This window comes from Saccoglossus kowalevskii, chromosome 8 (genome assembly GCF_978046115.1).
Source record: "Saccoglossus kowalevskii chromosome 8, keSacKowa6.1, whole genome shotgun sequence".
Classification (NCBI taxonomy): domain Eukaryota; kingdom Metazoa; phylum Hemichordata; class Enteropneusta; family Harrimaniidae; genus Saccoglossus; species Saccoglossus kowalevskii.
In genome coordinates this window covers 1,626,191-1,770,369 of record NC_140648.1, presented here as the reverse complement: position 1 = coordinate 1,770,369, position 144,179 = coordinate 1,626,191, and the positions used below count along the sequence as shown (strand labels likewise).

At 35.2% G+C, this 144,179-nt stretch overlaps 2 protein-coding genes and 2 long non-coding RNA genes across 4 annotated transcripts; 1 reads left to right on the top strand and 3 right to left on the bottom strand.

Moving 5' to 3' along the window:
* Positions 1-26,788: 26,788 nt before the first annotated feature.
* Positions 26,789-92,205, bottom strand: LOC100329020 (DNA (cytosine-5-)-methyltransferase). Its single transcript, XM_085502006.1, has 36 exons — positions 92,039-92,205; positions 91,847-91,895; positions 86,672-86,733; positions 86,520-86,565; positions 85,022-85,512; positions 84,687-84,839; positions 84,522-84,570; positions 84,016-84,096; positions 83,739-83,848; positions 74,137-74,255; positions 73,514-73,606; positions 67,654-67,805; positions 66,534-66,611; positions 65,721-65,824; positions 65,460-65,631; positions 58,441-58,538; positions 56,369-56,495; positions 54,769-54,852; positions 53,836-53,960; positions 49,650-49,755; positions 49,236-49,451; positions 48,783-48,850; positions 48,472-48,595; positions 47,150-47,393; positions 46,799-46,917; positions 46,566-46,631; positions 46,061-46,184; positions 45,214-45,365; positions 44,833-44,964; positions 35,506-35,652; positions 29,931-30,098; positions 29,687-29,836; positions 28,686-28,852; positions 27,921-28,161; positions 27,702-27,818; positions 26,789-27,388 (listed from the first exon to the last, which is right to left on the bottom strand). The coding sequence occupies exons 1-36, from the start codon at positions 92,083-92,085 to the stop codon at positions 27,281-27,283; spliced, it is 4,689 nt and encodes a 1,562-aa protein (XP_085358132.1). The 5' UTR covers positions 92,086-92,205; the 3' UTR covers positions 26,789-27,280.
* A 260-nt stretch (positions 92,206-92,465) lies between these two features.
* LOC102808652 (FIGNL1-interacting regulator of recombination and mitosis-like) lies at positions 92,466-115,666 on the top strand. The gene is made up of 18 exons (XM_085502634.1): positions 92,466-92,546; positions 92,756-92,949; positions 96,199-96,327; positions 98,039-98,143; positions 98,498-98,641; positions 99,278-99,434; positions 99,806-99,933; positions 100,169-100,404; positions 100,936-101,087; positions 103,429-103,599; positions 104,018-104,246; positions 106,248-106,326; positions 106,947-107,156; positions 109,137-109,250; positions 111,080-111,187; positions 111,764-111,844; positions 112,448-112,588; positions 115,087-115,666. Exons 2-18 carry the CDS (start codon positions 92,860-92,862, stop codon positions 115,258-115,260), a joined length of 2,448 nt encoding a protein of 815 aa, XP_085358760.1. The 5' UTR covers positions 92,466-92,546; positions 92,756-92,859; the 3' UTR covers positions 115,261-115,666.
* A 2,560-nt stretch (positions 115,667-118,226) lies between these two features.
* On the bottom strand, positions 118,227-121,718 carry LOC146739211 (uncharacterized). Its single transcript, XR_014930131.1, has 2 exons — positions 121,443-121,718; positions 118,227-118,956 (listed from the first exon to the last, which is right to left on the bottom strand). It is a non-coding gene; the product is annotated as an uncharacterized LOC146739211 (long non-coding RNA).
* A 6,408-nt stretch (positions 121,719-128,126) lies between these two features.
* Positions 128,127-129,127, bottom strand: LOC146739210 (uncharacterized). Its single transcript, XR_014930130.1, has 2 exons — positions 128,798-129,127; positions 128,127-128,304 (listed from the first exon to the last, which is right to left on the bottom strand). It is a non-coding gene; the product is annotated as an uncharacterized LOC146739210 (long non-coding RNA).
* Between the last annotated feature and the right edge of the window lie 15,052 nt (positions 129,128-144,179).

Here is a 144,179-nt window from a genome sequence, read left to right as displayed (position 1 = left end):
GTAGTACCATAAACAGTACTATAAGTAGTACCATAATAAGTACCACAATCAGTACCATAATCAGTACCACAGTCAGTACCATAATCAGTACCATAAACAGTACTATAAGCAGTACCATAATCAGTACCATAAGCAGTACCATAAGTAGTACCATAATGAGTACCACAATCAGTACCATAATCAGTACCATAATCAGTACCACAATCAGTACCATAATCAGTACCACAATCAGTACCATAATCAGTACCATGAACAGTACCATAAGCAGTACCATAAGCAGTACCATAATCAGTACCATAATCAGTACCATAGGCAGTACCATAATCAGTACCATAATCAGTACCATAATCAGTACCATAAACAGTACCATAAGCAGTACCATAATCAGTACCACAATCAGTACCATAATCAGTACCATAAGCAGTACCATAAGCAGTACCATAATGAGTACCACAATCAGTACCATAATCAGTACCACAATCAGTACAATAATCAGTACCACAATCAGTACCATAATCAGTACCATGAACAGTACCATAAGCAGTACCATAAGCAGTACCATAATCAGTACCATAATCAGTACCATAGGCAGTACCATAATCAGTACCATAATCAGTACCATAATCAGTGCCATAAACAGTACCATAAGCAGTACCATAATCAGTACCACAATCAGTACCATAATCAGTACCATAAGCAGTACCATACGCAGTACCATAATCAGTACATAGGCAGTACCGTAATCAGTACCATAAGCAGTGCCATAAGCAGTACCATAAGCAGTACATAAGCAGTACCATAAGCAGTACCATAAGCAGTACCATAAGCAGTACCATAATGAGTACCATAATCAGTACCATAAGCAGTACCATAATCAGTACCATAAGCAGTACCACAATCAGTACCATAATCAGTACCATAATCAGTACCATAAGCTGTACCATAAGCAGTACCATAATCAGTACATAAGCAGTACCATAATCAGTACCATAATCAGTACCATAATCAGTACCATAATCAGTACCATAAACAGTACCATAATCAGTAATATAAGCAGTACCATAATCAGTACCATAATCAGTACCACAATCAGTACCATAAGCAGTACCATAAGCAGTACCATAATCAGTACCATAAGCAGTACCATAATCAGTACCATAAACAGTACCATAAGCAGTACCATAATCAGTACCATAAGCAGTACCATAAGCAGTACCATGATAAGTACCATAAGCAGTACCATAATCAGTACCATAATCAGTACCATAATCAGTACCATAATCAGTACCATAATCAGTACCATAATCAGTACCATAAGCAGTACCATAATCAGTAATATAAGCAGTACCATAATCAGTACCATAATCAGTACCACAATCAGTACCATAAGCAGTACCATAAGCAGTACCATAATCAGTACCATAAGCAGTACCATAATCAGTACCATAAGCAGTACCATAATCAGTACCATAAGCAGTACCATAAGCAGTACCATAATCAGTACCATAAGCAGTACCATAAGCAGTACCATAAGCAGTACTATAATCAGTACCATAATCAGTACCATAATCAGTACCATAAGTAGTACCATAAGCAGTACCATAATCAGTATCATAATCAGTACCATAATCAGTAGCATAAACAGTACCATAATCAGTACCATAAGCAGTACCATAAGCAGTACCATAATCATGTCGCATGCGACTTATTTACCACTTCCGTGTCACTGAGAATGTTCTAGAACCGTACTGTGTGGGTGAAATATTCTAGATTATTTTTTTAGAAACTGGTTGAATAGGTAATAGAACACTGTAGGAGGCAATAGAAGGTAATGGAACATTCTAGAAATTTATAGTAAATTCCAGACTCATTATGTATGCTGATGTAATGGTCTATTTATAGACAGTGTGGGTATATATAGGGGAGTTGTTCAGCACTGAGTGCAGATCGGAGATCTCGTTGAATTGTATTGGAGTTTAAGTATCTAGTTATTGGAGTAGTGGAGTTTTACCGCGTTATTGTACTTGATGTTTGCAGAGTATAATAATACCAGTACCAGTTGAAACCTCATCTGTTGGCTCCGTGTTCGTATTTTATCATCGCCGCCAGGGAAGTCTTTCTGTTACTGTTGCCATTTTGGTATTTGAACCATCACACCTGTACTATACCAATTACGGTAATATTACGTTGCGTGTGACATCTGGGGGCTCGTCCGGGAACAGTGAAGACATATAGAAGACAACATGGCCAGCGAGATAAAAGATATGTCGAAACAAGAGTTGATGGAATGGGCGGATGAACTGGGAATGACTGGAGAAGACAAAAGGAAATTTATTTTGGAGCAACTGAGTTCTCAACGGGCTGACAGACAAGCGGCGAGGGAAGAGAGAAAGGCAAAAATGGAAGCAGAACAGCGAGAAAAGGAAAGGGAAGCAGAGGTGAGGAAAATGGAGATTGAGGAATGAAAGGAAAAGTTACGGCTGGAAGCGGAAGCAGAACAGCGAGAAATGGAAAGGGAAGCAGAGGTGAAGAAAATGGAGATTGAGGAAAGAAAGGAAAAGTTACGGCTGCAAGCGGAAGCAGGCGAAAGAGAATTTGAGTTGAAGAAATTAGAGCTGCAAGCAGCAATGCCGGGGTTCCAACAGGCTGATTTTGGCGGTCAACGAAATGTGGTCAGTGATGCACAGTCACCAAAGTTGCCTGCATTTGTTGATGGTAAGGACGAACTTGATAGTTATTTATTGCGGTTTGAGAGGTTTGCAACGAATGCGAGTTGGCATAGAGATGGATGGGCCACAAAATTGAGTGCGCTGTTGACTGGTAGAGCACTGGAAGTATATTCCAGGATGTCCGACACTGATGCAGTTGACTATGATCGCGTGAAGGTGGCGCTGTTGACAATATACGATTTCACAGAGGATGGGTGCAGGAAGCGATTCCGTGAAATTAAACCTGAAAGTTCCGAGAGTCCTGACCAGTTAATTGTGCGGCTTAAGAATTATTTTGCTAAATGGGTTGAGTTATCAGGCACTGCAGCAACATATGATGGTGTTACCGACTTGATGGTGAAGGAGCAGTTTATTGGTGCCTGTACAAGAGATCTTGCAGTTTATCTTAAATAAAGAGCACCCAAAGATTTAGATGAGTTGGCAGTAATAGCAAAGCAGTACCTAGTGGCACATGATCGACAGTTATCCACAAAGGACCAGGTGAGGCGTAACGACAATAAGACTGCCATTAGAAATACTGATGTGGGACAGTGTAATAGTATCCAGTGTTATGTATGTCAGGGTGTTGGTCATCGAGCAGCACAATGTCCATCCCGTGTTACTGATGTCAACCATGACAAAGGTGAACAGTGCCTTCAGTGTGGTGCCAAAAGACATGTGGCTAAGTTCTGCCGTAGTGGCAACAACAGGGGACATATTTCAGAGGTTACATAATAGTAAGTTCCTGTCAAAAATTGATTTAAATAAGGGTTATTGGCAGATACCAGTAGCTGAAGAAGATATACCAAAGACAGCATTTGTTACTCCCGATGGAACTTATGAATTTTTAAAGATGCCATTTGGAATGAAGAATTCGGGGGCTACTCTGGTGCGGGGAATCAGGAAATTATTGTCAGGTATGGAGGGGGTTGGTAGCTATATAGATGACCTGATAGTTTATTCAAGCTGCTGGGATGAGCATGTTCAAGTATTATCTGAGTTGTTACGAAGACTGAAGGCAGCAGACATAACAGCTAGACCATCCAAGTGTGTTCTGGGTGCAACATCAGTAGAATTCCTGGGTCATGAAATTGGACATAATTGGGTGAGTCCTAGTCACGACAACATGGAAAAAATTCGAGAAGCGCAAAGACCAGCGACCAAGAAAGGTGTCCGATCATTCTTTGGGCTGGTTAATTACTACAGAGACCACATCCCCTTATTCGCAACTATTGCAGCACCCCTGAGTGACCTATTAAGGAAAGGACAACCCAACAAAGTTGTATGGGGAGAGGCCCAGGAGAAAGCATACAACACTTTGCGGGAATACTTATTGGGCAAACCAATTTTGAAGTTGCCAGACCCACAGATACCATTTGTGTTGCGGACGGACGCGTCTCAGGTAGGAATTGGAGCAGTACTTATGCAGAATCATGGTGAGAAGCTTCATCCAGTTGCTTATGCAAGTAAGAAGTTATCCGATGCAGAAAAAAAATACTCAACGGTAGAAAGGGAATGTTTAGCCATTGTATGGGGCGTGAATAAATTTCGCCTATATTTAGCCGGTGTGGAGTTCATTTTGCAGACGGATCATAAACCATTGTCTTACCTGGATAAAGCCAAGTTTGCAAATGACCGAGTGATGAGATGGGCGATGACTCTGCAAGGATATAATTATCGTGTTGAGGATATTCCTGGACGGGACAATGTGGTAGCGGACTACCTGAGTAGATTGATGGACTGAGGAACTTTTGAACAGTACAGTAGAATGTTATTCGTTTATGACTGTATTTCATATTTTATTATATTCTATTGTATGTGATTTTCGAATTTATGTACTCAGAGCTTTATTCAGTTCGATTTCATATGTTGTATTGTTGTTTTATTTTAAATTGTTATCGTATTCGTATTATTGACGTGGTTGCTAGTCATGTAATATTATATGTTGTAATATTCTTGAGAGGGGAGGCATGTCGCATACGACTTATTTACCACTTCCGTGTCACTGAGAATGTTCTAGAACCGTACTGTGTCTGGGTGAAATATTCTAGATTTTTTTTAGAAAATGGTTGAATAGGTAATAGAACACTGTAGGAGGCAATAGAAGGTAATGGAACATTCTAGAAATTTATAGTAAATTCCAGACTCATTATGTATGCTGATGTAATGGTCTATTTATAGACAGTGTGGGTATATATAGTGGAGTTGTTCAGCACTGAGTGCAGATCGGAGATCTCGTTGAATTTTATTGGAGTTTAAGTATCTTGTTATTGGAGTAGTGGAGTTTTACCGCGTTATTGTACTTTGTGTTTGCAGAGTATAATAATACCAGTACCAGTTGAAACCTCATCTGTTGGCTCCGTGTTCGTATTTTATCATCGCCGCCAGGGAAGTCTTTCTGTTACTGTTGCCATTTTGGTATTTGAACCATCACACCTGTACTATACCAATTACGGTAATATTACGTTGCGTGTGACAAATCAGTACCATAAGCAGTACCATAAGCAGTACCATAATCAGTACCATAAGCAGTACCATAATCAGTACCATAAGCAGTACCATAATCAGTACCATAAGCAGTACCATAATCAGTACCATAAAGCAGTACCATAAGCAATACCATAAGCAGTACCATAAGCAGTACCATAACCAGTACCATAAGCAGTACCATAATCAGTACCATAGGCAGTACCATAATCAGTACCATAGGCAGTACCATAGGCAGTACCACAATCAGTACCATGATCAGTACCATAAGCTGTACCATAAGCAGTACCATGATCAGTACCATAATCAGTACCATAAACAGTACCATGATCAGTACCATACTCAGTACCATAAGCAGTACCATAAGCAGTACCATGAGCAGTATCATACTCAGTACCATAAGCAGTACCATAAGCAGTACCATAAGCAGTACCACAATCAGTACCACAATCAGTGTTTGTTTGTATATTGTACGTGTCGGTATATGTTAAATAAGATTATTTCTGTAGAAACTGCAATTTTCTCTGAATTATTTGTTGCCGAGAGATTCTAAAATATAAAGCCAGCAAAGCATATTGTCACTCCCATGTATGTATGGGGTTTGGTTACCGCGTGACTAAGCACACAACAGAACTTCATTATACTCATATTGTACAAATGAGTGACACGAGAGATTAATATATAGACCAATTCGTACACAGATAAAAAGAACACGTCTAAATACATTTATTATACACACGGATACACAACGTCGAATATTTAAAATAAAATAAACATTAAACAAACGAAGCGTAACTATGCTGGTTGATAATATATCAATCTATATAGATCAAAATAATGATACGTTAAATTCTGAAGAGTTCGCTTAAAATAATACAATTAGTTCCAATTAACCTCTGCTTAGAAATCTGGTGGTGTTAGTATGTGCATATTGTATATCTATATGTGTATATTATATATTTGTTATTTCATTGTTCCGATTCAACAACTAGGTACAATAGGTCAAATTGTGCTTTTTTTTCGTTATAAGCGTTCATAAACCGAAAATGTGTTGTGTGATTATGTTTGTAATTTATATTTCATAAGTAGAAAATATCTTTGTCTTCCCCTTTGAGAAGGCCAAGTTGTTTGTATATATTTGTATGACAAAGGTTTGACGCCTATTACAACGCAAAGCTTGAAAGTTAGACAAACTTGTTGAAAAAATACTCAATTCCAAAACGTGGAACACGTTTAATATTTAACCTTTAACTTTATCTCCTTACATACTGTAACATAGGAACAAATACTCCTCACTATATATATATATTCTGGTACAGTGAAAGACTACAGTGAAATTGACAAGCTTTCGTAATAACTACCCATCAATTTTATTGGTCAAATAACATATTACTCATTCAATGTTAATATAGATTCAATATTGTTGAAATGTCGACTAACAACATAAATAGTATACATGCGATATTACTCATTTAGTTATGCCATATATAGTGTACACATAGTGTACAGTGCAGTATGGGGTCGCATGCTGAATGCCATGCTGATCTTCTTGAGATTGAATTTACACATATTAAATCATTACGAAGGAGTAGGCGTGTAGTAACTTTGATGAACGGATCGTTTCGGTCGCCTGGGGACGTCAGTCATTACATGTAAATTCAACAAAACATCCTGCTATGCATCATGCCACTGTAACTCATTACCATCGTCTTAAATTATCAATGTAACATGCAATACAAACAATCATGATTGATTTTTTAGAATAGAACATGAATTTTTGTCGCGCGGCCAGTCGAAATGTGTCTGGTCGTCGCTGTATCATTACATTGGTGTCTGGGGATGCCATTTACACCTCACGACGCCCGTACTCGACTGTGACAGACATGTCGCGTAATAAAAAACTATTCACATTTCCACCATTTTGGTTTAAAACAACTTTATCGCTCCGCTTCCGGGAACAGAAGTAGCTCTGACCAGATTCTTTTGTCAGAAGTGTGGTAATGTTCTATTTTAGACAAGCGTATTTTTCAATGTGACGTAATATTGTATTAATACCATGGTCTATCATTATAATAAAAGTCATACCATAATATCAACCTGATCAGTCGATCAGTCTGACTGAGGATTTTAGAAAACATCATCACATTCTTCTGATAGTTTAATCACATTTTAGAATATGTTGTGGGTACCTGAAATCTATGAAAGTACCCACTAATTAATTATCATAATAATGTAATATCTCTAAATACATGTATTCCCGTGTTGCATGTTACAAGACATCAAGCATAGTCTAGTTCATGCGGGTGTGACATCTCTTGTGTGAAAACCAATGTACTCCGTATTTTGTATATCTGATATGATGTCTCTATCACTATTATTATAATGTTGAGAAAACTGAATGTGATGCACAATAGACACATATATGGTTATTATCGAAACAAAAAAACCTTCTATTACAATGATGTGAATAACATTAATACCACCCTTATTATTATCGTTTGTATTTTCACTCGTCACTATCATTCCTTTCACTCTTGGTGGTGAAAATACATTATACGACACATTACAAATAATTCCAAGGTGAGTTGTGATAAATACACTTTGCACTGTTTTTATTATTTTTTTTATTATTTGTCATTTGTTGTTTCTCGTGCACAACGTAACTTGGTCATTAACACGAACCTTTAAATATGAATTTAATTCTTGTAATTCCAGCAGTGTTTTATTATACCTGGCAAAGATACTTCAGTATATATATTCCGGAATTGAGAAGTGGACAGACATACATAACATATATTGTCAACAATGCACCTAGTGGACCTACTTGACGCTAGAAGGAACAAAACAATGTAATAATGTACGCAATGTAATAATGCGACCAGGTGCGAACAGCACGCGACGCATAACTCTATATAGATTTGCAGTTTAAGACAATAATGTATATACCTGGAATTGTGATGTTGGGTGAGTATCATTACAGATGTACATTGAACAGATTTGTTCATTGGCCCAGAATTAAACAGTGTAGTTTTGCTATAAAATCAAACTCACCTACCGTAATATGCTACTTTTCTTTCAAATTCCGCATAGACAGAACAGGCAGTAATTGACGTCGACGTTTCCTGATAATTGTTTGCGTTATATTATAGAAGGAAATGTACGCCGCAATAATATACTGATGTTACATGTCACTTCGATTCATATCACCTCGTCATCCACTCCTAGAGAGTAAGATCTTAGATGAATTCCAGTGTAACGAAAAAAACAAGACTCCCCGGGGTGAAGAATATGTAATTACATAATGCTCCGATCGATGTATAAAAACTTAACCTGCGTCATTAGTTGCATTCGTTACCATGGTAATGGCTTGTCCCACCGTGATATTTCAAACAATCAGCCCAAATTACGGATCTTCTATTGTACAAATATTATTAGAATTCACTAGTGAGTAAACGATTACAGGTGGGGACAGTGCGTACTATCTCTTTGAAGTTCCGCGACATGAACATGTAATGATATAACGATTCGTTTTCATGTATTATGCAAAAGCTCCTTAAACAATTCAAAATCACGCCGGATCAGAATAACACGGCAGCTCATTTTGTTGTTGTCAATTTAGACGAAATAATGATTAATATACTGAGGTGAGTTTAAGTTTGGGAAATTGGGTTTAATTGTGACTCATTTTGAATGGGTGCATTTCAAGTGGGTTTTGGTGTACATCGAATACACATAATAACTCTTGATTGTGTAAAATTGAACAACATCAAATATGGTTTGATGGCGATATTAAACTTCTTCTCCGTATTTGTATATTACTTGACAAATAGGACTAACGATTTCATATAGGCACGTTATTACAGACGTGTGCATTACATACGAGATTGTACGATATGTAGTTTAGTACGATGTGAATGGAAAACATGTAATCTCGAATATTAATTGCGCAGTATGATTCCAGCATCAAGTAATGAAACATGATATTACCACGGCCAATGTAGATTATTGCTATTGAGAGGGGCACCCACAGAACTCACACTGGACAGGGGGTTCTTTCACTGCTAGAATGATGTAGACAAGACAATAGTACTGGAAATGAAATACACCAAAATATCAAATTAAAGCTCCTGGCTTTAATACCTCTCAAAATAATTACAAAATAAAGCACAGAATAATAAAATGAATAAATTCACTAAAATAGGGGATTGTCTGGCGAAGTGTGCATTGGTGATAATTCACAGTTCCAGGATGTGGAAATTGATGACAGTCAAGGACTTCCGCAACACGACGACGCAGAAATACAGGGGTCTTACTTGCAGAGAAACGCTGGTATTCTGTTCATACAGGTTTCACAGAATAGTGATTGAAGCCTATATATATATCGACTGACACTCATATATGTAAGGACGGCTGATGCACACAATGTCGGCATACCTTATGTATATACTAGGACAATTCGAACACTGATACTGTACAAAGTTCTTAGAATAATTAAATAATTAATTTAAAGATATTTTTCAAAACAGATTTCATGTAAATGTTAATCTAAAACAGTATGTAGTAACAGGTTTGTTTTAAAGAAATTAGTGGAATTGTATACTACTTATCAACGTTTTCAATGATCGAGTACCTGCCAAGTTCTGTTATCTTGACTGGCACACCCGATTATAAAGAGTACATCAATTATAACATAGAGTCTCAAAAGAAACGCAAAAACTATTTTGTGTTCAAGATTAAGAAAGCGAATCATAATAAATACATGAATTATACAATAACAAAATGACGAATCATTTATAAATAAATGTTGCTTTTGCGATTTGTTTCAATGGTTAAAGGAATCACATTTTTAAATTCCACATTCAGTTTTCGTTTTCGATATTCTGAAATTCTTTCGTTTGTATGCAGGAAAATACAGTATTTTTACCAAGTAAAATCATATTTATTAAATCATATTGTTCATACATGAATTGTTGAACACACTGTATAGTTTTTAATTTTATTCAGCTTCTTTCAGTCATAATTCAAAACAAAGTAAAGGCACAAATTTAGAGAATGTATTCAATTTTTTTCTGTAATAATTATGAAAATTATTTATGGATGCATAGGAAACACATTTAAATTCCTGAATTATCTTGTCAAAATCACGAAAAGTCTTTATCGTAGTGTTGCTCTCCGTATTGACCAATATCTGAGACATTTGTTTGAACTTCGAGATTAATATTCATTTTTTGTACAAGCATTGAGAGTATAAGATGAGAAGATTAAATTTAAAATGTCTATTTTTGTCTAATGTTCTGGAGTAATAACAGTATGAATCAAAGGTATAAGAAGCCATTTAACAGTCACTTGATATTTTGAGTATTCGAGCCCCTTGCTAATAATCTAATAATAAAAGTTAATAAGAAATGCTCCTACACCATTGTCTGAAGAGATTAAAACCTTGACCTTGGGGATGATAGCATATGTCAGTTGTCAAACTTAAATTCAGAAGGAGACAGTGGAAGTTGGTGTAAACAAATTGTATATGTAAAACGTTTGCAACGACGGATGGTGACACGTGGTCTTATTTTAAGAAACACTAAACTTGGTATATTTGGAAACATAAATAACAAATAGTACAAATGCTTTATTCACTAATGTGGTCACGTGGTCTTATGTTAAGAAACACTAAACTTGGTATATTTGGAAACATAAATAACAAATAGTACAAATGCTTTATTCACTAAGGTGGTCACGTGGTCTTATTTTAAGAAACACTAAACTTGGTATATTTGGAAACATAAATAACAAATATTACAAATGCTTTATTCACTGAGGTGGTCACGTGGTCTTATTTTAAGAAACACTAAACTTGGTATATTTGGAAACATAAATGACAAATAGTACAAATGCTTTATTCACTAAGATCTACTTTGAATAGCAGGCTTTAGTCAAATAAATAAATAAAATGAATGAATGAAACATGAAAATTCATTAAAACGCCGATAATACAAATCCTCATGTACATCGTGAAATATCAGATAATACTGGTATTAAGTTATTAAATTTTCATTACCCGTGCCAAAACAATCCCTACTAAAGTAGTAAATCTAGAGTCTAGAAGTTCTTCACCTGTTATTATGTTATAATAATGGGGTTGTCAATAATAATCACGGGTAGTTAATCACGGATATAAGACATCTATGGAATGAATAAGCGGATCTGGAGTATATAATCACTTTGTCATGAAAGGTAATTATCAACAGTTAAATTTCCCCAGGGAGGGCTTATATCTGCCACCAAATAAGCATAGTCGGTTGGCTATTCGGTTTCTTATGTCTTAGAAGATTAGTCTGAACAATATAAGATACCATAACCATGATCACAGTTGTTTATCTGGATATAGTTTCCAATGGTCTGCAATTGATATTTCTAAATGATAGCTGGGATCCCCAAACATTACGTCATTGCTATTATATTTTAATATATGATTTGCAGCAGCATATGTTTTTAATGTTCATTTGTAATACATTATAGATGAGCCATACGAATGGCGTACTCGACTACTTTGTTGTGGACGTGAGTTCTAATCAGGTGTGTAGTTCGTACCCTGGTTTTAATTATATATTTTTTAACAGAACTAATGTTATTTCAACCACACACAATCAGGAGGTATAAATAGTATAAAAAGAGAAACTATGTATATTTTTCTTGCATCCTCTAGTATTGTTATAATCATTAATTTAGCCATATGTTATGTATTACTCATACACTTGACATTCATGCTATGTGCCATATGTCATTTTAATTTGTCTCTCATACATTATCTACTTTTAATGCCCTTCCATTAACCAAAACTCAATAGTTATATAGGAATAACAAAGTACATTTGCACGCACACATGGGTCAAAGAGCACAGTAGTACAGAAATGTACTACACGAGTGGAAAAGCCAGCCGTGAAGCGTTTTCAACAAGTAATGTAAATGATATATGAAACTTAAGATTAAGACAAAAAAAGTAATATCAGGAATATACAGATAAAGATATCCTGCCATACTGGTAGCACCCACCATATCACGATCTTAGTAGTCAATTCATGAAAGAGCTTCTTCATATTGTAAAAACAATTAGAGATCATCTGCTTAAGTGATTTGTCTTGTTCCATCGTCAGATCATGATGTCTGTCATAGAAACGCTTGAATGTTGGATGTTAGAATAAGATCAAAGTCATAACTTTTGTCAGTCAAATTCAAAGGGGACATACGGTGAGAGGCAGAAGAACTTGATTATGTGGCTCTAATTTCTGGAAGATATATTATAGAAATATAATTATTGATGAAAGGATTAATGAAAGTACATTGTTAATATACCTGGAAAGATATTTTGTTTTAGTTTTTCAAACATTGTTTAAATACTGCAAAATCTACATGTTCTTAATACCACTATGTATCATACCAGTTTTTTGTTGAGCACTAACATGAACCTGCTATAAATCGAACTTTATGGTGTATAGTATAATATACGCCGGGAAGTCACTGGTATATTTTGGAGGGGTAATTTATAACGAATGACTTGTGGTTAATCGGGATTTCATCTTTGCTGAAAGTGGCCAGAATCAGTAGATGCATCAGATAAACACAATAAAACTAGCAGCTTTATCAGAAGGGACATTAACATGTTGTCTATGTTGGAAGCACGATTGTAGCTTTTGAATGCGGCAGCATGACACCGCTCTAATAGATTTGACCGAATTGGACTGTGCGCAAGGTTAAACCTTCTCCCGTTTAGCCCATTTATGATTTTAAAATTATACCGCCAATTGTTTTTTTTTGAGACTCTATAAATGTTGGCCACAATGCAAATATCTTTCATAGATAAGCATGCTACACAATAAAGATCACCTGAAATAATATGGCTAATAGGGAAACAGTTGAATGGAAAAGACGAACAGTCATAATGTATATCACCACAATGTCTTTTTCATAGTTAAATATCTGACAGGCTGTTGCATTGATGTCAATGCGCGACAGAAGAAATAAGTGGTGGAAATAAGTTATATTTGTATGCATGCTATGGGAACATGCTGCTATGGGAACTATTGTTATTTGAATTAGCAGATTGGATGAATATTTTGGGGGTTGGGAAATGTGCATTACCCTACGTTTAGTTGTCTAATCTATATGTTTGAGAAAAATCATGTTACTGTATGAATATGGCATGAGGATGACAACCCGAAAGATAAAATATGCATAAGGTGTCTGCCAGATGGATTCCCAGGTTGCTCACACCTTTCAATAAGCAAGAACGCGTTGAGTGCTCGAGGATAAATTTGGACGTGTGCCAAGAAGATGAGTCAATGTTTTTCAAAAGTCTGATTACACAGGATGAAACTTGGGTCCATCAATATGATCCAGATAATAAAGTCCAGTCAATGCAGTGGAAGCACTTGGACTCACCACCTCCAAAAAAGGCAAGGATGCAGCCCTCCACTGGCAAGGTCATGCTCACAGTCTTCTGGGACCAGAACGGAGTAGTGATGATTTCCTGGCAAAGGGTAACACAATTACAGGAGCCTATTACGCTTCACTTTTGATAAAATTAAGAGAAGCTATCAAAATCAAGTGGCCGGGCAAGATCAGCAAAGGTATCCTCCTCCTGCAGGACAAAGCGAAGAAATCAACCCTGGTCTAGAAAATCTCCAGACTTCTGATGCCATTGCCTGTCCTTGTTGTGTCTGAGTGATTTACCATATATTCATGTCTATTCATTCATTCATTCATTCAAAACACTAAAAATTACTACCCATTCTAATTTGTACTGTGCAAATGAAACCGGACGACACAGGACACGTTTCCTTTAGGTCGAATTAATCGCGACCCCATGCCTTCTTTCTTCGATCACGCTAGCGTCATACCGTGACTTGTGATCAAATATCCTATTAATACTTGATAGACATCTACTCTTAGATAGTATAAGCAACAATTTAATGTCGCATAAAAAGCATAGAAGGTGTAATAGAATAAACAGTTAATAGATAGAATGGATACATCTTCCATCCTATGAATCGCGATTTACATAAATTGTAACAATATTTTGACGTTGCCTGCTACACATACGGAACAATAATAACACAGACTTGACACAAATAAACCACATCACGCTATGTATTCCATTTTACTGTATTGCTATATTGTATCCTGATTCGTTCTACTTCCGAACCAACCCCTTAGTTGTACACATTCTTTCCACGATAGAATGTTTCAATATTAATCTGTTTTAGCAATTAATGAATTTCTAAAACGTCGCGATACTCTGTTAGTGACTTCCCCTGTTAGACAAGCGTTGCTATGGCAATAAAGTATAATATTCATGAAATGCTTTTGAATAATACACCGACTAAAAGCTTTCTATACTAAATCTTATGACTCGTTACGCTTAATAATATATAATTTACCAATGTCAAAATGTCTCCATTAGAATAAATTATTGTGAATACATCATAACTATGTTGAACGAATGTGAACAGCAAGTTCTTCAGACAAAAAAATGAAACTAAATCCAGACATTTCAAACCTGATACATATTCTTAAAACCAATACTCACCAATGCAATACCTCCAAAGTGTCACTATTTGTCAGTGAAATACAGAAATGTTTGATTTTAAGGATGATTTTAGGTTACTTTAGTATCTTGGCCTTTGCGCTTTTTCCATCTTTGTTCGATTTCAGCACATTTTGATATAATAGTGTTTTGTACGATTACACTCAATTGTTCGTTGTTAAACTAATGTAGCTATAGAATATGGCCCACATATGCTGTAAGTGAGAGTGATTGGCTTATGTTAAATATTGTTTGACGCACCACAGGGATCGAGATGAAAAGGACCGGGCGTTGGTAATTAGGAAGAATTTGAAACAAATACAAAAGTGGTGCAACAAATTAAACTACTCTCACTTACTACGCCAGTGTACCATTCACATAGTTATGCAAGTCGTGTTATTTGTATATTTTAATTTAAATTTGTTTACCAAGAACTGATTCAGTTATCTTCTTCAAAGACAAGCACACACACTAACAGACCAACATAACCTCCCTAATGATGGTAAACAAGAATATATTGGAACAACGTCTACTGATATCCTGCTCGACTATTTCCGATTGTCAGGCCAGTGCCATGCAATTAAACAACACAATCCGTGAATTCAGATGCACGACATTCATTTTTTGTATATTTAATATATTATCATTTTTTCAGTGATCTAAGGTTGGTGTTATTTCCACTTTTCAAATCATTATATCAACTGATTGCAGTATGTTTATAACATAACATTAATGTAACTACTTTCGCCTGAATCGTAATAGTGTTCAAAAATGTTTACAGTGTTATCTGAACAAACCGAATCACCAATGGAATTAGGTGTACATGTTTATATTTAAGTGTTTAGGAATACGTGATATTATTATACCTCATATGTATATTATTTCTCTAGAAGTTAACAAATTACGTCATATAGGCTTGAGAATCCGTCAACAAATGGTCTGCTTTTCTATTGAAGGTCTTTGGTGGATAACCTGACGTTTATCGAATAATTGTACCTTTTTCTGTTTTTTCAAGATATTGTGCGCCATTGCGGCATAGTTATGTCCTATATAAATATTTGTCTGCAAGCGATAATTACCGAATAACACGAATATACGTGTAAGTCAGTCCCTAGTCGGATGTAAATAAATGTTAATTACCAGACGGTCGCCCGTAGCTTGTTTAATAAATGTATTTTAAAAGGGATTATGGAATATAACAATACAAACCCACTAATTTAAAATGTTTGCAGAGAAAATGCCTGTAAATAAGGAAACTGCGGTAAGTGAGATCTTGCTGTGCAGCTTTTACGGTTATATCAATATTTGGTATAATATTGCTAATATTGGCTTTTGTCACAGTCGATAAACAGATTTGTTAACACTCATATTATCGCTAATCTTGGTTTTGCATCGTTCAACAATGCTCAAGTCGATATTTGTTCGGAGTCAGTAACTGTAACATAACATAAAATACATGAAAAGCCAATGATATTGTTTAGATCAATCGTCCATGAGAATCGTTCGTTCACGAGAATATCAATATACAACAAATGGTACAAATGGGTGTATACAATATACACATTTTACATGCTTCTTTCTGTGCGTCATTTTCAGTACCAAATGCAATAAAACACAATTATTATAATTGACGCTAAAATGAAATGATATCTAATGTGTCTGTACGTCCCTGGTCTATAGTGTACTATACAACATTAAACTTGTTATTTTATCACGTATGTCTTTATTGGTACTTCTCGATGCTGCAATAATGGAGAAAATGTATTAACTAATAATTAATATATACTGATATATGTGACCAAAATCTATATTTATATTCAAGACAAGTCAACGTCATCTAGTTCTTCTGTGCAAATGCCATTTGCTATTAGTTATCCGAAAAACATACAATATAAGGTTGCCCAGGACTTCCATGATAAAGCTATCTCAAATTAAAAAAAAATATGTCTAATCAAGCAAGCTTTCAAGACTAATTAAATCAAATATACGTTTCATTAACTGTATTATAAAGACATCCTATCATAATTAATTATTCAAGCAATCTTTATCTTATACCAGAGACTATATTCTGAATATTAATGTATAAATGAATAAGATATAATACGACTGATAAATAGAGGGTGACAATTACAAAGTTCTATTGTTTCAGTTACAACTTATACATCACAAGAGGATTGAATATTCAGTCCTGTTAACGGCGTTACATTAAACCTAATTTGCGTCTTTGTTAGGAAACCAACCCGAAAATATAAAATCGTTAACCTCTCTCATTTGTCATATTTAATATTTCTTGAGATATAATGGTAGTCTCTAGATGAGGATATCTATACATACTGGAATATTATAAATATGGCGGACCAATCAAAAGTGATCATGATAGACTACTGTATTGGGACATCAATGTAATCAACCTTGACATATATTCTTTAGCAATTTCATTGAATTGTGCATTAGTCAATTCCTCCAATTACGCTGAGGGCAAAGTCGTTTGATTATTCGCTTGATCCCTGCTTAAATGAATGGTTAATTTAATTTGTTATTTTAATCCGATATAACAATCAACTAAACTAGTCAGCTTTCTTATTTTTCTGAGGAGATATGTTCCCTATTTTGTTCCACACATCGGGATAAAATAAATTGTACCATTATACAGATTAACATTTTGTCAGGATTTCCCACTGCATCACGTCTTTACATAGGCGTATACATAAATGCGGTGACAACCACGACAATTGTTTTAGAAGTCATTGTATTTTTTTACAATAATTAAGGTAACTGTTGAAAATGTACAAAAGTAGCAGAATGTGTAAATTTCGGGATATAATTCAAGTTTATTTAATAACAATTTAAACTATGCCACGATATACAATGCTATACATATATACAACCATTACGTAGTATTAAAACTGTATACAGCAAAATATATGAATATACATTTGGATGATAAGTACATAAGATATAAGATACAATTACGAGTTGTCGAAAAACTTAGACATATAATGTAATTAGTATAAATAAAATAAAATAAAAGTGTATTCATAGTTTGCGTATTACCAACATGAGTTTTATTCATTACTGGTCGTAAATAATTTGGTGGTTTCACTAATACTAATTTCAGATGTCAGCATGTGGTGATGTCGATCTGATGACATAAAATGAGATGGGGATTCCATGCAACAGATACATGAAACGATTTTCCTAAAAAAAAGAAATAAAAAGAATGACCCGTGAGAGTTATTACTGGTGACAAAATGTAAAGGAAACATCATCAATCGGAAAATCGTCAACAATGACATATGCCTATCCTAAAAACCGCCAATTCTCCCACACCCAACAGACGTTGGACCGTAGTGTCCATTAAGATAAAGGGGACCTTTTTACGAGGATGAGCTGCAGTGGGTAATAGCTGAAAGCACAGTAAGAACTAACTTTTAGAGCGAAGTTCAAGTGTAAAAAGCTATAGTGGACTGCTTCAACTCCTGGATTGATTATTTAAACCACCCACAGTGATGAGTGGGCACGTGATATAAATCAAAGAACCAATAATTGTGCTTGCTCATTAGCACCAACAATCCCAATAATTTTGGTAATACTGTTCAGTTGCAAACAAGGACAATCACACATTTGATTTATTTAAAAATAAAAACACTTGTCTGCAATTTTCAAACAATGATATTCAGTGGCCCAAATAGCACCATTTGTGAGTAACTATTGACAAAACTCTGAATGCCAAATCTTGTCTGAAGATTGTCAAATCTTTGTGAAGCCAACCATCTATTGATTGCAAATTCGGACATGAACGTTGCACCTTTAAAAGTGTAAACAAATTATTGGTAGATTTTGAGCTGGTTTACAATTTTATACTTCATTACTGTGAGTGGAATATTGTAAACCTCATCATACCGAAGGTTATGTTTTATAATTTGCTCCTCTATTCTTTTGCCAGATTAAAGTCCTTTCTATCCTTAAAAAGTAGTGGCATATTTAAGTGTTCAACGGTATTTTTCCTTTAAGATATTAAGTCATTAGTTATGTCGAAAACCATGGTTATGCCAATAATATCATTTAACTCATTTGTTCACTCAGTCTTACTTCATGTATACATAAGGCCTTACATAATTCAAAACGTGTTCCATTAAATATGTGTTCCTTACATTAGTTCTTAGTTACATTAATTTTTCATTGACAAAACCTTTGTCGAGTTTGGGGGATATCAACATTATCAGCTTTCTAATGAAAACGAATTGAGATTTCTCGCTGGTTGATTTTTTATGAAGCTAAATTTCTACATAAATTAAACAAAGAAGTTAACTATATTAACTTGATATTGAAATATATTGATATTGTATCATCATATATTTTGCCAATTGTTGTTGGTTGTCTTGTCGAGTGTTATCCGTCGTTTGAGTTTTGTCTTGTGGGCAAGTAGTTTACGATATGTTTTTTGCAGGATTAATAGCAACGTGGTTTGTTGGTGTAAAAACTGTGTGTTTTTTTTGGTTGGTAAAGCAAGATAGTATGAAGTATATATGCCATATAGAGGTATGCCAAGCATACGCTATGTGATACAAGCCTGGGTACAATCTCCTTTTGTAATGCGATGTGTGTTTGTGATATATGTTGTATCCAGACTAGTGTTAATAAAGGTCACATGTTTCAAACTGTCTTTGTACTAATCAACACACCTGCGTCTTAATGTTAGAATGGAAACAGCCATCCATATGGATGGTTTGGTACAATCATATTGCGTGTTCATACGAGTTGTTTGAGGCAACATCACTACCTTCTATCTTTCAAATCTCCATGACCATGTTCGCAGCGATTTCCGCCTGTCCCACGACCAGATTTTTGATAATGGGTGCAATGACGCAGTGATAGAAGATGGTTGCTGTTAATATCTAGCTGTCTTCGGGTTGCCATATTGAGAACGCTCCATGTCCTTGTGCATAGTATCCGAGTTTCCTTACAGTTGATGGTTGCCTTGACAGCAAAATTACTTCGCCAGTGAGGTTCAAATAATATTGATTTAATTTATTCGTGAGATCTGAAGCTGGCACGCGCTTGTTGACTGAATGTCTTCTTCCCTTAAAAACAATTCTTAAACAATTAGTCAAAGGAGAAGTGGTCTCCTCTCAAATGTCCTGTCTATAAGCCCCCTCCTCTGCTGGACTGGTAACAGGTAGTCTGGAATTAATCATGCCTCAACCTAGGTGAAAAGACAATATGTGTAAATGAGGCACATTTCTATTTTTAGAGATAGAACACATGGTTATATAAGTACAATTAAGAGATTTCGGAAATTTGATAGGATATGGTTTCCATGCCGAGCTACATTTGATTGGTCCTTTTAAAACTTGCTCACTGATAATTCTGCTGAATTAAATCACTGAAGGCACATCTAACCATGGATTGCTTCTGTTTAAATCTATCTTTGTTCAAGACCCATAGCTGCCGACGCACCTGACAGTTTCTAAGGTGCATTGAGTCTGATTAATCCACTTTAGAAAAAATGGTAAAAATATATCCACTCACTAACTTTTTCTGCAATACAAAGGAGGTGGTTTCCGATTTAAAATAATTAAATTTCTTAGGGACAAGCTTGTCTTTCTTTTGACACAGATGGCTAACTCAGTACAAGTCATGAGGGAACATAATGTTTACAGAATTCAATCTTGACTTGAGTGTACATAGAATGTACATGTTAAATATGAATAGGAATGCATGATTTAGACAATGTACTGTAACCATTGCATACGCATAGATTGCAATACGGATTTGTAGACCTTGTGGTGTCATTTAACAGAGTAGTCGATATTTGGAGATGAATTCACAAAGTGCACAGCTAAATTACATTGGGAAAACGCGCTTCCCTTTCCCTTAGCTTACGTGACTGTGTCATTAACAAATGTCAATTCTTTTGAATTGTGGGCACAGAGGTTTTTCAACATAAATTGGTATATTATGTCATGGGATACTTAAAATGTATTGCTTATTTTTTATGCATTGAACAGTCAAAGCAATAATTCCACCAATAATACAATACATTGTCAGCAAATATTATGTTTACAAACTTGTGCGTCAACAGAATGTGCTTGTTAAATATGAATAGGGATGCATATTTTGGACATTGTACTGTAATTATTGTATGCACATGGACACAACTCAATTGCAGAAGATGTCCTAGTTGACTGTTTTTATGTTCGTTGGTATAACATAAATATTAATAGCATATCAATATAAGTTTATACGGCTTGAACTTAAATTAATCACAATTCAAATCACACACATTATTTGTGGCATCATGTGGTAAGCAAACATGACAACCCATAGTAGCTGTATTCAGTGAACCTTCAACAGAAATGCACTATTATATGAGTATTTAAGTTCAGTGCCAATATGAATGTAAGTCATTTGCAGTGATCGTCATATATGTTAAACATATAAACAATATGTATTGCATTACTATCAAGTACAACTCAAGCGTATATCATTGGTGTAATTCTTCTGAAAGGCAAATGGAGCGTGATAGAGTTTATTTTCCTGATTGGTATATTATGTGGAGTGCTCTCAAGTAGTAGTTCAGTATAGTTACGAGTGATAAAAATGTGTTCTTATGGATTGTGTGCAAAAAAACGATAATGTGCATATTGCATTATTTCATTCATGAGTGGTCCATTGTATTGATACATAGCCTACGTCATTGCGACTACACCAGAGTTAACACTGACTTCCTGTACCAAGGGAGAAATTACAATTCTGAATTGCCAAATAGATACAATAGACTTCATGTCCGTGCTATATGATATTCTAATTAATATATATCCCTAGTAAATAAATAATCTAGGCTTTAGTTACTTCACTTGAATTGGGCAACACAATCTGTGATTTTTATTGATTTTTGAGAAGCTTTGTGAATTACTTTTAGTATTTGAAGTATCTTTTTTTAATTTAATGTTATGTATATAGATTCTGAAAATATATCCTTTAAATCGCACTGTTTTTCTAACTGTATATAAGACGGCAACGAGCCCGTGCATTATTAAGTGAAGCAAATGTGTTTTTAGCCTTGGTAACATACATAGATCTGATTGAAAGTGTCTCTGAAACAAACACTCAGTCAGCGTTAATATATTATATGTCATTAAATATAAAACAAAAAGACGGAATGTCGAGGAGAAAAAAAACAGTAGTTGAATAGATTATGCCAAGGTATATTGGTGAGACTGAATGTGTGGCGCTATATAAGTGACCTTACATTTCCTTGTTTTACCTAATTATTATACATTATGATACGAACCAAATAACATTCATTCATGTGTTCAAAGTCGTAGCTGTGGTAGTCCAGTGGTACACGCAGCATATATGTAGTTTTTACTGTGATTCTCAGAGTTTTCTGTCACTGTCTTCTTTCTATATGGTTTAGGCGGTTTTTTTTCGTCGTGTAGTAAAGTTAGATATATGCTTACTTATTTGTCCATGTATGCATGACATTGAGGTAACATCCACATAAATAGGCAAATGTGTCACTTGAGCAAGAATTCTACCATAGACGCGAATGCCCTTCAGTATACAGTGTTTTTTTATAATGAATTGCAAAAACATGATTATAAAATAAATTATATTTGGACCTAGTATACTATACTATAGATGAATGCCATCTCTGCTTCCTGCAAACACTGCAAGGGGAGTCTTCATGAAAACTACATATGCTACAAATCCGCATGTGAGATTAAAGGATGAAGCTTCCCTGTATATTTTGTCAATCAGCAATATAGCATGACAGTTTTTTTGTGGCGTGGACACAATTACCAATTGCATCTCTTTATTAAAACAGGGGAATCATACGGTGTCATTGTTTACAAACAAGCATTTACCCATGAGCCTCTACGTTCTTAGCGTGCTTTGTTATCATCGCTTGGATACGCGCACAGGTGACGACCCTCCCTCTTAAATGGCTAAATGCCACTGTCCACATTTTATCTACCAATACATCCAACCATTACATACATTCCCAAACAACATATTGCCTATTCAGTATGCAATATAGCGTAATCAGAAATTATATTATAAAAAAATATTTAATTGAATATTAGTTGCACCCTGCCTGAACAGTGATGACAAAATATTTAACATCTACAAACATGCAACTATCCACCAACTTATAACATTCATTCATTTTGAGATTCAATGTTCAGCCATAGCAGGTACTAGCTCACAAGAAAGAAATAATTTGTCATGTAGCGAGTATGTATGAACAAGGCACGAACCATAGCAATTCTGGTGAAGTAGTCATGCATGGATTTTTGGGGAGGCGCGTGTCCCCTCCTTCAGCCCGCACAAAAATCGACAAATCAATTGACAAACCTAACCCACCTTCGGCCATGTCAATAGGAGCGCCCCCTCACCGACTTTCTTGATCCGCCAGTGGTAATGTTGAATGGGCGTTCACATGCTAAGGTTGAAAATGGGTGAACAAACGGTAGATTGTTTGACAAATTTAACAGTTGCTACTTGGTGTGGATTGAGACCTAACATTCATATGATGACCGACTAAATCCACCCTACAGATGCCCAGGTTAAGGATTAGCTTCACTGCATAAATGTGGGGAAATACATGCGTGTTATAAAATACTAGCTCCGTTCCCAATGCAAGCACAACTTTAGCGAGCGTAATCACAGTTGCTGTAATAAATGTGTTGGATAATTGCAATCTAACTTCCATTGCATTTCACTGCATTGGTAGTATTGGTATCATTAGTAACACCATGGAATTTCAACCTTATATTTACTTAATACGGAAAAAGGTAGTTTAGACTTCCAATAAAAACAAGATATATCAGATATATTATTAATAGATGATTCAAACTCAAGTTCACTAAACTGTAAAATTTGGCATAAACATGGAAAACAAGGGATATAAAAAACCTAATTACAAGGAATGACCAATTGATTAGTATATGGTTTTTATGATGAAGAAAGATTCTTTCATTGGCATATGGTTTTCTGAGCAGCCTTCAAATAATAAGTCTAGCTCAACCATTATCATTAATGTATCCCATTCAAACTGGCATGTTTGTGAGGTGAGATTATATTAATGCCATATTTAGTGTATATACGCATCATTTAAAACCTTAGCACATCATAGGCACGACATAAAAGTGTGTATTTAAATGAGGTCAACATGGGTGTGGATTATAAGACCCTCAAGATTGTCGAACTTACTTAGCCAGCCAAGTCACTGAGACGGCCAACATTGACCATCCCAAGGTAAAGGGTGTCGAACTTACTTAGCCAGCCAAGTCACTGAGACGGCCAACATTGACCATCCCAAGGTAAAGGGTGTCGAACTTACTTAGCCAGCCAAGTCACTGAGACGGCCAACATTGACCATCCCAAGGTAAAGGGTGTCGAACTTACTTAGCCAGCCAAGTCACTGAGACGGCCAACATTGACCATCCCAAGGTAAAGGGTGTCGAACTTACTTAGCCAGCCAAGTCACTGAGACGGCCAACATTGACCATCCCAAGGTAAAGGGTGTCGAACTTACTTAGCCAGCCAAGTCACTGAGACGGCCAACATTGACCATCCCAAGGTAAAGGGTGTCGAACTTACTTAGCCAGCCAAGTCACTGAGACGGCCAACATTGACCATCCAAAGGTAAAGGGTGTCGAACTTACTTAGCCAGCCAAGTCACTGAGACGGCCAACATTGACCATCCCAAGGTAAAGGGTGTCGAACTTACTTAGCCAGCCAAGTCACTGAGACGGCCAACATTGACCATCCCAAGGTAAAATAATTGGATAGCAATCAAGAAAAGACAGTCAGTAAATTTTAAACCATGACATGATAGTGATGAAACTTCTCTCCCCTGATTCAATGTATGGTTCAAAAAGTATCATAATATTGTTTACTTAAAAACTAGAAAAGATTTTTCTGTTATTAGCTTGGCCAACGAGCGTATTTAAAAATAACATTAAAGAGTTGGAGAAACCTGTAAATAGGAGCCCATGGACTAATGTAAAAGTGAGAAAGTTTTTGAATTGAAATTTTTCAAAACAAAAAGTGCTCCTAACAGTAAGTACGTGCATGTACTGAGCCATGACTAGCAGCCAGTGTGCTGCTTAAACCCTTTTAAATTATATTTGTATATGTGCCTATAATTTCAATTTGATAAATAATGGCTAATGAAGACATCCGGCGACGGCCAGAATGCAAGAAAGTTAGCGAATCATCTACCCTGATAAATATTGGGGTCAAGTGAAACCATCTCTGCATGTAACTAGGTAAAAGTGTGCTGTACTCACCAGTTAATTGGCTCATACCCGGGGCCACGGTGAGCGAGAACAACAAATGTTTGAGTAATGCTGATTTTACATAATGAGTTAGACCAAGGGCTAGACCAAAGCTGCAATCTGGTAGTTCCTTGCAAAATCCTCTCTGGGATGAAGCAGCACCAAATGATGCGTTTGGAGTGACAAAGTCTAGTACAACTTGAATTACTATGAAGTATGCTATATGGGTCCATGTTTGCCCAGATCAGCACATTCAACATAGACATGCGGAAATCCAGCAGGCCTGCACATATCGCTTGTTTGAAGTTTTTGGCCGAGGCAAATGGCATTCCCCCAAACACAAGTTCTGCTTGTTGCACAGGCCATTTTCTTGTTGAATAAGAAACAATCTCCACGAGTTGGCACATTTTTGAGTGAGGACTATAAATAACCTTTGTATCTTCAATGAAACCTGAAAAGTGCAGAATCTTGGTTGTTTAGAAAACTACACTGCCTCGCAGTGATCTCTTAACCAGTTAAGAACATGTATTATGCCAAAAGGGGCGAACAATGAACTGGTATCTTATTCCCCAAATCATGAAGTGTAGCATCTTCGCCAGCCAAGGACCATTTAATAGGGCGATTTCAAGATTTTCTGTATGTTGCACGCCCTGGAACAATTATACGATTCACTTGAGCTCATTTGAATTACCCAATGAGAACTCGTGATAGAAACGCGACACGACATGGTAAAATTAAAATGATGGAATATAGAAATAAACTTGATAGCTTTTTGTCTCCGTTAACAAGCTTACTGACCAGAAAACACCAAGCGTTTCTGAGGGATACGAGTTTGTTGCAACAAAGACCAAATCCATTTGGGCAAGTCAATACGTTATCATTTTTGACAGTTATTTAGAGATTCCTTTGTCTTTATTCACTTGCCAACAAACAGTTTTCGCCATTGGAATGAGAAATTTGGGAAATGTGTCAATGAATATAGACCTTCAGTTTTAGACTGCCGGTGAATAAGCCTACCTGTCGCCAATTTTTTTAATCTGTGATGCCCCCTACCTTTATATTTATGATACAGCAACGCCAATTGGTGGCACCAGCTCCTTGGCGCGCTGATTAAATGACTCAATTTAATAATGCAGCTTTTTCATGCGGATGATGGAAGTGTAGGTATGAACAGCTTTCAGAGTAAATTGGCTCATGCAGAGGATGTGCCGATTTCTCAGTTCAGGTGTGCATACAAAGTGTCCATATGAAACTGATATAATTGGACTAGCCATTTTTAAAAAAAAGTCGAAAATAGCATTTGTTACCAAATAGTTTCATTAAAATTAGAGAATTGAAGGTATCGTCACAAATCTGACAAATGGCAATTCAAGGTGTCTAAATATCAAGCTTGAAAAGCTGTGACAGTGACGAATACCTAATATTTAATTCATAGATGTTGGAGAGCATAAAATGTTCTCATTATCAGCAGTATAAATTCTCTGAAAATGTTCTGCAATTATGAAACATTTGTGGCCATAAAATAGCAGTTATTCACCTTGAATAGGATCATGGAGCAAATGCATGTACTGTATTGTATACTGATGCAAGTTTGAATTTTGGACTGATCAAACAAACTTGACCTGACCTGACCTGTCTAAACTTGGCACAAAATCTGTTGAGACGCGTCCTAGAAATAATGGTCCCCACACATTTTGGAACTCAAAACTTGCACACAAACATTAATTGAAAAATATGTACTTTAATATTAATACCATTTAAAGAATACACACATTGATAAAAAAAGAAACTTTATTAATTATGTTGAAATGGCAGTGAGTGTAATGGCACATATGTGTATATGTATAAAGAATACATTTTCAAAAATACATATTTTAAAACACTATTTTTTTGCAAGTCTTTTCTACCATTAAAATACAGTAATTTTAGTTTTAAAATAGATTATTTAAAATTTCAAAATACATATAAATCACAATACAGATAAGATTATTTTACTTTTGTTGCCATAGAAACAATTTCTAGCTTGTGAAATACAAAGAACATTAATTGTCAGACAAAGTTGTAAGAGTTGCAAACTATTTTTTTTTCAAAAAAATACTACAAACATTTTTTTGAAGGGGTGATGTGATATATACATGGTTATCATAAATTGATCTGCCTAGAATATATAGATTTAGTAGCTTTGTGATTTTTTTAATATTCTAGAAAACTAGTTATTTTTTATCTTCAAGGGTCTGTTGGTGTCGCTGACTGACCTCTGCACATTTCTTTATTTCTAAACCTAGATGTTTAGCCAAGGGAGGTGGAACAGCATTTCCAACCTGTAAGTAAAAATGAAAATAGATTCAGGAATGAAACCACATCACAGAGTCCCAATAAATGTACATCCAAACCAATGTCTGTCATGTAGAAATGCCACAAAATTTGTCCATGCAATTTTTGGTTCTGTTGGTGATGTGCTTCTAAAAGAGCAATGAATAAGTTGTGAAATACCTATAACCTCCTTTCTAATCACCAGTTTATTGGATGCCAAGCCTTTATGGATGAACACCTGGAAATGTACTAAAACTAAACTTTCATATTCAAGTACATTTGCATACACAAGACAAATAAAGCTCCTATACATTTCCATACCTGTCGATGTTTATCCAATATTGTTCCATAGAAACGATATGTATCCGGAAATCCTTGTGAGCGAGCACACTCTCTAACGCTGACTACACGATGTTGTTCAGGATGCAGAACACGGCCCTGGAAGATAGAAGAAAGGAAGTCGCCATTTTAGAACAAATTTTGATGCAAGTGTGGGCATATAGAACAATGCTCTGTTGCATTAAAACAAGTAATGTGTACCTGTTTCCCCATAGGTTCAGGATTGGTGACTGTTGTACTGAAGTATCCATCCCATTCCACACGGCCATACAAACCAGCCCAGTTGTTATGTCTATTACCAGTATGAGGTAAACACCATGGAATCAGAGTGTTAAACTGTCTATCAGTTGGGTCACATGGTTTATTCATAGCACATGCACATACACCACGCAGTTGGCCATTGGGACCTTTACCATTTTTCTTGTCTGGATGCAGGTATCGTCTAATAAGAAAAGTCACAATTTCAGTTTGATAATCTTGTTTCCTAAAGTCTTTCAGACCTACAATACATTTCACAGTATTTGAGCTCAATTTGAATGCCAAACTCAGATACTGCCAAATTTCACAAAATCCTTGATAATATTCTGTATTTTTACACAACTGTTGTCAATGGTCATTTAAACCAAATTAACAAAGGGTTTATATAAACATGCATACAAAACTGAGAATGTTTCAAAATTTTAGGCAAGACAAATTTGGTATTAAAAAGAATCATGGCACTATTGTGGGCTTGTAAATTTAAGCCATTCTTTGTGATTTACATGCTAGGATAACTTATCTATATTCATACATTCTAAACAGTTCTTTGTATATCAACTTAAATCTGGAATTGAATGGAGTCATGTTTTTCTGTTTGCTTGGAAACTTAGAAGGCAAATCGAGACTACACGACTGTAATTCCTAAACTGTCAAGGAATTAATTAGCTGTTGTATCTGAAAAGACAAATTTCATGATAAGCAACTTACAGTTTTTTACAAGTATTGCCATCAGATAATCTGACTGCAATATTTGGTAAATCTCTCCAATCAGAACCGGGGGCCAGTGGAATATGACGCATACGCCCTTCAACCAATGCACTCATCTCCTTGCATATGTGATCACGCAGAATAGGTTGATGTTGTGAACCACGAATCTTGAAATTAAAAAAAATTAAAATTTCTGGTATCAATATAACGTGCAATATTGAATAGAGCTACACACATCTCAAGGAGAAAAAGAAAAATCAACTTTGTTGATTAACAAATCTCCAACTCACTGCTAGTACCATCCCCTCTTTCTCCACCCATGTTTTTTGGGACAAAATACTTGCAAGTCAAAAGTTTACAAAAACAACAGTTTACCAATATTAAACTCTGAAGCGAATAAGTACAGGCAAGTCAGAGAAATGATGTTGGACAGACATACATGCAAACAACTGAAAGCACAAAACATAAATTCCTATGTTGTATTACAAAATGGCAACAAATACCTTAGTTACACATAGATCAAAAGAAGTGAGAACACCATTTGAGTGGGTAAAAACAAGTTGCATAGTTCTCATGCTTAACAAGATATCAGGAATTTGCATTAAAGGTTTATTCTGACAATGTTGTATTACAGTTGAACCAAACCGAATGTGGGCACAATGATTTAAGCATCACCTGCCCAGAGTGATCACTCCGGCGCTCCCAATGTAAATTGCATATAAAGTGACCTGTTAAAAGATGGTCAGAGGTTGCTTTTTTTTTTACACTGATTATATCGAATGAACCTGGTCAAATGACATTTAGTTTAGATTCACACATGTATTCCACATTACTTAGGAACCATTCCTTATTACTCAAAACAAATATGCCACATTTTTATTGAAGAATTAATAAACCTTCATCTAAGAGGCCACATTTCAGAAGGGCAGTTTTCACCTTGATTGGTTACTTTGCAGCTTTGTCATTATTTGCAAATCTGCAAAAATAAATCATATACATACCGCTTTTTGATATCCATTCTGTGCTTCTCTGTCGTATGACATTTCAAGTTTATTATATCCATTTCTTATTTCAGGTAAATCTGACAACGCATCTCGGACCGTAATAGTACGATATGGTGCTGACCATACACGCGCCATATTTGACTCGTACTGAAATAATGTACAACAAAAAACAGGAAATTATTCTATTGTAAAACAATAGCGACAAAGTGTCATTATAATTACCAAAACCATGGTGACGTACCTTTTTCTCATCAATGGTAACACTAAGAGGACAAGCCCTGGGTGAGAATACATGGGCAGGTTCTGGATAAAATGGTAGCTTTTCCCCAGGTGCAGCTGCTAAGATAATAGCTCTCCTTCGAGTTTGTGCAACTCCATACAAACCAGCTTGAACAACACCAAAAGTACACTGAAAAATACAATTTTAAATTGTTTAACTCAATCAAAATATTGATTGATAACTTACTGTACTTTCTAATAATTATTAGAAAAAAAAAAAATCACCTTCAGTGATGTAGATTTGTTTTTGAGTAGAAGGTCAAATAAGAAAAGTAGAAGGTACAGATTTATATTGAAGCTGAAATAGCATGTGCCATAGGCACACATCGCGGCAGGTGGTGCTGGGGGACGGGGAGGATCTGTGAGGGGGGTATCCGCCTCCCATGATTTGGAGCTTTTTTAATAAAGAGGCCATTATTCATGAAATTTTAAGCTAATAAAATGTTAATTCTACAAGAAATTTGGTGTGTGTTTTTTTGTGTATATTCACCACTGTAAAGTATTTTTATTATAATTCTGTATAATTACAAGAAAAGCATTATAACCACCATAAATCAGTAGTTACATCGTAAGCTAGCTCTTTATCATTAATCCACTCGTGTAAACATTTTGTAGTTGAATCCCCGCGTTTTACAGTGATAGAATCGCCCTTGGAAATTTGATTGCACGAACCATGTGCGTGTTATATTTATCGACGTCTTCAAACAGAAAATGCTGACACTAATGTCTTTCCCATTCTGTACTGATCGCATATTTATTTTTTTCGATCCATTGGCATCATTCTGTGAGGTAGCGACATTCAAATCGGACGAAGTTCAGATCCGTGGATTCGTTTCAACGGCGACATCGTCACATTGCCCATTGCTGGAGTCACCAGCGACGAGTTAGCAAGACCGTCAAAGCTTCAGTTTGGTTGCACGATTCAAACGACTTGAAAAATTTCTTGATTGTTGACTGTTCATGCTGGTTTGACGATGCTCTCTTCCGAGTAGATGATTTGTTTGTCATAAATACAAAGAGGGCATAAATCCATAGAAAACCAGAGGTCAGAATGGAGGTAACAATGACGTCGTGCACATGTGATTGTAATTAACATATCCGAACGTCGAAAGCTTTCGTGCGTACCCTAACAACGTAAAACCCGGAAGTATGTTACATTTTCAGCAAACGACTACAGATTTCCCAGTGTCGCTTTGCAAAAAAACTGTTGTAGCTTTGAATACGTGAATTCGTTTTTTAAAACTGTTAAAAGTATTAAATACGCTACGATTCAGTGTATACAGAAAATATTTTTTAGGATTTTTTTATTATCTAAATTTATTGTTTTGTAATGAAAAAATAGCCGGTATTTTCACCAGAGTAGGTGGTCGTTTTGACCGGCTATCGGCTTATATCTACATCACTGATCACCTTATAAAGCCACAAAAATCTTCAAATTCACTCGATATTCCATTGAGAGGGGTGACCTCAGGATAGAAGAACTCATCTGATATCCCATTGAGAGGAGTGATCTCAGGATAGAAGAACTCACCTGATATCCCATTGAGAGGAGTGACCTCAGGATACAGTACTCATTCCGCCCAACCTCCCGCTTTTATCGCTTTTTTTCCGACCGCTTATCGCTTAATTTCCGACCGCTCGCTGCTTTCCGACCGGAAACCGACCGCTTTTTTTCCGCTCGCTCGCGTTCGCTTTTGTTCGCTCGCTCGCTCGCTTTTGTTCGCTCGCTCGCTCCTTCTATGACTGGCTTCAGAAACACCGTCCGCTTGCCAACCGACCGCTGGAGTAACAATGATCGTACATTGTATGTATAAACTTAAGTTTTTATTCCTAATAAATTTAGGTTTTAATGACGATTCAAAATACAACGCCTATTGCTTCTCTGTTTTGGAAAAAAGACGCCTTCAAATCACTTGACACATTGTAACGTTTGCTACGCAAGTCGAACTGTGACCTGTATTTACATATTTACGTCCTTGTGTGTGTAGTTCAAGCAGCTATATGACTGGTCAATCGCGATATTATTGAGTACTAGTATTTGTGTGTTGTGTGTGTGTGTTTCTGTGTGATTTTGACTAAATTTATTCCGAACGGCGCTCAAAATAATTTGACACTTTGTTATTTGCGACGCAACTCACATTATGACTCTTACTCAATTTGCACAAGTAATACGAATGCTGTAGTTCAGAAAATCTATTGGTTAACTTTTGATGTGTCTGGGTGCGCAAAACAAAACTGCACATATAATTATCACATAGCTGAATTTCTACAAATCAATTGGACTTAAACTACTAGTATAATGACTGTGACGATTAATCGCTTGTCTGATTACATGCGACGACGAATTATTGGATTGGCAGCAGCCGGACGAAAAATGAAAGATCTCGGAACAGTTAATTTGTTGAGGAAAACAAAACAAACGCAGCCAGTGATACATTTTGAAAACAAAAATACAAAATAAACGCAATCAGAGGCGCCGACCACGCGCGTTGGAAATAAATAAAACATCTGTTTTAGTATGTTGTGACAGTCTCACCAAACTCTTTTACTCGCGCAATATAATTATGTTATTTCCCAAAGCACTTATATTTAATACATTGACGAAAAACACCGCAAGAAAAATGTAAATCAGGATTTTGTAATTACTAGTAACTCTACTCGAACGCAATGTTGATCACTGTAAAAGTGGATAAATTCGAACCGTCATCAAATTCAAAATTCAAGCGATCTCGTTGAATGTCAAAAATAAACTCGATGTTTAGAAAGACAAAAACAACAACATATTAGAGTGCAAAAAAGCTAGCAGCAAAGAACGAGAAGTGCATGTGGGAAAGCGATGAGTGAATTAGAGAAAAATTATGCTGATGTGAGAACAAGCCATATACCCGCGGAGTACTCGCTAAAACATCGAAAAAATGTGCCATTTCAAAGAGCACCCTTACAAATAATGTCTGCGATTGTGTGAACATGATAACGTGCAAACAAGGAACAGAGTTCGTGGTCCACCAAGGAAACTTAGCGATGACGCAGTTTTAGATGTATACGGCTGTTGAAAACAGAGACTCCTTCGATCTCATATAAGCAGGTTCACGTGGATGTATCATTTTCAACTTTTACCAACAACGCTATGATAATAAAGACATTGTGAAATTCTTTTGTTTTTATGTAGAAAAATACAGTAATTTTACCAAGTAAAATCATATTTATTAAAATTGTTGTTCATACATGAGTTGTCGAACACACTACATAGTTTGTAATTTCATCCAGCTCCTTTCAGTCACGATTCAAGACAAATAAAAGGCACAAATATAGATAATATAGCAAATTATTTTTTTCTGTAATATTCGTGTGTAATCAGTAATTATGGAATACATTTCGTTATGAATTATTCTTAATATCAATTTCTAAATTATCTTGTCAAAATCAGTTTTTTTTTCAGGGTTTTTCCCCCAAAACGAAAGAATTTCATAATGTCGGAAACGAGAAGTTTTTTTTTTGTTATTATTATTATTTATTGGGAACGGAAAGTCTTTATCGTAGTGCTTCGCCTCGGTTGACAATGAGCTCTTCGGGTCGCTAAAACTGTATGTGCACCTCTGTTGGGGTGAACATTTGTATTATTATACTGAATAAATCTTAGAACAGAAATGGTGGCACTCAATCATGGCAATCTTCCAGGTCATCGTTAGAAAGATTTTCGGAGGCAAATTTAATCTTGAAGGATTGCAGGAAATTGACCCTTAACGATTCATATTTATGAATTAATCGGGATTCAGGTACCATAGTGTTTGTAACAGAAAAAAAAAAGGTTTTCGCGGGGAATTTTTCATGCAAACATTGTGAATGGTTCCTCGACACTGATTCCTTTTTAACTTTCAATTTTTCCAAGACGCGGCAAACCCTGCTCATGACCGGAGACGTCGTCGAGATGCAGGTGCGATTCCTCTTAGCAACGCGTTCTATTTATTTCCTAAGCGTGTGGTCGGCGCCTTTGATTGCGTTTATTTTGTTTTTTTATTCACGTAATCTATCACTGGCAGCGTTTGTTTTGTCGCGTCTCACAACTTAATGTCCAAGCTGACTTTGTTTTGGCTGTAAGTGAACTACGTACAGCTCATGAAAGTATTTCGCCCAGAGTTCGCAAAAAAAGGAATACCCTGCAAACTTTGAATCCTTTATTTTATAACGAGACATTGGGCGCAAAAATAAAAACATAATTGTAATTCAACAAGTTTATGTAACGTGTTAGTCCGCTTGCCAGCCGCCTAGTTAAAAAACGCGATCTCCATTGATGTCGGCTTCGACAACTTCGGACAAGTAAGATGGGCGCTGGCCGACATTACATTTGCAAGTATTGTATTTGTTTGACAAATTTTACACTGCTGTCATTCTATAACAATCGATTGGTCGTTTTTTTCACAGTCTTACTATTCCTGCAGATATTCTTCAATTGTTATAGGTGCCATAGATTTACATATCTACAACTTGACCCGCGTTAAACCCAAACCATGCGTGCATGACAACCGTCACCCTATACACGGTTACTCAATGAATACCATACTCTACAGTAGACATTTTTAGCTCTCCACCAAAAATTGAATGGTTTTATTTCATATTAGTTGTGTCTGTGTCAGTCTCGTATTTGATTTCACATGTTTGGTTCGATCTTGTTTATGGTGGAAATTATTGCTACGCGTATGTATTATTACCAATTTTATATGGCCGTGTGATCCACCGTATTTTTTCAACGGTCGTTCTATAAAATTTTGATTGTATTTATTCTTATTTTAACATCATAAAAACAAAAATGACACACTTGTACATGAAACAGTAGGTAATGAACTGTAAATGCGGGCGGTTGCTCTGTCAGGCGAGCGAGCGAGCGAGCGATTGCGCGAGCGGATACTTCCGGGCGGGAGGCTGGGCGAAATGAGTACTGTAGAAGAACTCACCTGATATCCCATTGAGAGGAGTGACCTCAGGATAGAAGAACTCGCCTTATACCTCATTGAGAGGAGTGACCTCAGGATAGAAGAACTCGCCTGATATCCCATTGAGAGGAGTGACCTCAGGATAGAAGAACTCGCCTGATATCCCATTGAGAGGAGTGACCTCAGGATAGAAGAACTCGCCTTATACCTCATTGAGAGGAGTGACCTCAGGATAGAAGAACTCACCTGATATCCCATTGAGAGGAGTGACCTCAGGATAGAAGAACTCGCCTTTTACCTCATTGAGAGGAGTGACCTCAGAATAGAAGAACTCACCTGATATCCCATTGAGAGGAGTGACCTCAGGATAGAAGAACTCACCTGATATTCCATTGAGAGGAGTGACCTCAGGATAGAAGAACTCGCCTTATACCTCATTGAGAGGAGTGACCTCAGGATAGAAGAACTCGCCTTTTACCTCATTGAGAGGAGTGACCTCAGGATAGAAGAACTCACCTGATATCCCATTGAGAGGAGTGACCTCAGGATAGAAGAACTCGCTTGATATTCCATTGAGAGGAGTGACCTCAGGATAGAAGAACTCACCTGATATCCCATTGAGAGGAGTGACCTCATTGTCAATTTCAGCACCATACTCTTCTTGAAAGACACAAAATTGCGCACATTCTCCAGAAGAAAGAACTTTGGCCTGTAGTAGTCACAATAACTGAGGTAGGAGACAACCAAGGAATTCTGACAAAAACAAGAATGAATAGAGTTTATGTCAAGTATTTCTATAAATACAGCCCAACAAGAATCATTATTGCACATACTGGTGAAAGGGTTGTGTCAAATGCAAGTTTAGTTTATGCACACTCAATCCACAAATAATTTTTATATTTCATCTTAATAACTTTGCTACAATGTACATGTGAATTAAATGTGATTTTAAATTGTACTTTTCTTGTCTCGCACGATATTGGAGCTATAGATAATATTATGCACAACGGAAATGGTGGTATATTATTAAGTATTAATTTTCAGTTCTGGTCAGCCTGACAAAAAGTACCAAGCAAGTCTCTCGTTTTTTATTGTTTTTTTTATTTATGATCTGGTATACTGTAAACCAATTAAGGCATTGAATATAGTTTGCCATGAATGATCTCCCAATTAAATTACTCTCACTTAATGTGAGGGGTATTAGAAACAATATAAAGAGAACCAAATTATTTGCATGGTTGAAACGCAAAAAATGCAACATTATTTTGCTGCAAGAGACTTACAGTTCTCAAGAGCAGTGGACAAAACAATGGAATGGCAAAATATTTTTCTCACATGGTACTAATCACAGCAGGGGTGTATGTATTTTATTTAGACAATTAGCCAATATTACAATTCATGATAACATCAATGATGATGAAGGGAGATTTGTGTATCTGGATGTTACCATCCAAAATTTACGAATGGTATTGGGAAGCATCTACACACCCAGTATCTCTAGTGAACAACTTCTGTTTTATGATTTGTGGGGCTCTAGTTTTAATAACATGTTAGGTGAGGGTAAGCAATTAATTTTGGGAGGAAATTTTAATGTATGCCTTAACCCTACACTGGATAAACAAGGAGGGAATCTAAAATACAAGAAACGATTAATAGATAAAGTGAATGATAAACTGTCCAATTTTGATCTGGTGGACATTTGGCGGATAAAAAATCCAAACAGCAAACGCTTCACATGGAGACAAAAATCTCCTGTCATACAATGTCGTCTTGATTATTGGTTCATTTCTGATACCCTACAAGATCTTGTGAAGTCAGTAGAAATCAAACCATCCATCTGCTCAGATCACTCAGCTATTACTCTCTGTATTCAAAGTGAATGAGTCTGAGCTTTCAGGCAAAGACCCAATGATTTCCTGGGAATATCTAAAGTATAAAATAAGACGTTTTACAATGGCCTATTCAAAATCAAAAGCTCAAGAAAAAAACAAAAAACTTCATGAACTGGAATCATTGAGGACTTGGAAAATAATCTTGATAATGAAATTAAAACAGAACAATATTATGAGACAAAATTGAAAATAGAAAAAATCTGGAATGATAAAGTACAGGGTTCCATTATACTATCTAGATGTAATCATTACGAGCTGGGAGAAAAAAGTAATAATTTTTTTCTGCATCTGGAGAGATCAAACAAAACTAAAACAACTGTGAAACGCTTACAAATTAACAATACTGAGGAAACAAATACTGATCACATCATGTCCTATATTAAAGAGTTCTACTCAAATTTGTATGCGAAAGATCATTTAACAGAATCAGAACTGGGCGCTCAACAATTTTTATACAGTACTAACATCCCTTGCCTAGGTGAGGAAGCAAAGCAGTCTTGTGAGGGAGCACTAACTTTGAATGTTTTAGAGCCTTAACTTTATTACCAAAAGATAAAACACCTGGTCATGATGGCTTGTCAGCTGAATTTTATCTAACATTTTGGAACATTATTAGTTCACATTTACTCAATAGCTTAAATTACTTTCATAGAAAGGGACAGTTAACAGAGTCGCAAAGACAAGGGGTCATAATCCTGATTGCTAAAAAAGGCAAAGATAAAACATTCCTTGAAAACTATAGACCAAGCTCCCTCATTAATACAGATGTCAAGATAGCCTCTAAAGCAATTGCAAAACGCATTTATACCATCCTGCCAACTATCATTCACCCAGACCAATGTGCGTTTGTGAAGGACAGATTTATAGGTGATGCAATTCGCGCAGTTTTTGATGTAATGTGGCTAACTAGACATCAAAATACACATGGCATGTTAATATCACTGGATTTCAAAAAAGCTTTTGATTCTGTTGATCACAAATTTCTGATAAAAACATTGGAGGTATTTAATTTTGGTAATTCCTTTATAAATTGGGTAAAAACATTTTACAGTAGCATCTCTTCCTGCGTGATGAATCATGGAAAGTCAACTGGTTACTTTCCCATTGCAAAAGGTGTGCGGCAGGGAGACCCCTTATCCCCTTATCTGTTTATAACAGTAGTGGAATTACTTGCAATCAGTATTCCAAATAATTCAACTATAAATGGTATTGGTACCTTTAAACAATTTATTAAGTTAGTAATGTATGCAGACGACATAACCTGTACAATTAAGCCCACCTCAATGATACCGCTCTTCAATACAGTTAACATATTTGGAAAATGTTCAGGATTAAATCTAAATAAGGATAAAACTGAGGCTCTTTTGTTGGGGTATGGTCACAGACCAAAAGAGAAAATAAATATTAAATGGTCAAATGGAATAACAATTTTGGGAGTTTTTTTCACATATGCATCTGACATGTCTATTGAAGAAAATTTTTCAAAGAAAATCAACAGTCTGAAGTCAGTATGCTCATTATGGTCTAGAAGAGAACTCTCAATAATTGGTAAAATACAGATCCTTAAAACCTTTGGCTTTTCCCAATTCATATATTTAGCATCAATGATTTCTGTGCCAAAATCTATTATAAAAAAAATCAATAGTATTATTTACAATTTTATTTGGAATGGAAAGGATAAAATTAAAAGAAACATCCTTATTTCAGATATTGAAAGGGGTGGATTGAATATGATTGAGGTGGACTCCTTTTTTAAAGCACAACAGATTATGTGGGTGAAACGGTTTGTTTCTGATAGCCAAGCCGGATGGAAGGATATATTGAAGGGACTATTGAAAAAGTTTGGGGACCATGTGTTTTTTTGCAACTATGATGAATCAGAATTTGAAAATCAAATCCCACCCTTTTATTATGATATTATCCGGGAATGGTCATCTCTGACATCATACACTCCAAAACATCTGAAATTGATAAACAAATATTATGGAACAATAGATATTTAAAAATTGGCTTTCGTACAGTCTATCTGAAAAGTTTGGCAAGGAAAAAAGTATTAAGAATAATAGACCTAATCGATTTCTATGGAAACTTTCAGGACTGGCAATATTGGAAGGTAAAAGGTATCACTTTGACAGAATACCATACTATACAAGGCCTAATCTCTGCAATACCAGATGACTGGAGAGAGAACATTCATGCTAATACCGATGAGTGGTGTGATTTTCAAAACAAAGTCAAATGGAATTCTAAGTATGTTGCAATTAATATACTGACGAGCAAAAAGGTGTACAAGTCTTTGTGTGAAAACATTATTGAAGAGCCAAATATTGCCATAGACTTCCAACATTTGTATGGGATGAAACAAAATGTAATTTTCAAACTACCTTTCAAGACAACAATCTCCACAGATCTTAGAGCATTCCAATACAAATTTCTACAAAGAGTTTTAACAACTAATGTAAAACTGTATAAATGGAAAATAATCAATTCCCCCCACTGTTCTTTTTGTGAAAAAGAAGAAGAAACATTAGAACACCTATTTGTTAACTGTATTGTTGTAAAGAGACTGTGGAGACTGTTGCAAAGTGATTGCAAACTTATTGCCAATTTGGTTTGTAATGTCAAAAATATTATTATAGGTCTATGTGAACCGGAAAATACACTATTAAATCATTTTATTTTATTATTTAAAAAATATGTATATACATGTCGGGTTCAAAAGGTTCATCCAACAAAATACGCATATAAAAGTTGGATCAGGGAAAATAGAAATATTGAACTACAAATTGCAATAAACAAAAACAAAGAGCTTATCCATTATCAGAAATGGGAACCATTAACTAATTGGTTAGATACTGTAAAAGGATTAACTATTCACTGGGTTTTAATTTTGCTTATTTCGCTGACTGGAAAATGCGCTAAATTAAAACCCAGTGAATATGTACAATTTAGCATAGAACACATTATCTAAATGATGAAACCGTGAATTTAAAACCCACTGAATATGCCTGAAATGGTAAATCAGCGAAATTTAAACCCAGTGAAAATTAGTCATTTTACAGTAATGGGTAAATTTAGATGTTATACCAGATCATTTTTCCTTTTTTTTCTCTCTCTTCTTTTTTCTTCTTAGTTTTATTTTTTATTTTTTCTTCCATTATGTAATGTAATATTTTGTGTTGTATGTCCATTATTGAAAAGAAATAAAAATATTGTTTAAATATAAAAAAAAAAAGTCTGATGAGCAAGACAGGAAGCTCCACCTACTTTAGATGATGATAAACTTGCGAAAATCAGATTACAAGTTGTATAAATTTCATGAGCAATAAAAAGCTTCTTGCAAATGTTAATTATAATATTATATGTAAAATGTACTTATTCTTAGACAATCAGTCATTTTCAAGCTAACAAAAAACATAGTTGAACTCTGGTGACCTTGCCCTTTGTTATATAATATAATTCCCTTTATCATAGTTTGTTTCAATATAAATATGCATTGTCATAATTAATTTTGAATACAAACAAGTTTTGGGGTTGAACCAACAGTGGGGAATCAGTCTACCGAATGTCCTTAAAAGATGTAAATATCTTACAAAAACATTGGTGCCTTATTTGTTTAATTATTTTAAGGGACATAATTTCCAGCTTTCTTCAAAGTAATTCAGATATTTTAGTATGAAAACAAATGTCTCATTGTGAATAGATTCATAAAACATGCAAGATAACAGCAAATTTTAGCTGGCTTTAGTCCAAGTATTTTGTACAGGTGTCTGTCAAAAATTAATGATTCACTGAGACAAATATGAACTGCCTCATTGTGTGACTACTGTATTATATGAAAAGTAAAAAAAAACACCCTTTATGAATAGCTATCATGTTGTAAGCTCTGCTTTGTATGCAAATCAACTTAAATAGTTAGTTGGTGTCCAGTGGAGGGAGAAGTCAACAGTACTGTTGCCTCCTGAGAATCTACATCTTCAAACACTGCAATTTTGGAAGTGCGTTTTTAAACTAGTATTATAAAAACTATCATTCTGTTCTAATAGCTGAAACATATTCCTGTGAGTTTTCATTTGTCGAATGAACTGTTTGTCAAATACAGAACACATATATTTTAGAATAATTTTCTTTTTAAAATGTGGATGAAATGTTTTGCTTTTAATGTATTTTTTATTTATTTTTTTGATTTGATAACTTTGAACTAAACAGATTTTCTATTAGCTTCAGATCTTGATCAAAGTTAGGCACCCAGTTCATAGGAGTGCTTATATTGATTTTCTGACATCTTGTTTTCTGTAAAGATTTTATTGGTAGGTTTGCAAATATGTATCAGACTGTGCAATCTCTCCATGAGTTGGTTTTGAAACCCAGTATGGGATTCTGAGATACATTACCAAGGATATTATTACAAGATAAATCATTTGCTTCATTGAACACATACAACAATGCATATTTCCACTGAGATCAGTGACCTTTGATGTGTATCACCAGTCAAGTAGAAACAGTCAAAATATTTTATCTGATTCTCAATTTTTGCATGATATTTTCATACAGGACATCTGTTGTTCAAACTCAGGGAAGACTTTATACTGATGAATAAGGTGACCAAGTTTGATAAAGTTTGGAATAGAATTAGGGAAGAGTAGGAAATCAAACGGGCGGTGCACCGCGGTCATTACCGCGGTGTACCGCAGAACGCCGGGGAGAGCCGCGGACTGCTTCTAATTAGGGGTCTCTACCGCTGTACCGGTCTCTACTCGGTAATGTGTGAAATACGTACTTAACAGTTTCTTTGTGATTCCACGAGTCATTGTTTTAAAACCGGAGGCTGTAAATGAATACGATGTGTGCGCTTGTTTAGTATTTAGTACATGTATTTAGCGTAAATTTCCAAAGTGATGCAATACAATTTTTCATGGTACATGTAGGTATACCTTTATTACACTGGAATAACGTTTACAATTGAAAAGAGGACGATTTACAAAGTTTCAGCGTATCCAAGCCGTATCCTGGTTCTTGATTGATTTGGCAGTATCATGTTCACCATTTGTGTCACACTCCAGAAAAAATGGCCAGCAAACGAGAAACGGGCGAACTAATCAAAACAGGTCGGGCTGTCTGCATTGCACTGACAATGACATGATTATTTTCTGTTTCGTTTCATAAATCTTGCCTTGCGCATGTATTCTTGGTTGACAGAATCTTTTTTAAACAAAAGACGTTATTTTTCTGTTACATGTTCGTGTTCTATGGTACTCGTGAGTGTGAAAGGCATTTTGAATGAATAATTATTGAGTTTATGATACCGTACGATAACACTAGCTGGCTCGATTAGAATTTCATTGCGTGTGAACCGCTGAGGTCATTGCTCGTTACTGTGCCAACCGCACGTAGTTCAAAAGCACCTGACGTTGTTTTGTTTTTTTTCACTCAAAATGTAAGCCATCGAATACTCTGCGTTCAAAGTACGCTGCCCCGAGTTTGAAATTACAGTAAATTGTAACGCATGGATTTTATTTACATGAAATTTAGTTTATTTCAAAATGATATAGATGTCAAACCATAATTATTATTATTTGAAATGTTGTTTCTTGGCTTGACTTTTCTGGCTTTAATGTTTTGTGTGTGCGTGTTTGTTTACAATATTATTATCAACAACAGTTATTCAGTGGCCCAGTCTCTGTGGCAGTAAGTCGCGGTTTCGACTAAGTCGCGTAGTTCGATGGCTCCGGACGATTGTATTGTGTTTTGCCGTCAGTTTTAAAGTAGAAAAACTAAGTCTGGTATTATCGCGTATTTAATTGCCCGCTCAATCAGTTGGAGCTGACAACTTAACACCTACAGACCGTCAATTACTGAAATAGAAATGGTGATAGCAGCCTGACTCGAGGTGTCGACAGGGGTATAAAAAATAAGTTTGCGTAATTATTGCAAAGGCAACGCATTATCAAGTTGGCAAAGTTGAAATATTCACAGCCAGTACGTAAACAATGAAAAACAAGTTTGCGCAATTATTACGAAGGCAACGCATTATCACGTCGGCAATGGTGAAATATTCACAACCAAAACGGTAACATTTTTTACGTAGGCAACGCAGAGCCAGTAAAAATTTGCGTAATGGGATGTGTATAATAAAAAGGTCAACGCGCGGAGCGCGAATGGTCACCAAGGTAACAACCCACTTGTTCAGCGCGTGACTTAGGGTTAAACTTGGGCCATGGTTTATTAGATTAGTCAGTTTCGCCAAGAAGTGCGCTATTTTTTTCACTGATCACCCAGTTGTTGTAGTATATAAGATAAGATAAGATAATTCTTTATTACAACCTTATAGAATGAATTACATATCTATTTTGGTTTATATATTGTAGCACCAAGTGTGTGACACTCCCTCTTCGACTTCGGCTTGCTTTTCCTACTTAGTGCATGGTCTTGAGGTAACGTAAACTGCGGCCTCTCATCGAGTGTTTTACACTTGGAATTTATACTTCGCCCGATTATATTGGTATACGCGAAACATTAATCTTTTAAAATAAATCCTGAGACTATACATGATGTAAATTCAAAATAATGTGATATTATTTTACATTATGTGGGGTCTACATTATTCTGGGTTGCTTTGCGATGTTATACCAAGACTCATGAAAATAAAATAGTGTTCTTCTGCGAACTAATAGAGACGATTTTTCCAATCTTCTGGTACCACTTGATTTTTATTATTTGAACTTGGCGGCAAGTAACCTTTAGTTTCCCAGTCTATTGTGTCCATTCATAGTCTTAACAATAGGGTGTAAATTGCCATGCGAGCCTACCGCACACCGCCGCGGTAAACCGGGGTCATGGAATCTATGCATAAATTTGCATAAAATGCGGTTGACCGACGAGCACCCACCACCACCGCGATAATGACCGCGGTAAACCGCGAGTTTGATTTCCTACTCTTCCCTTAGTAAAGTTATTATGCACACAGTAACAATTATTAACGACGACGAATCACTAGAATATGAAAATTCAAGTTATCAAACTTCTGATAGAGGCATTAAAATCAATATGAATGAGGTGCACCCAAGGCATCTACATATAAAATATCAAAACAAATGGGCTAGACTTTTTAACAAGCAGCCTATCGGCTGAGATAGCTCCGCTGTTAGCAATGCACATTTCAATTAAAGAACTGAAGACATCATTAGAAAATGAACAATATGAATAGTATCAAAGCAATCGGACTTACAGTTTTTAACAAGAAGTCGAAAATATCACTTTTTACCAAAAATGACAAAAATATTCACCAAAATTAGAGAATTGAAGATATCATCACGAAATAAACAAATCTGAGAGAGGTCCACATGTAGTACCTATATATGTAGTATCAAAGCAATTGGACTTACGGTTTTTAACAAGAAGTCAAAAATATCACTTTTCACCAAAAAATGACAAAAATATTCACCAAAATTAGAGAATTAAAGATATCATTACAAAATGAACAAATCTGAGAGAGGTCCACTTGTAGTACCTATATATGTAATATCAAAGCATTTGCACTTGCGGTTTTTAACAAGAAGTCGAAAATATCAGTTTTTACCAAAAATTACAAAAATATTCACCAAAATTAGAGAATTAAAGATATCATTACAAAATGAACAAAACTGAGAGAGAGGTCCACATGTAGTACCTATATATGTAATATCAAAGCAATTGCACTTGCGGTTTTTAACAAGAAGTCGAAAATATCAGTTTTTACCAAAAATGACAAAAATATTCACCAAAATTGGAGAATTAAAGATATCAACATGAAATGAACAAACCTAAGAGAGGTCTACCCAAGGTACATATACACCAAGTATCAAAGCATTTAGGCTTGTAGTTTTCAAGAAGAAGTCGAAAAAGTAAAACATTGACACGGACGACGACGGACAATCACTCATATGATAAGCTCCGCTCGACAAAGTCGACAGCGGAGCTAAAAAAAGAACTCAAAATAGCATCTTTTTACCAAAAATGACAAAAATATTAACATATACAAAACTGCTCTTGTGGGCATTACCTTGAATTTGGAATACTCTCTTGAATTGAATCGATTCATTCCACTGAAACCTTGACAAGGAGGTCCACCACATAGTAACTCAACTTGACCTTTCTGAGGCAATTTCTGTCCAACTGAATTGGTTGTTTCACCCTGTGAATAATACCATTATTGTAACAATATTCTTCAGGATTGATGCAGGTCAATTATGAAAACTGAAGTGAATAATGAAGTAATACAATGTTTTCTTCTTTGATAACTTGACCATGTAATTGATCTCATCACTACTACTCCACCTCCCTATTAACATTTCACATGAAACCAAAACATACAAATGAAGGATATAGATTATTTTTTTCTGCTTGTCGGAAAAATAACGAAGCATAACTAAAAGATACTTGCATCCATGACTAATCTTAGTAGCGTATTGCAATCATCTGTAAACACAGTGCACCCAGGATTGTTGAGACGAAATGCTTGTGCAGCTGGTTCTTCCTTCTCTATAGCCCAGGTACTTTCAGCAACTCCAGATTGGTGGAATCCTTCAGAGAGTCCTGTAAGAGGGCAACAAATCCAGCTTCAGAAAAAGTTTTATCTGGAGGGAAAGTCAATGTTTGTTCACTAGTTGATGCAATGTATCATTGCTACTTCAAACAACTGTTTTATATAACGAGACTTTCTGGTAGTTCCTCTGATGCTTGTAAATTAACATCCAGTGAGGATAATGTTTTTTCATAATTTCCTCAATGTTGTCTTGTGTGTAAGGTCTCAGTTATGTTTCATCACACTTTTGTCTTGCACAACAAGTATAGGTATTTGTTGTTTGATCCAAGTATCAGCATGCATTTAAAGATTTAGTGCGGTCATTAACCCTCATTTCAACAGCTCCATGTACATATAATTTTAACATTGACTTGACCACAATGGTGAGCATTCAACTCAACTATACTTTCCAAGTGATATACGGGTAACATGAACAATTCAAAATATAGACTACATAAATTGCTATCCTAAAAAAATACTTCTCAAAGTGACCATTAGTACATGTAAATCAGTCATCTATGGAGCTTGTGTTGTAATACACTGCAGAATATCAATTTTATAACAGATTATTAAATATTACAGGTACACAAAAGAACAATTTACATATCACTCATGTTTCTAAATAGCAGTTATGATGATTGGACAAGTCATTATTATTCAGCAGTGTTTTGCCCAATGAAACAACACTAGGTCAACCGTCACCTACCGCCACATCCTGCGAAAACATCAAGTGATCGTAACTTTCTGTACTGGAAATTATCCTTCACAGCAGCAACCTGCTTTACCTCAATTACTGGTGTCGAAGACTTTCCTTTTCCTTTCCCTTTACCCTGGGTGTTAATGGGAGAGAAGCAAATACAATATTAAAGATGGATACAAGATGTTACTGTTTTTTCACTGGATTTTCCTGAAATTTTGTCAAATATAATACAGTATGTAATATTTGTTTGTTTGTTTTGAGCCTCATTCTAGATTTCAATAATCTTCCTCCGAATAAAAATGGTCAAACAGGAGTATGAAACATTTTTGCAGTCTCAGTCAAGAAGTATGTTAAGTCTTAATTAATGAAGTTCTTCAAAAAATGATCAACTGTAATTTCTGAGATGCACATTAGTAACATGAATACAAGTTCACAACATATTAGTGTCCCATGATGATATGGTAGTCAAGATTTTCATTTCCAAGCATTATAAAGTATTGTAATTCTTTACCTTTCCCTTTATAGTCCTGGCTCTGCTAGGGGGCTCTTCAAATTCCTTTGATTTACTACAGTATGCCTGGTAAACAAATATAATTAGTAAAATCAAAGGAAAAAAATCACAGTGGTAGAAATGCTCTATTTGTAAGCCTTTTTCACAAAACACAGGGCCACAATTCTGAAATCTTGAATCAGATCATGAAACAGACTTAACAAGTGTAATCATTATTACATCACTACACTTACCTCCAAAAAGTAGAATCTATCCCGGCCTTTTCTTGTGTATTCTTGAACAGACTCATTTAATTCTTCCTCAAACATAACTGTACATTTACCTTGGATGTCATAAGCAGCAATCTCAGCTTCTACATGCAACAAGTAGAGTGTCATGCAACTCAAAATCAAAAACTTTCAGGGATGAATATGTGTAACCGTTCAATTATTATCTATTTAGTTAATTACAACACATTCATATTTTGCATGTTGCTGAAGATGATTAAAATCTATTACAAAATTCAATATGATTTTTATGACAGATTTATCATAATATTTGGAATTTCATTACTCCAGTAAATAAGGTTGACATGTTTTTCATACCTTCATCACTCCAGTAAAGTAGATTGAGATCAGATGTGTAGCTTGCTGTCACTCCTTTATGGGTGTTTTCTGGTCTGTAAAATTTTACTACTTTTAGCTTTATCTCCTCCACCAACTTGTTAGGACTTTTCTTTGTAAAGATCTTGATAATTCTGCCAATTCTGAATGGTTCTGGGCATTCAATGTTGCTGCCTTTAACATATTCTGATGTCTTGCGATAATACTCTGGGTATACCTCTTCATCCTATGTGACAATGATGTAATATTTAGCATTTCTCAATATTGCATATGACTATGGTATTGCATCTCAGACTAGATATATGTAGGTAACAACTCTTATATACAAAACATGCAGTCATTCTATGACTGGACTATGGATGAGATAATAGCCCTGGCAATGGGACAATTGTGTTTCACATGTGTGCATAATAAGGATGCTGATGCACCTTCTGCTGTTATTAAATATGCCGAACAATTTGTACATGCAAGTGTGTATAAATAAAAGATATTGACTGTTAAACAAGATTATCACAAATTTACAACCATTAGTATACACAAACAGCTATGAAATTACAGCAAACACCACTGTACCATATGTCAGTCAGTTGATAATACTGCTAAAACGCATACAATAAATTAAAGATGGCTGTGGATGAATGCAAAATCTTAATTCCTTTAGATCTTAATGTTACATTTGGTACTGCAGATATTGATATTTTACTGTAAAATGTTGTTTGGGTATCACTGGTGTGGTTCATTCATGGTTTAGATCGTACATCTCCGCATTGAGCAATATAATCTTTTATAAGATCTTTATACTGATGATGCACATTTCTACATGATGTTTGAACGAATTTCTATGAATGGCCAGGATAATTTGGCAATTACATTCATGACATTAAGTCATGGATGTATATAAATAAATTCAATAAAATATAACTAAATACTGACAAAATAAAACTTATATTAATCGGAAAGCCATAGCAATTAAACAAAAATAGAATATGTAAACATTGATGGTATATTGGTTTCTGTAAGTGTCATGTTTGACAAGATTCTGACGTGCCAAAATGCATTAGTTGTTTCCGACTTAATATGTGCATTTTTTTTTTTTTGGCTTTTGTAATTATTTTATTCAGTCGCAATGTGCTCTTGATCAGGTTTGCACAATACAAGTAACTAGATTATTAAATTATTATTACACTCTTTTCAGGTATGTTGTAATATACATATAACTATTTCATAGATACTCAGCACAATTTCTAGTAATTTATTTCCACTAAGACTAAACACATACATGTAAAATATATGGTAACACCCACCACATTCTCTTTGCGTGATACTTTGGATGGAGGTGGAGCTGGCTTCACATTGAAGTAAAATGAACCAGGCAATAAATAGCAACTATCACCAACTCTGTAATCCAATCCACCTTTACTAAGTACACTAAAATAAATGCACATTAAGTTAATGAAGTATTGCTGGAATAGGTGGCCATTGTAAATAAACTAAAAAAAATTGATTGTAGTAATACATCGGTGTTGGGAGAACACGTTAATTTCAGCACATCACATCTGAAGACATTTTGTAAATACATATTAGACATTTATTGTAAAGCACTATGCATACAAACCTATAATAAACCACTTTGGGGTTCTGTTTGTCCTCCTCAAGCTTTTCTGACACGTGTGGAGTTTCATTCTGTAAAACAATTTTGAATTATTAGTTTTTTACTGTAGTTGTCCAGGTTTTGATACAATAACAAATTTGAGGTCATGTCTGGGCATATGCCCATGAGGTTTTTTCTACACTTGTGAAAAAAAATAATAAAAAAAGTCATTAGAACTGCACATTGTTCTGTTCCTCACACTTCAAAACTGTCATAGTATTTCATAGTTACAAAAAACTATGACCACCGGTAAAAGATGACAATTGTTTAAATTCACTAGCTTGCCTGTGAAGAAGAAACTGCCTTTATAACCAACTATTTCTGAAAAGTAACCACTCTCAGCATATATATGCAACATTCGCAACTGCAAGAATTAAGAATTCTGCATTGTAAACTACATATATTCATTTTTCATACCTTTCTAATTTGTTCCATTCTCTGACAACTATCACAATATCGATGACTAGGCATATCATCAGGTCTCTGTGTCACAGGTATATCTTCAAAGCGTGCACAATCTGGGTCATACCACTTCTGGTAGTAGAATGTGTTGCCATCATCATCAGTGATGAAATTCTCAACCTCCTCACCACCTAACATGCTCCAATTTTCTGGCGGTGCTTTATACATAATCTATGGCAGGCAATAAGCAATTAAATTGATTATGACACAATGATCAGACTCTTCACAAGTTCACAAGTAAGATAATTGTATAAACTGGATAATGTTTAAACTGACCTCTAAAAATAGATAACTCTAAGCAATTAGTTCTCAGTACTTTTATATTATGAAGAAAATTATGCACATAACTCGCAATACATCTCAACTGACCTTGCTCTTTCCCATCACATATTCCAGCGCAGTATCTTCACATTCGTCAACTGCGAAAACTTCTAATGGATCTGCCATTTCGCCTAATACAGTGTCAACACCACGACTGAAAAGAGTAGATTATGCAAAATAAAAGCATAGTTAGTAATTGATAGCAAATAAATGACTTGTCTAGTATCAATAGATACTATTGTATTTAACGACTCTTCCAAAATTGAAATATATGGTCAGGATATGCTATTCATGCATTTTTGAATCCAAACTGAATTTCTTTGTCCAGGCTAATGTACAGAGATATTATAGTAATATGGTCAAAAAACTGCAGGCAATCAACCAACTTTGACCCGCTTGTGAACCTAATTGTCAAGGACATGTTTACTAACATGTATAATTTTAAGAGAAAATCAAAGAAAGCTTAGAAAGAACTCCCATGTGCTGAGAGTATTGGAGACACAAATATAATTTGAAATTACTTAGCTGAAAACTAATTATGCAAATCAGAAAATTAACATGAACAGATTTAATTGTAAAACTAATGAGGTCTGCGCAATGTAACAAAAACTCTATGTACCAAGTTTAATTGAAATGTGATTAGAACCAAAAAATTATGAATTATTATGCTAATTAGGGAATTAATATGAACAGAGTTTTACCCCAAACTAATTAGGTTTGTACATTGTCCTAGAGCATCTTTGTACTAAGTTTCATTAAAATGGAAATTAGTACTCTAGATATCAGTGTGAAAGCTTAAAATTGGTTAATTATGCAAATTGGGTAATTAATATGTACAGATTTTAACCCACAATTATCCAGGTCTGTCTATTGTCCTACAGCATCCATGTATAAACATTCATTGATATGTGATGATTAGTACCTGAGATATCAGTGTGAAAGTTGGAAATTGGTTAATTATGCAAATTAGGTGATTAATATGCACAAATATTTACCAAAAACTAATTGGGTCTCTGCATAATTCTAGATTCATTGAAATGTGATTAGTACTTTAGATATCAGTAGAAAAGCTGAAAATTAATTATGCAAATTAGGTAATTAATATGCACAATTATTTACCCTGAAACTAATCTGGTCTCTGCATAGTCCTAAAGGATCTATGTACCAAGTTTCATTGAAATGCGATGATTAGTACTTGAGATACCCGTGGATAAGCTGAAAATTAACTAATTATGCAAATTAGTGATTAATATGCACAAATATTTATACGAAACAATCAATCTCTGCATAGTCCTCGAGTATGTAAGTACCAAGTTTGATTGAAATGTGATGGTTACTACTTGAAATATCAAAAGCTGAAAATTAATTAATTATGCAAATTAGGTAATTATATGTACTGATATTACCATAAAAACTATCAGGTCTGTGCAGTGTCATATGACATCTATGTACCAAGTTTCATTGAAATGTGATGATTAGTACTTGAGATATCAGTGGAAAAACCGAAAATTGACTAATCATTATGCAAATTAGGTAATTAGTATCTACGGATTATTACCAAAAACTAATCAAAACCTAGCATTAGTTCAGAGCATCTATGTACCAAGTTTCATCAAAATCCAATGAGTGGTTGTTTAGATATCAGTGGAACAGTCATGGAACCACTAAAAAATAGCTAATTATCATGCAAATTAGGTAATTAATATGCACGGATTTTTACCAAAACCTAATCAAATCTGCGCATTGGCCCAGAGCATCTATGCACCAAGTTTCATCAAAAACCGATGTATGGTTCTTGAGATAGCAGTGGAACAGTCGGACACACGTACACACATACACACACGCACACACACACACACATACAGACACACTAACTGCAAAGACTCCCATTTTGTGCTTCGCACATGGGAGTCAAAAACATGTCAATGATACATTTTGAAAAAAACAAGACTGCTGTCAGTTATTATTTTTATTATTTATTCTATTTATATAGCGCACTAGTGTCTCAGGGCGCTTTACAAAGTTGAAATAGCAATAAAAATGGAATTGTGAAATGACAATAAAAATGGTAAAAAAAAAAGAATTTTGTAAGTTAAATGACAACAAGAGTGTTTTCAAGTGACTATTAAAAGTAGCTGTTGATGACCATGAAAGTAATGACAGAGGAAGATCATTAAAAATTGGGGCAATAATCGAAAATGCCGGCCAGCCATGTTTGAGAGTACGTGGCGGTTCTTATGTCACAATGAATTTAAGATAGTCTGGACATTTGCCTTCAAGTTGGATAATCTTAAAAGTGATAAGACATAGTTTCTACTTCATACGATACTCAACAAGAAGCCAGTGAAGTGTTTTGAGTAGTGGTGTGATATAGTATGATTTTGTTGAGCGATTGATGAGACGAGCTGCAGCATTCTGCACTGATTGAATTCTGTCTAGTTGATGTTGAGGTTTGCCATATCTGAGAGAGTTGCAGTAGTCGAGTTGATGTTACAAATGTGTGTACAAGTTTTTCCGTATGTTCACAAGACAAAACAGTCCGGATTTTTCTGATTCTGTACAGTGCGAAAAACGCAGCTTTACATATAAAGTTGACATTAGTCATTTTCCCATCACAGTTAAAGGAAACTTAAAGTTTTTCTACTGAAGCTACTGGAACAATTTTATATGTGCCAACTCTTAGGGATTTGAACATGAAACAAATCATCACCAACATGCATCTCAACATGTGCATGTGCCAAATATGAATAAAAATGGTCCCTGAGCCTTGGAGATACATTAGTATGGTCGAAAGGCAAGATGGTTGCCAGTCAGCCATCTTTGATCTTATGTCCTAGGTCGTCCTAGAAATGCAGGGATTTTTTGAAAAAAAGGGAATAGGGGTGCAGCCCCCTCATGCCATGCCCATGTGTGCCCCCTTACCCTGGGAAGCAGATCCTCTGTCAACCATCAAATTCTGAATGAACAGGGATTACATGTGGCAACAGTCTTCAACTGTGACTTGTCTTATAGTGATTTTGGCTCCAAGGAAGCCATAGAATGCTCCATTTTAACTTGGAATTATCAAAAACTCCACACCCTGGTAAGTAGAATCCTATCTCCCCCAATAGGTGGCCCCGCTGAATTGCTGTGCTTCCTAGATAGAAAAAACCCTGGACATGTATCCTAAGTTGCATAATGTATGTACCAAATTTGAACAAAAATTTACAATGCATGCATAAGATACCAAATTTTCAATGAACAAAATGGCTGCCAGTCAGCCATCTTGAATTGAACCAGTAAATCACTGCATGTGTATATAAAGTCCAAAGGATTCTGAATGCGACTCTGGATGAAGAATGAATTACAAGTCCCCGTTTCGAATTTTGATCAAACAGGGACTAACAGAACAGACTGATGATCGTGTATAACAGTAGCCCAAAACACAAAATCAGAGATACTCATACATGTACTACAATCAATAGCCATACTTGACTTCTAGAAATTTGCTTGTACTGCTCCAATTTTTATCAATTTAATATACAATGTACTTGATAACAAACTACAAAGTGAAATAATGAAATTTTTCCATTTGTGTAAGCTTATCAATGCATATACACGTGTATGTATACCATACATTTACTCTGCTATTAGCACATGTACATATATGGCCCATTGCTGGGTATGGTCAAACAAACAGATTTTAATGTTTTTTTTTGATACTGGCGCAGAAATATATTCTGTGCATATTGTTTGTGCATGTTCCCCTAGTTACCAAGTCTGCATTTGTTAACACTATTTCAAGTTGTGATTTTTGAAGGCAAGGCACATCTGTCAGTTACTAGTAACTGGACTCAAATTCTGTGTTGCATGTTTACATGTTCATAAATGTGTCTAATATATATATTTATTGTAACCTAATTGTTTCACATGCATTCATTGTTGTTGGTAGGTTGTATAACATGCATGACACGCCCAAAGCATGGATAATAGAATTAATTGCTATTAGAAATGTCATCCTTATGTAGTGCTAAATTGTGTTTCAGTGTTATTTGAACCATTAGTAAAATGTTCTATAGTGCAAGACTGTTGTATTGAAATGCAATATACGATCTGACCTTGTTTGACCTGCATTGATTTATAAACAACTATTCTGCCTTTTGTCTGTTATTTGCCACAACTTACTGGACTGAACTGCATCACATACAAGATGACTATTCATATGCACTCATTATAGTGTGAAGCAGACACTCACCAGTACCACTTTGCATGAAACATCTGATCTTTGTTTCCATCTTCCCACATGTAAGTTACAAATGCCAATAGCACAGGCTTGGTTGGATCCTGCGGACTGACTGATACTGCATCTCCAATACTGATCTAACGAATGAATGAACACCATATTACAGCATTGAAACTGCATGTAAAGTCCTGTATTTGTATTTGGCAGAATTTGACAAGTGAGGGGGAGATGATGTGCAAGTACTGGTACATTTTACATTTATGTCTTTTGTAAAAAAATTAACAAAAATGGGCGTAAAAACACTAAATAAATTTAAAAATTAACAAGAAAGCCAACAGAAAGGGCAGATCCCCAGCATTATTAACCATTTGAACATGAAATTTAACTTTTGGCACCAACAATAAAATAGTTTCCATATGAAATATTGCAATAAATTTCAAAATTGTCAGAAACTACAAGAAATGCCATATTTTGTCTTTTCGTTAAAAAATTACGATTGCATTCACTGGTAACTACAAATTTACCCCAATTTATGTGTGAACAAAATTGGCATTCAAAGGATTAAAAGCACTGCTTGAATGTCTCTGAAATGTATCCGATGCGAGAGTTATGCAATTTTAACGAGGTCAAATAACCATGATTATGTACCAATGTCTTCAATAAAGCACTGCTTGAATGTACATGTAAATGCATGTATATAGAGACATTTTAGTTGTATTGTATAAAGTTTATTTTCACTTATATTTGTTGAGTCAAATGTAAAATACCAGAAACTGAAAATTACAGTAGTGCTCCAAATATAATATGTAAGCATTTTAATGAAGTTGCATGACCATATATGGTAATTAAATATGTTGATCTAGAGTACAATGTTTTTAATTTAACACTGAATGTCTATCTGCAATAATGCAATAAGTAGGACACTGTATATGGACACAAACTTACTTCTTCATCGTTGATCCTAACACTTCTGTAGTATTTTTTTTTATTTTCTTCTGCAATGGGTTTACCAATCCATTTCATCTTAGTCTGAAAGATACAAACATGTTCAATCAGATAACTGCCACAGCATCAAATCAGATAACTGCCACAGCATCAAATCAGATAACTGCCACAGCATCAAATCAGATAACTGCCACAGCATCAAATCAGATAACTGCCACAGCATCAAATCAGATAACTGCCACAGCATCAAATCAGATAACTGCCACAGTATCAAATCAGCTAAAGGCCACAGTATCAAATCAGCTAGAGGCCACAGTATCAAATCAGTTAGAGGCCACAGTATCAAATCAGCTAGAGGCCACAGTATCAAATCAGCTAGAGGCCACAGTATCAAATCAGCTAGAGGCCACAGTATCAAATCAGCTAGAGGCCACAGTATCAAATCAGCTAGAGGTCACAGTATCAAATCAGCTAAAGGCCACAGTATCAAATCAGCTAAAGGCCACAGTATCAAATCAGCTAGAGGCCACAGTATCAAATCAGCTAGAGGCCACAGTATCAAATCAGCTAGAGGCCACAGTATCAAATCAGCTAGAGGCCACAGTATCAAATCAGCTAGAGGCCACAGTATCAAATCAGCTAGAGGCCACAGTATCAAATCAGCTAAAGGCCACAGTATCAAATCAGCTAAAGGCCACAGTATCAAATCAGTTAGAGGCCACAGTATCAAATCAGCTAAAGGCCACAGTATCAAATCAGCTAAAGGCCACAGTATCAAATCAGCTAAAGGCCACAGTATCAAATCAGCTAAAGGCCACAGTATCAAATCAGCTAAAGGCCACTGTATTAAATCAGCTAAAGGCCACAGTATCAAATCAGCTAAAGGCCACAGTATCAAATCAGCTAAACGCCACAGTATCAAATCAGCTAAAGGCCACAGTATCAAATCAGCTAAAGGCCACAGTATCAAATCAGCTAAAGGCCACAGTATCAAATCAGCTAAAGGCCACAGTATCAAATCAGCTAAAGGCCACAGTATCAAATCAGCTAAACGCCACAGTATCAAATCAGCTAAAGGCCACAGTATCAAATCAGCTAAAGGCCACAGTATCAAATCAGCTAAAGGCCACAGTATCAAATCAGCTAAACGCCACAGTATCAAATCAGCTAAAGGCCACAGTATCAAATCAGCTAAAGGCCACAGTATCAAATCAGCTAAAGGCCACAGTATCAAATCAGCTAACGACCACTGTATTAAATCAGCTAAAGGCCACAGTATCAAATCAGCTAAAGGCCACAGTATCAAATCAGCTAAACGCCACAGTATCAAATCAGCTAAAGGCCACAGTATCAAATCAGCTAAAGGCCACAGTATCAAATCAGCTAAACGCCACAGTTATTAAATCATCTAACGACTACAGTAACAAATCAGCTAACTAGTATCAAAAGGGGATTAAAACAAAATGATTGAACAGGCATGAACTGAATTCTTTCAATTTAAGCAATACTAAACAAAAATAACCTGATACAATAGATAATGTTAAGCATATGAAATGAGCACCTTGACATCTTTGAGAAGCCTTCAATACTATTGCCTTACCTTACGATTACCTTTCTTGATAGGAGTAGTAATCTTTTTTGTAGGTTTTTTCTGATTTTCATCATCATTCCTCTCAAGGTCTTCGCATTCATCATCTTCTACTTCCTTGATAGCCATATTTGGACATCTAACATTGAGAAAGATGAGCAGTGTTGATTACACCAGCGTTTACATAAACTAGATATACAAGATATAGATTGTTATATGAAAATCTTAGTATATGTACACTGATATAAGGGAAGTAGTTAAAAATACCAAACGATTGTATTAATATTTGAATACTTGAATGAATATTTGAAAATTTTGTTGCGATAGTTGTACACATGAGTTATCCAATCAACTGAAACATACACAATTGCTGAATTCAAGGTCTAAGTAATATATTGTATCGAGGTAAAATCAAAGTCACTGCTTGTTTTGAGCACTGGTGGTGCCATCTTATTTTTTACCATTTGATTTTTCTCATGGCGATTTAGGTAAACCTAACTCCCCTCTATGTTGTAATTTAGAGTACCTCAATATCAGGCTATGATTTGCTGTTGAGAAGCAGTGTTTAGTGAATATTATAGAAGTTAAGCAAATGAAATAACCATACAATCAGGTGTGTATAGTTAGCATTCTCACACTATCTACAAAAGAAGATCAAAGCAAGTGCAAAATGAAAAACTTTTACAAGGTGTGTGTGTGGGGGGGGGGGGGGGGAGGGGTTGCATTTATTAAATCAGAATCAGTGTTTTATGCGATTCTGGCTAACCACAGCTTTGTGTCACTTTCTTATTCAGACTCGAGCAAAAAAAAAACTTGTTGGTGGTAATATGATTGATTTGGATGAACCTCGATCACAAGTTCAGTGTAAAACAAAAAAAAACTTACTTGTCAAAGGCTCTACAAGTAAAGTGGATTCCAATTTGGCAGCAAAAAAATACAATAAATACACACACATGCATTCAAATTAATTTAACAAAAAACAGCGCAAGTAGACAAATTGTTCAACTCTGAGGGAGTGAGGGTGCATCTAATTATCACAACCATGTGCAAGTGATCATATAAACATTGTAACAACTTATATTGGGATATTCACATGCAGATTAGATGTGGTATAAGTTTTCCCTAGACTAATCAGTGCACATCACAAGAACACCACCCTTATTGGAGTAGAGGGTATGAACAGCAAGCGATTGTACCTGGCAGCAAATAAGAATACTGAAAAATTATTATGTTTTGCAACAGACAACCAAGGTGGTTTCCTGTGAAAATATGTTAATATTTACCAGAAAACTGAACCACATTGTTCATATGCTTATTATTTGAATTTGAAGCTAGTTTTGCAAGAGATTCAGTTTTCATTTTGTAAGACCTTGGAGGAAAAACAGTCATCAGTAAATTGCAGGCAACAATAGTGATTGGATTGGATAAAAATGTATAATATTAATCAGATTGCAGGAAGCACAGTCAAGTAAATAGACAAATTTTGTCTGAAGGAATATTGTTTTGGAACACTGCCATCAACCAATCAATGCAGGATATAGAGTATTAAATGTTCAATAATATTCTATGCACACATTTTTGTCACCCTTCACATATTTTCCTAAAATTTTAATTATAGACAAAATACAAATTTTGGTGAAAAAACTTGCATTCAAAACTGAACAGTCTACACAAGTTGTGAATAATAGTTCACTATTTTGAGCATGTTCATAAATTTTCCAGGAAAAGTTCTAGGAAAATTAAAAGCCATTGAATAATCAATGCATTTACAGTATATCTCTGCCACAGATTAGTTTCTTCCAAAAAAAAAATGAGGTAATAAGCAGCCAGAGAAATAGGAGTGGAGTAGCCATGCCAGCAATTGGTAAAAAATATGTTTCTTACCTGGCATAACAACTAGGGGAAAAAAGGAAAATTTAAGTTAAATTTAATTTTAACTTAATATTGAATTCAATAATATTTTTTTCTTCTTTAACAATATACAAATAAACTGTTTCTGCTGTACTGATCCACTGTTAGTTATTGCTACATCAACTGTCTAGCAGTCGGCTTCACCAAAACAAACAAATAAACAGACAGCATACCTTCTTTCCTGACAAGCTTGTTTACTTCTCCCTGATCCACCAAATTTCTTCATATCTTTACATGCAGCACATTTACCACACTCAGGTGATTGACATACCTAGTACCAACACATGAATAAATATGAATCACTTATTCATTACATGCAGCACATTTACCACACTCAGGTGATTGACATACATAGTACCAACACATGAATAAATATAAATCACTTATTCATTACATGCAGCACATTTACCACACTCAGGTGATTGACATACTTAGTACCAACACATGAATAAATATGAATCACTTATTCATTACATGCAGCATATTTACCACACTCAGGTGATTGACATACTTAGTACCAACACATGAATAAATATAAATCAGTTATTCATTATATGCAGCATATTCACCACACTCAGGTGATTGACATACCTAGTACCAACACATGAATAAATATGAATCACTTATTCATTACATGCAGCACATTTACCACACTCAGGTGATTGACATACTTAGTACCAACACATGAATAAATATGAATCACTTATTCATTACATGCAGCACATTTACCACACTCAGGTGATTGACATACATAGTACCAACACATGAATAAATATAAATCAGTTATTCATTATATGCAGCATATTCACCACACTCAGGTGATTGACATACCTAGTACCAACACATGAATAAATATGAATCACTTATTCATTACATGCAGCACATTTACCACACTCAGGTGATTGACATACTTAGTACCAACACATGAATAAATATGAATCACTTATTCATTACATGCAGCACATTTACCACACTCAGGTGATTGACATACTTAGTACCAACACATGAATAAATATGAATCACTTATTCATTACATGCAGCACATTTACCACACTCAGGTGATTGACATACCTAGTACCAACACATGAATAAATATGAATCACTTATTCATTACATGCAGCACATTTACCACACTCAGGTGATTGACATACTTAGTACCAACACATGAATAAATATGAATCACTTATTCATTACATGCAGCACATTTACCACACTCAGGTGATTGACATACCTAGTACCAACACACATGAATAAATATGAATCACTTATTCATTACATGCAGCATATTTACCACACCGTGGTGATTGACATACCTAGTACCAACACATGAATAAATATGAATCACTTATTCATTACATGCAGCACATTTACCACACTCAGGTGATTGACATACCTAGTACCAACACATGAATAAATATGAATCACTTATTCATTACATGCAGCATATTTACCACACTCAGGTGATTGACATACCTAGTACCAACACATGAATAAATATGAATCACTTATTCATTACATGCAGCACATTTACCACACTCAGGTGATTGACATACTTAGTACCAACACATGAATAAATATGAATCACTTATTCATTACATGCAGCATATTTACCACACTCAGGTGATTGACATACCTAGTACCAACACACATGAATAAATATGAATCACTTATTCATTACATGCAGCATATTTACCACACTCAGGTGATTGACATACATAGTACCAACACATGAATAAATATGAATCACTTATTCATTACATGCAGCATATTTACCACACTCAGGTGATTGACATACATAGTACCAACACATGAATAAATATGAATCACTTATTCATTACATGCAGCATATTTACCACACTCAGGTGATTGACATACCTAGTACCAACACATGAATAAATATGAATCACTTATTCATTACATGCAGCATATTTACCACACTCAGGTGATTGACATACCTAGTACCAACACATGAATAAATATGAATCACTTATTCATTACATGCAGCACATTTACCACACTCAGGTGATTGACATACTTAGTACCAACACATGAATAAATATGAATCACTTATTCATTACATGCAGCATATTTACCACACTCAGGTGATTGACATACATAGTACCAACACATGAATAAATATGTATCACTTATTCATTACATGCAGCATATTTACCACACTCAGGTGATTGACATACCTAGTACCAACACATGAATAAATATGAATCACTTATTCATTACATGCAGCACATTTACCACACTCAGGTGATTGACATACTTAGTACCAACACATGAATAAATATGAATCACTTATTCATTACATGCAGCACATTTACCACACCGTGGTGATTGACATACCTAGTACCAACACATGAATAAATATGAATCACTTATTCATTACATGCAGCATATTTACCACACTCAGGTGATTGACATACCTAGTACCAACACATGAATAAATATAAATCACTTATTCATTACATGCAGCACATTTACCACACTCAGGTGATTGACATACTTAGTACCAACACATGAATAAATATGAATCACTTATTCATTACATGCAGCATATTTACCACACCGTGGTGATTGACATACCTAGTACCAACACATGAATAAATATGAATCACTTATTCATTACATGCAGCATATTTACCACACTCAGGTGATTGACATACCTAGTACCAACACACATGAATAAATATGAATCACTTATTCATTACATGCAGCATATTTACCACACTCAGGTGATTGACATACTTAGTACCAACACACATGAATAAATATGAATCACTTATTCATTACATGCAGCACATTTACCACACTCAGGTGATTGACATACTTAGTACCAACACACATGAATAAATATGAATCACTTATTCATTACATGCAGCATATTTACCACACTCAGGTGATTGACATACATAGTACCAACACATGAATAAATATGAATCACTTATTCATTACATGCAGCATATTTACCACACTCAGGTGATTGACATACCTAGTACCAACACATGAATAAATATGAATCACTTATTCATTACATGCAGCACATTTACCACACTCAGGTGATTGACATACCTAGTACCAACACATGAATAAATAAGAATCACTTATTCATTACATGCAGCATATTTACCACACTCAGGTGATTGACATACATAGTACCAACACATGAATAAATATGAATCACTTATTCATTACATGCAGCATATTTACCACACTCAGGTGATTGACATACCTAATACCAACACATGAATAAATATGAATCACTTATTCATTACATGCAGCATATTTACCACACTCAGGTGATTGACATACATAGTACCAACACATGAATAAATATGAATCACTTATTCATTACATGCAGCATATTTACCACACTCAGGTGATTGACATACATAGTACCAACACATGAATAAATATGAATCACTTATTCATTACATGCAGCATATTTACCACACTCAGGTGATTGACATACTTAGTACCAACACATGAATAAATATGAATCACTTATTCATTACATGCAGCACATTTACCACACTCAGGTGATTGACATACCTAGTACCAACACATGAATAAATATGAATCACTTATTCATTACATGCAGCATATTTACCACACTCAGGTGATTGACATACATAGTACCAACACATGAATAAATATGAATCACTTATTCATTACATGCAGCATATTTACCACACTCAGGTGATTGACATACCTAGTACCAACACATGAATAAATATGAATCACTTATTCATTACATGCAGCATATTTACCACACTCAGGTGATTGACATACATAGTACCAACACATGAATAAATATGAATCACTTATTCATTACATGCAGCATATTTACCACACTCAGGTGATTGACATACCTAATACCAACACATGAATAAATATGAATCACTTATTCATTACATGCAGCACATTTACCACACTCAGGTGATTGACATACATAGTACCAACACATGAATAAATATGAATCACTTATTCATTACATGCAGCACATTTACCACACTCAGGTGATTGACATACATAGTACCAACACATGAATAAATATGAATCACTTATTCATTACATGCAGCACATTTACCACACTCAGGTGATTGACATACATAGTACCAACACATGAATAAATATGAATCACTTATTCATTACATGCAGCACATTTACCACACTCAGGTGATTGACATACATAGTACCAACACATGAATAAATATGAATCACTTATTCATTACATGCAGCATATTTACCACACTCAGGTGATTGACATACCTAGTACCAACACATGAATAAATATGAATCACTTATTCATTACATGCAGCACATTTACCACACTCAGGTGATTGACATACTTAGTACCAACACATGAATAAATATGAAGCACTTATTCATTACATGCAGCATATTTACCACACTCAGGTGATTGACATACTTAGTACCAACACATGAATAAATATGAATCACTTATTCATTACATGCAGCATATTTACCACACTCAGGTGATTGACATACCTAGTACCAACACATGAATAAATATGAATCACTTATTCATTACATGCAGCACATTTACCACACTCAGGTGATTGACATACCTAGTACCAACACATGAATAAATATGAATCACTTATTCATTACATGCAGCACATTTACCACACTCAGGTGATTGACATACATAGTACCAACACACATGAATAAATATGAATCACTTATTCATTACATGCAGCATATTTACCACACTCAGGTGATTGACATACCTAGTACCAACACATGAATAAATATGAATCACTTATTCATTACATGCAGCATATTTACCACACTCAGGTGATTGACATACCTAGTACCAACACATGAATAAATATGAATCACTTATTCATTACATGCAGCATATTTACCACACTCAGGTGATTGACATACCTAGTACCAACACATGAATAAATATGAATCACTTATTCATTACATGCAGCATATTTACCACACTCAGGTGATTGACATACTTAGTACCAACACATGAATAAATATGAATCACTTATTCATTACATGCAGCACATTTACCACACTCAGGTGATTGACATACATAGTACCAACACATGAATAAATATGAATCACTTATTCATTACATGCAGCATATTTACCACACTCAGGTGATTGACATACTTAGTACCAACACACATGAATAAATATGAATCACTTATTCATTACATGCAGCACATTTACCACACTCAGGTGATTGACATACTTAGTACCAACACATGAATAAATATGAATCACTTATTCATTACATGCAGCATATTTACCACACTCAGGTGATTGACATACTTAGTACCAACACATGAATAAATATGAATCACTTATTCATTACATGCAGCACATTTACCACACTCAGGTGATTGACATACTTAGTACCAACACATGAATAAATATGAATCACTTATTCATTACATGCAGCATATTTACCACACTCAGGTGATTGACATACCTAGTACCAACACATGAATAAATATGAATCACTTATTCATTACATGCAGCACATTTACCACACTCAGGTGATTGACATACTTAGTACCAACACATGAATAAATATGAATCACTTATTCATTACATGCAGCATATTTACCACACTCAGGTGATTGACATACCTAGTACCAACACATGAATAAATATGAATCACTTATTCATTACATGCAGCATATTTACCACACTCAGGTGATTGACATACCTAGTACCAACACATGAATAAATATGAATCACTTATTCATTACATGCAGCATATTTACCACACTCAGGTGATTGACATACATAGTACCAACACATGAATAAATATGAATCACTTATTCATTACATGCAGCATATTTACCACACTCAGGTGATTGACATACTTAGTACCAACACATGAATAAATATGAATCACTTATTCATTACATGCAGCACATTTACCACACTCAGGTGATTGACATACCTAATACCAACACATGAATAAATATGAATCACTTATTCATTACATGCAGCATATTTACCACACTCAGGTGATTGACATACATAGTACCAACACATGAATAAATATGAATCACTTATTCATTACATGCAGCATATTTACCACACTCAGGTGATTGACATACCTAATACCAACACATGAATAAATATGAATCACTTATTCATTACATGCAGCACATTTACCACACTCAGGTGATTGACATACTTAGTACCAACACATGAATAAATATGAATCACTTATTCATTACATGCAGCATATTTACCACACTCAGGTGATTGACATACTTAGTACCAACACATGAATAAATATGAATCACTTATTCATTACATGCAGCACATTTACCACACTCAGGTGATTGACATACTTAGTACCAACACATGAATAAATATGAATCACTTATTCATTACATGCAGCATATTTACCACACTCAGGTGATTGACATACCTAGTACCAACACATGAATAAATATGAATCACTTATTCATTACATGCAGCACATTTACCACACTCAGGTGATTGACATACCTAGTACCAACACATGAATAAATATGAATCACTTATTCATTACATGCAGCACATTTACCACACTCAGGTGATTGACATACTTAGTACCAACACATGAATAAATATGAATCACTTATTCATTACATGCAGCACATTTACCACACTCAGGTGATTGACATACCTAGTACCAAAACACATGAATAAATATGAATCACTTATTCATTACATGCAGCACATTTACCACACTCAGGTGATTGACATACCTAGTACCAACACACATGAATAAATATGAATCACTTATTCATTACATGCAGCACATTTACCACACTCAGGTGATTGACATACCTAGTACCAACACATGAATAAATATGAATCACTTATTCATTACATGCAGCACATTTACCACACTCAGGTGATTGACATACTTAGTACCAACACATGAATAAATATGAATCACTTATTCATTACATGCAGCACATTTACCACACTCAGGTGATTGACATACATAGTACCAACACATGAATAAATATAAATCACTTATTCATTACATGCAGCATATTTACCACACTCAGGTGATTGACATACTTAGTACCAACACATGAATAAATATAAATCAGTTATTCATTATATGCAGCATATTCACCACAAAATGTATAATTTTAATTTGTGCATTATCACTGCAACTCACCTCGCATCGACCACATCTCTGTCTTCTTGTGGGAAGCTCTGTCTTTTCATTGTCAAGTTCATCGCGGAAGAACGATTCAAAGATATTCCTGACAGTGACCGTGGTGGTTGCTTTGGTATGTTTCGGAACATCTTTCTTAGTGACTTTCTTTATTGCTTTTCTTGCAGCCCGCCTACAATAAAAAGAATTCAGAATATGTAAAAGCACCGAATACTCCTTGTCTGTACCTGTATTAAGTAGAAAATGTAAGAATATTTGTACCTGATACCCAGAGTGACTCCAGACAATTTAATCAGATCTCGAACACAGATTGTTGTTAGTAAAGAAAATTCATCGTCATCCCCAGCTTCATCATAACTTTCGATCTGAAAACAAGATATTGGTAATTTAGACCAGCAATAAGTTCTTTGGGTTTACATAGAAAACTATTTAACCTTTACACCACCAGACTCTCAAATTCTTCTGCACTTTCTTCTTGTATTATGAAAATGAACCCTAAAACTTTGGAGCCAACAAAAAAAAATTAATCAATTTTCAGTTTTTACTCACAAAATTTGGCTATTTTGGTCCCAACCTTCTCATGGAAAGTGCTGACTATAAACAGGACTTTTTTGTTAATTTGTGGTGAAAAAAAAAGAACTGGTGGTGAAAAGTTTCAATTTTATACTTGGATAGATTCTTGTGAAAAGTAGCTCTGTTAATTAATGGAAGTTAATTTGCTTGAATGTAATTCTGAAATGTTGGAATTTACTCAAAGGTGAATCATCTTTTACAGCAACATGCAGTAGTCCCCTTTCAACCAATTTTTGTTGTACGTGTTACCCCCTAACAAATTTCACAACTTTATTTTATGTACCAATTTCAATGGAAAAATGCAATTTTTTGTGAAAGTTTCAAAGCCCTCTAAATAAGAGTTACTGATTAACTGAATGTTCTGATTTTGTTAAGGTGCACCAGAAAAAACCATTTGCTTCTGAACTAGTCACATTATAGGCAGAGCAAATATTGCTAACACTGACAAATGTTTATAGTTTACTTAGTGTATATAAAAAATAACAATTCAGTCATTCTTACCTGCTCAACTACAAACTGTGCATGTCTTAAAAATGTATCCTCTGTATAAGATGCACATCCCGAAGGTGGCACAGTTACCTAGCGAAAAATATACATTTGTTTTAATTTAAGACATCACTTGTACTTTCACATGGCTTGAAAACAAAACTATTAACACCAGGATGAAATTGAGCACTACTCACTATTAAATTCATGTACATGCTAAAAGAATGATTATATGACAAAATAATAAATTGTTGCCTATCATAAACAAGCAGCCAGTCGGCTGAGATAGTTCCGCTGTTAGCAATGCACATTTCAATTAAAGAACAGAAGATATCATTAGAAAATGAACAATATGTATAGTACATTGTATCAAAGCAACGGACCTTGCTGTTTTCAACAAAAATATCACTTTTTCACCAAAAATGACAAAAATAATCATCAAAATTAAGTAATTGAAGATATCAGCACGAAATTAACAAGGTCCACATGTAATACACATATATGTAATATAAAAGCAATCAGACTTGCGGTTTTTAACAAGTCGAAAATATCACTTTTTACCCAAAAATGACAAAAATATTCACCAAAATTAGAGAATTAAAGATATCATTACAAAATGAACAAGGTCTACCCAAGGTACATATACACCAAGTATCAAAGCATTCAGGCTTGTAGTTTTCAAGAAGAAGTCGAAAAAGTAAAACATTGACACGGACGACGACGGACAATCACTCATATGATAAGCTCCGCTCGACAAAGTCGACAGCGGAGCTAAAAATATAACTACGACCCAACTAATACTACTCCCTCTGTACATCTCGCATTATTTCAGCGTTAATTGATGAAATAATAAAGGACATCATATTATTTATTATGTTATAGTTGTGTCAGTTTGATTGTTTATTGGATTAAAAAGTTAAACAACAAAATAAACGTGGCACACATTAAGAAATTAAGATTAAGAAATAAGCATTACAATTTTAGTGGAACTTGTATCAAACACGACAACATGTGTCATTTCAAATTTTAGTGCAACATTTTTCACATTTTCCTTTTTTTTCAATTTTGAATAATTGGAAAAAAATCTCCAGATTTATTTTCTGAAATGGGTGTGGAAAATATGCTTGTTTCTGACCTGTATTTTGTTCATAAGATCTTCATATGTTGAGAATTGGTTATTCTGCAGATACTCTATTACTATTTTACTCATGTGAATCTTTTCTTTCATAGAGTTGTATATAGGTGCATAACATTCACTTGGAGTCATCAGGATATATTCTGCAAATGCTGTATGCAAATAATAATAATTGTGATCATTTAACAAAAATGAAATAAAACAAGCAGCCTGTTGGCTGAGATAGCTCCGCTGTTAGCAATGCACATGGCAATTTAAGAACAGAAGATATCATTAGAAAATGAACAAATCTGAGAGAGGTCCACATGTAGTACCTATATGTATAATATATCAAAGCAATTGGACTTGCGGTTTTCAACAAGAAGTCGAAAATATCACTTTACCAAAAATTACAAAAATATTCATCAAAATTAGAGAATTATTAAAAGATATCATCATGAAATGAACAAATCTGAGAGAGGTCCACATGTAGTACCTATATGTATAATAGGCACAGATCTAGAAGCAGTACCTACACACGAATTGGTGACGTCATAAAATACATGACCTTCAATCGGGGTCGTTTCCTCGGTATATACGAATTGGTATATACAAATTACAATAAAGATACTTAAGACATTACACATAAGGTAAAACAAATCACGTGACAATATAATGATAATAACGGTAATAAATCCTAGCTTAACAGTTGAACAGAATGCTCATACAGTCAGTCGGGTAACGCCGAGGGTCACGAACTGTGTTGCAAAATGGCCGTGTGGTTGAAACTGGGTCATGGCGTTACGGGTGAGGAAGACATCATTAAACACTCAAAATCACAATAAAACGGGGAACTGGTTGCATATTACGGCGTAGCCAACATGGGAAATAAAAAAACGCCCAATACAAACGACATGGGTTCGAATCACACTAGATACACACTCACCAGAACCGAAGCAATCAGAAACCAGCAATCGTTTTGGCTTTTCCGTTCAACTCATCGGAACACTGGAGTAGTTAGAAAAATGAACACCACTTAACGACCAACGTCGTGGCGTGGTACACAAGCGTGCCATCAAAATAAAACAAAATTAGCTTGAAAAGACAGTGGGTTCGAGTCCCGCTCAGAGCTACCGTAAAAACGTAAATCAAATAAACTGAAATCTCTCAAACCGTAAACAAGTAAACAAAGAACGTCGCAAAAAAATAATAAACCTCACAAAACTCCACCATACAAAACTGAATGAATAAATAATAAAATAACTAACGTCTTAAACTGGACGACGCGCAATTTGTTCAACAGTTTCCAGATTGTGACAAGAGATAAACAAGACCCAAGTCAATGTAAGTTTTGTTAAAGTGTCGATGGCGTTCTCTATATTACGAAAACAATTCAGGCAACAGACGAATATCTTCTGTGGTGTTGTGGAATTTATACCGTGTCTGCGGAATTGTTGATTGAGGGTTCGAAGCCAGCAGTTAACATTTTGTTAGAAAGTTTCACAATTAAATCAAATATCCAATGATACCAGTATATTTATTTCATTATTTTAACAACTTGCAATGGTGGAAGTTGGTCAAACACGAGTTCTTACACCTAAATAAGTATCAAATATTTGTCGACACATTTATTCTCTCAACCTTGTAGAGGTGGAAATTAATTAAACAACAGGTATTTACTCACAAATATAATGGTCAATATTTGTCCATACATTCATTCTGTCAATTTAAGAACTTGTAATTGTTGGAATTAATCAAATGAGAGTTGTCTACACCAAAATAAGTTTCAAATACTTGTCCACACATTTATTCTCTCAATTTAACAACTTGTAATGGTGTAAAATAATTAAACGAGAGCTGTCTACACCAAAATAAGTCTAAAATATTTGTCCGCACATTTATTCTCTCAATTTAACAACTTGTAATGGTGTAAAATAATTAAACGAGAGCTGTAGACACCAAAATAAGTCTAAAATATTTGTCCATACATTTATTCTCTCAATTTAACAACTTGTAATGGTGTAAAATAATTAAACGAGAGTTGTCTACACCAAAAAAAAGTCTAAAATATTTGTCCGCACATTTATTCTCTCAATTTAACAACTTGTAATGGTGTAAAATAATTAAACGAGAGCTGTCTACACCAAAATAAGTCTAAAATATTTGTCCGCACATTTATTCTCTCAATTTAACAACTTGTAATGGTGTAAAATAATTAAACGAGAGCTGTAGACACCAAAATAAGTCTAAAATATTTGTCCATACATTTATTCTCTGACGTTAACAACTTGTAATGGTGTAAAATAATTAAACGAGAGTTGTCTACACCAAAATAAGTCTAAAATATTTGTCCGCACATTTATTCTCTCAATTTAACAACTTGTAATGGTGTAAAATAATTAAACGATAGCTGTCTACACCAAAATAAGTCTAAAATATTTGTCCGTACATTTATTCTCTCAATTTAACAACTTGTAATTGTGGGAATTAATCAAACGAGAGCTGTCTACACCAAAATAAGTCTAAAATATTTGTCCGCACACTTATTCTCTCAATTTAACAACTTGTAATGGTGTAAAATAATTAAACGAGAGCTGTCTACACCAAAATAAGTCTAAAATATTTGTCCATACATTTATTCTCTCAATTTAACAACTTGGAATTGTGTAAAATAATTAAACGAGAGCTGTCTACACCAAAATAAGTCTAAAATATTTGTCCGCACATTTATTCTTTCAATTTAACAACCTGTAATTGTGGGAATTAATCAAACGTGAGTTGTTTACATCAAACTAAGTATTTAATATTTGTTGAGACATTTATTCTCTCAATTTAACAACTTGTAATGGTGTAAAATAATTAAACGAGAGTTGTCTACACCAAAATTAATCTTAAATATTTGTCCACACATTTATTGTCACAATTTAACCACTTGTTAATAGTGGAAATTACTTAAATGCGACTTGTTTAATCAGTTGACATCAATGCAACTTACTGTAAATGGGGTAATTATTCACTGGGTTTTAATTTAGCTTATTTCGCTGACTGGAAAATGCGCGAAATTAAAACACAGTGAATATGTACAATTTAGCATAGAACACATTATCTAAATGACGAAACCGTGAATTTAAAACCCACTTAATATGCCTGAAATGGTAAATCAGTGAAAATTAAACCCAATGAAAATTAGTCATTTTACAGTACCCGCAGACAGTGCACAGCAGAGTATCATTATTGAGCAATTATAAACAGGAACGTGTCTTGGCATTAGGGTTAGGGTCGGGTCAGGTATGGGCAACGGAATTATTAACAGGAACGTGTCTTGACATTAGGGTTAGGGTCGGATCAGGTATGGGCAACGCAAATGGCAAACACCCAATTGGCAAGATGTACACTAACGGGTTATGGCATGCATGTAGTTTACACAAGTAAAAACACAAAATTGGCAATTTTTTTGGACAATTGTAACTCAATAATAGAAATATGTTGTATTTCTATATATATACACACTATATAGTCTTATCAAATGCAAACACATCCAGTTAATCCATTGTGGTCTTGTGGGTCAGTTCTTTACATAGTGATCAGGAGGACCTGGGTTCAATTCCCTTGCCTGCCCATCTTTTTCTCGCAAACACCATTTGGCAATAAAGCTAAATATGACAACAAATTATTTAATTTGCATGACTACCCACATAGCTCAGTTGTACTATGTCAGCAATGTGAGCGATCGCTGGTTCGAATCCAGTATGTTTAGTTAGATTTTTGAATGCTAGTGAAGACAGTGCTCCTATGAGTAGGACTTAAATCCAAACTCCTGTGTGAAGACACTCGTGGTACAGTGGACAAGACAGTGCGCTGGGAACTCAAAGATCGCAAGTTCGAATCACGGATTGGACACTCCTACAAAAGACATGAAAGACGTTAAAAACATAAACAACGGTTTCAAAAACTCAAGTCAGGAAAACAGAACACAAGAATACTACCCCACATGGAAGCCAGTCGATGTCGTCGAAGAACGAACACAGTCGAAGAACGAACACTGTTGACAGCTGTAGGTCACGTGCAACAACAGACACGAGGAGCATGGCTGCTCTCCAAATGGGTCCCTTCTTTTGTATTGACCCCCTAAGGTTTGCTAATCCCCCTTTCTAACTCTTCCCCCAAAAATAATATATCGCCCCTTTTAAAATGTATTGAGCCACAAATTAATGAATATTCATGAGCACAGAAACTGCTACGTCATGAATAAATTAGCATAATTTTAAAAAATTTGCATAAAGTGTAGGTACTCCTTCTGGAGCTCTGCCGTATAATATATCAAAGCAATTGGACTTGCGGTTTTCAAGAAGAAGTTGAAAATATCACTTTTTACCAAAAATTACAAAAATATTCACCAAAATTAGGGAATTAAAGATATCATTACAAAATGAACAAATCTGAGAGAGGTCCACATGTAGTACCTATATATGTAATATCAAAGCAATTGGACTTGCAGTTTTCAACAAGAAGTCGAAAATATCACTTTTTACCAAAAATTACAAAAATATTCACCAAAATTAGAGAATTAAAGATATCATTACAAAATGAACAAATCTGAGAGAGGTCCACATGTAGTACCTATATATGTAATATCAAAGCAATTGCACTTGCGATTTTCAACAAGAGGTCGAAAATATCACTTTTTACCAAAAATTACAAAAATATTCACCAAAATTAGAGAATTGAAGATATCATTACAAATTGAACAAATCTGAGAGAGGTCCACATGTAGTACCTATATATGTAATATCAAAGCAATTGCACTTGCGGTTTTCAACAAGAAGTCGAAAATATCACTTTTTACTAAAAATGACAAAAATATTCACCAAAATTAGAGAATTGAAGATATCATCATGAAATGAACAAATCTGAGAAAGGTCTACCCAAGGTACATATACACCAAGTATCAAAGCATTCAGGCGTGTAGTTTTCAAGAAGTCGTCGAAAAAGTAAAACATTGACACGGACGATGACGGACGACGGACAATCACTCATATGATAAGCTCCGCTCGACAAAGTCGACAGCGGAGCTAAAAAAATGGGCAAATGTTTATAAATCAATATTTTTCGCTATCACAAATTCCATACCGACACTTTCCAAGTACCATTCAATATTCTCTATTGCTGATATTGCTTTTCGATCCCTCATTATTGTGACTGCATGTTGAATTTCCTGAAGGCGTAAAGTGGAAGTATCACCTGCTCACACACCCACTGTTTATACTCTGATGACTAATAATGCAGTCTGGGGTTTACAGTGATTTATTGTTGCATCATTTTAGATCCAAGGGATGGTGACTAGCCCTATCTGAAGTTCAAGTATGTTCTGTACATAATTACCTATAATAATATGTATGCAATATGATTGTCTGCTTTGCAAACAACATCAATGTGATATCTGTTTCCGGACAAACAATACTGGTCGCCAAAGATCTGAGCAACAAGACCTTGTCAATGAAAATCCTGAGATATATAACATGATGCGAGTTGTTTGAGTGTTTATTGGACTCCGTATGAACAGGGACTGATAACAGGTCGATAAAAGTGATAAAAGCAGGAGGTTGAGCAAAACTTATTATAGTGCAAGAAACTGTAAGATAAACTAAAATAATATTAAAGGCCATTCATTTTCTAGATTAAATATAGAATAAATAGACTCACAAAATGGAATACACAAAACAAGTATTTTATTTCCTGGTATTTTTCTTTGTTCAGTTGGGGAACATACAATATATTTTCTTCCCAACAGGAATGAATTGGCTTGCGCATGTATTAATAAGGATTACTTTCTGACCATGCTGTATAGCAAATCCCTGTTACTAAAATGAAGATTAGTTACCTGTACTGAAACCAATGAGTGAATTTTCACCACCATCAAATCCTGCAGTCCACCATTCATTGATGGGACCCATAGCTTTAGTAGCAATACCACCTGCAAACAACAAATCATGACATAACAGTCCCTGTTCATTTTATATACAAGTTCATACTGTATAGACAAGTCCCAATGATAAATAAACGTTGGAAATATGAAAAAGCATTTGTGTAAAGTTTGAATATGATTGGTTAAGGCACGTTAGAGACGTGACTTTGGAACCTAGTTTGTTAAAATGACAAAATTTGTCTGTACACAACAGAGTCAGATTTCTGGATAAGCAGAAATACTTCATGTTGATAAACCTTCAGTCACTATTCGGCCATCTTGAATTAGATCACAAAATGCATGCACATATACATATATATTTATAAATGTTTTAAGAGGTATTGTCAAGATAAGTCAGAGATACAACTCCTGATCAGAATTCATCAATACAATTGAACACTAGTTGACAATTTTTTTTTAATCAAATCTGCAAAGCAAAGTGGCATGCATATCAAGGTTCTATAAAAAACATTCATGCACAATCAAGATAATCAGCAAATGCTTCTAAACTTGGATGAATTTTTGACAAAATCACTTGCCTTCAATTGATGGATTCTCATCATAGATTGGTTTGACATGACCACTGAAAAACAACTCTTTGTTCTTCTCAATCAGACCAATATCAAATGCACACAGATGTGTGTTCTTATCGTAGACGCTACAAAATATGAAATCAATTGTTAGTGTATGTTACTATAGCAACCAACCACAGGTACAGTACTCATTCCGCCCAACCTCCCACTTTTATCGCTCCCCCCCCCCCCCCCCCCGACCGCTTATCGCTAAATTTCCGACCGTTTGCTGCTTTCTGACCGGAAACAGACTGCTTTTTCTTGCTTAGGCTGGCTTCAGAAACATCATCCGCTTGCCAACTGACCGCTGGAGTAACGATGATCGTACATTGTATCTATAAACTTATGTTTTTATTCGTAATAAGTTTAGGTTTTAATGACGATTCAAAATACAACGCCTATTGCTTCTCTGTATTGGGAAGGGGGACAGATGCCTTCACTTGACACATTGTAACGTTTGCTACGCAAGTCGAACTGTGACCTGTATTTACATATTTACGTCCTTGTGTGCGTAGTTCAAGCAGCTACATAACTGGTCAATCAATCGCGATATGGATTGAGTACTAGTATTTGTGTGTTGTGTGTGTGTTTCTGTGTGTGATTTTGACTAAATTTATTCCGAATGGCGCTCAAAATAATTTGACACTTTGTTATTTGCGAACGCAACTCGCACTATGACCCTTACTCAATTTGCATAAGTAATACGAATGCTGTAGTTCAGAAAATCTATTGGTTAACTTTTGATCGTGTCTGGGTGCGCAAAACAAAACTGCACATATCATCATGGCATAGCTGAATTTCTGCAAATCAATTGGACTTAAACTACTAGTATAATGACTGACGATTAATCGCTTGTCTGAGTACATGCGGTGACGAATTATTGGATTGGCAGCAGCCGGACGAAAAATGAAAGAGATGAAAACATAAAACAAAACAAACGCAGCCAGTGATGCATTTCGAAAATAAAAATACAAAATAAACGCAATCAGAGGAGCGGACCACGCGTGTTGGAAATAAATAAAATGTGTTGTGACACACTGGCAGCCTCATCAAACTCTTTCACTTACGCAATATATAATTATACTATTTCCCAATTGAAAGCACTTGTATTTAATACTTTGACGAAAAACACCGCAAGACTCAACTCGAACGAAATATTGATCACTGTAAAAGTGGATAAATTCGAATCGTCATCAAATTCAAATCATCTCGTTGAATTTCAATTAAAAATAAACTTCATGTTTAGAAAGATAAAAACAACAACATATTAGAGTGCAAAAAAAGTTAGAAAAGAATGAAAAATGCAAGTGGGAAAGCGATGAGTGAACTCTATGAAAATTATGCTAATGCGAGAACAAGCCATATACCCGCGGAGTACTCGCTAAAACATCGAGAAAATGTGCCATTTCAAAGGACACCCTTACAAATAATGTCTGCGATTGTGTGAACATGATAACGTGCAAACAAGGAACATAGCTCGTGGTCCACCAAGGAAACTTGGTGACGCAGTTAGATATATACGGCTGTTGAAAACAGACTCCTGCGACCTCATGAGCAGGTTCACCTGGATGTTTCATTTTCAACTATAACCAACAACACAATGGTAATAAAGACTTTCCGTTTTCGACATTGTGAAATTCTTTTGTTTTTATGTAGAAAAATACAATATTTTTACCAAGTAAAATCATATTTATTAAAGTTATTGTTCATACATGAGTTTGTAATTTCATCCAGCTCCTTTCAGTCACAAATATAGATAATATAGCAAATTATTTTTTTTTCTGTAATATTTGTGTGTAATCAGTAATTATGAAAATAATCTATGGGTACATATGGAATCAGAGGTACATTACTCGGGGTTTGCAACTACGGTGACATGATACCAAGATCCCGTTTCAATCTCGCTCTCGCATAAGCATTCCAACTCAGAAAAATGTGAATGCGCATGCCCGAGGTAACTAGGATACTGGAATGTCCAGGTGGACCAAAATAGCTGCTCACGATGTGACGGATTACGATAACTTTATTTTCTGTACATTTTCGATGTATTAATAATACATGTTTTATTGATTATTACAAACCGCCTATTTCATGTTTGAAGGTCGTAGCATCAGTCTCGCTATCTACGAGATGAGACCTGAATGGGATCTTGACATGTCTGTCACACGCAACGTAATATTACCGTAATTGGTATAGCTACATGTAGTACAGGTGTGATGGTTCAAAAACCAAAATGGCAACAGTAACAGAAGACTTCCCTGGCGGTGATGATAAAATAAGAACACGAAGCCAACAGATGAGGTTTCAACTAGTACTGGTATTATACTCTGCAAACATCAAGTACAATAACGCGGTAAAACTCCACTACTCCAATGACTAGATACTTAAACTCCAATACAATTCAACGAGATCCCCGATCTGAACTCAGTGCTGAACAACTCCCCTATATATACCCACACTGTCTATAAATAGACCATTACATCAGCATACATGATGAGTCTGGAACTTACTACAAATTTCTAGAATGTTCCATTACCTTCTATTGCCTTCTACAGTGTCCTATTACCAATTCAACCAGCTTCTAAAAAGTCCACCCAAACAGTACGGTTCTAGAACATTCTCAGTCACATGGAAGTGGTAAACAAGTCGTATGCGACAATGTCACCATACAGTACTATTCGCGTTGCAAACCCCAAGTAATGTACCTCTGATGGAATACATTTCGTTATGAAATGCTCTTAATAAAAATTTCTAATCAGTTTTTTTTCAGCCCCCCCCCCCCCCCCCCCCAGAAAAGACGAAAGAAAGCATAATGTCGGGAAGGGGAAGTCTTTTTTTTTATTATTATTTATTGGGAACAGAAAGTCTTTATCGTAGTGCTTTGTCTGTGTTGACAATGAGCTCTTTGGGTCGCTAAAACTGTATGTCCACCTCTGTTCAGGGTGAACATTTGTATTGTACCGAATAAATCTTAAAACAGAAATTGTGGCACTCAATCATGGCAATCTTCTAGGTCATCGTTAGAAAGATTTTCGGAGTCAAATTCAATCTCCACTCAAGGCTATCTTGAAGGATTGCAGGAAATTGACCCTTATCGATTCATATTTATGAATTAATCGGGATTCAGGTACCATAGTGTTTGTAACTGAGTATTCCTAAAGATACACAAAAAAAACACGAACTTTCGTATAAGATTTTTCATGCAAACAATGTCAATGGTTCCCCGACACTGATTCCTTTTTATCTTTCAAGACGTCGTCGAGATGCAGGTGCGATTCCTCTTAGAAACGCGTTCAATTTATTTCCAACGCTTGTGGTCGGCACCTTTGAGTTTATTTTGTTCTTTTATTCACGAAATCTATGACTGACAGCGTTTGTTTTGTCGCGTCTCACAATTTAATGTACAAGCTGACTTTGTTTTGGCTGTAAGTGAACTACGTACAGCGCTCTCTGAAGTATTTCGCTCAGAGTTGGCAAAATGGAATACCCTGCAAAATTTGAATCCTTTATTTTATAACGAGACATTGGGCGCAAAAATAAAAACCATAATTATTAAATTCAACAAGTTTATGTAACGTGTTAGTCCGCTTGCCTGCCGCCTAGTTAAAAAACGTGATCTCCATTGATGTCGCTTCGATAACTTCGGACAAGTAAGATGGGCGCCGGCCGACATTACATTTGCAGTTATTGTATTTGTTTGACAAATTATACAGTACGGTCACTCTAACAATCGATTGGTCGTTTTTTTCAGTCTTACTATTCCTGCAGATATTCTTCAATATTGTTATAGTTGCCATGGATTTACATAACTACAACTTGACCAGCATTAAACCCAAACCATGCGTGCAAGGTTCGATCTGGTTTATGGTGGACATTATTACTACGCGCATGTATTATTACCAATTTTATATGGCAGTGTGATCCACCATATTTTTTCAACGGTTGTTCTATAAATTTCTGATTGTATTTATTCTTATTTTAACATCCTAAAAACAAAAATGATACACTTGTACATGAAACAGTAGGTAATGAACTGTAAATGCGGGCGGTTGCGCTGTCAGGCAAGCGAGCACACGAGTAGATACTCCTGGATTTGCGCGGTCAAAAAAAAACCCGGAAATTGTCCGGCCAAATTCAACAAAGTGAGCGAAAAAAAAACGATCAAAATCAGAAGTGGGCGGGAGGTTGGGCGAAATGAGTACTGTACTCTAAATTGCAGCAATTGACCAACAGATTCATTATTAGAACTTTTCAGTTTTCACAGTGCTACCAAAGTCTGGAAATTTCGAAACAGTTAACCCTTTTCCGGTCAGGGGAGTTTCACGCTATCAGGTTAAGTCGTTGAAAAACGGTCATGATTCAATGCACTCCAGTAGCCAGCATCTGAGCATGCTATCCTGCCAGACATTTTTGCAAAAATAGGCCATAGTTAACAGACTGTATCGACCACAGTTTTCACATTTTTTGCAATCTGTTTGCATACACACTTCATTACCACCATGGACAACAATTTCTCGTATAAAAAAAATCACCGTTTTATTTCAATACACATTTTTTACTGTCGTTAAGTAACGATGTTTTGCCCTTTGTACAGTCTCAATAAACGCGTGTTAAACATTGAAATAAATATTGCTTAATTGAAAACACATTACAAGCAAGTACAAGGTCACTACATGAATGCAAGTTCGAAGTAAGAAGAAAAAAAACGTGTGAGTATGGGGATATTTGGGACATGTACGGGGGAAAACGTGTTTGACGTACTCGACCCGTTAGCGTACATTTCAAATTGCAACGTATATTCAACGACTTGAACTACATGTGTAACATATTACAACGTACTTTCCGTGACTTAACTGATGTTATATTCAAGCTCTAACGTATATTAACCGACTTGACCGTATGAGTAAGTCCACACTTACAACGTATATTTAACGACTCAAACTGAGACTGAAACGAACGAGAACGTAACTGCAACGACTTGATCGGGGTTACCTTCACACGGTAACGTATATTCACCGACATGACCACATTAACCAACTAAATATTTCAACGTATATTTAACGACTTGAAATAAAACGAACTAGCGAGAACGTAACTGCAGGGACTTGGCGTGTATATATACTCACGCAGAAACGTATTTCCACCGACTAGACCCGATGAACTATCCTGACATTAAAACGTATAAATACCGACTGAGCATGAAACTAAATTAACGATAAGGTATTTTCACCAACTCAAACTATTGTACAGTTCGTGACGCTGTAATAAGTCCCAAATTTATTTGTTGTACGCCTTTCTTAGTCGTCCACCCCGGCGGGCTGCTCCCATGCGTCTGCCTGATGTCGAGGGCTGCTCTTCTGTACTTCGTGTTTGTGTTCCCACGGTGCGTTTTCCCCTCAGTGCCATGTTGTGATGAAAAGCAGCGAAACATTCGCCCGCGTGAAGGTGAACTTTACAAATTGGGCATCCTTTTGATGTTTCTGATAATCGGCCACTCGCAGTTTTTCTCCCGTCCTTGCTGCACTGCTTACACGATTTTTGACGCCCGGATAGTCTGCATATTTCGTGCGAATCCATGTTTTCACTACGAATAAATGACGTGTTACTTGGAAGAGAGCCAACTTCTCTTATGGATTTTTGAATTCTACTCGAGTGTCCACCAATCAGTTGTTTACCTGTGCGGATATTGAAGAATTTGTGCGTTACTTTAGTCGTGCGATTCAATGCCTTGAAACATTCATAAGCATTGACCAATGCAACATCTATGAGGTAACAGGCCATGTAGATCCACCAACGATTGTTTTTTCTGCCCGTGTGATAGTATTTTCGCCTTTGGTTAGAACGATCCACGCCACCCATGTGATGTCTGTAACATTGTAACGATACAGGCACGTGTCTCTAGTCATCTACTGCTTCTGCCGACGTAGCCAGTGGGGGATAGACTGTATTTAAAATCAATATTTGCGCGCTGTCATCCTGGTATGCAGTAATATTGATAGTGTCGTCCGGTCTAGTTGCTGCTTTCATTTCACCAATTTTCAATTTCAGCTTCTTGCTTTTCCCTTCAGGAATTAATTGCGGCGGCATGGTTTTCCGATTTCGTCTGCTAAAACTACCGACCATGTACACTTTCTTGTCTTGTAATTCAAGGGCTGTGTTAACTGACGTAAAAAGCGAATCACAGAAAAGAATATGGTTTTTTTCTGTGAAGGGCTGTAGCAACCGGTGTGTTGTCTTCTTGATTGTCCCAGTTTCTTTCTTTCTCCCCTCAATTGTAGCTTTATATTTCACCCCCAAATATGGTTCAAAGTTTGCAATGTAAGACGTTGTCGAGTCGCACACCTGCCATATTTTGAAGCCATCACGGTCGGGTTTGTGGGGCAATCTCTGCTTAAACTTGGACCGTCCCTTGAATCTAATCATACCCTCATCAATCGAAATTTCCTGTCCCATCTGGTAGTATCGCCGACAATTTTCGAGTACGGGTTTCAGCCACGGGTTGATTTTATACAACGGGTCGGCCTCTGATCGTTGACGGCGACGTTCAATGTCAGGATCCCGCCGTGGGTCATTTACTGGATCAGCTAAATGAAAATAACGCATTAGCATTTGAAATCTGGCCCGAGTCATTACTGATGCAATTCCCATGTTCTGCAGAAAGGGGTCACTCGACCAATAATCGTCGATTGCTGATTTGTGATCAACATCCATACATATCATCACACCAAAGAATGCTTGCATTTCAATGAAATTTGTATTACGCCAGCGGGCATTTAATTTTTTTGCAATGCATTTTTGATGATATTTGGCGTATTTATTAGTCTCGGTAGAAGCCAGTTCTATCAGTTCTGGTGGGATAAATTTGTAGAAATATTCCACCTCACGAGCATATGAAGGCAGTTCGAAAGTTGGTCCAGGTTCGGGTTCAAAAACTGGAATAGTAAATATATCGCCGTCTTCCTCCGTGGCCATTCTCCATTCACCAGTGCCGGAGGCAACATAATCGAATGTAGCACCAATTTCTGTGTCGGATTCAATTTCAATGTCGCTATCGAGTACAGGTGGGTAACGTTGCTCTAAAAAATCGTCATTCTCAGCACGATCTTCATCGATTTCTGAATCTGTATCTGTATCGTTGTCAGTTGCAACTATGAAATCATCTGGTATTTTGTGTCGTAGCTCACCCGTTTTTTCGTCCAATACAAGTTCATCATCACGCGTGTCCATTGGCGATGCGTGTGCATACACAACACGTTTTTTAATAGTTTGTTTTTCGGGGAAACTCGCAAGTGTTGATTGTTCTGTACCGCATACATTTTCTTGTACCATTTCTTTGGTGACATCGACGTTTTGTTGCGTACTCGCTGGGTCGATATGTTCAGCCCCTGCTTTTCTGCGTTGGCAGTTGTGGCGGATGTCGACGGTTCCGAATCGCAAACATTGTCTTGCAAAAATTGTATCACATCTTCGACGACACGTTGTATTTCAGCGTGACCAACTTCCGTTTCTTCGGCATCTGCTTTGTCGGCAGCTGGCGATTCAACCACTTTACGGTTCGTCTTCGATATTTACGTTTGCCTCCTGGTTTGCCCCTGCAGTCCTTCAAACGGTTTTCTTCTGTAATCGCATGTTCATTGACAGAGGAGACAGTCTCCGACTTGCGTTTGTTCTTATTCTTTTTACGCCTTTTCTTGAGTGGACTATTATCACTGGTGTCCGTGGTACGCTCGGCTGGTAACTCACCGACGTCAAATGTTTCCTTTGCTTTGGATTTCTTTCTTTTTCCACGCTTTGCTGGTGAAAAATCTGTCGTGTCAATGTCAAACTTATCACTCCCCGTGCCACTGCACGATTGACGCGTTTTCTTCAGTTTCCTTCTTGCCTTCATAAAACACTTTCTATCTGTATAGGACGGCATATTAACGTATGTGTCGGAAAGGAGGCACACAGCGAGTCTGGGCTTTATCTCACTTTCTTCGGCCATATTTATACTGAACGACCAGATGTCCACAAGACTGCATCTCCCCACAATTTGAATATTTATTGTTATGTAAATAAATATGTTATTTTTTCGAACACAGATTGGTTACAATTTGCATACACATAAAATTGCATATGCTAGCTCAGACGGTGAAATCATGTGGACTTTAATATTTCCCACCAGCTGTCCCGGTCATTTTACGTTGGTGATTGCCGACATTCCAAGCTCAGCCGTTGGAATCCGTTATGCTATTCATTCTAAGTGCCGGGACTATTTGCCAAGCTGGTCAAAATACGTTACTACCGTTATAACCGTGAATCGTGTCGTTCAAATACGGTTGTAATGCTGCAGTTTGCAATGTGGTCAAGGCGGTTTTTTTACGTCGTCGCAAACGTCGCGTTGTGACGGTAAAATAGTGAAATGAGCAGACAAGAGTATAGAATTACATTCTTTATTACTTGGTTAATTTATTTGACTTGGCGTAATCGAAAACAAATTCTCTCCCTCCATAATTTCGCAAGTGTAAAATATCAGGTTCCGTACAACGTATTATAAACGCTTGACCGTCTGAGCAACCTAAATAACAGGCCGTTTTTCAACGACTTAACCAGTTAGCTAGCTGGAGTGGAAAATTCTAGCATACCCATATTGACGGCGGTTTTTCACCGACTTGACCGGAAAAGGGTTAAATGATAGAAAAATTCCAACTCAACAAATGAAATATTAAAAACAAGTCATTGTCAATGACACGTCCCCGTTCCGTTCATATTTGAGTGACATATACATTCAAAGCAGATCATGACCGAAATGCACCTGCATATGTACAACACATTGTGCTAAATCTGAACAAAATCCATCCATGCATGACTGAGATCCGGTTCTGGAATTGTGAAAATATGTGATTTTGATGCATTGTCGGCCTTAAAATGGCCATCATTCCGCTATTGTTAAGCAGATCATGAAACAAATGCACATATCTATTTGTGACATGATGTACCATGTGTGTGTGAAGTTTGAACTTGATCAATCCAGACATGTCTTGGATACGGATCCAGAACTGAATTCTTTAACAAAATGGCCGCCAGTCGACCATTTCGAACTTGATCCGAAAAAAAAAAAGACGTGCATCAAGGTCCTATTATGTTTAATGTATGTACCAAATTTGAACAAAATCCGTCCATGCATAACTGAGATCCGGGACCGGAATGGTGAAAATGTGCGATTTTGATGCATTTTCGGCCTTAAAATGGCCGCTATTCGGCTATCGTTAATCGGATCATGAAAAAAATGCATGTGCGTATGTCCCATATAAGGTGTGATGTATGAGTGAAGTTTGAAATTAATCGGTCCATGCATGTTCGAGATACAGGTGATCACGGACGCACGGATGCACGGACGCACGGACGCACACAGGGCAAAACATAAGTCCCCGTTTTCGGACTGCGTCCGAACGGGGACTAATAATTGAACTTGTACCAATGAAAAAATGATTCATTTCATGACAACGCATTCATCTACATGAATATGCCTTGCAGCACATACATTTGTATAACTGATGGCAACTACAGTTTATAGTCTCTGTACACACCTGAAATTTGTTAATTTATGTTGTGGTCTATCTTCATATCCAGTCACATCTTCCTCATCACCGGTGAATAATGATAATCTTGGGTCAGTCAACATGATAAACTCATCAACCTATTTGTACACAATGACACAAACAAAGGAGACTTGTTTAGATCTGTGAAACTGCCATACACCGAGTGTCTATCTAGATATTACAGACGATTTATTTAATCAGCAACGATTTTTCAAAATCTACTTTCACATTTTACAATAGGTTAATATACCAAATAATCACTTACAGAGTCATCGGGATCACCAGGAAATGTTTTCAAGTCCGGATCATCCAAGAGTTGTCTGCATTCAGTACAGCGAACTGGAGGCTGAACAAATTATACAATACTAATAATAGTATTAGAAAAGGTGTAAAACTTACACGAGACATGAACTGAAAAATCAACTACAGGTAAACAACATCCAGCTATTTGAATAAGTATAAATATTGAATCTTATGAAAGAAATCTAATACAATAATTTAACCTTAATGCTTAAAGTGCTTAGAAAAAAAAATAACCGAGAAAAGAATTTAACTCTTCTTGTGAGAAGATGCAACCTTTGGGGAATACACATCTTTTGAGAAGTATAATTTGCCTTACCGATAATTAAAATAATTATACAGAAACAATGAGATCAAGAGCACATCGCCAATATTACATTGAAAGGCAGGCAGGCTTAATTACAAAATTTCTATGCAAATGGTATCATTGAGCAGACTATTATAAATTATCCAATTAAAGATGAAACTTACAGCAACTGCAGATATTTCATCATTTTCTGTTTTAGGGCGCAAATCCTTCCTGAAATACAAAAAACCTGAACTGATTCACAGAACAAAATGATATGCATCAGCAACTGTCTGTATGTCTATTTCTTGCTATCATTTTGATTCAACAACAATATGGAGAAATCTTACTTGAACTTCTTTTCATCTTCATCATCATCAAATGTTTCACTTCCATCCCCAATTTTCATCCTCTTCTCGTGTTGATGTTCCGATTTTACACCGGCACAATTAAATCCTCCCTCTGCTTCATCAGATTGCTCAGATGTTTTTCTTTTTGAAGGTCTGCATGTATAGAGAAGTAATGTTACAAACATAGCTCAATACATTGGAGGACACTTGTGGATGTATGTGATAGACACACCCAAAATTCCGTGCAACAAACTGCTCTATGGCCAGGTACATGTATGATACACAAGTAACAATCCCTTCACAAAATATTCTGCTATGTTAGTAATATTACTTACGTTTTTGCAAACATTAATGCAATATTAGGCTGCTTAGAATCCTTCTTAATCTTGCTTTTCTTTGACGATTGTGGCGATGTATCATCAACATCTGAGGTATCGCTAGTTTTACCTCTTGCAGGAGATTTCTTTTTCTTTAATTGCGGACCTTTAGGACGACCCTTGTTCCTTTTCATGGATTGACCATTTGCTTTACCATCTGGTTGGTCAGTTTCCATATCAGACTGACTTGTTTCATCTGCAGTCAGCTGACTACTGGCTTCATCAGGCTGGCTAGTTTCTTTGCTGGACATGTCTGATTGGCTGGTGCATTCTGGTGTTTCAAAACTGATGTCTCCATCTGGCTGATCAGTTGATTGGTCAGTTTGAGACTGACATCCACTGTCACTCTCTGATTGACTAGACTCACTTAAGCCATTCTTGGTAGACACTGCAGGAAGATCTGTCAAGTATTGTGAAAGCAGCGACAACACTTTCTTGCAGTATCCTTTCTGGAATTGTGAAACAAAAAAACATTGAACATGCATCAAAATGGTGAGATAAGAATCATAAATTTAATCTATGACAAATAACATTTTAATGATTTTTTGGAAACACTCAAGAAAATCTGCATTTCTAGTAATATTTGGGAGGCAGGTAGGGTTTGTATCCTTTTTATAAAGGGTTATTTATATCAGAATCCTCCATTTATATGTAATACACAATTATAATTACAAAAGAATTACCACAAATTGCAGTTAGCCGTAATAATTTGATTTCCTTAGTCGTGATAGGAAGGAAGTAAATGAACAAAGTAATTTTGGGTACTAAAAAAACTACTATCAACACAACAAACCTATTCCCTTCATTTTTATAAATATTTGTTCAATTACATTTCAAAATGAAACAAGAGATTTTCTATTGTCCCAAGGAAGTTTTTTAAATGAAGTGAATGTGCAATGCCCTCATTGGAATCAACTGCCTTCAAAATTTTAAAATGAAATGAATGGGTTTGTTGGTTTTTATAGTAAAACACGACTAAGTTTCGATAAAAAATATGGGTAGATAGGGTCATTGAACAATGCTTTTTTGCATTTATATGAATGTTTTTGGTTATATAGGAAACAAATCAATTTTGATGAACAGGTTATTTTTTGTCACCTGACAGTGCTGGCTGGAAATTAACAGCCATTACACTTTGACAGAAACAACGTAATCCAAATTTACGATCAATTTAATTTTGCTCATTTTGAGTTTTTAATTAGTAATCCCCTCCCAGTGTTTTCCAGCAGCAGAAAAATCTGTTGCACACTTCGCTAAAAAAGCATCTTTGAATGCACAATTTATTTTAATCGACTATGCACCTCTACTGCTTGTCTTTGATGAAGGACTTGTGAAACAAAGGAAGATAAACGAGAGAAAAGAAAAATGTAACGACATGATATACGAGGCAAAGGGTGAAATGATATGGAAATTATCACAAGTTATATGCTTGTTATAACAGTACTGAGAAGTTTACCTCTGTTAAACATTCATCTTTCAAATCTTCCTTCAATGTTGTCAGACTGCAATTAAAAACAATTATAATCACAGCAATCACATTCTTTATATGAAAATAACACTAGACTGAAATCAACCAATTTTATTCCATTATCATATCTGAAATACTACCTTTTCTGCAATGTTTCTGGAAGGAACTCTAACAGCAGCTCTGATTTCTGTTCAGCAAAATTCTGAAAATAAATTCACAAAATTATAAACACTGACTAAACTAAATTTTCGACCATGTGTTCCAACTTTATGTTAATTAATATTATCACAGCTACCATTGCACATAACAAATTCTTGTTCACTGGCTCTAACATTATTCAAAATAAAACAATGTTTGAATTACTGCATTTTCTGAAACTTCACTCATAAGCCTTATTTCAGTTGATTACTTTCAAAATGTTGTAAAAGCGGGTCTTGCCATTACTGCTATAGTGTGAAAATGTGTTGGTTGACTGAACTGGTGCCAGGGTAGTAGAATGTCCAAAAAAAAAATTTAAGACCATACAAACATGCAGGAAACCCACAATTGGATGTCCCTTCAGGGATTTTAAAAAAAGGATGTAAATTTATTGGGAATTCTGAAGAAACAAAAACTAGCTTTTCTTTCACTGTGTGATAAAGTAATGCATGTGGGAACATATCTGTTTCAATTTTTCTGTGTTCCATGCAGTAAATGGTCTAAGAAGACAATAATATTGTACCCATATTTTTGGATAAAACTCAATCTTTTATTTTACGCAAATTAGTCTTTATTTTTGTAAGTACATTGTTCATTTACTTCCTTAGATGAAGATGACAAAAATATGACTTCAGAAAAGTCTACCCAACTGTATACCCCAATCCAGTAATTACAGAGAATTTTTTAAACAAGGGAACATGTGCGCAACACCCTCATGCCATGGCCATGCACCCTCTTACCCTGGGGAGCAGATCATCTGGCAACGATAAAATTCTGATTGACCAGGGATCACAAATTGGCACAGTTTTCAACTGTGACCTGTCTGATACTAATTTTGGCCCCAAAGAAGCCATAGAATGCTCTATTTTAACTTCATCTCCCCCAATTGGTGGTGCTGTTGAATTGCAGTGCCCCCTCCAGCAGTTTTTTTCTAGGAAAAACCCTGTATTAGTTCTTAGAATAAAAAAAAACTGAAATTTAATTGGTAGAATGTGGTGATTCCGCCCCCATCAATTAAATTAAAAATTGAATATAAACACAAGTTAGCGCTGTATTGAAGAGTGATTATATCACTGTAGTGGTAATACATTGTCATGAAAGCTGTTAAAACTTATTCATTACTTTTTACCAATTGCTAATTGAAATGAAATCATCAACAGAGCAACAGATCAATTTCAATAATAACAAGACATGAAATGTCACAGTCCCCGTTATTTGATTATAAAGTAGTACAAGGAACATCTGCAAACAGGTGAATGAATATGTACTCTATGTGGGTACAACTCATCATAAAGTGATTTCCCATAATCTAGTTTTGTACTGACAACTAAAAACTTCCACTGACCCATGTTCAGAATCTCAGAGTACACAAGTGCAACAAAACTATTTGTCATACATGTATACTTGCTCAAGAAACTGCATTCATAAATCTGAGTGAACCTTGATGTACATGACTTCTTTGTTAATCAGGTCTTAGTATATTACCAGGACCTGGGTTTGTTTCAACATCACCACTGGGCATCAGAATCATTCTCATGTTGTCAAATACAATTTTTTATTAATACAGTAAGGTTTATTATTTAAAATGTATTCATTGTACATAGAACAACATCTGTTAATTTAAACAATTGTAAAAGCTATGTTTTCAGAGCAAGTACATGTAATAATTAAGGAAGCCAGTAAAGGTTGGTCTGCTCATAACCTTCAATGGAGAAGTAACAATAATTGTTTGAAGTCTTTTTAGTGCAGTGATATTATTGCATTTCATCATTATTAATGGGTATAAAATACTGTAAACCATTTAATTTTCACTTCTAGATATATTCAGGATTCTATGAAATTTCAATAAAGTCCCTGACACTCCATGTTGTAGGAACCCAGAAAAAATTGCCTTGCAAAATTGAAGCAGTTCACAGCACCACTGTAAAAAAAAAAAAGTTTGAAATGAGTATTGTTAAATATATACACATGTGGGTTCATAAGACATACCGGTATGTATCAATCTGAGCGGTTCTAGAGATTAGTATCACAAGATTTTACTCTCCGTGATTCAATATCAGCCCTATGTATAACGCTGTGTTGATCAGGCGAACTAATTGACAATGGCCCTACAGGTATCGCTATGCAATCACAGTAGTTTTGTATTCTTCTTGCATTTCGACCATGGAAAAATATTTGTTTTTGAGAGTGGCCGAATTATTAGAAGAAAAACAGAAACTATTTTTTTTTAGTATAAATTCTAGTAACTGAAATGCAGGATTGGTAAAGAACAAGACAATAAGCAAGATTGATAAACCTTCAGCGAGCACTCCTGAAATTTCAGATCATTGGTACCATGTTTTTGGGTTCAATTCAATTCAATAAAATTGGGTTATTTATTTGATGTAACGAAACATGCATTCACAGCAGACGGAAATTCGTTTGAGATGTTACTGGATTTTTGTATTCAGTTTTCCATTTCAACCACCATCATCACTTAGTAAGCTGAGATCATGCATAAATGCACAGTGTAGTGCCACCAGAAAACCAATTGCTTGAGAATATTTTGCACCATTTCAAATATTATATTAATTCACAGACAACAAAATAAAGATTTTCAATAACATATAAGTTTTCCCACAGTTTATGATTGTATGGCAATTACATGGCTTCACCAGTTTTACTCTGGAAGAAGTTGGAAACAGATAACAGGAAGGGGCTACATGGCTACATCTTTTTTTTTTTAATTTGAATCAAGCATGTTTTTTAAATTTTTTTTTTTTACAAATGTCTATTTCAGGGCAACAGAAACAAAAACAATAAATGTGTAGGTAGGCATTTTAACAATTGCACTATTAATATTGGATGAAAACGTCATTACCGATATAAATCATAATTCTGTTCAAATTAAAAATAAGATCACATTTAATTTAGTCAGTTTTCATAATTAAATACATAATAACATGTACTTATAAATTTGAATAAGGTTCAACGGCTTTTTCATTTAGTGCCAGTTTATACACCATAAAACTTCTGGTTTAGGTGTCACACTCAAAGAGTGAAAGGCCTTTGGTTTGGCATCTCGAAATGTTGGAATTGAATCCCCCCAAAAATTCAGTAAAGTTTACGAAAAGTAAAGTATTTTCTAAAAGAAGTTTCGAATAAATACAAACACGAATACATTGCTTAGTTGTTAGTACCGGTAGCAAATGATCACGGTAGCACAATCTGGTCATTCTGTGTTTCGCAAGTGAATAACTTACTTGTTTTCGAAGTATTGCAATTGTTTATTATTATTCAGTAATGATTATAATACGCACAAAAAAATAATTCGTTGAATTTTTATGAATTGGAAGTAATATTCAACTTAGTTTCATCGTAAACGAATGATTTTGGTCGAATGTAAATGCGATGCGATGCAATATCCGCCATGTTATTTCAGTTCACCTGGTCATTTAAATATGTTAATGACGGCTCAGTGACCTCGTGGTGAACGCAACAGGGGATTCACCGATGTTTAGCAAGATCTTTATGCTTTGATTTTGACGGGGAAAACGGCATGATTTTTTTTAAATCGAAAAATTAGTTGTTTTCAAAAAAATAAACTGAGCATTCAAAGAATAATTTAACATTGTTCACAGAAATAACAGCCCATTGTCGAATCGAAGCTTACCCATTCACGCTATTCACAATAAACATGATACTCTTGAATAGGTGTCAATGACTACGGTAAAATATAAATTAGACTCTTTTAGGCATCAGGAGTGAATGAAATATCCAAAACATTAAAAAAAAAAACTGCCGAAAAAACGGGCGATTTCACGGTCCGTTCACAGACTGTGGTCCGTTGCAGATAATTTGACAGGGTATACAATTCACAAACTAGTTTTGTAGATTAGAGACAATTGTTTGCTTTTTTTGGTTTTTCACAAGAATATAAAGCTGGCAATCATCATAATATTCACGTCCGTACGTCACGAAATGTACACCAATCGTACCCCAATAAACTGGAAAACTTACCTTTGCAAACACGTCTCTTATGCCGCCTTCTTGAAGTTCTTGAAATCAAATAAAGTTACTAGTTCTTCTAGTAACGAGTGAATGAGACCACTGAGCCAAACAGAATACATGTATAAACAGTACTATAATAAATTGCACACAATGGAGAAATCACGTGCCGTAATAACAGCAGCCTTACTCACAGATCTAATCTACTGTAAAATATTTTATTTCAGCTGGAATTATCATTCGCTGAAAAGACTTTTTCTGGGTGTTTTGTATTGAATTTATTTTCATTGATTTTTGACAAGTTGACTAAAATATAAGAAAAGGGTATATTCGCTGGATTTTATTTTAACTGAAACATTCCTTCAGCGAAAATAGCAAAAAAATGTTGCAAGCAAAAATAAAGTATTTTACAGTAATTAATTTATTCTGAGCATGCGCAGACGTTTTGTCAATGTTGCCGGGAGAGGCAATTTTTGATAAAATCGTGAAAAAGACCCACTTGGGATTTTCAGATCTGGAAAAAAAATTACGTGCATACTCGGAGGGGACATGTTCATCAACCTGCCAAGTTTCACTGATAATGTTGGAGACGGAATTATGGACATAACCTGAATTAGTAGTCCCCTTTTCAGGCTGCGCCTGAATGGGGACTAATAAAATTTACTTCCACAATGTTCTTTATGATTGCAAATATTTAGATTGATTATTGACATTCCTGACATCTCAGGTCAAAAGACACCATGGAAGGTCAACAAATGCCAAGAAAGTGTTTTAAAACATTTTTTTTCACGATACTACAAACTTTGAGATGATGACTTTCAATAACATCACAATTCTGTGATCGGCCATAATTTTAAAGGTGAATGTAAATTATGAAAATTTGCCACTCTTGTTTTCATTTTGAATTTATAAAACTAAATTATTATCTCATAAATACAACTATGGCCGCATCACATCACAGACAACACGGACTTGAACACAGAAATATGGTATGAAAATAATGACATACTCTAACCATTATTAATTTCAGCGTGTTAATTTACATGCTACAAGGTGATGTAAGGACATGTTTTCTTTCTCTTTAAACACGTGTCAACAACAATAATATTATTAAAACACAAATCACTTGCCTTGTCTTTCACGGAACCAGCTTCATAGTCTTTCTGTAGTTTAGCTAGTCTGTGAAAAACAACAAACATTTATTTCTTGCTCGGTAATTTAAATCACAAATTTAAAGCGATTACTAAGATTGTACTAGTGCTCGAATGTCAACGTTGTATGTCATTTCTCCTGTAAAATGTACGAATTTAAATTATACTAACCTTCCTCGAACTTCTTCTGGAATTGAGTCATCCACCTTTGACGGCATAGTGATTTTAATCTCGAAAAGCAGTGATTTTTTTGCAAAAACTCAGGAAAAGATGATGCAGCAATGAACAGTCTCGGCGACCCAATGGCAATCAGCTGAGTTGTTGTGAATGGATTTGGCGGGAAAGTTCACGTTGGTCGATGCAATTATACATAGGGGTGCACGTAATATTAAAAATTTCGTAGATTCGTTCACGTTTGTATGCATGCTTTTAAATACATTTTCCGATTTGAATAATTATGTATTAATTTTAAACAAAGTTGCAAGATCTATACACATAACGGCCAAAAATAGATAATAACCAATACAAGTTGTCAAATGCACACCCCTTTTACGAATAGTTTGTACAGTACATTCGAACCCGGATGATGACCTCAACATGGCGGCGATTATGAAAATGAGGTAAAAGTTGACGACAGCGAATGTTTTGATTGGCATTAAATATTATAATTTTGTGAAAGGTAAGAACAATCTGAGTTACTTTGTGATTTTGATGAAAGTATAAAGTATCATTAACCAGACATTTAATGCCTCATCTACAAAGTACAGCAAATTTAGCGAGGTATCAGGGTGACTGAGCACGGTGGGGGGGGGGGGGGCGGTAATTATAAACAAAAATGTACAACTACAAATGATTAGATCCTTGTTTTGTTTTTGTTTTTCGCAAAAGCCTCATTTCCTGAAAAGTAGGACGCATATACTCCATACATGCCACCGAATACTGATAACCTGATTCTTCACTATCTTGCCTGCGGATGAAGTGACACTTGGAAAATGTCACAAAGCACCTTTTTGGAAGATGTGTGCAGTTGGGATGCAGACACATGTAAGCAAAATTTGACAGATTCACTGCCGCAGCTAATCATATCCTTTTTAAAAACGGGATAAATCCCAATGATCTATGATTGCACTGTTATACATTGATTACCATAATTGCTCTATTAGTGGTACACGTACATTATAAATCCCAATGATCTATGATTGCACTGTTATACATTGATTACCGTAATTGCTCTATTAGCAGTGCACATTATAAACCCCAATGATCTATGATTGCACTGTTATACATTGATTACCATAATTACTCTATTAGTGATGCATATTATAAACCCCAATGATCTATGGTTGCACTGTTATACATTGATTACCATAATTGGTCTATTAGTGGCGCACATTATAAACCCCAATGATCTATGATTGCACTGTTATACATGGATTACCGTAAATGCTTTATTAGTGGTGCATATTATAAACCACAATGATCTATGGTTGCACTGTTAAACATGGATTACCATAATTGGTCTATTAGTGGTGCACATTATAAACCCCAATGATCTATGATTGTACTGTTATACATAGATTACTGTAATTGCTCTATCATGGTGCATATTATAAACCCCAATGATCTGTCATTGCACTGTTATACATGGATTACCGTAATTGCTTTATTAGTGGTGCATATTATAAACCCCAATGATCTATGATTGCACTGTTATACATGGATTACTGTAATTGCTCTATCATTGTGCATATTATAAACCCCAATGATCTATGATTGCAGTTATACATGGATTACAGTAATTGCTCTATTAGTGGTGCATATGATTATAAACCCCATTGATCTATTATTGCACTGTTATAAATAGATTACCGTAATTGCTTTATTAGTGGTGCATATTATAAACCACAATGATCTATGATTGCAGTTATACATTGGTTACCATAATTGCTCTATTAGTGGTGCACATTATAAACCCCAATGATCTATGATTGCACTGTTATACATGGATTACTGTAATTGCTCTATTAGTGGTGCACATTATAAACCCCAATGATCTATCATTGCACTGTTATACATAGATTACTGTAATTACTCTATTAGTGGTGCATATTATAAACCCCAATGATCTATTATTGCACTGTTATACATGGATTACAGTAATTACTCTATAAGTGATGCATATTATAAACCCAATGATCTATGATTGCACTGTTATACATGGGTTACTGTAATTGCTCTATTAGTGGTGCACATTATAAACCCCAATGATCTATCATTGCACTGTTATATGTAGATTACTGTAATTACTCTATTAGTGGTGCATATTATAAACCCCAATGATCTATTATTGCACTGTTATACATGGATTACAGTAATTGCTCTATTAGTGGTGCACATTGTAAACACCAATGATCTATCATTGCACTGTTATACATGGATTACTGTAATTGCTCTATTAGCAGTGCACATTATAAACCCCAATGATCTATTATTGCACTGTTATACATGGATTACTGTAATTGCTCTATTAGTGGTACACGTACATTATAAATCCCAATGATCTATGATTGCACTGTTATACATGGATTACCGTAATTACTCTATCAGTGATGTATATTATAAACCCAATGATCTATTATTGCACTGTTATACATGGATTACCGTAATTACTCTATCAGTGATGTATATTATAAACCCAATGATCTATTATTGCACTGTTATACATGGATTACTGTAATTGCTCTATTAGTGGTACACGTACATTATAAATCCCAATGATCTATGATTGCACTGTTATACATGGATTACCGTAATTACTCTATCAGTGATGTATATTATAAACCCAATGATCTATTATTGCACTGTTATACATGGATTACCGTAATTACTCTATCAGTGATGTATATTATAAACACAATGATCTATGATTGCACTGTTATACATGGATTACCATAATTGCTTTATTAGTGGTGCATATTATAAACCCGAATGATTTATGATTGCACTGTTATACATGGAAGACTGTAATTGCTCTATTATTGGTGCATATTATAAACTCCAATGATCTATGGTTGCACTGTTATACATGGATTACAGTAATTACTCTACTAGTGGTGCACATTATAAACCCGAATGATTTATGATTGCACTGTTATACATGGAAGACTGTAATTGCTCTATTATTGGTGCATATTATAAACCCCAATGATCTATGGTTGCACTGTTATACATGGATTACAGTAATTACTCTATTAGTGGTGCACATTATAAACCTCAATGATCTATGATTGCACTGTTATACATGGATTACTGTAATTGCTCTATTAGTGGTGCACATTATATTCCTCAATGATCTATGATTGCACTGTTATACATGGATTACAGTAATTACTCTTTTAGTGGTGCACATTATAAATCCCAATGATCTATGATTGCACTGTTATACATGGATTACTGTAATTGCTCTATTAGTGGTACATATTATAAATCCAAATGATCTATGTTTGCACTGTTATACATTGATTACCATAATTCGTCTATTAGTGGTACACATTATAAATTCCAATGATCTATGTTTGCACTGTTATACATTGATTCCCATAATTGGTCTATTAGTGGTACACATTATAAATCCCAATGATCTATGTTTGCACTGTTATACATGGATTACAGTAACTACTCTATTATTGGTGCATATTATAAAACCCAATGATCTATGATTGCACTGTTATACATGGATTACAGTAATTACTCTATTAGTGGTGCATATTATAAACCCCAATGATCTATGGTTGCACTGTTATACATGGATTACTGTAATTGCTCTATTAGTGGTGCATATTATAAACCACAATGATCTATGATTGCACTTATATATATATATGGGTTACCATAATAATAATTGCTCTATTAGTGGTGCACATTAAAAACCCCACTGATCTATGGTTGCACTGTTATGCATGGATTACCGTAATTGGTCTATTAGTGGTGCATATTATTATTCAGCCTACACATACAAGACATGCAATTTATCATTTTGATGCACCTCTTTTGGAGATGCACTTCTAACAGAGCAAAAATGTTACTTTGCTGTGTTTATATGTTTATTTTAAAGCTACAATGTTTGCAAGTTTTTTGACTATCGTATTTGCTCTATTGGTAGCATAGATGTTTGTACAATAAAGGTGTGTTTCTGTTCTATGTGGAAATTAGGTTGTATATAATTCAGCATACTGGACATGTAATTAGCTTAGCTACCTTAGCTACAATGATCAATGACAGCACTGATATACATAGATTACCTGTATTATGTTTACCTTAACTAGCAATACTCTATCTTGAACCAAACACAATCTACAGATAAACAAATGCTGATTTTGAAAACATTGACATCTTCATTTCTACCTTGCTTGCAAATATATGATGTGGAAGTCAAGTTGTACTCACAGATATTTCCCAAGGTTTGATAATTAAACTTTTTCATTATTAATTTTGACTGACTGGCTGACATTTTTGTCTCAAAGAATAACATTTCAATATTTAATTTTTATTTGTTATTTAATTTTTAATTTAATTTTTATTTTTTTTATTTAGAAAGACCTATTAACTGTTTGTTCACGTGATTTTGCAGTTCATTGTTGTTTTCTTCCTGGCACCATTTTAAAGTCAATTTTCTATTGTTGTTCCCTTATTCTTTAAATCCCACCACCCTCCCCAAACACACCTCCTTATCTGTGTTGCCCTACTTGTATATGTGTAAGAGTTTTTTTGTTTTCAATTTGATTTGTTTTTTCTTCAGATTTCATTTACATGGTTCTCATACACCCACCTCAACTACAATGTATCTTGGGGGGTTATTCTGTAATTATCATTACATCATTCTGGGGACTTCGCCATAGTTTTATGGGGCTCATATCCATCCAAGATAGTATTTTTACTTTTATAGTTGTACTTTTTAACCATCAGTTTGCAGCCATGCTGCATCTATCATAACTACTAACTAACGCTGCCTATACCTCAAATTGCAGTAATGCTGCAATCTTTCATTACACTACAGCCCCAGCGGCTGAAGCTTCATTACTAACACAGATTTTTGAGTTGTGTATTATTTCAGAGTTCTTGTGTTCATGACATGTCCATCCTGGTGTATTTCTTGTAAGCCAATGGATTTCGTTGTGTGCACCCCTGTTTTGCCAAAGTACTACCGGGGCGATTTTTCAGCAGTTTTTAATTTTTTTTTTTTAAATATTTTTTAAATATTTTGGCGTAAAAGAAACATGATGGATACCCTATAGCATCGAGCATTTATATGCGACCGGAATCATTTGTTTACGATGAAACTAAGTTGCATTTTATTTGCATTTTATAACAATTAAACAAATTTATTTTTTGTGCGTTATTATAATCACTACTGAGTAATAATCAACAATTGTGAAACGCAGCATGACCGGATTGCGCAACTGTGATCGTTTGCTACTACGCAATGCAGTTGTGTTCGTTTTTATTTGAAACTTCGTTTACAATATACTTTCCTTACCAATAAAATAAAAAAAAATGTATTTGAAAAACACAGGGTGACATGTAATGAAATTTCAGGCGGCCTACTTTATTCAGCAAGAAAAAAAATGCATCAAATTTTAGATGTTTCTGCAATACTTTCTTACGTTCTGGCTGGCCCAATGAAATAGAAGTCCCCAAAAAATGTTTGATGATTATTTTTCGAAATTTTGAATCCCAAATAAGGGCGAATTTACAGCAGAATCCGGTATAAAATACAGATATATTTAAAATATCTGAATTGAACTTTTATGAATTAACGGATTTAAAACGGCTCAAATCACTAAAAATATTAATTTCTGAACCAGTCTGCAATAAATTATTGAGTGTTCATAAGCAGATTTCTTTCAAAGAAATTTGTATTGACATTTCTCATTATGGAATACTGGTAACTTTGTTTAAATTTGGTACAAAGACAACATACTCAAACTCAAATCAGTACATTTCTCAGGTATACTATACCTGAGCCGAGTTATTCAAAATTTATGAATCACAGATGTGTTACTGTTGCATGCTGGTTGCAGTTGCTTGCGTTTGTTATAATGCTGGGATGTTACTATGACGTTTCAAAATATGGTTTTCTTTTTGAAGTGTGTCTTCTTCTCTCAATACTAGACGCGTCTCATATTTAACGATACTTTAGATGAAATTTCTTCTAAGTTGTTAAAACATAGCCAGGATGAGAAGACTTTGGAAACTATTTTGGAGCAATGTTTATCGGTAAGAATATTTTAGGTTTCTATACCAGTAATGTCTTCTTTGAAAATGATTGGAGCTTTAATGACAGTTCATTTTTCTAAATTCCAATGATTGTCTAAATTCCATTGATTTTTGTGCTGGGGGGGGGGGTTCACTGAATTCTAATTTTGCATCTACGTACATTAAATAATTCATTAGCACATGTAGATAGACTGTAGTGGCAATATAGAGGTTTATGTTTCACACAATGCATGTGAAATTTGAACAATAACAATGTAGTAAATCTGTAAATGTAATAAAATACTGCATGATGATGCAAGTAGTTCATCGCATTCATGTAACAATAGTAACCATTTATTTCTATTTGTTTCCTAGATTATACTTGAAGTTATTGAATGTCTCACTTATTGTATACAGCATACATGCCATAGTAGTAATGATGGTGTACATTTGCAATCTATTAATTCATTACCAAGTACAGTTATACATGTAGTTAAAGAATCCTATAATCATTGCAAGGTAGGTCAATGAAGCCCTGCATAGAAAGGCTGCCATTTTATCCTGTTAATGAGAAAGAGTGGTAACATCAGTTATTTGTTTCCTGTATCAGACTAGCAATTTAAAAATTTATTTCATGATGGAATAAAGAACACATTTTACTTGAGAGTTTTTGAGATACTTCACAAAATCTGCATATTTCAAAGGTTATAGGTTCAAATGCTATTTCCTGATTATTGCTAGCCAATATGTGTTTTATTACAGTAATAATACCACAACCTGATTCTGATACCCACTAAACATGACAATTATGTACCTTGCTTAGAATGTGAGAAATATTTATTTTATTTTTAATAAAAAACAATTTATTTTGAGCAGTGAATGTTCTACACACCAGTGGTCAGCAGACTTCAATTTATAATCATGGTCAATGTTAATGATTGTTGATTTCACATTAACATTTTTAACATATGTATATTTGTGAAAGTAGATTGAATCTATGAAGAAACATGCAAAGTTTAGTTGAAGACTTATACTTGGTTGAAGATTTTGTGCAATGAAGTAGTAAATGAAAAGCATATTTCCCACAGTTTGTTGTGAATCTTTGATGCATACCTTTTTGTGTGTAATAGTGTCACTCATTTTCTATGGTCACAGGAGAGCACAACATTATATGGTAATACATTCCACCTGGTGTCTGCCACTTTAAGCCAGTTGTTCAAGAAATCATTTGAATTGGAAAAATTGCTGTTGACATTACTACATGTTGTGGAATTATCTGGCACAGAAGATGATGTCCAGTCCATAACTGAAGGTTGTACATCTATCAATATTAGATATTTGTGCCAAGTTTGTAGATTAAAGACCAGACATAATAGTATACATATGTGTACTTGTATGCAGGATGATTTGATTTTATTGGCCTCGTTTTTGCATGCCAACTCTGACTCATTTGTGGCCACTTGAGGGCAGTCACTAGCTGCATGATTGATGAATACTTCAAAAGAAAATGTGTGCCCATACATTGTCATTTAAAGGTTGCTTCTCTTCATCAGTATGGACTTTCAAGCCCAGCAAAATCTTGATATCAACAGTTGCAAGCTTATTCAAGTACAGAACAGGGCTTGATTTTATTTGTATTTTTGTTGATTTCTCTGGCAGCTAAATGTCTGTTTCTTTCTATAGTGTGCAATGGTCTGTTTAATATATGTAATGTAATCAGCAGTGTGGATGACACTGTCTTGCTGAGAACTTGGAAGAGTTTAGTTGAACTGTCAACAAAACAAAAGCTTTTACTTCGAGATAGACTTGAGGTATGTAGTTTAACCTATATATACATGTATAGTCCCATGCATTGGCTGGGACATTAGGTCACTTGTTTGTTTGTTGATAGTTTAATTTTATTAGCTCTAGATTAATGTTATAATATGTTATAATACTGGAGTTGATGGTCATTAAGTATCACTTCACGCTATAAAACTTCACTTATCTATAATACAATCACTGGAATGAAGAAATTAATTAAAGTTGTGTTTTTTCATAACCTAGGTGTCCAACATGATTAAGATGTTATGCCAGGAGATCCTTCTCACATACGAGTATCTATTACAATTAGCATGTGAGTCAAGTAGTTCTCAAAATGCGGCTAATGATAAGATATTTGGAAGGAAATTCAAAGTATGTAGATTCTATGTGAATATGTTAATGACTCTGGTCAAAGAATTTGATGGTTACCTGGGTCCTTGCTATCAAGAAGTTTACAAGCTTATTTTATCTATGCAAAGGTGAGAGAATCAGTGCATGATAGCGCCCTCAAGTGGCAACATAAACACTTAGGATATCAATGACTAATCTTTCAGAAAGGAAATTTTTTATATTTTTTAAACATTTTGTTCATGACCTGCAGCCAATGGGAAACTATGTCTATGGAATTCAGAATTATTAAATAAATTATAGTGAAAACTTTGGGACAAAAATATAAATTTTGATTTATGTCTTGTTTGTTTCAAGATGAAATTTGAGAAAAATCACATTTTCTGTGAAATATAGAATTCCAAACATTAATTTGAATTAAAATTTATCTTTAATGATTTTCAAATGTAAAATACATAAACACTGTACATCAGCTCTCATCATAAGCCATCAAAGGGTTGTGCCTGATAGCTGACTTGATATGAAAAATATTAGTGACAAGTTGTATTTTGCTGTCACTAACAGTTCGGTGACAATCTAGATGTAATCTGTATGCCTTATCCACCATACACTAATATTGCCTACTACTGTAAAACCATTTATTTCTTTTTTTTCACTGGCAGTATGTCACCACCTAGCTTGTATGCCTCATCTACCATGCAAAGATCTAAGATGCAAGATATGAAACAATCTCTACTTGTCTTTATTGAACCATTAGTTCATATGATGCTACCTTCAAGAGGGTTTGCTGAAATCATGACAAACAAAGTCACAGGTATTTGACATATCTATTATTACTAATTTTTACCCCTTATCCTGTCAGCTTCAAGTCACTAATTTCAGTTTTAACTACTAAAACTTATTTCATCTATCTTGTCTCAAGTCATCACTCATCACTGAATTGCTAGACTTTTTAGGAGCTGCATTTTTAGAAAATAGGGAAGCCTGATCATTGGTGTATCAATCTTTGCATATGGCTTAGTTTAGTATGCTTAGTGTTATAATTACTGATATACCCCTGGTATACTTTTGTGACATCACATCAAACAAGCAAACAATATACCGTACTTCCCCGAGTATAAGCCCAGGGGCCTGAACATGTAAAATCGGAAAAAATAAGGGGTGGGCTTATACTCGAGGACCACCTCAGACAAAATTATTTTTTGGTGCGTTTAAAACTGTAACCATCTTCCAAGCTCGAAACATTATCCAAATTACATTTTTCGTTCACAGCGCCGGTCTCGGAGGAATATTTTTTGTTGTTGAGAAAACAAAAATGCGAAACGAGTCGTCATTGATTTCAACGACGCTTTTTACAATGAAGAAACAAATATGAACAAAAAACAAAAATTTTTTTACAATACGGTTCATATACCATCTGAATTTACGGTGCAAAAATGGGGAGGGTCCGTGGGAAAAACGGTCGAAGGCAAGATCGTACGGAAACTCTCGATAAAAAGCTTCTATTTCTGCCATGGTTTCATCATAATTTGACCCGAACAACTTCCTTTAACCTAACAGGTCACGTCTTTCGTTAACCAATGAAAATGCTCTTTCATACAGTCAAAGTTTTCCGATTATTGACGAAGTATTTTTTTCAATGCATTGCGGAAGTGTATTAACGCGATGTTAAAATGGGACCTGTTAACACTGTTTTCGACAAAAAACGGTGACCTTTTTACCTAAAAGTTGTTGATTCGCAATTTTCGAAAGGTAAACTGAGGGTGAGGGAAGTATTTAAACCTTTCACGGCTGCCAACAAGTCAGCCTAAGAATAGTTTGCTCGTTCACACCCCATTCACGATAGTCTCAATGGACAAGATTATTCGGAAAAGTAAAACGATGATAGTGACCAGGTTTCACGACTTGACGATCACATTTTTAGCTGTTTGTAAAACTACTACTCAAAAGAAATATGGATTATTCGAGTATTGCAACATCGGGGTTCATCCACTGCTGTTCCCAGAGATTCACTTTGATCCGAAGACAGTACACTGTCGCATTGACCTTTGCTGTGCACCAGTCGATACTCTCGCTGTACTGTCTTTGTGCATACTTTGAGGTATCCTCGTAATAACCTTATTATTATACATCTTTTCCTTCCAAGAATACATCATGGGAATGTCGAAATCCAAAATGTTTGGAACAGAATCGGCGAACTTCTTTGTGTGGAGTCCGGTCAAACCCTGGTGGCAGCCATGTTTGTTTTTATTATTAGTGGACACTTACGCGAATAATCATTCCATATTTGGAATTGGTATTCCCTAATATGGTAGGATTAAAATACCCCATAAAATATCGCAAAATTACTGTAACATATGGCGTTACGATGACAGATGTACCGTATAATAATATAATATGTCATCCACATCACAATTTTCCAAAACACCAAAAAAACGAGTCTCTTGTGAAATTATGTTTCCATATCTCCAAATTTGACTTAGTGTCATGGGAAGAAAAAGATATAGTCATATATTATTTTTATATGAATTCTGATATTGTTAATACATTTAAAATAATTTACATTTAATTGAGTTTCCACCTTGATAATTGAGAACTTCCGTTTCTGCTTTAGTATACATTTTTGTAGACTTGCTGACTGTTATGATTCAGATAAAAAATCTTGAAAAATAAATGTTAATTACGTAAACAGCGGTGAACGCACTGCCCTGAATGCAGACTGCAAAATTACCTATTTTCCTTTCAAGGCTATTTCTCGTTCACCCCTTACGCAATTGACAATTATTTTTCAAGAATTGTTATCAGAGTCATAACAGACTTCAAGAAAGTCAACTGTTAATACAATGAATAAAAATAGATTTTTGTTATTTTTTTATTACAAGTGTAGAAAAAGACCCCCTGGACGTATGCTCGGACATGACCTCAATTTCTTTATTGTATCAAAATTGGGGGTAGGCATTTGCCGGGGCATTGGCTCTTACCCAGATAAATATGGTATATACAATGGTACATTTGTATATCTCCCCCATAATGTGTTGCATTAAATGAGCAGAAATATGCTAAGTTGTGTAAAATTGTTAATTCGGTTTGAACTGCCTTAACACATTCTAGACAGTAAACATGTACCCCTTATCAATACAATCTTCTGTTTTCAGAATTGACTCCTGAGTTATGGTTTCCACACATCAACTTAATGAGTCAGATAATGACAGAGTTATCCAATCAGAAATCAGATGTCATAGATCTTTGGCTTGTACCTAGGTGCCAGTCAGAAGATGCACCAAGAGACAGTATTATTGCATGTTTTTTTCATTCTATTCCAAACTGTAAGTTATTTCTGCTTATTTATTTGACATACAATGCTTGTTTTTTGACATGTGTGTACATTTTAGCACAGTGACATTATAGATTATAAATAATTATTTCGATGTGCACATTGTTTGCAGAGATTCAACCTCTGTATTCTGAGAGTACCCAATTTCAAGGTTTGAACCTCTGTATTCTGAGAGTACCCAATTTCAAGGTTTGAACCTCTGTATTCTGAGAGTACCCAATTTCAATGCTTGAACCTCTGTATTCTGAGAGTACAAAATTTCACGGCTTGAACCTTTGGTGTCCTGAGAGCACCCAATTTCAGGGCTTGAACTATTGTACTCTAAGGGTACCGATATATCCAATTGAGTACCCTTGCCTTACCGATCCTACCAAATTATATTTTAAATGTTTGATGATATTTTTGTTTAGGTTATGTGGAACTCAGTTTACCATTGTATATGCCTGGTATAATGTGTGACGGTAAACCATACAGGGAAGTCAGTTTCTATGAACATGTCTGTGTTAAACTCTGTGGATTTATTGCTGCATTGCCTTCCTCATACTTCCATGTAGTGGAAAAATGTGTCTTTGACAATCTCGTCAATCAGAATTTATTTTGTAAGCTGTTGGCGATGGATGTTTGCTGCTTTATTTCAAGGTTTGTCATTTTTACTTCCAGTACCATGTATTAGACATTATTAATTAAACATATCATATCCATGACTTTGAAATTGTTTTTTTTTTTTTTTTTTTTCAAGAACCAATCAATGCATTTCGATGAGATTTGGTACATACAGATGTAGATGCTCTGGGGCACTGTGCAGTTTTAGGTTGAAATTCATGCATATTAATTACCTCGGAGCTGAACTACTGCTCCTCCCACCGGCTGATCTGCCAAAGTTCAATTCAATTCAATCAGAGCCGAATGGAACAGTGGCAAAAAAAATAGCTGAAAACGACTTTGGTGTTTTGCTTGTGTTTTTTTTTTTTACATGGCACAATGCTATTGAGCTGGAAGAAAAAAAAGAAACAGTCACGAGTCTGAACATGGAGGTAGAAAAGAAATGAATGCACTAGTGTTATGATTTAGGTACTAGTATCTCGAATAAACAGGCATCACGGCAGCTGAAATGTGTTACAGCCTATTCGTTTTAATAAGTTATTGTCATGCAAAATTACCATTTTGTAATTGTTAATAAAAGTAACAGTTGTCAATCTAAACCTACAACAAACATGTCACCGTGCCATGACTGCTGCTACAATTTTTATCTTTGGTGTCTTTAAAAAGTTTCTTCAATTTTCATTGGATCTGTTTTGTCGCATAATTTCGTACGCCATTTTTCTGTTTCCCGTTGAGCTATCAATCTATCGCAGAATTTCTTTACTCTGGCAAATAGATATTAGTGCAGGAAATTGTGTGAAGCGAATGATGTTGTCTCCGCCCACAGTCCCTCCACAAGGGACTGTGCTCCACCATAATTCAAATGGGAGGTTACTTTAAGAAGACGAGATTGAGGGCAAGATTTGGTCTCAGATAGTTGGGTCCTGATGCGTATGCATAGTCGAGGCCATGTTGGAGCTCAACCCTATCGGAATTCAACCCCAAGGATGTAATGGAGCTGAACGCGTATACACGGCCATTTTTGCTGGCTCGAGCTGTAGAGCTCCGATAAAATGCTATCATGTGAACGTACAAAATATAGCAATAACTCGCAGTAACCAAAATTGTACAATCAAATATATTTATTACAAAAATAATGTGCTTGTTTTCTTGTCATGGTTTCAGATGGGGCAGTGATGATATCCGATTACATTATGTTAATTACTTTGCTGAACTGTTAATTAGTTTGCCTGATGTCCACACCACCATGTGTGTTGTTTTTGCAGAACTGTTGAACAGATTAATTTCTTTTCTCAGTGACCATCAACAGGTACATTACACACAGAATTACTCCATCACATCTTTCTTTAATCTGTTCCCCCCTAAACAAACACTTGAGTTCAAGTTTTGAACTGGCCAATTTTTTAAAGTACAAATCAGTGATTACAAAAACATGATATAACATACATGTTGCATGATTTGTTGTCAGAAAGTGATATTTTGGTCAAAACACAATCACTTTTACTACACATTTTATCTTTTAAAAAGGGCTAAATGAATGAATGAAATACGATAATTTTAATTATTAGAATCATACACCCTAATACAAGTCAGCAATAAAAATAAACTTAATCAGATTCACTCGTGCTACCATTATGCAGATGTAAATATTATGTAATGTGAAGTAAAATATTCAGTCCATGACTACCGGTAGTAGCCAAATTTGAAACAAGTCTGAATCAATCTTGTAATGATCCTGGTTTCAATTATCCTAATTTTTTTGTTTTTTATTGTTTGTGCTAACCTCAAGTATTTTTATATATTAATATTTTTAAAATTGCATAGTCTTATCTTATCATCCTGACCAATGGTAGAGTAGAAAAGAAGAGTGCATTATTTCGCATCAAAGCAGATGTAATTATTGTAACTTACAATACACTTGTATTTTCAGAATGACTTTCTTAGCAAGTTTTCTAGCACACAGTACCCAGCATTGTGGAGTTGTATATCACTGTCTGTGTTTAAGCAGGGAGACTGTAAACAAAATATAATCAACAGTATTATGAAAGATTGTGTAAGAGAGATACAGGCTTGGATCTCATCTCTACCAAAAACTAACTCATCTTTGGAGGAGCTGGTATGTATCTGTAATTATGGAGTGTAGCACTTTGACAACAATATATTTGTGTAAATGAGAGTTGGTGTATCATTTTTACAGTCTTATGCCCTAAAAATTAAAACTACATGTATCTGTAAGTTTTACAATTTAATTTTTTAGTTGATATATAATATTCATTTTTTTTAGTTATTTTCCCTAATCAACCACAATCACTCTAAACATCAATAACACTAATTTTATTGACATTTTCCTTATATGAAATGAAATTTGCATTTACATTCAATGATTTAGTTCATATGATAATGTTAGCCCCAGTCATATATTTTAAAGAAGTTTATCAAAATGTGGTCAGTGTATTTGTCAGACAAATGAAATACAAATTACTGTAAATACTTTTAATTATTTTTATGTTATTACTGTAGACATTTTGGCTGTTTTGTATAATGATTTTTTTTTTTGTAATTTTGGAAAATATAGGAATTTTTGATTTTAATTTCACTGATTCAATCTTTTAGCAAAAATAGTGAAAATAAAGTAATTGGTTGTAGTTGGCCAAGTAACGATAAAACATGTATAATGAATAAGTATAAATAGGTTTTCCAGTCAATCATACCAGTGTGATTCTTTCCCTTTTATAGACAGTTCATCTCAGGCTATTGTGTAATGTAATGAAACAGACTGCACCATTCAACATATCAACACAACTACAGACATCACTAAATGAGATAATAAGTACACTATGGGAAGTACTTTCATTAAGACAGATATCTTCAGATGATGTCATAAGTGTATTGATTAGATTGTCCACATACAATCTACCATATCTACAGTCTGCTCACTTAACCAAGGTAAATATATTCTCATCTTTTCAGAACCACCAAGTTTTATAGTATTTATACCACTTTTGGTCATGTGACCTGCCCATGTATTTATTATTTCTGTAACACCATACCTGACATTTTGTTTCTATGTACATGTATATTAGTCAATTTCAAAAGTTATTTGCTTATGCATATTTGTAATTACCCTCCAGTTTAGATTCATGGTTATGTTAATTAGTAAATCACACTTTATTTTTTAGCCATCAACAGACTCAAGGGGCTTATATTATGGGTTCAGTCTGACTGTGCACTCTTGTATCTCTCATATATACAGACCAACTTCATTAAAACTTGTGATATAGACAAAATAAATTATGACCAGCAGGTGATGTCAAGTATGTCTTTTTAGTCCCCGTTCGGACGAAGTCCGAAAACGGGGACTTATAATTCGGTCTCCGTTCGTGCGTCTGTGCGTCCGTCCGTCCGTCCGTCCGGAGTCATATCTCAGAATCCCTTGGACCGATTCTGTTCATTCTTTGCATGTGCCTAGTACTTTATTTGGGACATATGCACATGCAGTGGTTTAGCGATTCGATTCAGAATGGCCGACTGGCAGCCATCTTGTTTTTTGAAAATGTTGTATTTTGGACATGCTTTGTCAGTTGTCATTCAAACTTGGTACATAGATTATACATGTTAGGTTACATGTCCATGACAATTTATTTCGCAATTGCATCAAAGATGGTTGACTGGCAGGCATCTTTTTTTTTATTTTATTTTATGCGGTATCTTGGAAGTGCTCTGTCAGTTTTCATTCAAATTTGGCACATACATGTACTTTATACATGTTAGGATGCATGTCCATGACAATTTGTTTCAACATCTGGTCAAGGATGGCTGATTGACAGTCATCCGACTTTTTGGCTTTACTACTATATTTCCTCAATTTATGTACCATTTTCATTCGTATTTGGCACATACATCATACATTCAGTGTATTTCATAATCAGATCAAAGATGGCCGAATAATGGCTGTTTTTATTTTGGCCATATTACTACTACACGGAGCACGTGTTTTGATGTAAATAAACAATCTGTTGTATATGCCACTTGGAACTCAATTTTCAAGGACTCGCTCACGACAACCCCTCCGCTTTAATATGACGAGCAGAAAGAGAACTTTCAAACATTTAACGGGGACTGTGTCATTTTCAATGATTTGTTTGTCAATAATTGTGTCTTTTTGGCGGAAAATGGTCATTTTTGGTCTAAAACAATGCTATATTTCTCTGGTTTGATTATGCATGGAAAAGTTTTGTTCAAAATTAGAACAACGACAAATCATAGTAAATACATATTCTACTGACATTTGATGGTGCTCCATGCACTTTTGGGTTGTATTTTGGGGACAACATGGGCAGTTTTGGTCAGGTTATGGATGTTATGTCTTATCATGTTATGTTAATGAGTGAATTTTTGAACATAAACAATTTTGTTAAGTGTCAGGATGTTTCTATATTTATTTCTCACTTTCGTTAGGTTGTCATTAATCACCTTAGGCATGGTGTTTCAGTGTATGTGATTGACACTTTCCTTCCATCATGCATACATGTTGTATTGTTTCTATGGTAACTATGATGAATGCATGTAATCTGTATTTTTCCTTCAAAGTCTTGAACATGATAGACATGTTTACTTAATGGGACATAGAGATTTGTGGTGTGTTTAATTACCATATATAGGAACATTCTACAGAATTAAACTCTAGCAAGCTCTTGAATTTAACATAGTTTTTCAGGTTTCTGTGTAAAAGAATGCTAAGAATTTAGTTTCAAAGAAATGTTTGCTAGGAACCACACGTATGACATCTGATACTCTGCAAATGTATTATGTATTTATTTTCTGTCAGGTGAGTTGAATGTGTGTTGATACAGACCTAAAGCTGTGGGCTATACAGATGGAATATCTGTTGTATCTAGAGTAATCTAAACATATTTTATTTTACAGGTTGTGTCTGGTTTGTTGGTTCTACTTTCATTTCCTCCACCTGTATCAGTTAAATTATCCATCACTGAATTTCTGAGGCATTTCAATAAAAAGGAAGTTACACCTGGAGTTCAGGTAATATTAAGTTAATGGCTTGTAGAGTACTTGTAGTTCTGTATTTGCTCTGGACTATTAGTATTGTATACACTTTATCTGCAAATGGCAGAAGTATGTCATGGTCAAAATAAGTCGTACTTTAATGATCTGTTGTACATTAAATACAATTATGGGTTTACATAATACTTCTATTTGGAGATGCAACGCTAATGAAACAAATACAGTTACTGTTTTATTAATTATTATACTTACAGTAAAGCCAAACCAAAATACTCTGATTCTGCACATCATGTGTGTCGGTTTAAAACATTCAAGTCACAGCATATTTTGATTGTTTTTAGAATTTTATAAAAAAAATGAAAGATAAATTCAGTTTTTATGAAAAATTATAAATCAATAATAATTTTAGAATAATAATAATATTAAAAAACAAAGTGACGAGAAACATTTTTAGTTGTGTGTTCAGTAAGACCTTAAAATCTGTACTATTATAGATAGAAATAGATTGGATTGGAAAGTATTTATAGCAGTAATGTTTATCTAGTGGGTTACAGTAAATATGCAACTCCATCAATTTATGAAAGGGAAAAATTAAATAGATTAAAATCAATAAGAGAACAACTTTCAGAATGGCAGACAAAATTAACTTAGATATTAAGGTTAACCAATAACATTGAACATACTCTGCATGGCTTGAACATTGGAGTTGAGAGGACACTTACTGTCCAGGCAAAGATTTATAAAATACCCTTAGCATATACGGTAGGAATAATGTATGGAATATCAAACGCCACTAAGGCAAATTTATTAGACATCAAGTCAATTGCCTGTGAAGTTCAAGCCCAGAACTCTGATTGCATTAACATCATCATAAATTGAAGGTATTAAGGTAGAGATGCAGTTTACCTGACAGGTATTCTAATTAGTTAATTAGGAAACCAAGATGACCTCCCTTGTTCACAAAACTATTAATTTTCGGAAAGCTTATTGTATGAATTTTAAAATTTTTTTAGCATTTTTTTTTATGGACACTGTAGTTTGAAATATGCTAAAAAATGTGCTTTTTTGGTCAAAAGTGATTTAAAAAAAATAGCTCCTAAACTATGCTTCTGTTTCCTGTCAAAATTGGTTTATGGGTATGTTTATTTACTATGAAGAAAGTGCCATCTTGAAAACTATCTACCAGTTGTTAATTTTGCAGGGCAGCAGCCCAAATTTCACTACTTCAAGTTTATGCATAAATTAACACCCAGTCTAGTTGTCTGTACGATTATTGTAACACTGTTTAACCAAAAACAATGCCCCAACAGCGTTTTGAAGATAAACACATTGTCAATCATTTGTGAAAATTTCAAAACAAAAGGTCAAAGTGTCTAGGAGCTATTTTTTTTTAAAGTTCTGGGATGTGCACTAAAAAGAAGCTGAGATAATTGCTAATTTGCATAACAATTCACTCAGTAAGAAGTTTGCTAATGCTCATAATTAAAATGGCTGTAACAGTTCCAAATTTAAATGTATTATCGTTTTGTTAAAAGTTAAATATAGTGCATAATATGGAGATTTCTTTTTTTCACCATGTTTCTTTTTTATTATTTATGTACAGCCTTGCTAAATCTTGCTAAGCATACAAAAGAGAGAATGTTTGCACCTGTTATCTATATTTTAAAATCGTTGTTTGAGTATGTTCCACTATTCACAATTCTACAAAATGTTAACAGTCTATAGCCAACAATGTTTGGATAATAAAAAGCAAAAAAAAAAAGTGGTCACGAACCTGCATCTCTACCTTAATTGAGTATTAGTTTTTGAGAATGTAACGAATATTAAGATCTGTTTTTTGATTGCAGCAAAGACAGATTTTGACAGATTTACCTCAGTTATTTTCTGATATGCTGAATGATACAAATGTAGTTGTACATCAAAGAGCTTTAGAAGCATTCAGTATATTTGCTGAGGTGAGTATGTAATGTTATGATGTGTATATTAACAGCCACAACTCTATTTGTATAGGACAATGGGCTAATGACTTGTGGATATTGCATCTCATACACATATGTATCATAGTGAACTACCGGGTACATGTGTATTCCATCACAAATTATCTTTTTAGCTCTTGTAAAGTGACAATGCAGCCACACAGTGGTTGACAAAGGATATTGAATGAAAACTGTCAACTATTGAAAGTAAGCATCACACTTAGAACAACGGACATGAGTTAAGGAGTTGTAGAACTGCATGTATATGTTATCTCTCCTGAAATTGTGAGCTTGCCTGACTTATTGGGGGGAGGGTCTGGATCTGGTAGATATTTTCAAAATGATTTGGTCCAATTTATTATTCATTGTTAGCAAAGCTCATCTCTAACTGTAAAACTCATTTGTTGAGAATGAAAATGAACTGTTTCTCTTTCACATTGTTCCACTATAAACCTATAATTCTTGATTCTAAGTGTTTATCTAACTGGAAAATACTCATCAATGTTCAAATACACTGGACTAGTCAATTATTTAATGTATTTGTATCTTTAACAGGAGACTGTGTATGAGCAGATAGTTCCTCAATGCTTACAGAAAGGAAATATACAAGACATCGTAGTCAATTTTCTAAATAAGGTAGAATATACTCATTACAAGTGATCTTCTACGACAATATTTAAATCAAATTGGATCAAGGTAAAATTGCAGCCCTTATTGAGTTAACAATCATAAATAATCATAAAGTCATCACACATCACATTACTTTAACATATATTTATTCCATTACTATTAGTTTTGAAATTATTACTTCCTCGTGTCAGAGCAGTATTATTTTGCGTGTCTGCTGGAACATTTTCTAAAGGTACTGATTCTGTCGCCGGGGTTTTCAGTCCATCGCTGATACTTTGAGCATCATGTACCGAATCAGGGTTTCCATGGCGCCCATTCCGTGAGGCTTGAAATGAGTTGCGTATATTGCAAGACATTGCTTAATTGTGGGACCCCTCTAGGGAATGAATTACTACGTTGATAGCGCCACCATACGGTCAATATGGGAAAGCCGTTTGGATGCAATTTATTTTCTGTGCCAAATGTGGCCCGATTTAATTGAAATATTGCGCAAATGGCGCAAGGGTGCAGCCTGGTGAGAACACTGGCATTGCAGCAAGATGAAAAAAAAGAACTTGTTTCTGGTCATACTCTTCATGTAGTTCAACCCTACTGTATTTACTTCAATAGATTCCATTCGCTGATGATGATAGTCTACCAACAAATGTAGAAGTATTGAAAAATCAACAGACGGCTGTTGAGTATTTACAAAGGGATAAATGTGATGACGGGGAAAAAGCATCCGTTGTCGGAACTAGAGAATTGATTGAGGTAATATTCAAATATATTTTGTTGTCATTCTCTTCATATTTTGCTATGTGTACTGAGCCAAATTTACCTTAAAGCGTTGCTCCACACAGTTGTTTACTTGGTACATAGCTGTTATCATTTCAAACGAAGGTGTTAATTCCGTAAGCTAACTTCATGCATTACGCTATTATCCGATTTGAAAGGACCCATTGAATAGCAATGTTCAATTCTCATGGGGCCTATGGAATCTTTAGAAAGCATTTTTCATGGGGCTCCTTAGTTAGTTCTGTGCTTGCACGAAACAGCGCATCGTCATAAATAATTGTGGTTTATTTTAATGACCTACACAATGTAGTTGAAGCACAGTACAACATGAAAAAAAGTGCCGAAAAAAAAATCGTTATATGGCTATGTGGCACAGGATACCCAGTTACCCAACGAACAATATACACAAATATGTATGCCACTCAAGCGTTACAAAAAAGGCCTTGAACACAGACAATGTTGTCGTTCACCAATAATTCACTGCAGGGATATAATTTCAGGGTACATTTGTGGGATATTTCAATTTATTTATTTCAAAATACATTTGTACTTTGTCGGGAATGTTGTATATTAAATTTGAGAAATAGTACCAGTACCCACAGCTTGGTTCGTCTTTTTATCGACAATGGGGTCAAAACCATCTTTTTCCCTTCTCATAACTGACCTAGTTCACCTCTGTTGCCGCTGGAAAAAAAGAATCGAGCAAGTTTACAAGCCCTGATACCACGAATGTCTTTCTTTACGCAAATTCACTAAGGAAGTTAATGGAATTTTTACGCACAATCCTTTCCCTCTTGTGCACAATCCAGCTCATGCCATCTGCAGTCGCTCGGGCCGGACCACTTCATGGAGCGCAGCGCGGCCCCTGAAGTGGCCAGACAAACAGCTCACATCATATCATTTCCAATTAGCTCTATGATATCACTTACATCATCAACTCCATAATTACATAAACATACCTAGAGATTGAACAAACAACTCAAGGATGTGTTATCAGTAGCTATCTGACACACAATGAGTGTTTCCAAACATTTGAGTGGTTTGTCTCTGCCCCTGTTTGTTTCACAGATTAGTCATTTGCATATGAATGTGTCGGACACAAGGTCACACAGCCACTGAAAAAAAATCATTGATTTTGGTGTTTTCATATGCCGAATTTATCCAATTATAGCTATCCCATTCCTTTATTTTTTTGGTTTCTAATAGCCTTACACATTTGGATGTCCCTACACATGGTAAAACAGACCTTGATGGGAAAAAAAATTGATTGTGCCGATAAACAAGCTTGAAAATCTTTGCTGTTACTTCATGGATGTTTTCTAGGAGTTTATGTTTTTCAAAATACAAGGTCTTTAACAAAAAATAACGTATACTTATTGTCGTCAAATTAACACCAAATTTTCACAGCTTTAAGGTGACAATGAGAGGAACTTGAATGTGTCCAGACAAACTATTTCATCGATTATTTACCATTGAGTTGTGGTTTGAGTTGGGGGCAATGTGACTAAAACAGTAATTGAAATTCAGCACACTATTTTTTAAAACGCGTTGCTTGAATAAAACTGACCAGACACATTCAATTTACCAGACTATTGAACAACTAGGAAAAGTGAAAAAAATACTTATCGCCAGCATAAATGCGTAATTATTTTTTTTACAGAAAAAGTAATTTTTCACCTTTGATTGAGTAACGTGTCGTAGAATGCAGATACGGGCATGCAAAATACACTTGTGAAAAGCTTGAAGTCTGGCGATTCTAAAAATATATATTTTTCCGGGTCTATTTGTAGTCATTTTAGTCACAATTAGAAGATAAAAACAAGTATGCAAATAATAGTCCCGCTGCCTTAATTGATACCAAATGAACACACAGGAGGAAAATGCTGACAGCACTGATGTATTTTCTTATTTTGAGTTTCTGGGTGTGTCCATTGTTTGCTACACTACTGAACCTGCTCGTGACAGCATTGGAGATTGAATTTACAATCAGTTGTCCCATTTTCTACAGTTTTTCACAAGTTTCACAAGTTTTACAGATATGCTTGTATGTTGCCCCCCCAAAAATATCTTACAAAGATGCATGTAACTACTGATACCAAAATGATATTAATTATACATTGTATTTAACTTTTCAAATGTACTTGGATGACTACAATACATGATCGAAACTAATGCTGATATAGTAAAATATCTTCCTAATTCTGCACATTTCTGCTGATTGAAGTGAATTGTGGCTTAAGCGACCAGAGAACACAAAACTTGTCTGTTGTGGTTCAGTTATGGTATTACATGAATGAGCAAACTAAGTGAAAAATGCAGCTCATAACTCAACAAATAACACATTCGGTAATTTTGTTGATCTGGACTAAAGCCACATTGCTACAATAAAACTACTCAACCTATCATGATCAGTATTAGTGGATTTTTAAATCCCATAACTTTGATATTAATAATTGATTTTCTGTCTGATTCAGCCCTTCTGTAAAAGAACCAAATATGATGATTCCGCATACAGGGAAGCAGTTAACTCCATTGAAGAGAATGTCAACCATATAATGGAATTAAAAGATGTAATTCCACCACCTGATTGGCTTACTGATGAACTTCAGAAAATACAAGAAAAGTTGAAAAGCCTATCTTCTTGTTGATACGGTATTGGTATGTGAAGGGCCTGCCTTTCCCCACTTGAATACTAATGATGCATCTCCCTTCAAGAAAGGAATTCTTCTGTGGCATATATGCATTGCTAATGAGTCCAACATATGTTGTGTGTGTGTGTGTGTGTGTGTTCCCATGTGAGCTCATTATATGAATAGCCAGGTGTACATTCTGTAAATCAATGTCACAGATAGCACAGTAACCTTCCAGAGAACAATTATTCCCTTTCTTGAACAAGTTGTTTAATATATCTTTTATGCAAGTAATTCACCACTATTGTTTAATGATTGTACTTGGTTCATCACGTACAACCGCATATGGATTTTGTATTGTTTTTTTCTTAATATGTGATATTAAAAAATAAAATAATTACTTAATCAATAACCTTCACAATAATACACTTTTGTCTAGTCATTTAAAACTATAAATAGAAAATAATTTATTGTTAGGATTGATCAATACAGTTTCATGAAAGTCTTGACATTTTTAGTCCCCGTTCGAACGAAGTCCGAAAACGGGGACTTATGTTTTGACCTCTGTGTGTCCGTGCGTGCGGACCTGTATCTTAGAAATGCCTGGACCAATCACAATCAAACTTCACACATACATGATATCATACATATGCACATCAATTGTTTCACGATCTGATTCAAGATGGCCGAATGGCGGCCATTTTTGTACAAAAATCATCAAAATCAAGCATTTCCCGGCTGTTTACAGATGGATTTTGTTCAAACCTTGTATATGCGTTGGACATTATAGGACCTTGATGAACATCATTTTGTTTTACGATCTGATTCAAGATGGCCTAATGGCGGCCATCTTTGTGCTAAAAAATCATAAAAATCAAGCATTTCTCGGCTGTTTACAGATGGATTTTGTTCAAACTTGATATATACATTAGACATTATGGGACCTTGATGCAAATAATTTTGTTTTTAAGATAACATTCAAAATGGATAGACAGATAAACAGATATATTGGTTTGACGATCCTATTCAAAATGGCCGAATGGTTGTCATTTTTGTGCTAAAAAATCATCAAATATCAAGAATTTATGGCATTTATGGATGGATTTTGATCGAACTTTGTACATACATTAGACATTATGGGTTCCTAATGCACGTCATTTTATTTTTCAGATCAGACTCAAAATGGCTGTCCGGTGGCTATTTTGTTTTAATGAATGGGTTTCCAGACCCATATGTCTGACTTGTTTTGACTGATTATGTTCAAACTATTAATATTCATTATACATCATGTCCTTTTCAAAGTGGCCTAATGGTGGCTATTTTTGTGCTAAAAAACTTGTTCTATTTTTTAGATCGGATTCTGAATGGCTGACTAGTGGCCATTTTGTTTTAATGAATGGGCTTCTAGAGCCATATCTCTGACATGCTTTGACTGACTATGTTCAAATTTCATATATTCATTATACATATATTCATAATGGCTGATTTTGTTTTAATTAATGCTGTTCCAGAGCAATATCTCTCAATACTCATTTGATGATCAGATACAAATGTCAATCATTTAAATGTTAAATAATCATATTCCTGACATGTTTATATTCCAGCTATATTACTATAAACAAAACTTTATATCTTAAATTTGATAACTAACGGGGACTGTGCCATGTATGGCTTGTTTTTTTATATTTTTGTGAACAGATTGTTTAATGCTTATACAAGGTCATATTGGTGTTAATAAAACAAAACATTGTCTCTTCTCGTGATTGATTCTGACAGCATTTAGACAATCATAACATACATGTAGCTCCAACTTTGAGAATAAAAACATGGCTTTTGAAATGACAAATGCCACACCAGATCTCATATACTATTTTCGCTCCTGGGTGGATGGCAACATCAACACAATAAGTATGGTTTTACATATGCATGTACTTCAGTAAGCATTATCAGCATTCCTTCTGTATTCATGCACCATACAATCCCAATAGAGGACATAACAGAGCATGTAGCAGCCATTAGTGCATGAATTCATGAAAATATATATGCAAGTTACAGCTCAACGATTTGATCATTGATGAGGAAATGGGCTCTACTACATATACATGTAAATGCACTAAATCATCAACAAAATGGAAACGATGGTTAAAAATTTAGTCTTCACACACTGTTTACTAAATCAAATTGTTAAATTTGACAATTTATTATATGTGCACATGTCAAAAACATGTTTTATCCAAGACATTCAACACACTAGTCATGAAGGCATGAGGAGATACAAATAGAATTTAAAAAAACAAGCAGCCTTTCGGCTGAGATAGCTCTGCTGTTAGCAATGCACATTGCAATTAAAGAACAGAAGATATCATTAGAATATGTATAGTACATTGTATCAAAGCAATCAGACTTGCGGTTTTCAACAAGAAGTTCTAAATATCACTTTTTACCAAATATTACAAAAATATTCACCAAAATTAGAGAATTGAAGGTATCATCATGAAATGAACAAATCTAAGAGAGGTCTATCCAAGGTACATATACACTAAGTATCAAAGCATTCAGGCTTGTAGTTTTCAAGAAGAAGTCAAAAAGTAAAACATTGACACTGACGACGACGGAGACCGACAATCACTAAAAATCAAATCTTGTATCAAACACCTTACTATCATTGTATTGTGTATATATTTACACAATTCCTCTGCATACTATTGAAACATTTTTCAAACAAGTCAAACCACACTTGTTGCAAGAACTGAACTGCTTTGCGCTGTACAAGAGTACAAAATTTTATTTTCAATAAGACATGAATGTCACAGTCCTCGTCATGATTATAAAATACTTAAAATAATACATGGAACATCTGCAAACAGGTGGATGAATATGTACATAAAGGGATTTCCCATAATCTAGTATTGTACTGAAAACTTCCACTGACCCATGTCCAAAATCTTGTACATGTAGTACACAAGTGCAACCAAACTCCGCTCTTATGTCGCGTTCTTGAAGTTCCTGCAATCAAACAAGGTTACTAGTTCTTCTGGTAACTAGTGAATAAGACCACTGAGCCAAATAGAATATAAACAGTACATGTATTATAAATTGCACTGCCAAATAGAGAAACAGCATTACTTATAGATCTAAGCTACTGTAAATGCATTAATTATTCACTGGATTTTAATTTCGCTATTTTCGCTGATAAGTAAAATACTCTAAATTAAATCTATGTGAACATGTCAAATAACACTAAAATAAGCACATACAATTGTTCTGTCAGTGTTGTTGAGAGAGGTAATTTGTATTGAAAATCATGAAAAAGACCTACTTAGGATTTTCAGATTTGGAAACAAAATTAAGAGCCTATTCGACACATTGTTCATCAACCTATCAAGTTTCTGCTGTAGAATTTCTGAGAAAATGTTAGAGACATTCAGACACAGAAACAGAATTAGTAGTCCCTTTTTCAGGTTGCACATGAACAGGGACTAAAAATTTCGCAGAATTATTTAACATCGACACAATCTGGACTAGATGAACCTATATGTGTCAACAATTGTAAAATAACTAGTCTGCAGCATATGAGCAGTTTTGCTTGCCCTGCATTTATCACTCATATTGCCATGTTTAGTGACAAATAAATAGATATTACTTACAAAGACAAATAAATGATATATTTGGATAGAATTCAATACTGTTTCAGAACCAAAACCTCAAACATACCTAAATAAATAAATCAAAATACACAATGAATGCCTACATTTTTTTAATACTTAAAATCTGTCATATTACACAGGTTTTATTATTTCAATAAATACATATTTTTGTTTATTTGTCAAATAAATACATATATACCAAATAAAAGTCTATTAATAAAAAAATAAATAAAACATTTCTCCTATAGTTGTTTTTCTATTTAATAGTATTACACCATTAAAGTACATGTACCTTTATGTATAAAATTGTTTGTGTGTTTGGAAATACATGTTCCCAAATATTCCTGAGTTGAAACGTTCATATAAGTCATAACATGCATGATGCCAAACCTTCTGGGAGCTCAATATATAAATATTTAAAATAAAACACATAAAAAAATACAAGTCATTGAAAAAGACACAGTCCCCGTTAAATTTTTGAAAGTTCTCTTTGTGATCGTCATATTAAAGCGAAGGGGTTGTCGCGAGACTTTGAAACTTGAGTTCCAAGTGGCGTATACAACAGATTGCTTATTTACATCAAAACAGGTGTTCCGTGTAGTAGTAATATGGCCAAAAATAAAATAAACGTTATTCGTCCATCTTTGACCTGATTATGAAACACACTGATATGTATGTGCCAAATATGAATGAAAATGGTACATAAATTGTGGAAATATAGTAGTAAGGCCAAAAAGTCAGATGGCTGTCAATCGGCCATCCTTGACCAGATTTTGAAACAAATTGTCATGGACATGCATCCTAACATGTATAAAGTACATGTATGTGCCAAATTTGAATGAAAACTGACGGAGCACGTCCAAGATACCGCATAAAAAAACAAAAACAAGATGCCTGCCATATTTGATCCAATTGCGAAATAAATCATTATGGACATGTATCCTAACATGTATGATCTATGTACCAAGTTTGAATGATGCACGGATTATAAGTCCCTGTTTTTGGAACGAACGGGGACTAATTAAAACATCTGATACTGTATACTGTATCAACATTGTTTTAACTTATTGTATCATACAAAATCAAATGCATGTATATCATGAGGTCCATACATGTACATGTTCTCTTTCTGATTTGACTACCATATTCGCTGCAAGCACAAATAAACCAACAATTGCATTAGTTGTATATTGAATCATTAAAACATTACTTATTTTGATCATAGAGATATCACAATTACTGTATGTAGTATTGTATACTACTTGCCAGTTATTTTGCTCATTGTAGAGTATTTATTGATTATTTGTCAGTCATTTTATGGTAATTCCTTTTCCTGACTGAATTTGGATATCATTTGTATATTGAACTTGTTATTTCTATTTCACCAACACAGCTGAATTTTATTTTTCAACTGAATTGTTGTGAAAATTTGGCTGGAAGCTGTTTTTCAATACATAATTAAAATTGGGTTACTGCAATATCTATAAATTAACATATCTTGAAAAGTATTTTATATTACTAACATCTGGTTCTCAAGATCAGCAGTATAACAATGTCTCTATTCCCTGAACTTAGTTCTACGTTTAACCAATGCTTGATTGCTGCCTAGAAATACTGAATAAAATTAAAACAAGTTTGTGGCCTTAAAATAAACTTAATAGTTTATACAAAAATGTACATGTAGCTATACTAGGGCAATGTTATGATGTATATAATAACATTTCCGAACAAAAATGAAGAATAAAGCTATCGGCATTAAATAATTTAAATTCAATTAAAAAAAATGAATTAATACTACATCACATGTGTTATATTAATTTGGGAAATATTGAAAAAAATAACATGAATTGTGTGAAAGTTCTGAAAAAGTACAGCAATAAAACATTTGGACTTGTCAATTTTTGGTTGCAAAAATGTTTTATACTATATAATGAATAACATATCGAGTTAATGCATTATTTAATTTACATACATACATGTATATACAGTGGTAGCGGCACTAGGGGGGGGGCAGTCGCACCTTCGAAAAAATGTTGGGGGGTGTCGCCCCTTTCAAAATCAAGCTCAAACCCTTTGTGTCAGCAAAATGCAGGAAATAGCCCCTGGGCCCCCTAGTAAGGTCGAGCCTTTGGCCACGAGGTTGGTCAGCAGATCTCTCCCCATCATGCAAAATTTGGTGCCGCCGCCTCTGAAAAAAGTGTTACGTCGGAGTCAACAACAACAACAAAGACATTTTCCCATCGTATATTTTTCTCTTTATATATACGTAGATACGGGCAAGGGAAAAATTGTCGGCTCCCCAGTCACCCCATCATTTCATGTGGTCGGCTCCTTGTTGTCTACCGCCCCCGCCTTTGTGGTATTGCAATCGTTGCCGTTTCCAGACACATTACAATCCTTGGACGTTGTTGGATTCGATATGTTTTGTTCAGGATGTACATGGCGGCAACACAGCATTGCTTTCATGCAATAATTTCTACACATTAGAAACACACATGAAAGAGTGACCATCAATACTCCAGTCACCGCTACACAAATCCCCGACACACTCACCGAGTTTAGAGGAGCTACAGAGTTACCGTTCAGCGAATATCCCACCGTAAATAAGGTGCAACCTATTATCAACAAGGCTCCTCCTACAAACAAACTACAGATAACCGCAGACCTTCTGCTGTCTGTAATAGTCATGCGACCATGCTTGGATTTCCGGATTTTCTTATTTACTCTGCCGGCTCGTTCGACTTCACTCGGTCCGGGGTCGTCAGCCTCAACAATCTGAGTACTAGTGAAGAATTTGTAGTGTGCAAGCGTAAACGCCATTTTCTAAACCGATGATTCTCAGAGGTGGCGAAACTTCCCATTATGCATTGCGCGTTCAATGTCGTCATATTTTAACCCGTTATAGATTCGTACCTTGCCCTTGTACGCAAGGCTCATTGAACTCCAAATCTAACCCCCATAAGTGGTCATTATTAACCATTTCTTAAGCATGCGTTATTATTACTATTAGTAGTATTACGCTTTATTTCAGACAAATGTCCATACAAATTATATTTCGTCGTTTGATTATAAATGGGCGATCCTTTCTTTCTGAAGCATACATATGATTAATAGGTTGAGAACAGCACACATAATGGAATGCACATCAGCTTGTTTTATCGCTGTATTATCTGGTATACACATTGGCTGAAAGAATACTGACTCAATTATTTTGTGACTATCGGTTCACTGAACAAAAGTGATCGAGTACCTCTACACTGCAGAGAGCCTATGGCAAAATACTATACAGTTGTGTTTTTAATTGGGAATAGTCACACCATATTGATATTCTTAGGACAAACCTATCAGTGACTAACAATAGCATGATTTCAAGACCAATTTATATGGGGTGAGATTAGTGCTAAAATTAAAAATTATTTGGAACGTACACAAAAACAATGCTTGCGTAAAGTCCAATATAGGAAACATAAAGTAACACAACTAATAAAAAATAGTTACAAAATTAGCTAATACACTATAAACTATTTGTCTACACTTGAAAAAATCTTGAAAAATAATTCTACAGTTGGCAAGATTTGGTAATCAGGTTAGTATAAACAGTGCATAGAGAAATTTTTCCTGTGTTCTGAAAAACTGTTATCTTTACAATGAAAAAAGTTATGTTTTTCATCACCCATTTCATCAGAGTCGCACTTGTTACATACCCTGTCAATTTTATTTTTTCGCCTGTGACGACCTGTTTCAATTGGCAAGAAGTGGGCTATGATTAAGTGATTAATGCTACTCTATGTTTTTTTGTTTTCTATATCATCCAAGTATTTTTCAAATTTATAATTATTTTTGAATGTTTTATATGTACTTAGTTTATTATGACCAGTTTTGTTTAACTGACTTTCCACATTTGTTGAGTAAATATATTATGTATATATCATTTGACCATTATTATGTTGTTATTTCTTCATCATTGAGTCCTCAAATATTTGTCTATACTGTTTACGTTTGCACGCTGGGTGCTACATTGCACTTTTTTCTTTCTTGGTAGATACCCTTTTTCAGTTTCTTTCCCATGGTGGGATCGCTTGGTAGAAAGTATAAAAGAAAATTCAGGCAGCCGTTGGTCTAAACAAGAGGGGTGGGAGTGGTGTCATTGCTTTAGTATCCCATATCCAGTTTTGCCCAGCATTGGTACCCACTGTAAGCCACTGTTATGTCAAGGTTATTTTGCTATGTCTATCTGGGGAGTAGAGTTAGACGTGTCTTTAGCAGCAATAACAGGGACTCATATGATGTTATGATTGGGAAAATGCTAGCAAGTCAGTGTGTCTTTCTTCATTTATCACTAAAAAGCTTGAATGTCGGCATGGATTATGTCACTAGAATGTGACTGTCGTGAATTATTTAAATGAGCTTAGCATATGATTGGTAGTGGAATATATAAAATACACATAATAATATATTATATCCAAGAGTATGGCCTCTGGCCTATGCTTCAATTAAAAATGTTTAATTACACATAAATTGCAAATATTTTGAATTACTCATTAGTTCAATCGATGAATTTCTGCGCATGTCGTGATTTGAGATAATGTTCTAGAATAACAGTTTGCATAAGACGAATAAAGATATAGTATGAATAGTCATCGTGGAAAGATTGAGGTAGATAGTGATAAGATGATGATATCGTCGGCAGGCAAGGCGGACATGAAATATGTCCTCTACCAAGCCCAAATTATCATGTTTAAATATTCTCCAGGATATGACATTTCGATTCGATTCGGACCCGATGTGTGATGATGATCTCAACTGACATAGTATGGTCCTTAACTTTTCTTTATCAATCAGAGACAATTATTTTTGAAAAACAAAATCGTAGAACCCAACATTTGTTCTCTTTTCAGCCTCTTTATATTGATATTGATGGTATTTTTAACACCATTAACATCAAACCCAAAATTTAGCTCTCCATACATTAATTGGTAAAATCTTACAATCCAGAATTCCGTCATATTTCGCTACATCAATGGAACTATTTTTTAGATAAGATTCGTTTTAAAGCAAGAATTGCTTTGCCAAAATGGATGCTTGTTTGCCCGGTAGAGCTTCCGGTCGAGAATTCTAATACAGCATTATTATGATAGTTGCCTACTATTAAAACATAAACAAAACATTGATAAAGTGTACCCAGAACAGGCATTTTTGATACATTTTCGAGGCCGTTTTGTAGAGTACTTACTTGGTAACCCAACCTTTCTTGCTTGATTTCTAGCATGTCTAAATATGATTATTTAGTGGTAGCAAACTTCCTTAATTGAACAGAATTTGTTGTGGGTTGATGTTCTATTTTTAGTATGTCAAAGATTTCGAAAGGTAACTACAAGTCTAAACCTGATTAGTGGAGTACACAATCATACAGTCAATGAAATGTGAAAATAATATTATATTTATAATTTTTTAACTATGTTGTCTGGCTGCAAACATGATGTAAACAATTGTTATACAATTTACTGGAGTCTGTCTGTTCGTGTTTGAACAAATTAATTCACTCTTCCTGTCATACATATCACTATTTTTTTGAATTCATTTCCGAATGTCAATTTTGTAATCATCTTCAGTGAACATTAGAGATATAGAGAAAAAATATTCCCATTGTAGGTGGTAATGTGCTTACTGAAATATAATTAAACATTGTTAAGGTGTCACTGTCTTAACCGTCAATATAATTACATTTATAATTAATACAGCTGCTGTATGACTCGGTATATGCACTTGTGATAGTATCGACACGTCGGTAGATATCCCAGTCACATTTTTTTTATTACTCCATCTACTACAATACCATTGCTAAAGAGAAAATATTTGTACACCATCAACACAGTCAAATACTATATATATACTATACTATATATTAATGCTCATTCAGTATATCATTATTATTGTTGGTGGCAATGAATTTATTAAATCTTTCGTCTATATTAACCTCACTATGACTCAATATGAAGAATATGACACAATTCACATATCACGATACATGTGTATGGGTGTCAGCATCCTCTATTCTATGTTTTTGGCATATTGTCTCAAACCTTGCAAATAGAAGTGTGCATGGAATCATGGGAAGAAACAGTGTGCATTGTGATAACTGTCATAAAGATGATTGACAGGTCATACTTATTTACAACTCTTAAAGGACAATTGGAATCTGCCAGGTGTGTTTGAGATTTACATAACAAAGGATGTTTACCACTCTGGAAGGACAATTTGAATCTACCAGGTGTGCTTTAGACTTACATAACAAAGGGTGTTTTCAGCTTTGGAAGGACAATTGGAATCTGCCAGGTGTGCTGTTATTTGATAAACAAAAGATTTTTATGATCTACTGACTTGCCTACGTGAGACCGCTGGTCGCAAAAAACACATTCTGATTGGCTCATGTGGAAACCCAGGTGGTGTCCCTGAATCTCGGCCATTTAGGCCTATAACTAGGCTATACAGTTGGAACAGATGGGTCCATCATTTCTACTGTGTACCCAGTGAGTTGCTGCTACGATATTGTGAGACAAGTGATACTGTGAGTTATCAGCAATGCACACTTCCCTAAGCAATCCTCTATTTTAGTGAATTTATTCATTGTATTTTCCTGCACTCTGTTTCTCGTAATTATTTTGAGAGGTATTAAAGGCAGGAGCTTTAACTTGATATGTTGGTGTATTTCATTTCCAGTACTATCATTTCCCATACTAACAGTGAAAGAACCCCCTGTCCAGTGTAAGTTCTGTGAGTGCCCTCTCAATAGCAATAAGCAGTCCTTACACTGTGACAATTTGGTGTCAGAAGTGGGATTCGAGCCCACGCCTACAGATGTAGACTGCGAGTCATGGAGTTCATACAATTACGTCGATGTCACAATATCGACATTAACTGTAATATAAATGAGACTTGAAATCGAATGTATGACAGTATATTCATTTCACTCCAATATTAATATAATGCAAAAAGTTTCGAATAGCAGATGACAAAAAATTACATTATTCCTTTGTATACAGAATGTTATATCAGCACTAAATCCGATAATTTATGTTTTATATATTCTATTTTATAGTTCTATTTTTAATAGAATTAGTCTGTGCATTATTTTTTAAAAACCAGTGCAGATTGACACATCATTTTGATCAATAATTAGATATATATTGTATATATTCATCAATTACGCATTTAATATCACATTCTACTGACGTTAACATCTGTATAATTAAATGTACATAGACCACGTGATACATTACCGACGTCGAACAGAGCTTTTGTATTAAAGCAGTAACATCACGTGATTTCAATAACCAAATGGACGACATTTCTGTGTTGTAGAAACACAGTGTTTCTAATTTATGGAATAAAAACAGAATGATTAATCTCCACGAAATATTTCATTATGGTTTAGTATGAACTGTAACATCACGGTTGGGTCATTATTTTTGATTGCACATTTAGACAATTGTGGTATATAGTCTCATTGTCAGATTATTAAACTGGATACACATTATTGATTTGTTCATTCTAAATTGTCATTACATGTCGCAAGTAATGTCACCTTCACAATGATTCTGCAAACAATGTCGCTTAAGGTCGAACTCTACTAAAAAAACACATCATTGTCATTGTCATTTTATGCAAAACTAAATATAACAAGGATACAGATAGTAATATGGGGTCACCGTACGTGTAGGGGTTTGTGAAAATGTAGGGAAAAGAGCATGTAGTTTAAATTTTTTCCATGGTAATACAAAGTTCCAAAGATTTGACATTAAACATAACTACTTATTGATGTTAAAAGATATTATCAAATATTATTTTGGTGGCTTTTAACTGCGATATGTGCACTCACCGTTGAAATGTGCTGGAAATTATGTTATGCCTTATATCTGTCAGTCGTTCTAAAAAACAGATTTCCAGTGAACAAAATAATTTAACATATTATTGACTAATATTAAAATGATTTTGGCACAAAATAAAATTTGTGCATATATTAAAACACACGAATATTCTACTTTAACTTCGCCTTATAGTAGAACAAAATCATTAGCAGAAACTAAAACGAAAATAATATTTTCATTTAGTAACATAGCAACTTTACCTTCGAACGGTCGCAGAGTTATTGGGAAAAAGATTTTCGGATGCGTAGTGTTTACCCTATTGATATGCAGATTGCCATCGTGATTCAAAATCTTAAGTTTGATAAGATGATTTCATAAGCCCTCTATCAATGCCAAATATAATATAGTTGCCATAATCATGAGTGCATTGACTAATTTAGCAGATTAGGTCTATTTTACCTACCCCCTGAGTTGTTTGTTGTAGTACCTACACTGCTACATTTTAAAAGACATAACTGCTCGGATATTATAGCATACTAGGCACATTTACTTAAATATCTGGTTTGTCACTCATTTTTAAAGGAGAAATATGTGTGTTGTCCTAAATTCTCGCACACGAAATGCTGGCTAATGTAAAATAGCAATATGCGGACAATTTTTCGTGCCACATACCCTGTTAAATCCAGTTTTATTCACTTTTGCTTTGTATATATTCCGAAAGCCACAACTGGGCTTATCTAAGTGCCAAAATACGCATTTAGTCAAGTATGTGTGAGATTCTTGACCCGTTGTCAACTAAAAAAACGTTCGTTTAAGTTGGCCAGAGTTCGCTAATGTCCACAATTCTGAAATGTAGGTTCTGTCCCGAATAATCACGTAATATGATGTCATAACTCAAATTAAGTAATTTGAAAGTTAATAAGCCAGTTACTGGAAATAGCCAAATGCGCAGATGACAAATAAACTGCTTTTCAGAATGTTGGATCGGTTCTTAGAAAGTTGGTTTAAACACGAGGAGGGTATTGTTGCGTTAGTATCCTATATCCAATCTGATTAAAATCTGATGTAGTGTACGGGCTTTAATTATTTTGGCTATAAACTTATTTTAATTTTATTTTTTATTACTTTTGTTATTAATGCCTTTTTATTTTATTATTTTACTTTGATTTTGATTTTTTTTAATTCCGCCCTACATACATCTGATCCGACGCCTACGTAAGTCCCGTTCAAATCTCGCGTAAGTAACAGCCAATCACAGGCCCCCTTTTATAGAGGCTGTCGGTTGCTTACTTTTCAGTGTAGCGATACTCTACGGGCAATCTTTCTGTACATTATATTTTGCCCACTTGAATAAACCATTAATAGAAAATTGCTAGTATATTTTTATTTACAAAAGAAATTCCACAGCATTTTCCAATTTTTGTCATTACATTGAATATTTTGTTCACTTCCAACAAATGTGTACACTTCCTGATACATCTTCGCCAGCCAAGGTTCGTTTATTCAGTCATCGCTTCAATTTTACATCAAACACTGAGCATAATTATCTAGAATGGAAGCAAAAAAAAAAGTAAATCGTAATGATTAGAACACTGTAAACAGCTATAGTAAACAATGCAAATTTTAAATTGTATAACGGTCACCGGCCCACGGCATCGACGCAGAAAATTGGAGCAATAAAATATTTCCTGATCAATTGCGATGTGTTCCAAATAAAAAATATTTTATTCCAGTCCAAATCAGCTCAATTACTTTGATAAAGAGTTATTGTATAATGTACAAAATGTTGATACATTTTGATGAATATTTACAGCTACGGCTTCAATACCGTAGACGGTTTTGACCCGATCGTCAACAAAACATCACCCGTCTCCAGGGCAAGCGACTGGAAAAAGACACCGGTGTTCGGTCGAACCGGTGGAAACAAAATCGTCACTCCCAGAATAACTACGCAAAGTAACGATCTAAACTCGAACCATTCGAGCCACAATATAAACATAAAAAAATGACTTTCGTTGCATTTGACAATGATAAACTTACCGAAAAGCCATGTTCTTCTCGGTCCTAACGTCGGTATAATCCGCCATTTTATGTTTGAGTGTGTTTGCCACCTGACTCTGCCCAGTGACGTCATCATGTGCGCTATAGAAGAAGGTCTGTGATTCGTTGACTAAAATCGTCGACAGTGGGTCTCGTTGAAATCTCGTTACATAGGCATCGGCTCAGATGTATGTAGGGCGGAATTTTAAAAAAATCACAAAATCAAAATCAAAGTAAAATAATAAAATAAAAAGGCATTAATAACAAAAGTAATAAAACATAAAATTAAAATAAGTTTATAGCCAAAATAATTAAAGCCCGTACACTACATCAGATTTTAATCAGATTGTCCTATATCCAGCTTTGCCCAACATGTCTGGGTAAGACGTGTCTTCACATCGACAATGACTGGGGATTCAGATGCTATTATGAATGGGGAAACACAAGCAAGTCAGTTTGACTATCTCAATTTACCCCTGAAAAGCTGGCAAGCCGGTATGTACATGTACATGGCTTTTTAACATGTCACTAGAATGTGAGGGTCGTGAAATATTTAAATGACCTAAGCATGTGCATGGTTTTGAATATATAAAATGCACATAATAATATATTTTATCCAGTAGCATGGCCTCAGGCCAATGTTCCAACAATTAAAAAAGTTTGCTTACATGTAAAGGGCAAATATCATGAATTACTCATTTTGTTCAATCGATAATGTTCTGTGCTTAAAAACATGCAAACACAAATGTCGTGATTTGTGATAATGCTTTAGAATTAACAGTTTGTATAAGACGTGTAATGTTATGATATGAATGGTCTTCATCGGGCAAAAAAAAAACAGGTAGATCAAGTTAATGTCAGCAGACGAGACGAATATCAAATTCCTTCTCGACCAAGCCCAAATTACCATGTTTGCATAATGTACTTCCGGATATGACATTTCCGACCGGTTCGACCCGAAATGTGTGTACGAGATGATGATCTCTACTGACATAGTTTTGTATATATGAAACACATATTTGTGTATTCTCTCCTTGAAAAAATTCAAAAATGAACCAACACCAAATCATTGATTTAATCAAACAAACCCAGGACAATTCCTTTCTTTCATGTCATATTTTAAATTTGTTTCTGAATGTCATCTTTTTTTATTAGTTTCAGTGAATGTTAAGGTGTCACTGTCATAACCGTCGATATAATTACATTAAATGTTATGATTAATGGACGTGATATCAACGCGGGGTTCACTGGCAGGCTGCTGTATGACTCAATATATGGACAGTGATAATATCTACGCGTCGGCAAGTCTCCCAGTTTTCACCATTACTCCCTCTAGTATACACAATTCACATGTCACGAAGCACGTGAATAGGTCACTGAGCTCATACATTTATGTCGATGTCAGTTAGACCTAAATGCACCTCAATATAGACATTAAATGTAATATTAATGAGACTTGAATGTTTGCATTGAAATCGAATTTATGTCAGTATATACGATTTCACTCCTATAATAGTATACAGTGCAAAATGGTTCAAATAGCCAATGACGAGAAATTATTGTAAAATACGTTCTTGTTTGACGATTAAATTAATTCTTTGTGTGCGAAATGTTATATCAGCACTAAATTCGATAATTTGTTTTTATATGTTTACGTATATTAAGGTTGAACTTATGAGTAATTCTATTTTTTACTCGTATTGTGTCTGGGTCTGCGCATTATTTTTAAAAACCAATGCAGATAGACACATGATTTTGATCAACAATTAGATATATATTTATCAATTATGCATTTAATGTTAAATTCTACTGACGCTGATATCTGTATATAATTAAGTTTAGACCACGTGATACATTAACTGGCGTCAAACAGAGCTTTTGTATTAAAGCAGCAACAAGAAGTGATTCCATTAACCAAATGAACGACATATATGTCTAGTATTAAATGAAACACACACACAGTGGTTTTAATTCATGGAATGAAAACAAAAAGATTAATCTCCACGAAATATTTCATTATGGTTTAGTGTGAACTGTCACATCAATGTTGGGTCATTATTTTTGATTGCACATGTCACCTTCACAATGATTCTGCAAACAATGTCGCTTAAGATGGAACCCTAAAGTAAACATGTTGTCATTTTCTTTAATTTATGCAAAACTAATATTATAAAAATTAGGAATATGGGATCACCGTGTACGGTTTCGTGATAATTCAGGACAAAGGGAGGTGAAAAGAGCATGCTTGTGGGGTTTAGGGTATTTTAATATTATTTCTCATGTTTCAAAGTTTTTTTTGTTGACATAAGTTTAAAATAGATACTTATTGATGTCAAAATGTGATATAAAATATTATTTTAGTTGCCATTTAATGATTTGTGTACTCATTGTGGAAATTGCTGTTACATCATTATTTTATGCTTTTCATTTGGCAGTGACAGCGAACAAAATTATTGGACTATTACTAAAATAAGTAATTATAGAAAGATTGTTATATATATATATATTGTTACTGCTTTATGCGAGAGAATATGCGCACATATGAAAAACGCACGATTACCACTCTACTTTAATTACGTTCTATTATGGCACAAAGTCAATAACAGAAACAGAAACTACAATGAACGTAATATTAAATTCAATGATATCAGACATATGATGTAGTTAAATAACGCACACATTGATCAGGATTCGATGTGTAAGTGGTATAGCGACTTGTGAACGTGACTAAACAGAGCATTATTCCGAGTCGGTTTCACCTTCAAACGGTTGCATAATTGTTGGGAAAACGATTTTTGGCAGCGTAGTGTTCATCCTATCGATATGCAGTTTGTCGTTAGACGATGTGTCGTTTCTTTTACCGTGCTGCTTCACCGTCTTATTGTCTACCATCCGCGTCTTTCTGGTATTGCAATTGTTGGTGTTTCCCGACTCATTATAATCCTCGGACGTTGTTGCTTCCGATATTTTGTATACTGGTTCAGGATGCACATGGCTGCATCGTTTTCGCATTTTCTTCATGCAATAATTTCTACACATTATTAACACACAAGAGAGAGCGATCATCAACATTCCAGTGACCGCCACACAAACCCCGGACACACTCACTGAGTTTAAAGGTACTACGGAGTTACCGTTCAGCGAATATCCCACCGTGAATACGGTGCTTCCTATTGTCAGCAATGCACCTCCCACGAATAAAGTACAGATAACCACAGACTTTCTGCTGTCTATAGTCATGCCAATGTAGCTGAATTGCCGAATTTTCTTATGTCCCTTGGCGGCTTGTTCGACCCGAGTTGGTCCGGGATCGTCCGGCACAGTCCGAACCTTAGAAAAGGACTTGACAAATAGGATCGACATGTCGCTGATCTTCGGCGTACGTACATTGACGTTGCACTGTTCGTTTGTTTCAAACAATCACGTAACTCACAAATACTGTGATCGATCCAACGACCTTCTGTTTATGGACGCGCTGTTAGCTTTTCAACATCCTATATCGTTCAAACAGCGTACATTGATGGCGTGTGTGATGTCAATACAGGGGGATTAGGAGGTGTATGCTTATACTCCGTTACTTTTGTCATTATGTATTACACTAGACGCCGTATTACATTACAATCTCCATCAATAAGCAGTAATTTTTACTTCCGTTTTCAGTTTCTTCAATGCCCTCAACCAAAGTGGAATTTAATGAAACTGTAAAACGAATAAAATTGGTTCACTTGGCAAGTATATTTTCGCACAACACCATGAGAACGATTCACACTAGGTTTCGTTTCCATGACAACTGTTTGCGTAACACAGAAACTACATCGTTCCTTAAGATAATGCAGCCAAGCTAATAGAATGTATATAACACGAGTAGTGCGTGTATATTTCTTACAAATAAATAAACCATACATTTTTTAATCAAATGATAATGAACTCCATTGATCTTGAGAATGATACTCACTAGGTCTCGTTTCCATGACATCTGTATACGCACCACAGGGGTTAAATAGTTCCTTAAGACGATGCAGCCAAACAATAGGATGTATATAACACGGGTATTGCGTGCATATTTCTTACAAGTAAATAAACCATACATTTTTTCAAATCAAATGATAATGAATCCTATTGATCTGAAATGTCAATGTTGCGATCGTATATCAGAGCATGAATTGATGACAAGATTAAGAATTGTGTACTGTTATTATTTTTTAATACAGTGAATTGAAATTCAATCTGAACTCAATTCATGGATAAGCACACAATCACGTGGTATAGGTACAGGCAATACCGTATTAAATTCAGTCTCTTTAGTTTTAGATTTAGCACAATATAAACAAACCTAATATCAATGAATTGTAAACTAGTGTGCACCTGTAGCTGTTGGTCGGTTCAAGAGCATACGTGACAGTGTGTTATGTGTAAATTATACTACATAATAATAATACCCCATCATACTTTCGATGATAAGAGATTGAAACCACGTTTTCCCAGCACTGCGTTCCTTTCCAACATTCGATATTATGCACCATACAGTCACATGTCTCTCGTCGTGCAGTGTTCATTAAAAATTCACATACGAATATGTCTGGCGCGGTTTTATTCGTGTCTTTGACATCGTTCCCGCCAACACAGAATTACACTAATGATGCACATAACACTTCCAACTAATATCATGACTACGCCGAATAGAAAGAGAATACTGGTACTACCAACCAGCCTACCGGGCATGGTAACAGCCAGTGACATTAAAACAGCCCCTATGGCTAAAATAATGATGGTTACTATAAGGCATTGAGCGTGCAACTGTAGTCTCATCCGTCGTTGTACCGATGATGCAATGTCTGGCATTATTGTTATATTCCCTATAGTATTACATGCATATTGACGTTATCAATTGTTGTGATTGTTCTCTGCAACCCGCGTGGCGATTGTATCTGTAAGTAATACATGAAAAATTCAATGAAATTAATTGCGCAATTCACGAAAAGATGATTGCATTGCTTCAGCAAAGATCATTCTAGATGGAATAATGCATCTCAACGTTAGCATGGTAAACGTTCTGCATATTACTAGCCAATACATATACAATTGTATTAAGATTAATGACACGTGTACACGTGACACGCGATGAAAGATCGCTATACCGTGCCATGCTTGTTGCTTCCCGGCGACGAAAGTGATAATGATATTTTTTCAGCGATCAATAACGAAAATATTCAAGATACATAAATTGATTTGCAATGCATCATCTATAGTAAGCATGTGCCACTTGTATGTTTCCATTAGTAATCTGTATAGCTACTTATATTAACATTCTTACCTTAATTGTAGGCACCGATGCTATACAAATATTGGCAACGATTCACCTATAATGTATTCGCACACAATCATTCAATGACACATCAATGTTGCCAAGACTATATATTTAAATTATGGATGGTAATAAGAAATATAGTAACGTGTTCTATACTGAATTTACGGAATTACCGATCAAATTGCAGATGGATACGAAGGCGTTTTATTGGCACAGTAATAATAATATATCTAGCAATCTACGAATTATTTAAAATAAACCTAGTATTATAAAGATTTACGAAACTGTCAACCGAGCGCATTTATTAGGATAAATAGTCATTATTATAATATAGTAACCTATATACGATATAAATATATAATAGTTGTTTGCTAGGCACCAATGGCGAAAAAAGGGAAATTGGTAGCTTTTCGTTTATTTGGTAGCATGCATATAATTAATCAATAATGTACTCCCTAGTGGTTCATAATGAACGAAAGCACGCTTTGCACGACATAATGTGCGATGCGTTATCTGTGGCAAAGACGTCATAACATTCGCTGGCGTTGACAATGCTTATAAATACATTATAGCGTTTTACGCTTTCGTCTATTCGAAACTGAAAACACTGTGAGATTAAATGAATCGTAGTTAGTTCAGTGCTTTGTGGTCTTACGATTATACTTTTGTATAAATGTAATGCAATTTGATACAATGAGCGCATTCACTATACGCCTTTTCAACTGTCTATATTTAGAAAAGTGTGATGTGGTGAACGAAGACCGCGCCTGCTTACAGTGACGATGCTTGTTTGCAGAGTTGCGAGTTCGATTCTCACTATACGTAAATCTTCCTGCAATTCGATTACGGAAATATTAACAGTACAAAGTATCACATTGCTTATAAGGTAGCTTCGCCCTAAGAATTTGACTTGTGATGGTTTGCCTAGAGACATTATCACATCGTTATCATAACATCATTCACTATTCCAGTAACATATCATAGCGCCCTCTCGAGTATTATATTATTACCAAACAGTTCAGCGTTGTATTAAGAGTTTGTTTTCAGGGGTGGGTGATACCAAGGTGGAAATTGGATGCACATATGGGGTTTATTCCTGGAATTGAAATATAGAGGGTTCAGGCTGAAATACAATATATAGTGTTTCGATATTTCGTCTGATATTTCTGTGGTATATTGCTGCTGTAAATAATGCACGATTTGTTCCAAAATTGAGTTTGTTGTGTGCATTCCAGGGTTATTTGTTTTTTTTTCTGAAAACACCCCTATTTTTTAATGGCAGAGTCGAACTAGTTTCACTCCCAGTGGGAAATCTGCATTGTTGCTTGAATGAGAGCTGATTAAATATATTTGTCAGACCGGCGAAAGAGTATGCAACAGCCACTTTTAACTCTGAATGTCAACATGAAAAAAGGCTAGTCCATTTTACGCAGGAGTAATTAGGAGTAGAATATGTAGATAGTATCAACAGAGATGTGCATAGTAAAAAGTAATATCTATCCTTCTTTTGCATCACTGAGCATTTCTGTTTTAGTATACTGGTTTGAAAATGTTGAACTTGCATTTGCGATGTGTTTTTTTTACTGAAACTCCCCTATTGATCGAATCCTGGATGTGAAGGAGAACGGTGCTACTGCGATACTCCACTGACGGGATGACTTGCGTCGACAGCGGTGTCATCACTGAGCTGGACGCTACAACTTCGCTTGTGATGTTGCTTGTTAGCCGTGGATTAAATGAATCTTGATTACCGGTTAAAATGTTGCCCATTTAGCGTTGGTAATCTTTATTTGAAATTGGGTAACGTCGCAACGTCACCAGCAGAAACCTCCTGATACTTTGATGTTGATGGTCGCGCCTCAATGGTAATCGTTAATTTTACTGGGGGTGGATCTTCCAAGAGCCCTTCAGGGTTGATAAAACTCAGTCAACATACACCAAGTTCTCTCAATCGTAGTATTCCATGTGACGTACACCTAATATGCCAAAACACTTAGCAGACGAAAATTGGTTTACAAAATAAAAAATAGTTTGGTTGCCAATGAAAACAAGCCGGTAGGCTGGTTGGCGATCCGCTCCGCTCAAAAAACAAGCAATATGTTATCGGCTGTTTCCAATCTAGGACATGAACGTGAAGCTAACGTCGGTTTACAACTAAAACCGGGCACCATATAGGAAGTTAAAAATAAAAAATAGTTTGGTTGCCAATGAAAACAAGCCGGTAGGCTGGTTGGCGATCCGCTCCGCTCAAAAAACAAGCAATATGTTATCGGCTGTTACCAATCTAGGACATGAATGTGAAGCTAACGTCGGTTTACAACTAAAACCGGGCACCGTATAGGAAGTTCGCAAAAAACATCCAGTCTTCAGAAGTCACTTTATTTTATTGCTAGGACTTATTCTGCCGTTAAATTTATTATTTCCAACCGTTTTGCAATAGTATTTTCCAGATTGGAGGCAGCATTTACATTTCATTCAAAGGTAAAGTTCAAGCCAAAAAAACACAGAAGAATTTATACGTGAAAACATTGGAAATCACACACAGACACACAAAAGTGATTTTAAGGGCAATCGTAGTGGAGCGGACCGCCAATACCATGTACATTTGCATATTGACCGTGAAAATACCAAAAACATTATTGCATTGGTGATATGCAAATTAGTTTTAGTCAAAATAAGCGACTGCCTAGAAGTTCCGTTACTGTTGTTCAAATTTCATTTCACTTGGCAAGTATATTCATGTACCCAAGGGTAAAATATCGTACTTCTAAATATTGTTTATTTCTGCTGTTTCGAAAAACGCTACTCTTGAAAGGACAACTTTGTTTGCTCCCAGACCTCATTTGCAAGTGGGGTGTGGTAATACCTATTTTGATTTCAGGGACGAAACAAAACAAACTGCAGTACATATGTAATAATGTGGAATACATTTTCAATGTAAACATTTTTCCGCTAAAATAAATACCAGTGAGACTTGACACAGCACAGTGAAAATTGAATTCACATGGAATGCTTGAAAACTTGTCATCGAAAATAAATTAAGTGAAATTCTATGTGACTTCATGAGAGTTGGAAATGAACAAATTATATGAAACCCAACCCTACCCCTCCATAACACAATGTTAACTACACCCCCAAAACATTCTTTCACCAGTGCATTCTATTTGACTTCAGGAGAAATTAAAATAAACAAATTATATGACAACGAACTTAATTATAATTTCAGCCTCTAGCACTGATTAAATAAACTACCTCGTCTTTATGCCAACTTGAAGTTATTCAAGGCCTACATGAGTGCCAGTCTTTTATTTTCTATTGTAATGTACATTTTTTGCGATTACTCGGAACATGAAGCTGCAACCAAAGACAGCCTAGGTAAAACCTGGTGTAAGCACCAGTTAGGCAGTCTTGAACTATGCATGTGATGCCAGCTGAGAGATATATCCAATCTAACTTATAGATTTCTCATTGTTTGGTAACTAAAAATCAATATAACAATTATACCCACACAGCATTCTACAGATTACTTGTTGTATGTAGTTTATATTGTCTAGTTAGTCCGCCATGTCAGGCGAATAAAGTTCTTATCACCATATTGTTTACTGTGACCACTGCCCATCACATGGAGTCAGAAGCGGGATCGATGTCTAGCGGTTCCAACAGTTGTGTCTGCAAAGGACAATATCAAGCCACTTCTTGCAAGAAACGAAGATTGAGACAGGGACCTCGGGTCAAATTGATCACTGAATTATTCTTACTTCATTCCATGCAACCGGAAGTTCGCCATTTAGTTTTGCTCAGCTTTGTAACATTCAGAAATGCCGACCGACTTCCGGTTACCAGAGCCTCTATCTTAACAAGGCAATATTGCTGAGAACTGGATATGATTCAAACAAGATTTCGAAATATATATGCTGGCATCAGAGGCAGATAAGAAACCAGATGCAGTCAAAGTCGCCGGATTGTTAAATATAATATGGTCTGATGCACGTGACAATTTGCATGACGACATGATGAAGACAACACCAAATATGGCATTGTTTTCAATAAATTTGAGACGCACTTCAAGAGAAAGAAAAGAATAGTTTTCAATAGATACAGACTCTGGACTTGTGAGTGGAAAGAAGGGGTTAATTTTAATGATTACTTCACAAAGCTACAAAAGCTGGCAGGCCATTGTGAATTCACAAAGAAAGATAACATTTTCACTGACTGACAACGAGCTAAAAGAGAAATTGTTAGAAGCTGACGACATCACACTGGACAACATTCGTGACAAATGCATCGCAGCAAAGACAACTAGAAAAGAAATTAAACAAATGACATCAGGCAGGACAGAAAATAAAAATATAGATACGTTAAAAAAACGGTACATGAAATCAGCAGCACCAACAAACTAGAGGCACCAATACACGCAGCAACACTCAAGCGGCAACTGTGGTACAAACATGAGCCAAGAATGCAGAAGTTCAAAACAGAAAAACAAAGGCATACATGCAGCAGCAGTCCAACCTACGGACCCAGACATCGCATTTGAAATGGGTAGCATACTCATTGTAGGCAATTTAAACTAGAGCAAGCAGGCTTGGTGGGATCAGTTAAGGTTGGAGCCACTCAACTCAATCTCAAAATTGACACTAGAGCTGAAACTAACCTGATCCCACACAACTTATGGAAAAAGATTCCCCGCAGGTTACAACTGACTCCATCTAGCGCAACACTACAAGCACTGGATGGTGGAACCATACAACACATATTATCAACTAAAGCCGTCTTCAGGGTAAACAACACAGAAACAGAAGCACAAGTCTATATTACCAGGCAATGCAACTGTCCATTATAGGTCTAAATACCGCCATCAACTTGTGATTGGTTAAGTCAGTTGTGAACTCAGCTCATCATATAAAACGTGAGCACTACACTATACCAACATTTGAAGAGATCATATTGAAGTTAGACTACCCTAATTACTTCACGATCATTGATCATTCATGGGCCTTTTTGCAAGTAAAACTTAACGAAGAGTCAAGGGACTTAACTAAATTCCAAACAACATATGGCCGTTATTGTTTCAAGCAAATGCCATTTGGAATCTCGAGTGTAAGCGAAGTTCTACAGAAGAAAACATTCCAAATGTTTGGCGACATTGAAGATGTCCACATAATGTCTGATGACATGCTAATAGCCTCCCACACAGAGGAGAAACACGACACAGCCATTCACAGCGTGTTCGACAGATCTCAAAGAAATGGTAACAAATTCAATGCCAAGAAACTACAATTCAAGAAAGATGAAGTGGCATACCATGGCATGAAGATCTCCAGACAAGGCATACAGCCAGGCCAGACAAGAGCAAGATCACAGCCATAGAAAACATGTCCGATCCAGACAACAAACAAGCACTAATGTGATCCCTTGAAATGATCAACTACTTCTCACCTTTTATTCCCAACACAGCTCAATTGACAGAGACACTGAGACAGCTAATCAAAGATGGAGTTCCATGGTCATGGGGCGAGCGACAGAAAGTTGCCTTGACAAAAATCAAGAAGATAGTCAGCGCAGATGTTGTTCTCAAGTTCTATAATGAGAATAAGCCGTTGACAATTCAGGCAAATGCCAGTCAGGAAGGACAACCAATCTCATACGCATCAAGATCACTAACTGAGACCGAGCAGCGGTACGCCCAAATAGAAAAAAGAGCTCCTTGCGATAGTCTTTGCAACCCAACGATTTCACCAACATTTCAAGAAGTTACTGTGCACTCAGACCACAGACCACTGGAGTTCATCCAGAAGAAAGTATCTCCTTGACTACAACTTATGCTCTTGAAACTGCTGAAATACAAGGTCGATATAGTTTACAGACCAGGTAACAAGATGCATATTGCTGACACCCTCAGCAGAGCTTACGTCAAAGTTAACTCAGAGTCAGATGAATCTGTTGACATGTATGTGCATTCTGTCATGATCTATTGGCCCACAGAAGATATCCGACTACAAAAGTGCTACTAGTCATGATGGAACCCTGCAACAAGTCAAGAAATACTTGAGGGTAGGGTGGCCAGCGAGAAAGCACCTATCTCCAGACCTTCACCCATACTACGACCTTCAAGACGAAATATATGAAGAAGATGACCTTCTATTCTTAGCATATCGAATAATAATACCAAAGACAGAGCGACCTGTTACCCTTGAGAAACTACACACTGGTAACCAAGGCATCGGGAAATCAAGGAGCCAGATACATCCTTTACTGGCCAGGACTCAGTAAAAATATAGAAGAGACAGTTTTCAACTGTGAGATCTGTCAGAAGTTTAGACGCAACAACACTAAAGATCCAATCAAACAACATAAAGTTCCTGACGGTCCATGGTAAAAGTTGGGTGCCGACATATTCACATTCCGCGGCAGAGATTACATCATAATAGTTCCCTGAGTTAACACAACTCCACAGAAAGACAGACAGCTTAGTTATTCAAGCCATGAAAATTATTTTCGCTCGTCATGGTATCCCTCAAACTGTAGTAGCTTACAATATGCTATTTGGTGCAGTAGAAATCAATGAGTTTACTAAACGCTGGAACTTTCAGGTCATTACATCTAACCCTAGATATCCTCAAAGCAATGGAGAAGCAGAGAAGTATGTAGGAATAGTCAAAATGATGCTTCACAAGGCAGAGAGAATGAAACAGATCTAAACCTAGCACTGTTACGATATATAGAAACACAACCATCACTGGTATGGAGTACATCCCTGCAGAAATGCTGTACAGTAGACGTATTCGTTATGACATACCTGTGAAGGAAATACACTTGAAACTCAAGTTAGCAACAAACAGCAGACAGCAGCTTGTGAAAAGACAACAAAGTCAAGCTAGATCATACAACAGAAACGTTCGACATAGACCTACCTTCATCAAGGGAGATTCTGTTAGAGTTCAGATCAACCCTGTAGTCAACGACAAATACACACTCCCACGTAGCTACACTGTGACAACTAACAGAGGACAAACCGTTCATCGCAATACACGAATGATGAACATAACGACTGAGAAAGTCATCATCAATCCGCCATATCCAGTCACTGATCAGCAGCCATCACAGCCACCTGATCCTACATCAAAGTCACACGATCAACAACCTACAAGTAAACTAGTTGAAGATCAACCAAATCCTGTGGTACAGTGCAGATCATCTCAACGTGCCTCCAGACCACATGTATGGCACAAGGACTATGTTATGACTACAACCCAGCTCAACTAGAAATAGGGGTGTGATGGTTTGCCTTGGGACATTATCATATCGATATCATAACCTATCATAGCGCCCTCTCGAGTTTTATATTATTGTATGTAGTTTCTATTGTTTAGTTAGTCCACCATGTCAGTCGAATAAAGTTCTTCCTGTTGAAGTGTTATCACCGTATTGTTTATTGTGACCACTGCTCATCACAAGATGTCAATTATTGTGATACTATGAATAATAGTCCAGTGAATCGGTCGGGACGGCTATGAGCGGGCATTACGAACAGGTCAGTCTGCGCATGCCAGTCATTCAGTGAAGACGCAGAATTCTGTGCTGTCTACGAATTTATGTAGCGATTCATTAGGTCATTCTTAAGCGCACTGGAAAGGACACTCTGAATGACTGGATTCATGGCAACTTGAATTGGTTACAATATGTACAATTCACAGTATTACATTAGTATAACGTATTATTATACCTCATAGTCCAATCAGATTAGTGTATTTGGCGGTCGCTACATTTGTGTATTGACTTTTCAGCAGTCAAAGACGTCATATTACGTTTATGATAAATGAAAAGGAAACCTGCTTTACCGTTGAGGTTTGTCGGCGTTTTGATCATCCTAATTTGTGAACAAGTCGAACAACTGCAGCAATTTTTGAGCAACAAGGTACCATACTTGTAACCGAGAGATAATCATCGAACAACACGACTATATCGGCTGCAGTCGCCGCACCATGTACGTAGCTAGTGGTGATTACTTGAATTACCCATGGCATTACAAGATTATTTGACGTCATTATATGACGTGCTTTTATTTATTTCATTAAGATAATTGCATGACTTCCCGTGTATCGTACATACATGTGGGTTACATTCAATTCTACATTTAACCGGATATTTTTTGTTATGTTTTGTTTGAGTGGCACCAGTGTTGTTTTGCTTGTGTGCGGGCGCCTCATGTGTCAATCTGATTAAAATCCGATGTAGGTACGAGGCTCCAATTTTTATTATTAAAATTATTAAATTTTATTTTTATTTTTTCATATGACATTTTATATATTTATTTGCATTTTAATTTGAATACATTTTTTCTTGCCGTTAACCAGTTCTTAGAAAATCGTGTCCCAATCGCCTTTAACTACATCTGACTCAATTTCTATACAAATCTCGTACAAATCTCGCCCAGGGACCAGCCAATCAGATCACGGGTTACAAACGCACCTGAGCATGACTCAAAACATGACGGCATACGGCAGCTACTTTTGCGTGATCTGGACTTCATACAACTTATTAACAACGCTTTTTTATGATGGATCGTTGTCGAAAATAACAAGTAGCATACATTAACCATGTTGGCCTTGATTGTGTTTCATTTCTGTTTGGTGGCAGATGAATTACATGTGCCAGTAATGTTGTTTTTTTGTCTCTGGATCGGCGTCGGTGATCCGGTATCAACTTCAAGTCGTTTTATCCCAATCGCAATCTTTACTTGAAAATACCCTTTAGTCGATCGTTTCGATACTAAGAATTCATGAAGTATGGATGCTTTTTCTACTGCTTCCGGTTGATTGATTGGTAACCGTCAACATGCATGTTTACGATCGGGGCCAACAACGCTATCAATTCACCGTGTTCCATGTTTGTTTGTTTTCAGGAAGAACGTGACACCCCAGAATCAATTATATATAGTTATATCTTTGATCACACAAAGAAAAGATCCACCAGGTAGTTTAAGTATCCATCTATTTATTGTTTAACCAGGATTCTCAATAGGCATGTTCGGAATAGTTTTGTTATTTCGATAAACAGTACCATGACAATTTACTAATTGTAGGTAGCCACATATCCCTGTTGGCTTAGCAACAACAAAAATTAAAATTCTAAAACTATGATGAATAGCTGCGTTATTTTTATAAGAGTATTTTCAGTAAATTAGTGATTGACAAACATATTTTTTTTGAGAGATGAATATTTATTGATACTTAAATAAACCTTGTTCTGTCAATTGTTTTGTTTAAGCATATGAACATGTTATGCTTATGAAAGCAGCTGGAAATAAATTAATGGCTTAATATACCTGTAAATATATGCTATGTTTCATGACAATAACCAAAATGTCACTTATTTAGGTGATGTGGTTTATTGCTCTTCATGTCACTGTCTTCATTTGATGCAAAGTCTTCAAATAGGTTAACCTTCCTACAAACTGTTAAATATTTTTTTTACATGATAAAACAAGCCTGCTGAGATGGTTCATCATCTCTACCAACTCATTCCGACCCCTGTATTATAACTTTCAATATCCAAAGAGTTGTTTTGATAAAAATGCACATACCAAAGGCTGTATCGCCATCACACGACCATCTGAGTTGTTCTTTCGTTCTGTTTGTTTGTTCATTATTACTTCTCTGTACACGTCCTTGTTATCCTCCATTAAACTACGTCCGCACAATACAGCATTGGTTTGTCTCAATTGCCGTATGGCAGAATATTAATCTCAAACTTTAGTTGGATACTTAAGCTATTTCTTATGGTGTGATTCTTGTACAATGCTATCAGTTTCTCTATAGTACATTCGCATATAAAAACTGACTGGGGATACTTCTCTTTGAAATAATGATAAAGAGCTAATGAACAATAAATAATTGTCTGTGGGAAAGTATGTTTCTCTTTTCTTAGTTTGTCAACCATCCAAAAAAATATGGATGCACTGTCCCTGACTGACAATCCAATGTTCCCTATTTGGGCAAATGTTTATAGTCTTGTAATCTGGAATAGTGTAATGAGGCAACTATGACTGTAGAGAATTTGGGGCATTTGTGG

Coding starts and splice junctions, on each gene's coding strand:
- LOC100329020 (XM_085502006.1), bottom strand. CDS start 92,085: ATGCCGTCAAAGGTGGATGACTCAATTCCAGAAGAAGTTCGAGGAAG. Junction 53,961..54,768: donor TTAGGATCAACGATGAAGAA/GTAAGTTTGTGT, acceptor TTCATTCGTTAG/ATCAGTATTGGAGATGCAGT. Junction 49,452..49,649: donor ATGTGATGGGAAAGAGCAAG/GTCAGTTGAGAT, acceptor TGCCTGCCATAG/ATTATGTATAAAGCACCGCC.
- LOC102808652 (XM_085502634.1), top strand. CDS start 92,860: ATGTCACAAAGCACCTTTTTGGAAGATGTGTGCAGTTGGGATGCAGAC. Junction 109,251..111,079: donor AAGTTACACCTGGAGTTCAG/GTAATATTAAGT, acceptor TTTTGATTGCAG/CAAAGACAGATTTTGACAGA. Junction 111,188..111,763: donor CATTCAGTATATTTGCTGAG/GTGAGTATGTAA, acceptor TATCTTTAACAG/GAGACTGTGTATGAGCAGAT.